Consider the following 144,179-nt stretch of genomic DNA (forward strand, 5'->3'; position numbering starts at 1 on the left):
AGGCTTTCAAATATCTGTCCCCACTGAAAGCTGTTGGGCAATAGGATGACGGTAAGTCTCGTGGCCTCTTCTGCCATGCCTGCAGAGCCGCAGCGAAGATGGAAGCCCTTGGAGGAATGAAAGACACACTTTACATCATAGGGAAATGTGAGTGGTCTGGCACCCCAAGGGCTAATGCTTGCGGAAAGTTTACCATTAAAATTGTATATACACAACCTTAAAGAATAAAGGCAAAAGGAGAAGGGGGCAGCAAAGGATGAGATGATTAGCCAGCATCATTGACTCAATGGACATGAATTTGAGCAAATTCCGGGAGACAGTGGAGGACAGAGGAGCCTGGCAGGCTGCAGTCCACGGGGTCACAGAGAGTGGGACATGACTTAACGACTGAACAACAACAACAAAAAGAATAAAACTCCACATCATACACAACGGACTCTAATTGGAAATACTGAGATAACAAAGACGCTGGCAGATTTCCAAGATCACGTGAATGGGCCAGGAGTCGAGAGATGAATCTGAAGTGGGCAAGAAGGAAGTAACATGTGCTCAGTCATTCCTGTTTTAGGTTTGAGACCAGACACTAGAAATAAAAGGCTCCAGCAACAAATTAGCTCATGGCCTTTGGTTTGTAAGTGCAGCACTGTGATCTGTGGTGCCAGATAATTTGAATAAAGTGGATAAAAGTTTCTGTCTGTAAAGGGTATAAAGTGTAGATACAAGGAACCACCACACAACATGATAGATACACGGGAGACCCACAAGGAATGCTTTCACACAGGGCTTCTCTGCCTCAGTTCAGTTCAGTTGCTCAGTCGTGTCTGACTCTTTGCGACCCCATGAACCACAGCACGCTAGGCCTCCCTGTCCATCACCAACTGTTGGAGTCTACCCAAACCCATGTCCATTGAGTCAGTGATGCCATCCAACCATCTCATCCTCTGTCGTCCCCTTCTCCTCCCACCTTCAATCTTTCCCAGCATCAGGGTCTTTTCCAATGAGTCACTTCTTCACATCAGGTGTCCAAAGTATTGGAGCTTCAGCTTCAGCATCAGTCCTTCCAATGAACACCCAGGATTGATCTCCCATAGGTTGGACTGGTTGGATCTTGCAGTCCAAGGGACTCTCAAGAGTCTTCTCCAACACCACAGTTCAAAAGCATCAATTCTTTGGCGCTCAGCTTTCTTTGTGGTCCAACTCTCACATCCATACATGACTACTGGAAAAACCATAGCCTTGACTAGATGGTCCTTTGTTGACAAAGTAATGTCTCTGCTTTTTAATATGCTGTCTACGTTGGTCGTAACTTTCCTTCCAAGGAGTGAGCGTCTTTAATTTCGGCATTTTAAGTAGGGTGATCCTGAGATGCTGGGAGCTGCCCTGTGTGTTTCAGGGTGTTTGGCACCATCCTTGGCCTCTGCTCAGAAATGCCAGTTCACCATCTCGTCACCAAAAATGTCCCCAGATATTGTCAGTTGTCAGAAAGGAGGGGTGTGACACTGCTCTTCCCTGAGAACCCCCACTCCTTAGCACTTGTGCAAGGGGCCTCTAACTCAGCCCTGAGACAATGGAGGGGAGAGGCAATCCACGGGGTGAGAGGGGCCAGGAGGCTGCAGGAAGGCTGGTGGAGATGACGCCTAGGCAGAGGCTTTGAGGATGAGTAGCTGGTAGCCAGCCAGAGGCAAGACGTGGCTGATCAGAAGCATTCCTGAAGGTAGAAGCTAAAGAAAACCATGGTTCCCAGTTTGGAAATTCAGTTTGCTCTACTTCATTAGACATCTTATTGAGTGCCTACCATGTGCCACAGGCTCAGAAGACAGACGTTCAAAGGAGCTCCCAGTCCAGTTAAGCAACCCCCAGTCTCAACATCTCCACACACTTGCGTATTGTGATTGCTCGTGGGAGTTGTCTTACACAATTTGTTACCAATACTTCATATTTTAAAATGTTTGGTAGTGGTTTTCTGCTACAGTCCATTATCCCCAGCTTTCTGATGTTTGCTTTGAGTGGCAAGTAAAGGGGTTGTGTTCATGGAAGGCTACCTTACTGAGTGAAACATGGTTTGTCCTAAATTTGCCTTGTTTATGATGCAGCTCAGAGATGGTTGGCCAAGTGGCTATTATAAGTTTTGGTGGACAGAAGCCGGAGATCTATTTAAATCAAAGGAAAGAAACCATTAAAATTGTGTGACAAAACTGAAATAGACTCACAGACATAGAAACGAAGCTTATGGTTACCAAAGGGGGTGGTGAACGAGAGAGATAAATCAGGTGTTTGCAGTGAACAGGTATAAACTACTATATACAAAAGAGATAAACAGGATGGACTACTATATAGCCCAGGAAACGATACCCAATATCTTGTAAAAACCTATAATGTAAAAGAATCTAGAAAAAGAATATATGTAACTGAATCATTTTGCTGTACAAATGAAACTAATGCAACACTGTATATCAACTATACATACATGAAAAATTAATTAAAATGGAGTGTAGACAGAAGATCTAAGCAGACATTTATCCAGAGATGACAGACAGCCCATAGGCACGGGAGAAAATGCTCCATGTTGCTAATTATTAGAGATATGCAAGTTTAAACTACATGGAGGTATCACTTCACACTGGTCAGACCAGCCACCATAAAGTCTACAAACGATAAATGCTGGAGAGGGTGTGAAGAAAAATGAACCTTCCTACATTGCTGGTGGGAATGTCAGTTGGTCAGCCACCGTGGAGAACAGTATAGAGGTTCCTTGAAATGCAAAACACGAAGTTACCATGTGATCCAGCAGTCCTACTCCTGGAGAGATAGATATATATATCTGCAAAGAAAACCACAATTCAAAAAGATGCATGCACCCCACGGTTCATAACAGTACTATTTCCAATGGCCAAGACATGGAAGCAAGCTAAATGTCCACTCACAGATGAATGGATAAAGAACATGTGGTATGTATATAAAACGGAATACTACTCAGCCATAAAGAAGAATGAGACAATACCATTTGCAGCAGCATGGATGGGCCTAGGGATCATCATACTAAGTGGAGTCAGCCAGAAAAGACAAACTTATCATACACCACTTGTATGTGGAATCTAAAAATGACACAGATGAGGTTATTTACAAAAGAGCAGCAGACTCACAGACACAGAAAACAAACTTACGGTGACTAAAGAGGAAAGGGGTGGGAGAGGAAGAACCTGGGAATTTGAGATGAACATATGTTGTATCTGTGCTCAGTCGTGTCCAACTCTTTGAGGCTCCATGGACTGGAGCCCACCAGGCTCCTCTTCCATGGAATTTTCCAGGCAGGAATACTGGAGTGAGATGCCATTTCCTACTCCAGGGGACCTTCCTGACCCAGGGATCAAATCTGGGTCTCCTGGCATTGGAGGTGGATTCTTATCAGTAGTGCCACCTGGGAAGCCCCTAACATACACACTGCTGTTAATATATATATATACATTGTGTGTGTGTGTGTGTGTGTGTGTGTGTGTGTATAAAACAGGTAAACAAGAAGGATCTATGGTATACCACAGGGAACCATACTCAATATTTTATAAGAACTCATAAGGGAAAAGAATGTGAAAAAGAACATTTACTATACACACACACACACACACACATACATGTATTACTGAATTTCTTTGCAGTATACCTGAAATTAACACAACACTGTCAATCAGCTATACTTCAGTATTTAAAAAAACTTGATATCCCCTAAAAATAGAGTGTGATAAACCCACCCACATGCTTTTCGTAGTTTTGATCTGTGTCTTTCTCTCTTCTTTTGGTTTCTTTGGCACCGTCTTTCCTAGTTTTCCTTTGTCCTCTTCACTGCTCTCTGCTCTGGTCTTGCCTGGCGTCTCCTCTTGCTGGCCCACGTCCAGCTCGTGTTCTCTGAGAGCCCCCGCATGAGGGTCACTCTCAGTAATTCTGGTGTTCCCCAGGGAGGCCTGTGCTGATGAGTCTGTATCAGTGGCTTTCGGTCACTTGAGGATGACATGGAGCTGGAGACTACGAAAGCGGGTCTCTTCTGTTTTGGCTGTTGAGGCTCTCACCTTGGGGTGCACTTGCGGCCGTGCTCTAAACCCCCACAGGAGGAACGAGCTGGCTGTGAGGGGCGTGTGCCTTAAGCGCCCAGTGTATCGGCTAAAACAGCAACAAGAGAGGTTTAGCATCCTAATTGTTTCAAATAGCCTTCTAGAACAATCATGCAAAGTTGCGGCTTCCAACACCACCTCCACCTTGATGACTGATTCTCTCTGATGCATCCAGGCCTTCCTCCCAAGCCCCACAACTGTTCCGACACACTCTGAAAGTGGAAAGTTAAAGTGTTGGTCGCTCACTCATGTCGCACTCTTTTGCGACCCCGTGAACTGCAGCCCGCCAGGCTCCTCTGTCCACGGGATTCTCCAGGCAGGAATACTGGAGTGGGTTGCCATGCCCTTCTCCCCGGGGTCTTCCTGACCCAGAGAAGACACACTCTGAGATGTCCCACAAACTGAGCACATCCAAACATCAACGTATAATTGACTCCCCAAATCTCCTGTCTCCTCCTGCAGTTTTGCCCTCAAAGTCACAGCCCTGAACGTGGTACCTCAGCCAGAGATCCTCTCATCTGACGTTCCATCCTCCGTCATTCCTACTCGTCCGTCACTCACCGAGAGCTGGGTGTTCTGTCTTCTTGATGTGTTTTCTGTCATCATGTCCTCTTTTCTCACTGACTGGTTCAGAAAATCCAGATTGCCTTTGCTCTTTTGGTCCACACGGTCCTCACGCCATGGTCAGATCAAGTCACATCCCAACTTAAAAATCTGAAAACATTTCCCCACAGCTGTAAAATAAATGGACCCTTGCCACCCACATTCTCTTAGGTTTTGTCATGCCTATTCGTTGATCTGTCTTCAACCCCAAGCCCACAAGCCTGGCCCACACGTCTCTGTCCTATCTTGCCTGGGTGACTAAAGCCTTGCTTTTGTGTTCCCTGTGGTCATGCCTGCCTCCTCCTGACCCCTCCTCCGCAGGGTGTCCATCCCTCTGTAAAGCCCTTAATAGCGCCTCTGTGAGCTGAGGACAAAATACCACCTTTAACTTGCCTTGAGCCCCTGCTGGAGGCGGCCCCTCCCAGCCCCCCCCCCACCTCCACGAGCTACCCCCCAGGGTACCCTCCACAATACTCCCCTTCAGCTCTGCAAACGCCCTGGCTCCCTTCCCCCGGGGTCTTCCCACACACTGTTTTCTCTGCCGAAAATACCCGTCCCTTCACGTCTTCCCCAACTAAGTCTTACTCATCCTGTGGGTATCATGAGTCCAAATAACTTGTGGTTTTGCAAAAATGCTGGGTTATTTATGCAACCACTCCTTGCTATTTTTTATCTTTTTTTATTTGAAATTGTTTCTCCTGCCCACCCAATAATTGTGTTACTCTGTCTTAAAGAACTCAGTTAATCAGTGTTCTCATTCTGAACACTTTCTGAAAGTCTTAGGCTGACGTGGAAAGCCTCCTCTGTGTTCCCATGGATTTTCATCTTCCTCTGCCGACTTCGTTCCAATGAAATTCCCCAGGGAGTCTTTTCCATGCTGAATTTCTCCTTACTCGTGAAAATATTAGCCAGCCACATTCATTCAGTAAATAGTCCCGTAGGAATGCAGTGCCGCCTTCCCTGGGAATTTAGTTTTAAAAGTCAGAACTTTGCTTTTATTGCTCACATTTAATTATTTTCTCCAGTGACCCACAGGACAGAAATCATTTAAGGACCACTTGCTTAAATGAACTTATATTTACATCTCTTCAGAGTAAAATTATTTTGGATGAACCTGAGTTTTGCTAGATTTTTTTAGTTTTTCTTTGAAGATTGGAAGACGGATCTAGAAGGGGAGAAATGAACTGTTTTGTTTAGCTTATTATTGTTTTTGCTTCAATAACTTCCTGCTTCCATGGCTCTTAAGCAAAATTCTCTGCTTGTCCGTGCTGTTTTTCATTTGCCTCTGAGCCTACCGGGAGGCCGCCGGGCAGCCTCCACAGGGTCACAAGGCTGGTGTCTCTTTCTGTACATGACAAAGGCGCTGGCGCTTCCTGCAGGAAGACCTCCTGGGACAGCATTTCTCCCAGGAGTGGCGGGAGCGGTTTTCATCAGGCAGCCCCACTGTGCAGTTGGCGTCTTCAAAATGCTCCACCATAACTGATTCAGTGACCCCCTTCTCTGTCTCCAGTACTGAGAAACACTGAGAATGGACTCAAACAAGAATCAGATGCTAAAGAACATTCCAGTTTATCCTTCATCATTACAGTCATTGGCTCTCTCGCCCTTCTCTTTCTGTTTTCCCTCCGATGTCTTTGGCATCTAATCAATTTATTAGACATGCATCTGTGTCCATAAGTCAATATTTTACTTTAGTTTTCTTTCTTTTCTGTCTCAGTACTTTTCTTTCTTAGGAATATCAGTTTTATATACACTGAATCACTTCTATATATTTTCCACGTTATTTCCTCCATTCCTTTTAAATTTTTTGTTCATTTCCACTTTTACTTCTTTTTAAAATCTCTCACGTCTCCCTGGCTTGGGGCAGTATCTCTTCTCCTTTGTTCTAACGCTGACGTGGCCTTCACGTGTCTGATCCCTGTTTTTCTCCTGGTTTCCGATGGCTCATCTCCACAGATGTGTCTCCACTCAGCCTCTCTGACTCACTGGTCCATGCGAGTATGACTTCTTTCTCACGACACACACATTCATCATATGAAACACACTTTCATCAAGAATTAAGTTCCTGCTGTCAATTACCAGTTTGAATCAGTCAAATAATGTGTTCTGAATGCACACTCTGTCATATGAAGTTTTATGCCATATTGCTAGTGCTGGTTTATATTTTCATTCTTGCCAAATTGTTTATAAATTCTCCAAGAGGGGAAGCCATAATGTTTTTCCCCTTAAATCTCTACTCTGTAACACAGTGCCTCAAACATTGTATGTGCTCAATAAATAAGAATAAATTAGGTTGGGAGGTAAGGAAATTAAGCAAAAGGTATTGATCACACAGTGAGAAAGAAGCAGAGAAGATTTTACAGACAATGGAACATTTAAATTTGATTTTGAAAAATTAGGAGTTTTCCAGCACACTAAAACTGGACAGAGGATTCTAAGCCAGGAGAACGTTACAAACAACCTCGGCGCTCCAGGCGTATCAGACTCAGTGGTCCCCTGGAACCTCAGGCCATCTCTGAATGGCCACACGTTCTCCAGGCCCGAGTCAGACTCACGTGCTGATGATGGCTATTTGGATCCTCTGAGGAAGCAGGTCCCACCTAAATGAGAGGGGCTATAAATGTGAGAGAAATAACTTTATAACTAATAATGAACTAGAGCCTCTTGATGAAAGTGAAAGAGTGAAAAAGTTGGTTTAAAGCTCAACATTTGGAAAACTAAGATCATGGCATCCGGTCCCATCACTTCATGGGAAATAGATGGGGAAACAGTGGAAACAATGGCTGACTTTATTTTGCGGGGCTCCAAAATCACTGCAGATGGTGATTGCAGCCACGAAATTAAAAGATGCTCACTCCTTGGAAGGAAAGTTATGACCAACCTAGACAGCATATTAAAAAGCAGAGACATTACTTTGCCAACAAAGGTCTGTCTGGTCAAGGCTATGGTTTTTCCAGTAGTCATGTATGGATGTGAGAATTGGACTATAAAGAAAGCTGAATGCTGAAGAATTGATGCTTTTGAACTGTGGTGTTGGAGAAGACTCTTGAGAGTCCCCTGGACTGCAAGGAGATCCAGCCAGTCCATCCTAAGGGAAATCGGTCCTGGGTGTTCATTGGTAGGGCTGATGTTGAAGCTGACACTCCAGTATTTTGGCCACCTGAAGCAAAGAGCTGACTCATTTGAAAAGAACCTGATGTTGGGAAAGATTGACGGCAGGAGGAGAAGGGGACGACAGAGGATGAGATGGTTGGATGGCATCACCGACACAATGGACATGGGTTTGGGTGGACTCTGGGAGTTGGTGATGGACAGGGGGGCCTGGCGTGCTGCAGTTCATGGGGTCACAAAGAGTTGGACACGACTGATCGACTGAACTGAACTGAACTAGAAAAGTGTGTTCCGAAGAGGCCTTCTGACATTTCCTAGGCATACCATTTCTGTATGGCAGTTGTAACAAATTATCACAAGCTGAATGGCTTTAAGCAAGAGAATAGTTTTCCATAGCTTAGGAGGCTAGAAGTCCAAAGTCAAGGTGTTGGCAGGGCCAGGCTCCCCCGAAGGGTGTAGAAGCGAACCTTCCTGGCCTCTGCCGGCTGCTGGTGATTCCCTGGTGTCCTTCTGCTCGTGACAACATGCCTGTCATCTCTGCCTCTCGTATCAGATGGTCTTCTTTCCTGCGTCTGTGTCCACGATTCTCTCCTCTTACAAGGATACTAGTCATTGGATGAGGGCCCCAGTCCAGGATAACCTCATTCTAACTTGATAATATCTGTACAGACCCTCTGTACACATAAAGTCACACCCTGAGGTGCCTGGGCAGGTGTGGATTTTGGTGGGGACATGATCAATCCAGGACAGGAGGGGTCACCAAGCTCTTCCTCTGCCTGGAGCCTTTGCACCTGCAGATAGCAAAATTCTCCATCAGTACCTATTGAATGTCACCTCCTTCAGGAGGAGTATAATCTAAGGTAACGTCTTCTCATTGTTCTCCATGGTGTATCTGTTCAGCTTCTTTCTTTTCATTTATCAGAACATGTAATTGTTGGTTTACATTCTCCCTCAGAAAAGTACAATCTCCCTGAAATTGCAGAGCCCACTGCTGTTATTTGCTTAGTCACATCTAACTCTTTGCGACCCCACGGACTATAGCGCGCCAGGCTCCTCTGTCCGTGGGATTCTCCAGGCAAGAATACCGGAGTGGGTTGCCATTTCCTCCTCCAGGGGATCTTCCCAACCCAGGGATTGAACCTGTGTCTCCTGCATCTACTGCATTGACAGGCAGATTCTTTACCACTGGGCCACCTGGTAAGCCCAATGTTTGATATATTTATCTTTTTATCCTTATCATCTGGCATTATTCTTAACAAATGATAGGATATCAATAAACATGATGAATAAATAAATCAGTGGATGAGTGAATGGAGGGGTGGACAGAAGGATGGATGAAAGGCATACATACTCCTCAGTCCCCACACATAGTCCCTCAGTTGTGTCTCTTTGCAACCCGTTGGCCTGGAGCACACCAGGCTCCTCTGTCCACGGAGGTTTCCAGGCAAGAATACCGGAGTGGGTTGCCATTTCCACCCCAGGGGATCTTCCTGATCCAGGGATTGAACCCACATCTCCTGCCTTTCAGGTGGATTCTTTACCATTGAGCCATCAGGGACGCCTGGATGCCTGGCATAACTGATTATAAACAAAAGTAATTTTCTGCCTAATTACACTTGTTCAATCAACATTTTGCCTTTCATGCTAATAAATGACTATTATATTTGTACACTTAAATATTTGTATCTCAGTTAATCTCTGCAGAAAATATTGAGGGCTTTCAACAGTGTCTATGAGGAAAAATGAAAACAGCCTAGATTCAGTCCTTGCTGCCAGAGGCTTATAATTTAAAACAGAAGAAACATACTTTAAAAAAGAAAACAATAATCACCCTTAGGATTTTTATCTTAATGGTGGTATCAATTCAACATATTCAAAAGACTGCAAAAGTTTAGGTTCACATGTAGTTCACAGTCTTCCGAAATTGCTACCACGTAGTAAGAGTTAGCTCTCTTCGAGGGTTTGGAGCATAATACACACTCAATGACGATTAGTTGGATAAATTAATGAATGAGCAGTTTGTCAACAGGCAGAGGAATCCAATCCTCATCTCTGAGGGACAGGCCCCGGTTCTGCAGAGCTGAAGTGGACGGGAGCCACTCACACCTGCAGTGTTCCTGACAGTCTTTCCCACCAGAATTCCCGGCTAGACTGACTCGTGTGTGGCAGAGTTTGTCTTGCTGTCTGAAAATTTGCGGGAAATGATCCAAAAGTGACAACCGACTTAGCTGGAGTCCTCTCTTTTAAATCTGGGAACATTCCACGATCCCTGTCAAAGAAGGATTGATAAGCAGATTTTTTTTTTTCTTAGTGAAATCCTCCATCTTGATAAACAAAGAAAAGCTTAGTAGTAAACTGAATTGCAATGGGACATTTTATTTTATTTTTAATTGGAAACTAATTGCTTTATAATTTCATAAATTGTAATCCTAAAAGAAATCAACACTCAATATTCATGGGAAGGACGGATGCTGAAGCTCTGATACTTGGGCCACCTGACGCAAAGAGCTAACTCATCGGAAAAGACCCTGATGCTGGGAAAGACTGAGGGCAGGAGGAGAAGGGGACGACAGAGGATGAGATGGTTGGATGGTGTCACCAACTCCACAGACATGAGTTTGGGTAAACTCCGGGACATAGTGAAGGAGAGAGACACCTGGCATGCTGCAGTCCATGGGGTCGCAAAGAGCTGGACACGACTGAGCGACTGAACAACCATTTCTTTACAATATTGTGTTGGTTTCTGCTATACAACAACGTGGATCAGCTACAAGCATATGTACACACCCTCCCTCTTGAGCCTCCTGGGCCCTTTAAATATATATATATTCCTTGCTCTCCACCAGATAAGGAGAGTGAAATTTGACTTTTTGACTTACCGCTAAACATGTCTCATGACAGTTTGAGCCAGGGTGTTGGCAGCTTCCTTGGCCAAAAGCCTGAGGCTGCATTACTAATTTATCAGTGTCGCCCTGCACGTCTGAGCCGCCGCCTGTAATTTTCTTGCTCTCCTCTCTTGGACCCTTGCAAGTATTCCCCGTGTTAGGAGTTAGCAGCATCCCTCCCTTCTGCGGCACCTGCCTGCAGATGAGCACTCTTACTCCTCCCTGCCCAGGAGCCCTCGAAGCTGCCTTTGTTGGCCAGTCACCCAGCGGGGTCCTGGTCCCAGGGCCGCGGCGGGGCTCAGACTCCTGCTCTCACGGTTCTCACTATCCGCCTCGGAAGGGCCTCTCCTTCACGTGTGCTTCTTGCAAATAATGTCGTCCTGAGTTTCTGACTTGATCCCCAACAGTCAAGCTGGCGCTTTCTTCTCCTGGAGATGAAGGATCAGGAGTGACTGGCCTCTGCCCCCACCCGTCCCAATCTGCTCAAACCCCGAGCGGCTCAGAGAGGAGGCGCGGGCGCTGGCAATTAGGGCGGCGCTGAGCTGGGCCCTGCGCGACGCTGGCTTACCCAGAACAAAAGCAAGAGGCTAGGAGCTCTCTGACTCACCGCGTGCTCTTTTTGAAGAGCGCATTGTGATTTCTGGCAGAGGAAGGAAGGAATTCGGACAAAACAAGGGAAGGAAGAATTTGTTATTTCTTTCCACCAGCCAAGTCTCTGGTTCCTGTTGCCAAGAATGTAACTTTAATTTATAAGACAAATACAAACCTAATTATATACCATTTAAAATTTAATTCCGAGTAACACCATCTCTTGGGAGTCAAGTTCTCTATTTTGAGGTTAAAAAAATGAGAAAGATAAGAATCCTGGCAGATCCCTTAATGCAAATTCTGTCACCTGTATGTGTGGTTAACAAAAATATGGGTGTCGAATAAAATTTAATGGATTATATCTATTTTCAAATTAAGCCTGCTGAATATATTTGCCGTACTACAATCAGGAGTGTGTTCTGGTTTTCAGCAAACTGGATAATAGGAAGAAGAAAAGCAGAGAAATGACATAAACTGGAATTATTATGTGACAGCGTTGTTTCAGGATACAGCTAGAAAGCTAGGACCAAGCTTCCCGGTATCACCAGTGAAGCTGAAAGCACCACGTTACATTAAAAAGACCTGAGAAATCTGAAATCAGGCTGAAAGAATCCTTTCCTGGTTTTTTTTTCCATCCCAAAGTAAAAACATTCCCCACCAAAGCTCACCATCGAGAAAATGTCTGTCAGGGATATATTTCAGTTGAGTTGACCCTCACTTTATTTAACGCAGTAGTTTGCCTGTCACCACGAAGGCTTCTGGCATGAACACTTTTCTCAAGTTCCAAACAATTAGCTTCAAGAACAAAAGAGTGGCTGCACAAGTTATCAGCTGGTCAACCTCAACTGACAACTCACACAGAGGCGGCTGCCTGACATCTCATCAGCTCTGAGAGTGAGCTTTAGGGCTAAGGGTCTAGAGATCCCCGTTGTTAGTAAACCTACGTGAGTGATGGCTTTTCATCTTCCCATACACGTGTGAATAAAATCATAGAAAGTGTGAGCAAAAGTGTTTTAAACCAAGTACAGATTATATGTTCAAATAACATATTCAGGAAATATCAATGTTAAGGTAGTTTTTAGCAATGTTAAATTGAGAATGTTGTTCACTGCCTTTTCACGGAACTGTTTATTAGTATAAAAATTATTATAGCACACTGTGTAAGTGGGGTATGATAAAAATTAACACTCCGCTAACAAGAAAAGAAAACCCAGTAGAGAAAGAGAAAAAACAGCCATAAGGGACCCATTATTTATTTTACTCTTACAGAGAAAAGTGAGCAAAAATTCTACCTGTTTTGCATTTAAATAGTAATGTTCAGAGTTCATGTTTCCCCGTAGACCTAAAAATGCCTTGGAATTTTTTAAAGTTAATAAATTCTGTGATGCTATATTTTGGATTATAAAAACATTTATTCTACAGTTATATTTATTCATTCTGTATAAAACAAGAGAGAAAACTCACTGCATTTTCCTGTGAGAAATTTCCATTTCTAAAGGAACAATGTATTTTCCCACTTGGTAATTGAACAAGTTTCCAGGCTCCCTGTGATCCGTAAGGGGGCGCTCCTGCTCCTTCATCCTTCGTGGAGCAGAGGCAGCGCTCACCACTCCTGTTTGTCAGACAGGTGTGCACCTTCTCAAAGACCCAGGGCAAGAGGAGAGGGAGACAGAGGATGGATGGCTGGATGGCATCGCCGACTCCATGGATGTGAGTTTGAGTAGGCTCCGGGAGCTGGTGACAGACAGGGAGGCCTGGCGGTCCATGGGGTCGCAAAGACTCGGACACAACTTACACGTCAAACAACAGCATGAACCTTCAGACTGATGCTTGCAAAAACCCATCGGTTAACACGCTACTTAGAAAGTTAAGAAACAGAAACGAGGTGTAGAATCGGTGTGGCTGAAATTCCCACACGAACTCACTGGCAACAGGAACCGTGTGTATTTCTGACCATAACAAAGTTTCACCAGAAAAATTTACGACGGGGACTGTGCACACAACAGTGCCCCATCCCCTACCTGCATGGATCTTTAAAATCTGTTTTAGTTGAATCAGCATATAAGTTTATAATACTTTTTAATGAGAGAGTCCCTTGACCTGCCATCCCCCATCCAACTTCTGCCCAATTTCTCTGACCCCGCTTTATGAAACTCATAGCAAATATGAGCCCTGTTCCCCTAGTCCAGCTCTCTTTATGCACAGCCTCTTTAACCCACCAGTCACAGCAGCACAAAAACTATTCTGTGGAGCTCAAGGTCACCAACAACATCCACGTCCTCCAGCCGAATGTTTAACTCTCTGTCGCCATCATTATATGCCCTAAGCGACGTTTGCTCGAATGGATCACTTCTCTATGACAAGCCTGCCAGCATGCGTCTTGCATAAGCAAGTGCTCTGACTCCACCGAACACTTCATGTCAGTATTCTTTGACGGGATCTTTTCTGTAGCCACTCTGGCTTCACAGGTGGTTTTATTCAACCGTGTCCTTCCTCTTATCCCTCCCACTAAGGACACTACTGTTCTGACAGCCGTCTCCTGCACCTTCGGACTGGATTTGCTTGCTTTCTCTCACTTATCGTCACAGCGCTGGGGGTCACTGTTGCTTCTGCTGCATTCTCAGCAGTCTGTTCTTTTACACTGTTGTACAGTATTCCACTGCATGAATGTCCACATTGATTTCTTCTACCAACTGTGGGCTGTTTATGATTTGGGGATACTATGAGTCGAGATGCTATAAACATCCATGAGCATGTGTTTGATTGGATGTAAGCACTTGTTGTGGTTGGGAATGTGTTCAAGGAAGGAAATGCCCAATTCCATCCTTAGCTATAAGTATTTGTTGTTGCTGTTCAGTTACTAAGTTGTGTCTAACTCTTTGCAACCCCATGGAATGCAGCGTGCCAGGCTTCCCCGTCCTTCACTGTTTCCCAGAGTTTGCTCAAATGCATCCCTGGGGGCTCAGACAGTAAAGGATCCACCTGCGATGTAGGAGACCTAGGTTTGATCCCTGGGTTGGGAAGATCCCCTGGAGGAGGGCATGGCAACCCACTCTAGTGTTCTTGCCTAAGAATCCCCATGGGCAGGGGAGCGAGGCAGGCTACAGTCCATGGGGTCACAGAGTCAGACATGACTGAGCGACTCAGCACACCACATACCACTGAGTCGATGATGCCACCATCCAACCATCTCACCCTCTGTGGCCCCTTCTCCTCCTGCCCTCCGTCTTTCCCAGGATCAGGATGCAGGTATAAGCATATTGATTTGAGTTGGTACTAAAAAAATAATTTCATAAAACATTTATATCAAGTTACAGACCTATGGTCAATGTAAGAGAGCTCCACTTAATTGAAATGTACACCAAACTTGATACTAATTGTTAATTTTAGCTATAGTGGGTATATAATGGTAGCTCATGATTTTACTTTGTATTTTTTTCCTAATGCTGAATGATACTGAGAATCTTTTCATATATTTTAGTGTCAATTTTTATATCTTCCTTCATGAAGTGTCTTTGCAAGTCTTTGCTTATATTTCTCTTGAATGATCTTTGTATTATCAATCTGAAAACTACTTTTTAGAAATACTAAGTGGTTTTATGCATTTTCTGTGTTTGAAATGTCTTTTACTGGTCTGTGCTTTGCTTACCGTTTACTTTCTTAATAGTGGTTTTGGTGAGTAGACATTTTAAGTGTAAAGAAGGCCAATGTACTGTTGGTTTCTTTTATCATCAGTGATTTCTGTTCTCCTGCTTTATTTTTTACACTTGTATTGGGGTATAATCACTTTACAACGCTGTCAAGTCTCTGCTCTACAACAGCATGAGTCAGCCGCGTGTACACACACCCCCTCCTCTCGGACCTCCCTCCCACCCCCCACCGCCCCCTGCAGGTCATCACAGAGCAGCACGCTGACACGTTGCCACTGGCTGCACATTTCACACACGGCAGTGTGTACATGCCGGTGGCATTCTCTCGATTCACTCCCCACCGCCCGTGTTCACGTGTCCATTCCCTACACCTGTGTTCCTATTCCTGCCCTGCAAGGAGGTTCATCTGTACCATCTCTCTAGATGCCACGTATACACGTTAACATATGGTATTTGTCTCTGCCTTTCTGAGTTACTTCCCTCTCTGTGACACATTCTAGGCCCACCCACATCTCTACAGATGACCTAGTTTTGTTCCTTTTATGGCTAAGTAATACCCCACTGTACATACGTACCACCGCTTCGTTGTCCATCCACCTGCTGTCGGACATTGAGCTGGCGTCCGTGTCCTGACCACTGTAAACAGTGCTGCGATGATCATTGGGGTCCATGTGCTATTTGCATGACGGTTTTCTCAGGGTAAATGCCCAGGAGCGGGACTGCTGCTGGGTCATATGGTAGTTCTATTTTTAGCTTTTTAAGGAACCTCCATACTGTTCTCCACAGTGGTCGTATCGATTTAAGTTCCCATCGACAGTGTAAGAGCGTTCCCTTTTCTCCACGTCTTCTTCAGCATTTATTCCTTGTAGATTTTTGATGATGGCCACTCTGACCTCTGTGAGGTGATACCTCATCCAGTTTTGATTTGCATTTCTCTAGCAATTAGTGGTATGCTGCAGTCCATGAGGTCACAAAGAGCTGGACACACCTCAGCAATCAAACAACCACAATAAAATAATTAGTGATGCTGAGCATCTTTTCATGTGCCTCTTAGTCATCTGTGTTCTTTGGGGAAATGTATATTTAGGTTTTCCACTTATTTTTTTTTATTGGGTTGTTTGTTTGATATTGAGCTATTTGTATATTTTGGACATTATGCCTTCTCAGTTAATTCATTTGCAAATATTTTCTCCTATTTTTATTTTTTCATCTTGTTTATGGTTCCCTTTGCTGTGCAGAAGCTTTGAAGTTTAAGTAGGTCCCATTTGTCTAGTTTTTATCTTCATTACTGTAGGAGGTGGGTCAAAAAATATCTTGCTGTGATTTATATAAAAGAGTGTTTTGTGTTTTCCTATAAGAGTTTTATAGTACCCAGTCTTACATTTAGGTCTTTAATCCATTTTTAGTTTATTTTTGTGTATAGTGTTCAGTTCACTCACTCAGTCGTGTCTAACTCTTTGCAACCCCATGTAGCACACCAGGCCTCCCTGTCCATCACCAACTCCCAGAGTTTACTCAAACTCATGTCCATTGAGTCAGTGATGCCATCCAACCATTCCATCCTCTGTCATCCCTTTCTCCTCCTGCCTTCTATCTTTCCCAGCATCAGGGTCTTTTCCAATGAGTCAGTTCTTTGCATCAGGTGGCCAAAGTATTGGAGTTTCAGCTTCAATATCAGTCCTTCCAATGAATATTCAGGACTTATTTCCTTTAGGATGGACTGGTTGGATCTCCTTGCAATCCATGGGACTTCCAAGAGTCTTCTACAACACTACAGTTCAAAGCATCAATTCTTTAGCACTCAGCTTTCTTTATAGTCCAACTCTCATATCCATACATGACTACTGGAAAAACCATAGCCTTGACTAGATGGACCTTTGTTGGAAAAGTAATGCTTCTGCTTTTTAATATGCTGTCTAGGTTGGTCATAACTTTTCTTCCAAGGAGTAAGCGTCTTTTACATGGAGCAGGCGTCTTTTAATTTTATGGCTGCAGTCACCATCTGCAGTGATTTTGGAGCCCCCAGAAATAAAGTCTGTCACTGTTTCCTCATCTATTTGCCATGAAATGATGGGACCAGATGCCATGGTCTTAGTTTTCTGAATGTTGAGTTTTAAGCCTTTTTCACTCTCCTCTTTCACTTTCATCAAGAGGCTCTCTAGTTCTTCTTCATGTTCTGCCGTAAGGGTGGTGTCATCTGCATATCTGAGGTTATTGATATTTCTCCTGGCAACCTTGATTCCAGCTTGCCATTCCCTTCTCCAGTGGACCACCTTTTGTCAGAACTCTCCACCATGACCTGTCCGTCTTGGGTGGCCCTACATGGCATGGCTCATAGTTTGATTGAGTTAGACAAGGCTGTGGTCCATGTGATCAGATTGGTTAGTTTCCTGTGATTGTGGTTTTCAGTCTGTCTTCCCTCTGATGGAGAAGGGTAAGAGGCTTATGGGAGCTTCCTGATGGGAGGTGTGTGTGTGTGTGTGTGTGTGTGTGTGTGTGTGTATGTGTATGTGTGTGTGTGTACACACATATAGTGTTAGAGAACATTTAATTTCATTTTTCTACATGTAGAAAATTTCATTTTCTTCCCAGCACCACTTATTGAAGAGACTGTCCTCTCTCCATCATACATTCTTGCCTCCTTTGTTTATCTGTATATTTGTATATACAAATACCCTTGTATGTTTGATCAGGTGACCACGGGCACATGAGTTTACCTCTGGGCTTTCTGTTCCGTACACAAATTGAGCCATATTTCTGTTTTTGTGCCAGCACCATATTGTCTTGATGACTGTTACTTTGTAGCATAGTCTGAAGTCAGAGAGAGAGCCTAATTCCTCCACCTCCATTTTTCTTTCTCATGATTGTCTTGGCTATTTGATGTCTTTTGTGTTTCCAAACAAATCGTTGGACAAAATTTTTGTTCTATTTCTGTGAAAAATTCTATTGGCTGTTTGATAGGGATTGCATTGAACCTGTAAATTGCTTTGGTTAGTATAGACATTTTCACAATATCGATTCTTCCAATCCAAGAACATGGTGCATCTTTCTGTCATCTTTGACCTCTTTCATCAGTATTTTATAGTTTTCTGACTACAGGCCTTTTGCCTCCTTAGGTAGGTTTATTCCTAGGTATTTTATTCTCTTTATTGCAGTGGTAAATGGGACTGTTTCATTCATCTCTCTTTCTGATCTTTCATTGTTAGTATAAAGGAATGCAAGAGACTTCCATGCACTAACCTTGTATCCTGCAACTTCACCAAATTCATGGGTGAGCTCCAGTAGTTTCCTGGTGGCATTTTTAGAATTTTCTATGTATGGTATCCTGTCATCTGCAAAGTGTGACACTTTTACTTCTTCTTTTCCCAGTTGCATTCTTTTTCTCCCCTGATTGTCACGGCTGGGACCTCCAAATCTAAGCTGAGTGAGTGGTGAGAGTGGACGTCCTTGTCTTGCTCCTGATCTCTGATAAAATGCTTTCAGTTTTTCACCATTGCGAATGATGCTTGCTGTGGGTCTGTCGTATATGGCCTTTATTGTATTGAAGTAGGTTCCCTCTATGCCCACTTTCTGGAGATTTTTTTATCATAAACCAGTGTTGAATTTTGTCAAAAGCTTTTTCTGCATCTATTGAGATGATTATATGGTTTTTATTCTTTAACTTGTTAGATCTCCTGGAGAAGAAAATGGCAACCCACTCCAGTAGTCTTGCCTAGAAAATTCCATGGATGGAGGAGCCTGGTGGGCTACAGCCCATGGTGTCACAAAGAGTCGGACATGACTGAGCGACTTCACTTTTCACTTTATGGTGTATCACATAGATTTACATATATTGAAGAATCCTTGCATCCCTCAGATAAATCTCATTTGATCATGGTGTCTGGGCCTTTTACTGTGTTGTTGGATCCTATTTGCTAACATTTAGTTGAAGATTTTTGTGTTTATGTTCATTGTTGTGTTTATGGTACTGCTCTTATTGTCTTTTTTGTGATATATTTTACTGGTTTTGGTATCAGGATGATGGTGGCTTCATAGAATGAATTTGGGAGTGTTCCACCCTCTGCATTTTTTGAAAAAGTTTCAGGAGGATAGGTATTAGCCTTTCTCTAAATGTTTGACAGAACTCACCTGTAAAGTCATATGCTATTAGACTTTCGTTTGTTGAAAGATTTTAACTACTAAACTAGCAGACACTCAGTTGTGTCTGACTCTTTGGGACCCATTGACTGTAGCCTGCCAGGCTTCTCTGTACATGGAATTTTCAAGAATACTGGAGTGGGTTTCCGTTTCCTTCTCCAGGGGGTCTTCCCAACCCTGGGATTGAACCTGCATCTCATGCGTCTCCTGCACTGGCAGGCGGATTCTTCACCACTAGAGCCACCTGGGAAGCTTTTTAAATTAGTTCTTTGTCATTATGTGTGATTGTTCTACTTATATGTTTCATTTCTTCATGATTCATTCTTGAAAGGTTTTACCTAGGAATCTGTCCATTTCTTCCAGGTTGTCCTTTTTATTGATATATAGTTGCATGTAGTAGTCTCTTATGATCTTTTGTATTTCTGCAGTGTCAGTTGTAATTTCTCCTTTTTCATTTCTAACTTTATTGATTTGAATCCTCTCTCCATTTTTTTGATGAGTCTGGCTAAAGGTTTATCAATTTTATCTTCTCATAGAACCAACTTTTAGTTTTATTGATCTTTGCTATTTTTTAATTCATTTCTATTTCATTTATTTCTGCTCTGATCTTTACGATTTCTTTCCTTCTACTCACTTTGGGGTTTTTTTGTTCTCTCGTTTCTTTAGCTGTTAAGGTTAGATTGTTTGAGATTTTCTTCTTTATTGAGGAAAGACTGAATTGCTATAAACTTCCCTCTTAGAATTGCTTTTGCTGCATCCCACAGAATTTGTGTCATCTTATTTTCATTGTCATTTGTTTTGATGTATTTTTTTTTTATTTCTTCCTTGGTTTCTTCAGTGATATCTTGGTTATTTAGTAATATATTATTTAGCTTCCTTGTGTTTGTGGTTTTTTATAGTTTTTTCCCCATAATTGATTTCTAGTCTCATAACAAATTTGTGGTTGGAAAAAATGCTTGATATAATTACAGTTTTCTAAAATTTACCAAGGTTTGATTTGTGACCCAAAATGCGATCTATCCTGGAGAAGGTTCCATGTGTATTTGAGAAGAAAGTGTATTCAGCAGCTTTCAGGTGGAATGTCCTATAAATGTCAATTAAGTCTATCTGGTCTATTGTGTCATTTAAGGCTTGTGTTTCCTTATTTATTTTCAATCTGGATCATCTGTCCATTGATGTAAGCAGGGTGTTACTATCAATTTCCCCTTTTACAGCTGTTAGCATTTGCCTTGTGTTTTGAGGTGCTCCTATGCTAGGTACATAAACTTTTATAATTGCTTTATATTCTTAAATTGATCCCTTATTATGTAGTGACTTTATCTTAAAATCTATTTTACTTGATATGAGTATTGCTACCCCAATTTTGGTTTCCATTTGTATGGAGTATATTTTTCCTCACTTTCATACAGGCTGAAAGTGCCCCTAGATCTGAGGTGGATCTCTTGTAGATAGCAGATCTATGGGTCTTATTTGTGTATCCATTCAACTAATCCGTGTCATTTGGTTGGAGTATTTAATCATTGATATGTATATTTTTATTACCACATTCTTATTTTGGGTTTCTTAATTGAGGTATAGTTGATTAATAATTAGTTTCAAAAGTACAACATAGAGACTCAATATTTTTATAGATTGTTGTCCACTGAAAGTTACTATAAAATAACAGGGGTGTTTTCCCATGCTGTACAGTATATCCTTGGTGCTTATTTCATACACAGCATCAGTAGTTTGTGCCTCTTAATCCCATACCCCCATCTTGCTTCCCTACCCACCCATCTTCTCCCCGCTGGTAACCACTAGTTCACTGTCTATATTGGTAAGTCTGTTTCTGTTTTGTCATATACATTGGCTTTATTTTTTAGATTTCACATGTAAATGATAGCCCAGAATATTTGCCTTTCTCTGACATATTTCACTGATCATAATTCTAGGTCCATCCATACTCTTAAAAATGGAAGAATCTTAACTCTTTTTTACAGTTGAGTAATATTCCATTATATATATGTACACCACATGCTGTTTATCTATTCATTTGTTAATGGGCACTTACATTGCTTCTATATCTTGGCAATTATAAATGATGTGCCCATGAACAGTGGGGTGCATGTACATTTTCTGAACAAGTGTTTTCATTTTCTTTGGTTATCTACCTAGCAAGAAAATTGCTGGATCTTATAGTATTTCTATTTTTAGCTTTTAAAGGAAACATCAAACTGTTCTCCATGGTGCTGCACCAATTCACAGTCCCACCAACAGTGTATGATGGTCCCCTCTTCTGCATGTTAGCACCAACATTTGTTATTTGTAAACTTTTAATGATAGCCACTTTGACAGGTGTGAGGTGATATTTCATTGTGGTTTTCATTTGCATTTCTGTAAAGTTTAGCAATGTTGAGCACTTTTTAAATGTGCCTGTTGGCCGTCTTTATATCTTCTTTGAGAAACGCCTATTTGGCTCTTTTGCCCACTTTTTAATTGGGTTCTTTTTTTCAATACTGAGTTACGTGAGCTGTCTATAAATTTTGGATATTGATGACTTACCAGTCACATCATTTGCAAATTTTTTTTTCCATTCAGTTGGTGGATTTTTCAGTTGGTTGCTTTATTTTGCTGTGCAAATGCTTTTAACTTTAGGTCCCATTTGTTTATTTTTCCTTTTATTTCTCTTGCCTTAGGAGAAGGATCCAAAAAAATATTACTACAACTTATGTCAATAGGGTGTTCTGCCTATTTTTTTTTTGAGTGTTATGGTTTCAGATCTTACATTTAGGACTTTAATCCATTTTGAGTTTATTGTTGCATAGGAAAAATGGGCTTCCCTGGTGGTTGAGAGGGTAGAGCATCTGCCTGTGATGTGAGAGACCCAGGTTCAATCCCAGGGTTGGGAAGATCCCCTGGAGAAGGAAATGGCAACCCACTCCAGTATTCTTGCTTGGAGAATCCCATGGACAGAGGAGCCAGGTGGGCTACAGTCCACGGGGTCGCAAAGAGTCGGACATGACTAAGCGACTACACTTATGATATGAAAAAATATTCTAATCTCATTTTTTCCTTGTAGCTGTCCAGTTTTCTCAGCATTACTTATTAGAAGAGGCTGTCTTTTCTCCATTTCATAGATTAATTGACCATAAGTGTGTGGGTTTATTTCTGGACTCTCTAGTCTGTTCCATTGATCTGTTTTTGTACCAGTACTGGGCTGTTTTAATTACTGTTCATTAGAGTATTTATAGTCTGATATCAGAAAGCATGATACCTCCAACTTTGTTCTGTTTTCTCAAGATCGGTTTGCCTGTTTGGAGTTTTGTGGTTCTGTAAAAATTAGGGTTTTTTGTTCTAGTTCTGTGAAGAATTTCATGGGTATTTTGATAGCAATTGCATTAAATCTGTAGTTTGCTTTGGGTAGTATGACCATTTTAACAATATTAATTCTGATCCAAGAATATAAGATATCTTTCTATTTCTCTGTATGATTTTCAAATTTCTTTAGCAACATTTTGTAGGTTTCAGTATATAGTTCTTTCACTTCGTTGGTTAAGTTTATTTCTAGATATTTTATTCTTTTTGATGAAATTGTTAAGGAACTGTTTCGTTAATTTCTCTTGCTGATAGCTTATTATAAATGCAGAGAAAAGCAACGGATATGAATCTTGTATCCTGCAACTTTACTAAATTCATTTATTCTAATAGGGTTGTTTTGGGTGAAGCTTTAGTATGTTCTATGTGTAGCAACATGCAATCTGCAAACAGTGGCAGTTTTACTTCTTCCCCTTCAATTTGGATTCCTTGTATTTCTTTTTACTATCTGATTGCTGTGGTGAAAACTGCCAATGCTTTTAACTATGTTAAACAGAAGTGGTAAGAGTGGACATCTTTTTTGTGTCATTCCTGATCTTAGAGGAAATGCTTTCAAGCTTTTCACCACTGGGTATGATGTTCGCTGTGGGTCTGTCATGGATGGCCTTTGCTATGTTGAAGTGTCTTCCCTCTATACCTGCTTAGTTGAGAGCTTTTTTAACGAATGGATATATGATCCTTTTTAACTGTTGTCAAATTTGGCTTTGTTTCGGATATCTGTATCTATTTTCATCAGAGATATTGGCCTACAATTCTCTTCAACTTTTTGGAACAGCTTGGGAAGGAGAGCTCATTTTTATATGCTTGATAGAATTTCCCCGTAAAACTATCTGGTCCTGGACTTTTGTTTGCTGTGAACTTTTAAAATTACATATTCAAATTTACTATTTGAATTACATATTCAAATTTACTACTCAAAATACTATTACTATTTTACTATTTACTATTTATTTCTGATTCAGTCTCAGAGGTTGTATATTTCTAGAAATTTGTCCATTTCTTCTAGGTTGTCCAATTTGTTGGCATGTAACTGTTCACAATATTGTCTTAAAATTCTTTGCATCTCTGTGGAACTGGTTGCTGTTTTTCTTCTTTCATTTTTTATTTTGCTAATTTGAGTTCTCTCTCTTCTTGATGAGCCTGGTTAAAGGTTTATCAACTTTGTTGTCTTTTTAAAGATCTAGCTCCTGTTTTACTGATATTTTTTATTTTTGTGTCTATTTCCTCTCTGATCTTTATTATTTCCTTCCTACTGCTAACTGGGTCTGTTAGTTCTTTTTTAAATTCTTTATGATGGAAAGTTAGTTTGCTTATTTGATATTTGTCTTGCTTCCTGAGGTCTGGCTGCATCACTGTAAACTTACCTCTTAGAACTGCTTTTGCTGTATCCCACAGATTTTGGAAAGTTACATTTCTATTTTCATTGTCTAAAGGTATTTTCATATATTTCAAATATTTCATTTTTGGCATGTAACTATAATTATTTGTTTTAAACAGGTACACCTTTAAGTTCAAACATTCTAAAAGATCTACATTTTCTTTACTCCCTTCACACTTTTTTCTTTTTATTGAAGTATAGTTGATTACAATGTTATGTACAGCAAAATGAGTCAGTTTGTATAGTATACATATATATCATATATAGGGCTTCCCAGGTGGGACAGTGGTAAAGAGTCTGCCTCCCAATGCAAGAGACACAAGATAGTATTTATAAAAGTATGTGTATTTCCATAATCTTTTCCATTATGGTTTATTACAGAGTATTGAATATAGTTCTCTGCTTTCTGTACCTAGATATTGGTTTCCTTCCTCATGCTCAGATAGTTTCAGCCTGAATCTTATTAAATACATTTTCAACCACATTCTTTCCCTTCTCCTTCTGGGACCCCTGTAATGTAAATGTTTGGACACTTAATGTTATACCAAAGATTCCTTAAACTGTTTTCATTTTTTTTAATTTGCTTTTCTTTTTGCTTTTCTCATTGTTTTCTGTCATTCTTTCAGATCACTTTGATATTCTTCTGTGTGATCTAGTCTGTTAATTCCTTCCAGTGTGTTTTTATTTTTAGTTATTGTATTCTTCACTGGCAGGTGAATTCTTTTAATACTGTACCACCTAGGAACCCCTGGGTCAGGAAGATCCCCTGGAGTAGAAAATGGCAATCCACTCTAGTATTCTTGCCTGGAGAACTCCATGGACAGAGGAGCCTGAAGGGCTACAGTCCATGGGGTCACAAGGAGGTGGACATGACAGAGCACGCCCACACACAAACATTTTATTTTTCAGGTATGACTGGCCCTTTTTTATATTTTCTAGTTCCATGTTAAAATTCTGTTTGTCTATTCTTTTCCTATGTCAGTCAGCATCCCTATTGATAATGCTTTGAAGTTTCCAGTAGACTGTATATTTCTGTTTTTCTGTTATTTAAGGTGTTTTCTCTTTCTCTTTCAATAGAGACAAATTCCTCTGTCTTCTCATTTTGCTTTTCTCTCTCTGTCCCTATGAAATTAGGGGCAACTATTCCCTGCAGTGGTCTTTGAGGGTGTTGTGTGGGAGCGTCCCTGTGCAGACTCTTTATGCCCAATGCCTTTGGTGGGAAAGCCAGATCCGACATGAACACAAGTCACATCTTCCCTCAGGGTGTGCTGGCAGCTGGCAGCTCGCTAAGAAGGTGAGGCTGGAGCAGGACGGATGAGGGCTGGAGCCAGATAGGAGCTAGGGCTCCTCCTCTGCTCCGTGGCCATCACTGCCCTACAGCGGGCAGGGCAGGTCTCAAGTTCCTGGAGCAGAGAAACGGAGGGTCTGCTCCTAGCTAACTCTGTTCCCTTTAAATGTGTGTGCCCTTCCCCCTTCCAGCGGCACCCTCAGCTCCAGAGAGGAGCAGGGCTGAGCAGGAGGGTCTGCAGTGGATTCAGCCAGAGCCGGGGCACCGCATGTGGTGATCTGCCTGCCGTTAGCAATCTGGTCTACCTCTGATGTGCTCCAGTAGTGGCAGCCCACTCCCCACTCACGTGCTGCTGAGGGTTTGAGCTGCCACAGCATCTCCTGGCCGAGCTTTTCCTCACTGCCGGCAGCCCTCCTGGCTCCAGCGTGGAGCTGAAACGCGAGGCCGACACTGCTGGAGGATTACGCGGCTCAGGCTGGGGTGTGAGTGGGGTGGTTGTGGGAAACCCGTCAGCCAGCCATGTGGCTTAAATCCCCCCTTTCTGCCCTCTCTGCTCTGCCTCAGGGGCAAACGCCCCACCAGTGGAATCTCTGCTCCCCACGTAGAAGCCCCCGTTAGCCCCCGCAGCCAGCACAGGGGACTAGTCTTTCCTGTGCTGGATCCCAGGGCTGTGGGGACCGATCTGTGACTTGACTGCTCGCTCCCCAGGGAGGGTCCCCACTTCCCTCTGATTCTTCTCTCAGGGTCACTGGTCCCCAGACAGTCCCTGCTCTTCCCTTCCGCACTGACCACGCACGTATCTCTCTCGCAGCCTTGATGGCACCGGAGCCTTACTGCCAGCAGCAGTCTGCGATGGGAACTCTTCCACATGCAAATGTAATCCTGGTATGTTCCTGAGGGTCGTGAGTTCTGTGTCCTCTACTCTGCCATCTTGACTCTTTCTTTGTCCTGTTTTAAAAATCTTTGCACATTCCAAGGTTATAAAAACGTCACCCTGCGTTTTATTTTAAAAGCTGTCAGATACAGTCTATGTGCAGAGGGCAGTGGGCTCAGGTAGTGAGCCAGGGTCATCGCCGCCCGCACGGTGTCTAACTGGCGCAGCCCCGCTGACTATAAACAGCAGTCTCCCCCAGGGAACCGCAGCGGCGTCTTTGCTACGATGCGGGTGACTGTGTAGGTGAGTGGGTCTCCCCCGTCCGGCCCCACTGCTGTCTTAGTCTACACTTGGAACAGGCCCTGCTAGTTTCATCTGGCAGATGTGAGTCTTGCCGTGTTCTCATGTAAATTCTCTTACCTACTTTAATGCTAATTTTGCTGCTCTAGGACCTTTGCCTTTCTATATACGTTTTAGAAATAGCTTGTAAATTTACACACACACACAAATAAGCCACAGGAAACCATTTGTGACTTTCACAGATTGTACTGTACAGAGCGATGTGAAGAGAACTATCTTAACAGTTTTAAGTCTTCTAATTCACACAGTAATAAACTACCATTTATTGAGCTCTTTCATTTTCTTATAATGTTTAATAATTTCCAAGGTAGAGTTCTTATAAATCTTTGTTAAAGTATTTGATATTTTGAGGTAATTGTGTTATTAGTTTTTAAGTTTCATTTCCATTTACCCATTGTTATTACCTAAAAACATGATTTTTGTATATTGGTCTTATGTTCTGAGACCTTGCTAAATGCACTTATTAGATATTGTAGCTTTCTATAGAATTATCAAGATTTCCTAAGTCTGGATAAAGTCCATTTTACTTTATGTTTTGCCTCAAAAAAACACTAGCTGGCTTTTCCAATACAATGTTGAATAGAAGTGATGAGAACAGGTTGTTTTGTTCCTGATGTGAGGGAGAAAGCAATCAGCATTTCAGCATCACCTGTGGTATCAGTTGTAGGTTTCTCATAGATGGCCGTTTTAGAAAGATTAATTGTGTCCCTATTCTTGTGTGTGTGTACAAATCATGAATGGATGTAAATTCTGCTCATCTTCAAGCTCATCATATTTAATTTTTAAAATCCTGTTAATATGATGATTGCATACATTTTTAAATGTTAAACCCACATTGTTGGACTGAAATTTACCAATTTTATTAGGATTCTCCATAGAAACAGAACCAACAGGATAATAAAGGCATATAAATGTATATAGATATGTATGTATATAGTGCTATATATGTATATGTATATATATGGGCTTCTAGCTCAGCTGGTAAAGAATCCACATGCAATGCAACAGACCTGGGTTTGATCCCTGCCTGGATTGGGAGGATCCCCTGGAGGAGGGCATGGCAACCCACTCCAGTATTCTTGCCTGGAGAATCCCATGGGCAGGGGGACCTGGGGGGCTACAGTCCGTGGGGTCGCAAAGAGTCGGACACGCCTGAGCAACTCAGCACAGCACAGCACATACATGTATATGAAAATATAAAATGTATATAGAGGCTTCCCTGGTGGCTCAGCTGGTAAAGAATCCGCCTGCAATGCAGGAGACCCTGGTATGATTCCTGGGTTGGGAAGATCCCCTGGAGAACAGAACGGCTACCCTCTCCAGTATTCTGGCCTGGAGAACTCTATGGACTGTATAGTCCATGGGGTTGCAAAGAGTCAGACATGACTGAGTGACTTTCACTTTCACATATATATATGAAATTATATATTTATGATATACACAATATTTTTATATATTATATAACATATATTATTTATATATTTTATATATACACATTATATATACATAAGAAACTAGCTATTCAATTCTGTAGTCTGAGAAATCTCACGATCTACCTTCCAGAGACCCGGGAAAGCTGGTGGTAGTTGTTCTGAGAATCAGAGGGCTGAAGTGTACGGTTCGGTCAAGGGCAGGAGCAGATGACGCTTCAGCTCAGCCAGAGCGCATCCCTCCCTCCCGGTCTCCTCTGCACCTTTGTTCTGACTGTGCTCTCAGTGCACGGGTGATGCTCCCACACACCGGGGAGGGGGGTCACTCCGCTCAGTGAAGTTCAAATGCTAATATCTTCTGAAAACACCTTGTAAATACACCCAAATAATATTTAACCTGATATATGAGCACCTCCTGGCCCAGTTGACACATCACAGTAATCATCACAGCCATTAGATATTACAATTTTAGGTATTTTAGATATTGTTGGATGTGATTGGTAAAATTTCAGTTAAGATATTTGTATTCCTGAGAAATTAGTTCTAATTTCCTTTCCTGTAATGTCTAGTTTTTATAGTAAGATAATTATTGTTGTTCAGGCACTTAGTCATTTCCGATGCTTTGTGACACCATGGACTACAGCACTCCAGGCTTCCCTGTCCATCACCATCTCCCGAGGTCTGTTAAAATTCACGTCCACTGAGTCAATGAGGCCATCCAATCATCTCATTCTCTGTCGTCCCCTTCTCCTGCCTTCAATCTTTCCCAGCAGTTTTCCCCTGGCCTTTTCCAGTGAGCTGGCTCTTCCCATCAGGGGGCCAAAGTACTGGGGCTTCACCTTCAGCATCAGTCCTTCCAATGGATATTAAGGATATAACAATGGATATTAAGGACTGATTTCCTTTAGGAATGACTAGTTTGATCTCCGTGCAGTCCAAGGGACTCTCAAGAGTCTCCTCCAACACCACAGTTCGAAAGCATTAATTTTTCCGTGCTCAGCCTTCTTTATGGTCCAACTCTCACATCCACACATGACCACTGGAAAACCATAGCTTTGACTAGACAGACCTTTGTCAGCAAAGTAATGTCTCTGCTTTTTAATATACTGTCTAGGTTGGTCATAACTTTCCTTCCAAGCAGCAAGTGTCTTTTAATTTCATGGCTGCAGTCACCATCTGCAGTGATTTTTTGGAACCCAAGAAAATAAAGTCTCTGTTTCCATTGTTTCCCCATCTGTTTGCCTTGAAGTGATGTGACCGGATGCCATGATCTTAGTTTTTTGAATGTTGGGTGTTAAGTCAGCTTTTTCATTCTTTTCTTTCACTCTCATCAAAAGTCTCTTTAGTTCCTCTTCTCTTTCTGCCATTAGGGTGGTGTCATCTGCCTATCTGAGGTTATTGATATTTCTCCAGCAGTCTTGATTCCAGCTTGTGCTTCATCCAGCCTGGCATTTTGCATGATGTCCCGGCCTTCTTTGATTTTCTGGTAGCATCTGTGTAAAAATGGCATCATTTCATCTTTTAGAAACATCATAAATTTACTGATAAAGCCTAGAGTTTTCTTTGTTGGAAGAGTTTTAACCATGATTTCGATTTTCCTAACAGATACAGAGCTATTCAGATGATACAGTCCTTCCTGACTGAATTTTGGTAGTTTGTGTTTTGTTAAAGAAATGTGCCAGTTATTTAAGTTGTCAAATTTATTGGTATAAAATTATTTACAACTCCCTTATTATCTTCTTACAATTTGGGAGATCTGTGGTGATACCACCTCTTTTAATCCTGATAGCAGTTAATTGTGTCTCCTCTTTGTTTCCCTGACCAGTCTGACAAGAGGTTCATTATCATTATCGATCTGAAAGAACCAGTTTTTGTTTTCATTGATTTTCAGTTATTTTTTTTCTTTTTCCTATTTCTTTAATTTGTTCTCTTTTCTTTCCTTCTTCTGTTGAGTTTATTGGATCCTACTTTTCTAGTCTTATGAGGTAGAAACTTATGTCATTGATTTTAGGCATTCAAGCTTACAAAGTTTCCTCTATGTGCTGTTTATTTCTCTAAGCCCAAAATATTTTCTAATTTTCATTGTGATCTGTCATTTACTTAGATACATGTTCCTTAATTTTCAATTATATAGTGATTTTCTAAGTAACATTCTATCATTAATTTCTAGTTTAGTTTCATTGGGGTCTCAGGGTAAACTCTGCCTGCTTTCAATTTTTTAACTTACTGGAAAAATTTTGATGGTCCAGAATTTGATCTATTTTGTGACTATTCCATATATATTTCAAAAGAATCTGTACCTTGTTTGGGTGGTAGAACCATGTAAATCTAAGTTTGGTTGATAGTGGTTTGTCAATTCTTTTACATATACTTAATAGATTTTTTGTTTTGCCAACTTCTCATAACTACTACTATAGAGGAATACCAAAGTTTTCTACTATAATTGTGGATTTTAAAATTTTCTTTCTTAGTTTTATCAGTTTTCATGTGTATTGAAGCTCTGTTACTAGCTTCATCTACATAAAAATAGCTATATCTTCTTGATGAATTGATACTTCTCTTATAAAATATCCCCCTTTAATCTTTTCAAAATAGACTTAGTCATTCCATTGTCTTTTCTTCCATTCATTAAAATTCATTCTACAGTAAAATTCACACATTTTATTGTACAGCTCCATAATTTTTGACAAGCACAAATAACTGTGTCATTTCCACCATAATCAGAGTCTAGAATAGTTCCACCACCTCCCAAAACATTTCCATGGCTTTTATAGCCACTTCTTCCTTCCAACAGCTCCTGTGACAACTGGCCAGCTTCTGTCCCTAAAACAATCTGTCTTTTCCAGAATGTCCCACATCTGGAGTCCTATCAGATATCTCTTCTTGATTCTGCATGATTCCTCAGCGTGATGATCCTGGGAAGCACTCATGCTGAGGCATGAGTCAGTATGGTCCTTTCTGCGTTTCTGGGAAGCACTCAATCGCATGGAGATGTCTAACATGACTGCAACCTATTTTCCATTCATGCTGTTTCCAAATTCTTGACCATGCAGACCAAACTTTAGCCATTGGCCATAAGTCAGCAGAGATCTGAACCTCTGGCCACCTTTTCTCACATGAAAGTGAACAAGTATCTGCACCGTCTGAAGCCCTGCCCACTGAGAGGATGTCTCTTCACAACTGTCTGCAAGGGTTACTCAGGGAGGGAGCTGCAGTGCCCCAAGTCTTCACTTTGGGTAGAGCCAGCCATGCAGAACCATCTGTAAACAAAATCTGACACTTTTATTCTCGGTCAGCTGGTTAGAGCAAATTCCCCTGGAGGTCATAGGTGTCAGCTGAGAAAGAGAAAATCTAACAAGAGTCCAAGATGTGAAAATGCGGCTACTTTCTCAGGAACTTGCCTGTGCCTTCAGGATCTGCTCACACGTGATTTCAGAGGTGCTGCTGCTTCTTACGAAGCTCAGCGATGCAGGCCCGCCATCGTGGCTTTTGTGATGGGCAGATCACATGGCATGACTTGCTCGGTGGCCTGTGATTAAGTGTTCGGTCTTCAGCAGGACCCAGTAGCAAGTCTGAAACTGTACTTTTAAAAAGGCAGAACAATTATCTCCAAAGAAAGGCACAAGTGTACTCACAAATCTTAAGTGTCTGGGCAGGGTTTTCTGAGCCCATGCTTTCTGCACACCGCTCCCAGCAAAGGATAAGGGCTGCATGTACACTGAGGTCCCGAGAGTGAAACTCCTCTGAGGGCTGACTTTAAGCTTGAGAACCCTGTGATGGCCTTGGCTGAACTGCGTGGCTATCTAGGGCGCTGTCACCAATCTCCCGTCCCTCTCTCCTTCAGCGGGGGTCGGACTTGCAGTGCAGACTCCCCCCATCTTCTCTGACATATCTTACAGAGCATTTCCCCTCATGAAGTCCTTGCTTGTTTCATCTTGTCATAAGATCTGCTCTCAGTGACCTCTTTCAGTTCAAACAATTGTCTTTCCAAGTGGAGCAATGCAGTAGCCTCCCAGCCAATCTCCATGTTCTCCTCCAGCCCCAAAATCTGTTCACTGATATGCTCACGTTTCTACAGTCGAGGATTTTAGGACCAAAAGATCTTGCACAGTCACGAAACGTATGACTTTCTTCCAGACATATAAATGGATGTGCAATTAGTGTGACAATTCTGAGCGTCTTGTTCTCATGAAGGTACTTTGTGGCCACACAAAAGAAAGGGAAGGCATGGTTTCCATCAGAAATCTTAGAATTTGTACCAAGAGAAAAATGATATATAATAACTAAAAATTAGGTAAACTTTAAAGTCAGAGCCTTTGCCCTTTGTGTTCCTTACTTTCCTCAGTTTCTGGAACTGTGCTTTGCACACAGAAGTTCTCAATAAATATTTGTGAAATGAGTCAATAAGGTAAGACTGTCAGCTACAAGGTTATACCTTTCATAAATGTATACTGAGCACAAACTATGTGTGCTGGAGATAAAGCGAGGAATAAAATGGGCAAAAATAACTATCTATAAACCTATGCTTGTGCATCTGTGTGACAGACAGTAAATCAGTACAAGATGATCTGTTGGTGATCAGTAAACACGATGATGAAAATAAAGCAGGAAAAGAGGGACAGGCGGTGCTGCCAGTGGTGGTGACCTCACTGAGATGACGTCACAGCAGAGCAAGAATGGACCTGAGCAGGTGTGTGGGAGCAGATGGTTCCAGGGAGGAGAAGTAGGCACAGGTGCTCTGAGGTGGGGCATCTTTGGACGGCTTCCTAGGCCACTGTGGGGTGTTGCTGTTTACTCTGAAAGAAACAGGGGCTTCTGGGAGGTGTTGATTGAGGTTGGGCTTCCCAGGTGGTGCCAGTGGTCAAGAACCCACTTGCTGATGCAGGAGACATAAGAGGCGCGGGTTCGATCCCTGGGTCAGAAAGGTCCCCTGGAGAAGGAAACGCCACCCCACTCCAGTATTCTTGCCTGGAGAATCCCACGGACAGAGGAACCCGGGGGGCTACAGTCCGTGGGGTAGCAGAGTCGGACGCGATGTGATGAGTGCACCACCTACCCAGCCGCTATTGGTCTCTACCAGCCAGGATGAGGACTCAGCACAAAGGAAGCGGCGGTGAGCAGACAGATGGTTCAAGTCAGAGAGTCTGCAGGCTGACGGAAGCGGAAGTTCCGGGGGAGGCCGAGGAGGGTGAAGTCGGAGGCGCCACCTCTCGGCCGGCCTGGGGATTGCGGAGGGAGGCTGAGCGGGCGCCTGTCTCACAGCGATGTCTCCTCTGGGAAGCAGGAGGCGAGGTCAGCGCTGGGACTGCAGGAGGACGCTGAACGCTCTGATAATTTATTCATGTGCTCAGTGACTGGAACGTCTCTGAGCGCGAGTCTTGTGGTGGCCAGTTCTGTTGGTGCCGTCTGTCTCCAAGTGTAAGGATTTTTTCTAAAAAAGCTCTGTGATCTTTATAATAGTGACTGTGATCAAACCTGGGAGCTGAGTCACAAGGTATTATCGGATGGATGGACAGACAGATGACAGATAAGTGGGTTTGGATTCCCTGACAAGTCCTGGCTCCTGCAGTGTTTTCCACGGAGTATTTTTAATACTCAAAACAATTCTGTAATGCCATCTTTCACTACCCAGTTTATATAGGAAAAACTCCGGGTTTGAGAAGGGTTCATGGCTTCCACACGTCACCATGGCAGAGTCAGAATCTGAAACTACACTTGTCTGGCCCCTGAGCCAGTGCAACTGTCATCTAATTATTGTGTCCAGAAAACTTGATCCAGGCTGAAAAGTCCTAAATAGGGGAGACGCATAAATGACTAGGAAGGAGGAGCAGAGGAGAGCAGTGAAGACCAGCAGGGGTGGGGGCGGCAAAGTGAGGGCCAGCGAGGGAAGGTGAAGGCCCCAAAGAGGGGAGCCTCAGATCAGCTCTCAAACACATGGACTGCTTTCAATCTGAAGAAGAGAATCAAACCACCATTGCATTGACCCCAGTAGTCAGAACAGAGTGGCATGCCTCTGTTCCACGGCACGTAATGGCCCAGGTCCCGCCGGCCGTGTGGGCAGCCTGGTGATGCTGGGAAAGAAGCCGTGATGGATGCCAAGGGGACACAGAGCGGGAACCGCCAAGCCAGGCGGGGGTTGGGGCGTCGGGAAGTCTCCCCACGGAGGTGAGGGAGCAGGCCCAGCTGGAGAACCACAGTCACAGAGAAGGCTGAAGACCAGGCTTCAGGCAGAGCGGCAGATGAACCAGAGGCAGGCAGGGCCAAGTTCACAGGACGCTCACTGGGGGTCTGGGAGCCCCTGGGGGCCGGGCTGGGCCTTGTTCATCTTTGCCCAGCATGCACAGGAGTCGAGGCTGGCTCTGTAACCACACTGACGGAGACGCTGTCTTATTCGGAAGGCAGGATGAAGGACACAGTGGATTTAGTGTCACAAAGCTTGAGGGACTCGCCCAGCACCCCTGCTGGGTGGTGGTGGGGGAGGACCCAGGCTCAGGAACGGAGGAGCGGGTCGGGGAGCAGATAGAGATCAGCTGGGGGCGGGGGGCAGGTTCCTGCCGATGGTGACCTTTTGATGCCAGAGTGAGCAGTTTAGACGAAAACCACCTACGGAAATTGAAAGCCGCTGTACAGTGACAGACTGAAAAGTATCTGAGAAAACCTGATTAGACAATGAATCGTAGGGGCCAAGGTGCAGAGGGCGAGCGCTCAGTTTGGGGCTCCGGGGAGGTGATAACACACTAGAAGGTGAAGTTCACACCAGGGTCCTGAGCAGGCACAAAGGGGGCAAGAGAAGTTTCCACAAGAAACAGCACTCGGTGATTCCATTCATTTCCTCCTAATTGTTCCATGTATTTATTAATAAGCCATATCATTCAATAAACAATCTGACATAAGAATAACAGAAAATAAGTTAAAGCTTCAAGGTTTTGATCCTGGGGGTAAAAGGCCACTGTGCTGAAGAGAAGTTTACATGTGAATGGAGAGAGAGAAATTTAACTTGTGCATAATAATAACGTAAGAAGATAGAAACACTTTTATCAGACACAGGTCCCCGTCACTCTGCGGTGACATTACCTCCTTCTCGCGGTCCGCTGAGATGGGCTCTCTGACTGGTCCCATTCTGCCCTTGAGGAAACGGAGTGTTGGAGGCTATCTATGGGGTTGGCCAAGACCCTCGTTCGGGGTTTTCCATTAGATGTTACCGAAAACCCAGAATGAACCTTTTGGCTAGCTCAGTAAGTTGCCCAAGGTCACAGAGCTATACAGGGTCCGGCTGGGATTCAAAACAGGCTTGCTGACTCTCGAGCCGCGCTGTCTGTGTCTGACACCGTCTTCCCCACACCCGCGGTTCTCAGGTGCTGGCTGAGCATCCAGACGGAGGTGTCCTGGGAGAAGCGGAGTATCTGCTGAAGGGCTGGACGGGATTTTTCCCTTTAGTGTCAGCAACAGTGGTGATGCTTGATGCTCAAAATGCAGACTGTTACTTTCAAGTAAGTGGGAGAAACAGGTCAGTGAACACTGGATCTGAAAATATCTAAAGCACAGCCTTTTTAGGGGTTGCAGGTTTCCACATTTTAGGATACAAGTTGTGTTTTTTTTCTTTTCTGGGAGAGGTCCCTCTAGAGTATTGTTTCACTCAGATGACTGTGAGTTAAGTACACAGTGGCTTGGAAGGTTCCTTCAGACTTAGCAATTCAAATCCTCCTCTTGGTAACGTATGTTGGAGACACTTTTCTTTTCAAATATGAACTTGTATTTCTGTGTCTGAAAAGTGAAGTTTGGGAAGAGGTGGGGGCGGTGTTTTCTGAGAAGGAGGCTGTAGGGAATTGGGCGTGTGTGTGTGTGTGTGTGTGTGTGTTCTGAGCAGGAGCCTGTAGGAAACTGGGCTTATAGTCCAGCTGGGAAGAATGGAGAATGGAATTGCTCCTTATTCTGGTAGCAAGAGGCTGAACCAGCACAGAGACATCACCTGGGGAGTTTGCTTGTGGCCCAAATACACTGGTTCTGAACAACTATACTGAACTCTGGGTTTTGTGATTGCCTTCTCAGGACAAGGAGAAAGGGTCTAAACAGAGGGCTTTGTTTCCCAGTCTCAACTCTGATCTTGCCAAGAGCACGTAACTCCCTCTCTGTACCTGTAGGCATATAAATGATGGTATAGGTGGCGCTAGTGGTAAAGAACCTGCCTGCCAATGCAGGAGACTTCAGAGCTAAGAGTTTGACCCCTGGGTGGGGATGATCCCCTCGAGAAGGAACCCACTCCAGTATCCTTGCCTGGAGAATCCCATGGACAGGGGAGCCTAGTGGGCTACAGTCCACGGGGTCGCAGAGAGTCGGACATGACGGAGGTGACTTAGCACACACACACAGTGGGTCTGGAGTTCAAACCCAGCTGCAGCTCCCTCAGTGTTTCACCCTTCCCCGTTAACCGTTCTTCCCCAGGAGAGGGGCCGTGGCCTAGAGCAGGGAGAGACTGACTTTTCTGAGTCCTAAGAGATCCAGGACTCAGGTGCCAAGCTGAGGCTTTCCTAGTACAGGCGCTGAGCTGCCTGAAAGCCTGAGTGCCTGGCTCAGAGCAGTGGCCCCAGGACTGGCCTTTGCGTAGCCACTTCCACGGCACTTCTGCACTCGGTCATCCCCTCTTCCCTCCTGGAGGAGCGGGCTAAACCCCCCAGCGGGTCCCGTCTCTCCCTGGGGGTAGTACAGGTGTAGCCAGGCCACATCAGCCGGAGTGGCCAGCTGAGATGGTGCGGAAGGCCCTGCAGGACTGGCTGAAACTGTTCAGGCCATAGAAGCACAAGCCGTCATAAAGCTGTGTAATACTATAAACACTGATGCAGCAAGAATTCCCAGAAGTTGTCTGAGAAAGGAAAGTAAGAGAGGCCTGGGTTTCCTGCCATTTCAGACTTCTAACATGGTTGGCCACGATAGTGCAGCTCTGGAGGCCGAGTTCAGACAGGCCTGGTGCTTCAGAAAGAGCGAGTATTCAGAGGGCAATGCAATGGTGCCCTCCAGGGCTGTATGATGCTAGCCCCACACTGTGTAAAGAAAAATACCACACTCTGGAGACTGAAGTGACTAGGGGCACCTGAACTGCATAAAACTTGTCCTTATTTAGTTCTGACTGTGAGCTGGTATTGTCTATTCATCACAGTGTTAATCCTGACCGCGATGCTGTTGGTGAGCAAATGAAAGTGAAAGTCGCTCAGTCATGTCTGACCTTTTGCAACCCATGGACTGTAGCCCACCAGGCTTCTCTGTCCATGGGATTCTCCAGGCCAGAATACTGGAGTGGGTAGCCTTTCCCTTCTCCAGGGGATCTTCCCAACCCAGGGATCGAACCCAGGTCTCCTGCATTGCAGGCAGATTCTTTACCAGCTGAGCCACCAGGGAAGCCCAAAAATACTGGAGTGGGTAGCCTCTCCCTTCTCCAGCGGATCTTCCTGACCCAGGAATCAAACCAGGGTCTCCTGCATTGCAGGAGAATTCTTTATCAGCTGAGCTATCAGAGAAGCCCTTTAGGGCTTAGGATGAAACCTTAGGAAGAAAGGCATTTTACAGGTATATGGTTTCCTTCATATAGAAACAACCACAACCCTGCAACTCATGATACTTGATCCATGTGTATAAAATGTTCAAAAGGAGACCACCTCACGGGTACCAGAATTCTCCTCCAGGGCATCTCTTCAGGTAAGACTGGAAAAGCAAGCATTCTGCATGCTGGTTTACTTAGATAGAATTCTTAGAAATATGAGTCAAATTCTCATTCTGTTTTAAATTTGAGCAGATAATTCCCACTGAATAATCTATGCCTGGGAACATACTGTTGTTTTTCCAGAGTCAAAGCATAAATATGATTTGCTATATATATTATTCAAAACCTAGTTCCAAGTAGCAGAAAACCCAGTTTACACTGACTTTAGCAAATAGAGCATGCTGTGTGTCATATATATAATATATATAGAGAGAGCGTATATATATATATATATATCTCCTGAGGGTAGAACAAAGCTCCTGCTGCAAATATGGGTCCCTCTTCTTCTCTCTCTCTCTGCCTCTTTCTTACTTCATCTCTGAAGCCTTCTTTCTACCCTTTGGGCTTCATTCTCAAACAAGCTCCCTTACATGGTATCAAGATGTCCACCAGCTATAAACTTAAAGACATTTCTTCCTAATGATGTCAACAAAGCTGCCCCAGTTGTGTTCCACTGGCTCTGATTGGCTGACTCGGGACACAAGACCGTCTGGATGCAGCCTGTGATGTATCCTCCTTAGGAAGGTCCAGATCACATGCCCTGCCTCCAGTTCAGGGTGAGTAGAGGGCAGGGATATGGTCCTAAGGAAAATCAGAGTGTCAGTAGTAGACGATGAAGTAACAGATATGCTGTGTAAAGTCAAAATGATGTTTTACTACACTGAAAAAAAAATTTAAGTATAAATATCTCAATACTTTTATCTGTTCTGCAAAATTTCAGACTTATGGTGATGATGTCCCTAATCAAAGGGAATAACACTCTCCATGACTTTTTAGACTCATCTTTTTTTATGTGGCTCTTTGAATAAAGACTGTATTGAAGCAGTCAATAGACAAGCAGAAGGTAATAAGAAAAAAAAAGCATAACCCAACATAAGTGAAAGAATATTTTCAATGATGGCTAACTAGAGTTATTCTATAATTACTCCACCATAGCCCTGAAAATGAGTCACCAAAGACTGAATATTTATAAGCTTTCTGACCTCAAAAAAATTCAAAATCTCAAATGAGGTCACCTAAGGAGACTGTGGAAAACTTCCATGCAACTTATTGGCAGATTTTAGTTCTTAATTCAACAAGCGTGGTATGAAATGTACGCCATCTGGTTACTGGGAAAATTCTAGTCCGTATTAACTGCTTGTGTGAGAGGCATTCCTGCTATTTAGTTGTAAATGAATGCACCTGCAAACGGGGAAAAAAAGAACACGTCTTATCACTTGCTCCTAGGGCTGGAAGATTTGATGACATAATACTGCTGTTCTGTCCGCTTTTAGACTCCGATCAGTACAGCTGTTCTCCGGCTCCTGAGAATGTGCCGGGCTGTATGCCGGGACAGGAGTGCGCGGGCGGAGGGGGTTTCAGCTGACACTGGGAGGAAATGGTCCCCTCTCGTTTCTCCAGGGCAAGTCCAACATTTCAGATGAAGTGCAGGTACTTCTGACTTTGGTTTTAACCCTGTCACAGAAGTGCATTTCAGGAGAAAACAAGGCTCTACACAAGCCTATGCCTTCCAGCTTGATCACCTGAGACCGCGGGCAGATCCCTGCCTGGTGAGGTCATCGGGGCCCGAGGAAAATCCACATGGACGTCATCACTTCCCTGGTGAGCGGTGAGACAGCCCGACAGGCAGCCTCTGACTGGGGGAGTCACAGACTTCAGGACTGGAAACCCTGTCGCAGAGAGCCTGGGGGTGCTGCGGCCCATCGTGTGGCCCAGACTTGACCTCACAGGTGAGGCACTGTGTACGGCCCTCACCCCTGCAGCAGAGAGCGAAGGAGCTCATGGTGCGCTGACAAGAGGATAGAGTTTATTCAGATCCGAGCACTGCCCCTGACTAGCAGATACGATCTGTGTTCTCTATGAATTATAATGGCTTTAGTTCTTCAGGAAAGTAACTGCAATTTTCCCACAGGCAGATGAGAATTATCTCATTTTTTATCGCAGTATACTTGACTTACAAGGATTTCCACAAACATGTGTGTGTGTGTATGCACACACTTCTTTTACAGATTCTTTTCCATTGTAAGTTATTATAAGATATTGAATATAGTTCTCTGTGTTATGCACAGTAGGCCCCTGTTGTATGTTACATACAGTAGTGTGTGTCTGTTAATCCCAGACGACTAATTTACCTCTCCCCTTCCCTGGTAACTGTAAGTTCGTTCTCTAAGCCTGTGAGTCTGTTTCCACTTGTAAATAAGTTCATTTCTATCCTTTTCTTTTAGATTCTGCATATAAGTGATATCATATGATACGTCTTTCCCTATCTGACTTATTTCACTTAATATGATAATCCTTAGGTTCATCCATATTGCCACAAATGTCATTCTTTTTTATGACTGGAAAGAAAGAAGTCAGCCATTCCGACTCTGAGCGACTCCATGGACTGGAGCCCACCAGGCTCTTCCGTCCATGGGATTTTCCAGGCAAGGGTACTGGAGTGGGTTGCTATTTCCTTCTCCAGGGAATCTTCCTGACCCAGGGATCGAACCCGGGTCTCCCACATTGCAGGCAGACACTTTACCATCTGAGCCACCTGGGAAGCCCAATGGACATGAGTTTGAGCAAACTCCGGGAGATGGTGAGGTCTAGCGTGCTGCAGTTCATGAGGTCACAAAGAATCCAATGTAACTCAGCAACTGAACAACAAAAAGTATTCTACTGTGTATACACATATATATTCTAATATATATACCCTACATCTTTTTTTTTTAATATTTTTAATTGTGGTAAAAGTCACATAATATAAAAACCAAATATAAATAAAAATAGTACAGATGAACCTACCTGCAAAGCTGCAAGGCAGAGACACATGTAGAGAACACACGTATTGACGGGAAGGGGAGATCAAGTGGAAGACCGGGACTGACATATGAACCTACTGTACAGCACAGGGGAAAGAAAAAAGGTAAACCTTTCATAGAACATGTATTAATCTTAAAAATGTATTTCCGTATCAAGTAGGTGCAGACAAATACTGTTTGACTCCACTTATATGAAGTTCCCAGAACAGTCAAAATCACAGTCAGAAGGTACACTGGTAGATGCCAAAGGCCAGGAGCTGGGGGAATGGGGTGTCAGTGCTTGCTGGGGACAGTTTCAGTTTAGGAAGGCGAATGAGTCTAGAGACGGACGGTGGTGATGGGTGCACAACAATACAAATGTACTCGGTGCCACTGAACTGTACAGCTAAATATGGTTAAAATAGCATGTTTCAAATTAGGTGACTTTTAACCATATTAAACATTGAAAATGAGTAGGGTATACATATTAGAATATTCTATATGGAATAGATACATATATATATATACACAATGGATTATTACTCAGCTATAAAAGAATGAAATAATGCCATTTGTGGTAACTTGGATAAACCCAGAGATGATCTTACTAAGTGAATTAAGTCAGACAAAGAAATAGCATATGCTCTTGCTTATATGCAGAATAAGTAAAAAAAAAAAATAACTGATACAAATGAACTTACTTTCAAAACAGAAAACAGACTCAGTAGAAAATGAACTTATGGTTCCCGGAGGGCAGGACAGATTGAGAATTCAAGATTCACATGTACACACTGCTATATTTACAACAGATAACCCACAAGAAACTGCTGTCACAATAGAGGTCTTTTTGACTGAGAAAACAGTCTCTATATTTTTTCTTTTACAATTTCAGGTTAAATTATGTTCATAGCTTTTCTACTGAAACAATCTTTGATAATCAACTTAATCAGCAGTATTTGCATGCATCAGCACAGCAGAGCGGGGAGTTCTCAGCTCGGCCCAATCCGGTGCCCTGAGTGCTCGTCTAGTTAGGTCAGGCATTTTCCTAACTGTTGCTCTTGGCTTTGCACAGCTCTCCATCTCATCCGCTTTCAAACACTAATCATCTAAAACTGAAAGTCAGTTATATTCTTGCAGTTATTACAGTTGGAAATTTGGTTTACACTGTTCTTTTGAGGAATAGACTTCTAAGGCAGAATACAGTGTGACATCATTCCACATCCACTAGACTCCCCAAAGGCCAGAAGACCAACACCAAGGATGGCAAGTATCAGAGATGAGGAGCAGCCAGGATCCTCCCACTTTGCTGGTGGGAGGACAGAGCAAGTAAACTAGAGAAAGATTCTGCACTTTCTTATTAAGTTAAAAAACTACCTTAGCACCCAGCAATTCCATTTCTACCCACTGATCCAAGAAAAAAAAGGGAAAAAAAAGAAAGAACATTTACGAAGAACTACAAAGTCATGATGAAAGGGTGCATGCATGAAGTCACTTCAGTCGTGTCTGACCCTTTGTGATCCTAGGGACTGTAGCCCTTCAGGCTCCTCTGTCCTTGGGATTCTTCAGGCAAGAATACTGGAGTGGGTTGCCGTGCCCTCCTCCAGGCGATCTTCCTGACCCAGAGATCAAACCTGCAACTCTTAAATCTCCTGTATTGGCAGGAGGGTTCTTTACCAATAGCGCCACCTGGGAAGCCTTCATCAACTCTGAATAATCCAAAATGAAAAACCAATTTTATTAGACTTTATCACTATAATTTCTATAATTTAATGTGCTATAATTCTGTTGTCTTGATGTGCCTTCAAAAGTATAGAAAAAGCATGGTTGACAACTTCTAAAAGTTTGTAATTAAAATACCTACAATCCATAAAAATATTTTATTATAACAACTAACAAAGTTGCTTAATATAAAGCGCCAATGCTCTTCCTCAGTGTCCACTCGGCATCCCAGGAACCTCACCTCCATCCAGGTCCCTGCTGAGACTAGTGTGTCTGCAACCCCTGACTCTTAAGACCAAATGCTTCTGAAATTTAAAATATTCCTGACTGTGGAAAAGCACATATACCATATATGATTTAAAACGTTCAGTGGGTTCAATGTCTTGTAATTAAGCAAACCAACATTTTTGCCGTGAAACATGAATACTGATGCTAAGTGGCATCTGTAATGACTAAATAGCCATGTTGTTTCAGATGGGAATTTAAATCCACCTGGCAATTCAGGAGACATAAGAGATGTGGGTTTGATCCCTGGGTTGGGAAGATCCCCTGGAAGAGAGCATGGCAACCCACTCTAGTATTCTTGCCTGGAGTGCCCCTTGGATGGAGGAGCCTGGGGGGCTACAGTCCAGGGGTCGTAAGAGAGTTGAACACAGCTGAAGCAACTGAGTGCACATGCACAGCTTGATTCACATCATTTTAAAATGTTCAGTTTTCAATCAACAAGCAAGCCACCAAGTGTGGGAAAGCAATATTTGCAATATATGTATCTGGCAGAGAGCTTAAAATATATAAAGAATTCTTAACAACTATAATATCTAAACATACAGTGTGACATCATTCCACATCCGCTAGACTCCCCGAAGTCCAGAAGACCAAGAAGCAGGGCAAGTATCAGAGACGAGGAGCAGCCAGGATCCTCCCACTCTGCTGGTGGGAGGACAGAGCAGGTAAACTACTTTAGAGAAAGATTCTGCACTTTCCTATTAAGTTAAAAAAACTACCTTAAAACCCAGAAATTCCATTTCTACCCATTGATCCAAGAAAAATAAAAATAGATGTCCACAAAAAAGACTTGTGCAAAGATGATCATAGCCACATTGTTCACAACAGCCAACAACTGGAAACAGCACAGATGCCCACCAGTAAGGCTCTACAAAGTCTGCTGTATGTACAGAATGGAACACCACTTGGGAAAAAAGGAGTGTATCTGTGATACAGTAAGGATGGATCTCAAAACGCTGAGTGACAGCATTCACACACAGAAGAGAACATGCTCTGTCATGTTAAGTCCGAGAACAGGCAGAACTCACCTGTGCTGACAGGAGTCGGAAGACGGTTGCTGGGAGGATGGTGAGGGAGAGCGAACAGCTTGCAGGATGAGGAAATTTCATGGGCCATGGTTTACATCTTGTTTTGGAAGCGTGGGAAGTTACACAGGGTGTATCCTAACTGAACACGGACCCTGTAAGTTTTTTAAGCTCTGCTTTCAGGGTTTGGAACTGCAGGCAAAGGACTCTGGATCTGTATTAAATACTTATTTTCCTGACAGTCCTTGTCTCTGATGGAAGAAGTTACCTACACTCTGCAGCACAGAGGAATTCTGCTGCTAAGAACTGGGGCTTCAAAGAGCTGGCCTGGGGCTCCCACACTTAGGTGCCTGACTTCTCCCAGGCAGTCCCTACATGGGGGGGTTGGTAAACTGCTGGGGTGCACTTCAGGGAGACAGAGAAGGTGGTTTAGCACTTAACACCTCGAAGTGCACCTGAGTCTGACAAACCTCATACAGAATACTGACACCTGCAAGAAAAGGCCCATTCCAGACACCACCTCTCCTGCGCTCCCGACCACAGGCAGGCAGCTCTCCTACTGCTGGGGAGAGGGAACCAGCGATGACTTTGACTTGTTCACGCTCATTACTGAGGGGTCCACAGATGGGGGGCCCGCTGTCCCTTCTCCTGTGGCCCATGGGGTTTCTACATGCCAGTCACACAGTGATGCTAGGCCTTGACCATGCTTTCTGGATCAGGCTCCATACTGCAGAAGAAACACATGGCTCCAATGGGAAAGCGCCTCTAGTTGGCAGGGAGGGCAGCTGCAATCAGGATTCTCTGGGGAAGGACCTAGAGAAGACTTCTAAACCAGACCTTGCTGCCTTCTCTTCAAGGATGACTTTGAGGAGAGGGGAGAGCAAGGAGCATCTCTCACAACTGTCAAAATCAAAATGCTTGTATCTCTGCATGCTTCTAAAGAAAATGCAAACTTGGAATAATATTAAATCTTCAAATTGTGTGATGTGTTCCTTAAAGGTCATTGAGAAAAACCCCCTTGTTTACTTTATGAAATTCTTGTCCTCGTTTAGATTGCAGTCTACAGGGTGAGTGGTAGAAAACAAACAAAAACCACAAAAGGGAAGGGGGAAGGATAAATTAGGATGGGATTGACAGATATTCCCTCTTGATATAAAATAGACAACCAACAAGGACCTACTGTATAGCACAGGGAACTCCTCTCAACACTCTGCAATAACGTGTGTGGGAAAGAGTCTAAAAAAGAACAGATGTGTGTGTGCGCTCACTCCTGTCCAACTTTTCGAAGCCCCATGGACTGTAGCCTGTGGGCTCCTCTGCCCATGCAATTTCCCAGGTAAGAAACCTGGAGTTGGTTGCCATTTTCTACTCCAGGGGATCTCCCCAACCTAGGGATCGAACCCACATCTCTAGATCTCCGGCACTGGCAGGCAGATTCTTTACCACTGGAATTATTTTACCACTGGAATTACTTACCACTGGAATTACCACCTGGAAATACACGAATATGTAAAGGAATGGCTACCAGAATTCTCCCGGATTCTTGCTTGGGAAACCTGGGCAGAGGCGCCTGCCTGGCTCAGCCCACGGGGCTTCAGCGAGTGGACACAGCTGAGTGGCTAACACTGCTGCTAGACAGTAAATCCCTGCGCTGTAACCGGGAGCTAACACAGTTTTGTAAATCGACTGTACTCCAGTATACATATATACGCTCGTGATAACTGTTATAAATTGTTATACAAGTAAATCTTGAGATGATTCAGTGTTTACTGCTGAAAGTAAGATCCACACAAGTTCAGAGGCAGCTGCCCTTCTAGTTGTGGAACCAGGGACACTTTCCTGATACCGAGTCCTACTTTCCTCATTTGTGAAGTGAGGATGATAGTATTTACTTCAGTATCTGCTCTGAAATGTTCAAGGAATTGAGAAAGATCTCGTTTGTAACTGTCAAGCAGAGAATTGCCATGTTCAACTCCTCTTGGACAATTAACCAGATTACTTTCTCTTTGTTCCATTTTCTTGTCTGCAAAATAGGAATAATATTAGCATCTGGCTTGCAAGGTAAAACTGATATATGCAAAGCAGCTGAAACAATGACTAGTCCCCAAAGAACTAAACAGGAGGTGCTTCAGGAGTATTGTTTCTCTGCATCCCACCCAGCTGTGACACAGCCAGCCTGATGCCACTTTCCTCACCGCTGTTGCTCTCGATCTTCAGCCGTCATTGAGGATTAAGGTCCAGAGCTGCTCCAGGCCTGAGTAAGTATTGGGCTGACACTTCAATCCGCATCACCCAGAACCAGGGTAATGACAGTTGACATTTATTGCAAACCTGTTATGCATAAGACACGATACTGCTTTACATGAGCTATGTCACTTAATCCTAACAAAACCCATGTGATGTCAGTGATATTATTATCCTTGTGTTACAGAGGCAAAAGCTTTAAATGCTAGCCTGTTCACGAATACATAGGAAAGAATTAAGATCCAACCCATGTCTGGTGACTCAAGAAGCAGAAGGAATAACCGAAATGGAGGTACAGCTCCTCGGGAAAGAGATGTCATACTGGGGGTTGAGTTGGGAGCTGAGGGACCCTGAACATGAGTGGTCGGCTTGCAGAAAGCAGAATCAGCACTTCTCCTGAGCACACGTGATTGGAACAAAACTCCCCAGAGCCAAAGAGAGCCCTTGGTCCCTTCTATGGGCTATGGTAACAGACACTCATGTCCTGTTCACACTCCCGGAAAGAGCACTTCCCTGCATCCCCCAGATGAGGCAATATACCTACACACAGTACAGTGTGGTGATCTGCATTAAGACTCTAGTCTTCTGTTACATATTATTATTTAATAAAACAATGTCTCTGCCCAGAACACACTCAAAAGAGAATCTTGTGAGCCAAATATGTACAGATTTCTATTTCATGCAGAATTACTTAAAACAGTATAAAATTGAAAACATAAAACACAACAAAAGGAAAAGAGCTACCTAACTTGTGGGAAAACCTTAATATAGGGGGCTTCCCAGATGGCGTTAGTGGTAAAGAACCCGCCTGCCAACTCAGGAGGCATAAGAGACATGGGTTTGATCCCTGGGTGGGGAAGATCCCCTGGAGGAGGGCATGGTAACCCACTCCAGTATTCTTGCCTGGAGCATCCCATGGACAGAGGAGCCTGGGAGGCTGCAGAGAGTCAGACACAACTGAAGTGACTTAGCACACATGCACTTAATGTGGGATACTGTCAAAACTTCAATAATGATGTTTTCAAAGTATGTTTGATAACTGAAAAATATTTATGAAAAACCATCGAGCGAAAAAGCACGTGTGTGTCTGTCTGTGTATATATATTAATATATATAATGCCAGTTGTACAGATAACCTGAACATAATTTTATACCATAAGACTTACATGCATATAAAACATAATTATATGCATATAAACATATGCATAGAAATAAATTATTCTAAAATATGAATGATGACTATCTCTGACAAGCTCTCAGATAATTTGTATCTGCTTCTCTTTCATTTTTATATATTTCCTAACTTTCTATAGTTTTATAAATAAAAAGGAAACATTCAAAATAACAAACTACAATGAAGAGCTAAAACAAAATAATAATGTATGCTGTGACCTTATCTGTGCCTCTGTTTTCAACCAGGGAAACAGCTAGCTAGCTAGACATAGAACACAAGGGCATTAATGAAGAATTATTAATACTTTGTGTGTGCATATATATACATACATACATACATATATAAACCTTTACTTCCCAGACTGACAGTTTAACCCTGACTTTTGCCTTTTTTTGCCACATAACCATAGCCTGGTTATCTACTGGCCTAGAGCTTTGGATTAGAGGCAGCACATGGAAACTGGACGTGTCTATAGAACACTATGGTTACTCAATGAATAGCTCTACTCACTGTCATATTCTGCCTCCCATTGTTATAATTTGATTTTTATATCTATGTTAATCAATTATAATCCCAGTGAGGATGGGAATTATCTTATTCCCTACAGCACCATGCAAAAAGTTGGTTAAGAGCAAGTCTCCAATTAAACCCACAAAATAAAGACTAGGCAATTAAGGAACACTTGAAAAACACTCCCAGTTTAAACCTGTCCCATCGGCAGCCACATAAGACACAAGCGGGGGAGCACACACAGTGGGCGGGTACAGTGACCCACAGTGCCCCGCCTCCTGCCAGGGACTTCAGGAAATGATTGATAAAGCTGGGTCTAGAATGCTTTCTCAGAAGCAAGCTTGAATAAGTAAAACATACTATACAAAGCAAGCCAGTTCCACCTTTCAAAATATATGTAACTTAAGACAGGGAAGTTTTTAATTTGGGGTAAGGCGTTTACTAACTAATACAAATTATCTTTCAGCTTTATCTTCTAAACTGTAGGTCTTTCCGCTGATTTTCAAAAGTACATACACATATTTCAAACTATGATTACCTTCAAGGTCCTATATGTTGAAAAAATCTTGGAAACAGTATAAAAGGATAAAATTATATTTGTCATAAAAATTGCCCAAAGTATATGTCTAATATTTTAAACTATGATTGTCTTTTCCTTTACCATTTATTATCAGTTTTCATATTATTATACTTTTCTATGTTGCACTATAAGGATCATATTCATGAATCATTCATCATTTTTGCACACTTGAGAAGATGTGTCCTAAACCCTAGTGGAAAAAAGAGGGGTTTAGTGAAAAGAAGTGGGGTTTTGGAAACAGGCTGGGGTCTACACTGCAGCTCTCCCACTTACTGAGTGTACCACCTTGGCATGCAAATGCCTTTGAATTGTTTCCTCATCTGTCACATAAATTAAAATGATTTAATTTTTTATGATTCCCACTTTCTGTTAACCTGCAGCAAACAGAAAGGTAGGTGAGTGGAGATAGGTATGAGATAGGATGAATGGAGATAGGTATGAGAGCCTGTCCTCAATTTAAATGCCCTCCAGCCATTCAAGACAACGCTACCTAAGGAAGCCTCCCCACCCCCCAGCCGAGGGTGGGGGGAAGGTGGGGGGTGGGGGGGTGGGGGAGCACTTGCCAAGTCATTGGTTAGCAAATTGGAGGAGGATCCAATGGGAGTGTGTAAATGTGATCTAAAATGTCTTGACTGTACCTGTTTGTGCTTTAGCTTTGTATTTAAAAAGAAGGAAATAAACTTGAAAATTGTCATCATAAAAATGAAACAAAAATTAAAATATTTATTGCCATGAGAAACAGTCACCTTTGAAGCAATAAAAACCATCTAGTCTGTGAGAACTAAACGAGCTTGCCTATGTGGACGCATTTTAGCTGACGTGTTCTCACTGCCGTCGGTGTTTTAAACATGCACTCATCCCACCCAGGATCCGCACTTCATGACGCCAACTACTTGCGTTGACTGACTGGCTGACTGAAGTAGAGCTGATTACAAGGCTGTTTCAGTTCCATGTGCAGGCAAAGTGATTGTTAGAAACATCTCTCAGATTCGTTTCCCTTTTAGGTTACTGCAGACTATCGAGTATAGCTCCCCGCGCGATACAGTAGGTCCTGGTTGGCGATCCATCTTACGTATGAACCACGTGTATTTAAATACCACATCGGAAGCCCCATGACTGGCTCCATCTGAGCTCCACGCTCAGCATATGTTGAGCTCCTCCTGGAGTCTCTGGCCTCCGCTTCCCCCCTCACTCTGGGGCCAACACTGTACCTGGGTCCGGGTGCCTCAAACGCTCTCCCCCTCCCTTTGCCCCTCCCGCCCTCCACCCTCAGCTTAGGCATCACTCTGAAGATGCCTCCCTGGACACCTCTGACCTGGAGGCACCCTCCTCCTGTAACCCAGCAGTGCGCCACGCAGCTCTCCCTCACCGACGCTGTCTCATGTTGCCTGTTTACCTGGCGGTGCCTGTTAGTCACCCACCAAACAACTGTAAAGACTGAGGAGTAAGAAGCTCTTTGCAGGCTCGAGTCAGGTTAGATGTGGGGTCCAAAGCAGCCTCCGCTGAAGCCAGCATCACTCGATTAATTAACACCGTGCTATCTTACAAGCCCTGTGACCCTGGGGAAATTATTTAACTTCTCTTGCTTGTTCTCTCAAAGAGATTCTTGGTTTCTGCTTCGCAAATGAAGTCATCTATACCATTTTTCTTGATTCCACACACGTGTTAATATACAATATTTGTTTTTCTGACCTACTTCACTCTGTATGAGTCTCTAGGACCATCCACATCTCTACTAATGACCCAGTTTAGTCCCTTTTATGACTGATAGTTCACTGTATATACGTAGCACACCTTCTTTATCCATTCCTCTGCTGATGGACATTCAGGCAGAAAGAGACACACAGACATAAAGGTCAAACACATGTACATGGATTGCGGTGGATGGACTGCGAGGCTGGGACTGCCGTATACACACTGCCATGTGCGAACGAGGTAACTGAGGAGGCCCACTGCGGAGCGCAGGGAGCCCTGCCCGGTGCTGTGTGGTGACCTCAAACGGGAAGGCACTCCAAACCAGAGGAAGCACGTTTACCCTGAGCGGATTCACTCTGCTGCACCGCAGAAACAAACACCACTGTGAGGCAACTGGACACCAACAAGACACTTTTTTAAAGAGACTCGCTTACATCAGAAACTAAGCAGAACCGGCACTGGTCACATTCGCTGGCTCAGGAAACAGGGGAGAAGACGTGCCCTCGGTGGGCGCAGCCTCCTACCTCCGCCCCCTGCCAGGTCCGCCCCCCGAGGACCGCCCTCCTGCTGGTCCTGGAGACGCACTGGTTTCTCAGGAAACCCTTCTGTGCCTGGGCCCTCAATCCCCGCCTCCTCCCTCCTCCTTAAGGAACTGAGTCCACCATGCTTCCCTGTTGCTTGTGCATCACCAATGTTTCTCTTTCTTCAACATCATCCCCAACGGATCTAAAAATATTCTATGATTTCTTTTGTCTTAAAAAATAAAATAATTTTAAAAAATGACTCATTCCAGCCAAAGGATGACTTATTTGCAGCAAAAATCTACAATAAAGGGGTCTCTCCTCACTCTCTGCCACCCTTTCTCGCCTTATGATCTTTTGAGTGCACTGCAGTCAAGCTTTTGCTCCAGGTAAGATACTGAAACCATTTCCAGGAAGCGCTTCCTGTCAAGATCTTTGATGGCTTCCGTGCTGGCCCCCATTGCACAGTCGACGGCTCCTACCTCGCTGACACAATCTGTTCGCTGGCCGCCTGCCTCACAGCGCCCTCCTTCTCAGAGGAGACCTGCAGCTACTGGGCCCGTGACCTGGATGACCCCGGGCCTCTGCTCCCCCGCCCTCTGCCCGCACACACCGCTCTGGCAGTCTCATCCATTTTCACATCACCAGATGCACATCCATACCCATCAGACTCATCCTCCTAACTCCAGACTCGGATGTCCAGTCCCCTGTCCTGGCCGCTCCGCTGTCCAGCAGACACACGTCCCAAGCACACTCCCGCTCCTCCCACCGCCGCCCCCACCTCAGCCGACAGCAGTACCACTTGCCGGCTGCTCAGAGGGAAAAACGAGGCCAGCGTCGAGCCATCCCTTTCTGTCCTTCCCTGCCCATCCAACGCTCAGGAAACCTTACTGGCCCTGCCTTCAAATGCGCCATCCAACCGTTTCCCATAACCATGTCCACGTCACCAGTAATCACCTCTTTCCTGAATTACTACAGTAGTCTCATTAGTTTTTTTTTAATTGATACTTCCACTGTTGCTCACCTTCACAGCCCTCCTCAGGACACCCTTTAAATGGATAAGCAGATCATTTCACTCTGCCACTCAAAACCTTGCAGGGGCTTCAACTCTCACAAAGTTAAAGGCAAAACTCTGCAGGGGCCACTCGGTCCCACGCCATCTGGACCCCCTTTCCTCTCTGACCGCTAAGTCCTCCCCTCGATCAGCTCAGCCACACCATCTACCTGGGCATGGTCCACGCTGGGTGGGTGGGTCCACACCGGCTGCCTGGGCACGGTCCAGGCCGGGTGGGTGGGTCCACACCATCTGCCTGGGCACGGTCCACGCCGGGCGCATTCACTGGGGCTGCTGCACTGTCTCTGGACCCGGACCAGCCTTCCCCGGAGGCCTGCGTGGCTCAGTCCATCCCCTCATTCAAGCATTCGCTCAGACACCTACCTTGACTCTCGTTTAAACTGAAAGCTTCTGCCTTCCGTCTCCCAGTCTGGCTGCTTCCTTCTTCACCATTCTCTATCCTCCCCGCCCCATAGGGTTGACCGCCTCTAACATACGAAGTCACTTCCTGGATCATGTTTATTGACCGCCTCTCCCTACCAGAATATAAATCCCACGAGGCAAGTGCTCTTAACTGTTTTGAATCCCAAAAGCCTAGAACAGTCTTGGCACTTGGCCTGCGGCACTCGGTCAGTAACTGGGGGCGAGGGGGAGACTCGAGGTGGACAGCGGGGTCCCACAGGAAACCCTGCTGTCTGTGAGGGCGCTCTGTACCCAGTGTCTCCTGCGCCTCCCCCTCGCCCCCTCCCACCACAGGTAAATTTCCTCTGCAGCACGGTGAGCGGCCGGAGTGGGGGCACAGCCACAGAGAGCTCCGTGTTTATCTTGTCCCATCTACTGATCCCAAAGCGGAGAGCTTTTTTCTTTAGGAATCAATAGCGTTCCAGGGATTCTGATTCATTTGGTCAGTGGACAAAACAATGGCCATGTCTGGGTTACAAGGCCACCCCTCCTGGGGGTGAGAACCTGTGATTGACAGCTTCATAGGCACCACATGCAGGCCAAGTGTTAACACCTAAACACAACGGCGTGTCACCGGATCAAATGGGCCAGACGTATCAAAAGATGATCGCTCCCCTGTCTCATTCCTCTGAATGTTTTCTTTTCTATTAGCCTTTTCCTAATTTCATTTTGTTCCCTCTTCCATTTGAGCATATGCTGTTTGTGAAAACCATGTTTCTAAAAATCAGAATATTAAAAACCTGGAAAATATCACACGAGCCTTAAGAGGCAGGAAAAAAGTGTGAAGTCCAACACGAGAGGAGGCCATCACACGTTCACAGGCGGTGCCTGACAACCACAACAGTAAGTTCCTGTGTCCAAAGTACTGCACATGCTGATTACAAAGACGTGTAAGATAAGTTATTATTAACCACATTTTTATGGATGACCAATCTAAGGGATACAACGTTTCTTCTTCCAGGACCATGAAACCATGAAATGATGGATCCTGGATTCAAGATATGCCCCTTTGGGGTATCTCTGGGGGTCTAATGGTTAAGAATCTGCCTTCCAATGCAGGGGACATGGGTTCAGTCCCCGGTGGGGGACTTAAGATCCCACCTGCTGCGAGGCAGCTAAATCCACATGCTGCAACTACTGAGTGTGCTCTCCAGCCCAAGCACCCCAACTAGAGAGAAGACCACACCCCACAAGGAAAGATCTTGCATGCTGCAATTAAGAGCTGTTGTAGCCAAATAAATAAAAATATGTAAAAGTGTCTAGCCTTTTGAGTTCATATGTTACAATCTTCTTACTATGTGCAGCATGGCCTGCTCAGAAAATTTTTTCCAGCAAGTGACATTTTTTTCTCACTTTAAAGTTTGCACAGTGGCCACGTTCTTACACAGCACCCAGATAGCATTATCATAAGGCTGGAATCCTCTCCACGCCAGACCGAGTTCAGCTCCTGGTAACACAGCCAGACACGTGCTTTTATTTCTTCCACAGAGTCCATCGAGGAGACACCGGCATGCGAGAAATGCAGGGCCGCGCTGTGCTTTCCCTTCCGTCTTTGCGATCAGCATCCCTAGACAGTATTTCATCCCCTGTGACCGAACCAGCCCAGCATCATTAAGAAGCGGGAATTCTTTCCCAGAGTCACTGGAGATGACGTTGTTCAGCCACACTGTCCTATTTTCATCCTCTGTTGCAATGATTCATCACAGTTTCAAGAAAGTGCTCCGTGAAAGACTCTTAAACACAGATTCATTCTGGCTTGGTGTATGAATATATACCTCCTAGTAATTCTGGGCGAGAACGTTAATTCTATACAAAATTACGTACTAGTTTTCAGATAACCCTTTCCCTTCCAACACAACAATACAGTCACTAAAGTGCTCGAAGGAACACTTCGATAGGGGTTAAGAACATGGGTCCCAAGGCCAGGATCCCTCAGTGAAAACTTCAATTCTGTCCCTTCTGAACTGTGGGACTTTGAACAAACTACTTGTCTCTCTCCCTCTCTCCAGCTATAAAAAAGGAGCGCTGATCGTAGATCCTGCTCCACAGGAGTGCTGTGAGCATTCGAGGAGCTACATGAAAAGCACTCAGAACAGCGCCGGGAAAAGATTAAAGGCCACGTGCGGGTGGGTGCTCTGATTTTATCCAAGCCTTTCATTTTACAGATGAGGAAACTTGGCAAAAAGAGGTTACGTTACTTGCCCAACATCATAAATCTAGTGTGTAAACATCTGCCAACCCTTAACCCAACTATTTTTACAAATGCATCATCTTTCCTTTTATATCCTGTCTTTTAACACATAAAATAGTTTCCATTCATTAAAAGTAAATGTTTAAAAAAATTGTTTTAAACTGTACACGATGTGAGAACCAACTCTGTCCACCTGAACATATACCACAGTCTAGATGGTAATTAGCTCCAGACACGTAAGTGAAGGACTCTGAGAATCACGCACAAGCACTTCATGCCTTTGCATGAGCAGAGTCCTATTCTTTTCTTATTCGTTTCAGCTAATTTGCCCTGCAGATGGACATCAGCAGAGGTACACTTAACAAAGTATGAGACATAAAAACGGACAACTCGCTGTTCGTTCCAGCCACACAGACGGGAGAGGAACAGCGCGCTGATGGCTCTCACCACACACCCGTCAAGGTGTGGTGTCCGAGTCAGGAGTGTTACAGGGAGGCAGGCTGGCCGAGGCATCTACGGAGCATGTGAAAGCCCGATACCCACCCGGGCTGTGAATCACCTTCCCCGCCCCGCCCCGCCCCTCCGCCCGGCGCCAGTGCTAATGAAACTCTGCACCCGGTGTTCTGTGTCAACCTGGGGGGCGGCCCGACGCCCTTGCGTTGTCAGCAGACGCCGCGAACAGGCTCGCAGGCGGCGCTGCGTCTCCGCGGGACGAAGCACAAGGCCAGAGCAGACAAAGCCAAGGCTGCCCCGCGCGTGCGGATGCAACGTGCGCATGCAACGTGCGCGTGTGACACGCACACGCCGGGAGACGCTGCGGGGCCGCGCCGACGCTGCTTCTACTACAGAGGGCTTTTTAGAGGGAATTTATATGCAGAAAGATGGCTCTCCAGATGGTCTGAAGGCAGAAGAATTGCTATCACTTCTGAAGAAAAGCGAACACTGGTCCCTTTTTCCCTCAAGTAGTCAATTATGCTTGAAATAGGTAGTTTCCCTTGGCATATCAGCTTAGTATATTTTATAATATTAAGCAAATGATAAGGGCTGAATGTAAAGAATCATATGAAAGTTGACCTGGAAACCTGCTGAAGAATGTGTCTGAATCGATCCACATCATCGCCTTTAGCAACACTTACTGTCCCCCTCCACCCGGGCGTTGACTCGCTCACCTCTTCACCAGGTACTTTCAGGCAGAATCCGCAACCATTGCGCACGATCCCAGCTCAGCCGCCGTCACCTCCGCCAGGGGGCGCGCTGACTGGTGAAGGGCGTGCGAATGTGCAGGACGTCTCGGCACGCTTTCCTGTGGTGAACGCGCCCACGTGTCTCTCTGAATGAATGGCCACCCAACGTTCCCTACTGCCGCTGCATGCCTGCTACAATACAGGCACAAATACGGTGCTGAGGGAGGGAGATGAGCCCCGCCCCAAGAGAGCAGGGGTGACCCAGCCGATGGGTCTGGAAGGACTAACAAGGCGTCGACGGGAGAAGATGCTGGGAGCATCATGCTTCACACTCAGGCGCCAGGTGGGGGGGGCGCCTCCCGAGTCTCTGCTCCGACCACAGAGGAAACAGCCCAGGGCCAGGCCAGAGTCAGACCTGATTCCACACGAAAAATGGTTTTATCTTATGGTCATCACAGGACCACCAGAAAGCGTAAGAGTTTAAGCGAGAGTGTGCGCCGTGGTTTGGGGGAAAGCAGCTGGCAGCAGGAGACAGCCCGAAGTGGACCCATCACACAGTAACAGCAGGAAGCCACGCCCACAGGACAAGCCCAGGAGCTGCGCCGGCCAGACACGCTCAGCGCAGGGCCGTGAACGCAAGAGCTGAGCTCAGACAGAGAGAATCTCCTTTCCCAAGAACCTGGCTTCATTCTTCCGAATGAAGACATCTCTATGACAGCGTAGCACCTGGCTGGAGCAGACTGTCTGGGGAAAAGAGAGGCTCATTAGAGAAAGGGAATGTGAGCAGATTCTAGGTGAGAGTGTCAAGCTGATGGAGCGATGGGATGCGCTGTGCACGTTAGACACCTCCCAGCAAGGTGGGAAAGCCGGGAGGGGGCTCTGATAACACGCCCCGTTTCCAAAATGCTCAGTGGCCAACCTAGGGACAGGGATGCACAGCAAGGCTCTCACGCTGAGGGCTCCGTGAGGCTGAGCTTGAGGAGGACGTGGTCTCCTGGGGTCATGGCAAGATCAGAGCAGACCTCTAACAACAAACGAGGAGGAGGAGAAACATCGGACATGTACCCTGTGACCAGAGGCGGTTGATGACGATCTGCCTAGTGGGTCAGAGCAGGAAAGGACACGCAAACAGGGGATGAAGGAGCAGTCGATGGAAGCAGAGCTGATGTCTGGGTCTGGATGGCACGGGCAGCCCCAAAGCCACAAGCAGCTGAAGCTGCAGTATGAAGACGATGAATTCCTACCTTCACACACACAGCATCTGCCTGCTTCCCAGAACCTTTCTCTTTCACTCCTGGGCATGATCAGACTGGAAGGCGGTCACTATAGAGATGCATGTGGTAGGGTGAAGAGTGGTCCCTCAAAGATATGTCTCCCTGCACCCTTTAAATGTGGGCCTTACTTGGAGAAAGGGTCTCTGCAGATGGAATAAAGGACCTCAGGATAAGGTCATCCTGGACTAAGGTGGGCGCTAAATCCACGGACAGCTGACTGTGGAAGAGAAGGAAAGGAAACATGGGGAGACCCTGTGAAGACAGATGCAGAGATGGAAGGCTCCATCTGCAAGCCTGGGGACACCGAGCTCTGCAGAGGCACGGAAGCTGAGAGGCAGACAGGGAACGCACTCTTCCTCAGAGCCTCAGCAAGGGACCACCCCTGCAGATACCTTGACTTTGGGCTTCTCCTCCAGAACTGAGAAAAAATATGTTTCTGTTAAGTTGCCCCCTTTAGAGCACCTTTTTTTTTTTTTTACAGTATCCACAGAAGATGAACACAGCAGGCTTGTTCTGTTGGCGCTCCCCAACTGAGAAGCCACAGTTCTGCTCAGCATTGTTCGGACTCGGTTCTACCTGACTTAACCTAAAATGCAGCTGTGGATTTTAATGTGAGGACACCATCAAAAGGTTAAAAGAACAGGCAAACTTTTCAAACATCACTTCCGAAAAACAGTATTCTCCACGTACATCAGAAGACAATGCTGCTGTGAGTCCATCTGAATTTCTGGAAGCTCTAGTTGGAGTAACAGTCAGTCTCCCTGGAAGGAGTCCCATCAGCGCCTGAGCCAGCCAATGCAGATCCCTTTTGTGACAAGGCTGCTCTCGACTTGACTTCTACATTGACAGTGACTCTCATTACCCTTCCCACTTATGACATTCCTACTTGCCATTAACTGACCAAATTAATCAGTGGGGTGGGAAAAAAATCGCTCACTGGCTGTCAAGCAAACCCTGTCACTTTGTGACTTCCAGGGGCTCAGAGCCATTCAGTTCAATTAGCCTCAGTGTCTTACATATGGTGCCCTACATCCATTTGGAAAATTCTTTCGTGTTTGATTCTTTCTTTTCCCCCATTAGACTATGACACATCTTAATAAATACCCTAAAAACAGATACAGAACCAACAATGGTAAATAGCTGCTTTTGAAAGATTCAGTATCCTCTGCTTCAGAATTACCCACTGTAGAAGTCCTCTCCTCTCTGAGCACCCCTTTCATGTCTGGAGGAGAAACCGGACTTTCTGGTTGTCCAAAAAGATCAGTAGCTAATTACAGCCAATTACAGTCAACTTTCACCTCTCCTTGCTAATGGAAGCAAGCACTGATGCAGGCAATTCCCAAATGGCAAGTCTTCCATGAGGTTGCAGGAAGTAAAAACACAACAGACATTGTACTTCAAGGTTTTTCTCACACAGTTCTTCGAGAAAATTCCCACTTAAATGAGGGCTTGACTTCTGGCTTGTCTGAAAGTAATACGGCCATGTCTAGGACCCACTCACTGGACTTATCACAACTGTGCTCATACTGGAATTAAATGTAATCTACACCCTTTGGCAGACTGAGGGATGGATGGGAGGGGCTCAGAGGGCTCCCGGCTCCAGGCCCTGCGGCCTGCACCTGGACCACGAGTGACTGCAGCAGCAGCAGCAATCTCTGTTACTGAGCTCCTGCTATGGGCCAGCCACGTTACCTTCGTTAGCGATAATCTCGGTGACAATCCTGCAAGGTGTCATTGTCTTCATTTTACAGACAAGAAACTGAGTCCTGGAGAGGTTGTGTGACTGACTTTGTTACCTCAACAGTAACCAACCAAGGGGAGGTTCAGATTGGACCTGACTTCACACAGGCTCTTCCACAAGGCCGTCTGGATAACAGGAGTGGACAGTGTTCACTGATCATTTTTAAATTCTCCTGTTACAAGTGCCTGGTTCGTGTGCTGCTTAAATCTCTTTACAAACCTAGATCTTTGAGTGATAAAAAATGTACTAATACCTCTATAAAGAGCACAATTTATTGTATGACAGATGAAACTTAATGGTTTAGTTACTGAAATTTTGAAAGAACCTAGTTAAAGGTGGTTTTATTTAGAAGGCAACTGACAGTAAAAGCAGTGAAAGGCCCGTTATACCAAGACCCTGGTGTACAACGGTGTCATAATCTTGCTACATGAACTTTATCCACTGTCTGGCTGAGTTCTAAATAAAAAATTCTCATCAAGTTTGATTCATGTCTTCTACTTTGTAAATAATTATTTTCTAGAAATAAACCCTTCTCTTAAAATGATGTTAAAAGTAGATACACTCAAACATGGATAGACCTAGAGATGGTCATACTGAGTGGTAAGTCAGAGAAGGAGAAACATCATATGACACCCCTTGTATGTAAAATCTAAAAAGAAATGTTACAAATGAACTCATTTACAAAACAGAAAGAAACACACAGACTTAAAGAATTAACTTTTGGTTGCCAAGGGGGTGGGGGAAGGGATAGTTAGGGAGCTGGGGATGGACATGCACACACCACTGTATTTAACATGGATCACAAGTACCCACTGCACAGCACAGGGAACTCTTCAGTGCTGTGTGGCAGCCTGGATGGGAGGGAGTTTGGGGAAGGATAGATGCATGTGTATGCACGGCTGAGGTTCCTCACTGCTCACCTGAAACTATCACAACATTGTTAACAGGCTACACCCCAATACAAAATAAAACATCAAAAACACTGATATACTAGAAAAAGTTAACTACAGAAATACAGACTACAGAGAAATTACACTTCCACAAAATAAAAACTATAACATATTATAAACGCTTTTTGTGTTCCTCAATCAGCTCATATCCTTGATTAATAGTAGCTCAATTAAAAATTCCATGCCAATAAAATACTTAGGAGTATATCTACCTCAAGAAACATAAGACCTATACATAGAAAACTATAAAACACTGATGAAAGAAATCAAAGAGGACACAAACAGATGGAGAAACATACCGTGTTCATGGATTGGAAGAATCAATATTGTCAAAATGGCTATTCTACCCAAAGCAATCTATAGATTCAATGCAATCCCTATCAAGCTACCAACGGTATTTTTCACAGAACTAGAACAAATAATCTCACAATTTGTATGGAAATACAAAAAACCTCGAATAGCCAAAGTAATCTTGAGAAAGAAGAAAGGAACTGGAGGAATCAACCTGCCTGACTTCAGGCTCTACTACAAAGCCACAGTCATCAAGACAGTATGGTACTGGCACAAAGACAGAAATATAGATCAATGGAACAGAATAGAAAGCCCAGAGATAAATCCACGCACCTATGGACACCTTATCTTTGACAAAGGAGGCAAGGATATACAATGGAAAAAAGACAACCTCTTTAACAAGTGGTGCTGGGAAAACTGGTCAACTACTTGTAAAAGAATGAAACTAGAACACTTTCTAACACCATACACAAAAATAAACTCAAAATGGATTAAAGATCTAAATGTAAGACCAGAAACTATAAAACTCCTAGAGGAGAACATAGGCAAAACACTCTCTGACATAAATCACAGCAAGATCCTCTATGACCCACCTCCCAGAATATTGGAAATAAAAGCAAAACTAAACAAATGGGACCTAATGAAACTTAAAAGCTTTTGCACAACAAAGGAAACTATAAGTAAGGTGAAAAGACAGCCCTCAGATTGGGAGAAAATAATAGCAAATGAAGAAACAGACAAAGGATTAATCTCAAAAATATACAAGCAACTCTTGAAGCTCAATTCCAGAAAAATAAATGACCCAATCAAAAAATGGGCCAAAGAACTAAACAGACATTTCTCCAAAGAAATGTTAGCCATACAGATGGCTAACAAACACATGAAAAGATGCTCCACATCACTCATTATTAGAGAAATGCAAATCAAAACCACAATGAGGTACCATTACACGCCAGTCAGGATGGCTGCTATCCAAAAGTCTACAAGCAATAAATGCTGGAGAGGGTGTGGAGAAAAGGGAACCCTCTTACACTGTTGGTGGGAATGCAAACTAGTACAGCCGCTATGGAAAACAGTGTGGAGATTTCTTAAAAAACTGGAAATAGAACTGCCATATGACCCAGCAATCCCACTTCTGGGCATACACACTGAGGAAACCAGATCTGAAAGAGACACGTGCACCCCAATGTTCATCGCAGCACTGTTTATAATAGCCAGGACATGGAAGCAACCTAGATGCCCATCAGCAGATGAATGGATAAGGAAGCTGTGGTACATATACACCATGGAATATTACTCAGCCATTAAAAAGAATTCATTGGAATCAGTCCTAATGAGATGGATGAAACTGGAGCCCCTTATACAGAGTGAAGTAAGCCAGAAAGATAAAGAACATTACAGCATACTAACACATATATACGGAATTTAGAAAGATGGTAACGACAACCCTTTATGCAAAACAGAAAAAGAGACAGAGAAATACAGAACAGACTTTTGAACTCTGTGGGAGAAGGTGAGGGTGGGATATTTCAAAAGAACAGCATGTATACTATCTATGGTGAAACAGATCACCAGCCCAGGTGGGATGCATGAGACAAGTGCTCGGGCCTGGTGCACTGGGAAGACCCAGAGGAATCAGGTGGAGAGGGAGGTGGGAGGGGGGATCGGGATGGGGAATACGTGTAAATCTATGGCTGATTCATATCAATGTATGACAAAACCCACTGAAATGTTGTGAAGTAATTAGCCTCCAACTAATAAAATAAAATAAAATAAATAAATAAAAATTCCATGCCGTGATGGTAGTGATTAAATTGCTATCAGCAAAGGCCATGCCTGTCCACACAGGGCCTGCAGGCTGAGTCAGCTATGCTAACTGCTGGACCTCGCAAGCCGTTAATAGTCTCTGACCACATTCTAGCGGAGGAGACACACATACACACAGAGGGTTTCATCAAAAGCACAGCTCCTGTTCTCATCATCTCCGTTCACAATGGCCCTAAAGCAGAAACTGGAGTGACCCCTTACCCTCTGAAGCCTCTGCTTTCAGTCACTCTCAACGTTGAGATAGTGTTACTTCACGAATGTTCTCAGCTCCAACTCCTCCTCTCCATCCGCATGCTCACCACCCTTCAGGCCAGTGTCAGTCATCTCTCACCTAGACTTTTCTAACAGCCTCTCGTCTGACCTTCCCATCTCTAACATACGACCCATTCCCATACTTTTCCCCATAAATTTATCTAAGTTGAAAATCTGACCATGTAATTCTCACACTTTCAGTCAATGGATGTCTTTTTGATATAAACAAGGTTTAGTGGCACAAAAAAATCCTAGATTTTCCATGCATTCAATGTGTGATCTTGGGCATTAGTTATTCTCTTTGAGCCTTATTCCTGATGAGTAAACTGTCAATAACAATATCTTGGCAACCTCAGGAATAAATGAGAATACTATAAATAAAACACAAGGCATATATATAACAATCACTCAATAAAAGCACCCCATGGAAACCTCAGTCACAGTCATCATCTCGAGCTCTCTAACTCTGCACGCGTAAGTCCTGCAGCTTCTCTCGGCCCTGCGGTCTGTGCTCTAAAAACATGTAAACATCTGTGCCACCAGAAAATGCCATGCTGTCCCACCACAGCTTTGCCTGTTCTAACAGCTTAGCTCATGATGTCCTTTCTTCCTGGGAGAGCAGTCAGCAGACAGTTACCTCACCTGAGGTCACAACTTCCCTTAAGCAACCGACCTCCTGTGGCCAGGCTCAGGATGGTACTAGAGTTATCTATCTGTAGGAACATTACTCCCAGAGAATCAACCACCTCTCATGCATGTGTGCTCAGCTGTGTCTGACTCCATGCGATCCCAGGGACTGTAGCCTGCCAGACTCCTCTGTCCAAAGGATTCTCCAGGCAAGAATACTGGAGTGGAGTGCCATTTCCTACTCCAAGGGGGATCTTCCCAACCCAGGGATTGAACCCGCATCACTTATGTCTACCTGCAGTGGTTAAGCAGGTTCTTCACCACTAGCACCCCTTGGGAAGCCCAGGCTAGGCAGGGGTGTGAAAGCCCAGTCATCTTGGCCTAAATCTGTTGGGCACAAACAGTCATAAAATCCAGGGGAACTAGAGTCGGCACATTGTGAGATGGAAATGTTGCCTCTGAAATCGAGCCCAACTAGGGCTGGAGGGCACGAGCACTTAGTCCGATCACCAAGCCACATCCCAGAGTTGCACCAGTGCCCCTCCCCCAGCTCACACCCAAGACCACATGGGGACTGCAGAGGACGAGCCAGCCGAGGAGGAGAAAAACAATCCTTGTTCACATGGCGCTTGGCCAAAAGGGTTGCTCGGGTTTTCCCGCGGCATCTGATGGAGAAACTCGAATGAACTTTCTGGCCAACCCAATGTGTAAGTAAAAACCAAAATCAGAGGAAGACTTCATTCTACCCACACTCATGAGTGGTCTTAAAGGAGAGTGGAGAGGAGAAATCTTCTTAGTGGGTGGAATACAAGGCACTGTATCTGGTCATCCACACTGTGTGGAAGTTTTCAAAAGTGGGCCAGTGTTGTTAGCACATAAGCAGATTCTGGGCAGTGGCCAATGGTCTGGCTGTCCGATCAGAGACACAGAAGGAAGACATGCAGTGGCACATGCAAACGCAGTGTGAGGAATTCTGTGTTACACCAACGTCCACCAGCAATCATACACCAGGGAGAGGCACTGAAGAGCCACGAATACAGTCCACCCCATTGATACTAGTCCGTCACCATCACTGGCAACCCCGAAACTAACAAGGGCACGTGACTGGTACAGCCATGCTGGGAGGGGTGTGGGCTGTGCCTGGGTCCAACAGCACAGACTTCCAGGTCCTAAGATGACCTAACTGCTGGTCAGATGGTCTTGGGAAGCAGCCCCAGTAAGACACACGTGCCTAAGAAGGCCAGCTCTCCTGTGGGCGGCTGGTTGACCACATTGGGTCCCTTCCATTCTGAAAGGGCTAGTGGTTAACATTCCCAGGGACAGATACCTCTTCTGGGTATGGTTTGCCTTTTCTGCTCAGAGAACCTCAACCAGCACTGTTATGTGAATGTTTACAGAGTCCCCGATCCCCAGTCATGAGATCCTGTACAACACAGCATCTAACAGGGGATTCACTGCACAGTGAACAAAATGCACAAGACTCCTCAAGAGCAGGAGGTCAACTTGTCAAATCATTTCCTGCACCATCCAGAAGCAGCCACCCTCATAGAGGAACTGGAACTGTCTTGAAAATGGGATGGAAGTGCCAACTTAGAAGCAACGGTGGTGGTGATGGTCTAGTCACTAAGTCGTGTCTGACTCTGCGACCCCACGGACTGTAGCCCGCCAGGCTCCTCTGTCCATGGGATTTCCCAGGAAAGAAGACTGGAGTGGGCTGCCATTTCCTTCTCCATTGGAAGCAATACTCTGCAGGAATACACACTGCACTAGAGAACCTCACTATGGTACTGTTTCTAATAGGAAGGAAACATGAGTCAGGGGATCAAGCAGAAGAACAGGAGTGGCCTCAATCATCATCACTTCTAATGACCCATTGAGGGACTTCATGCTCCTCACAACCAGAGCTCCAGGACAGAAGTCCTGGTTCCCAAAGGAACACACTCTTGGAATGCGTCCCCTGAACCACAAATCATGGCTGCCCCTGGTGCACTCTGGACTTGCCTGCAAAGAGCATCCATCATGCAAGAAGGGGAGTCATCACTATGGCGGGACATCTGATTTGGATCTGCATCAGAACACTGCTTCTTTCTCAGAGTGGGTGAAGGCAAAAATACAGGAGGCACCCAGGAGACCCACCTGGTTCACTTCGGATGATCCGCTCTCTGCCAAGTTAAAACATCAAAGGTTAACAGTCTCTGCACTAGATGGGGGCTGGTAGGCAACCAGGCCAGAAGCCAGTCATGCCTACCAGCGGGCCCACATGGGTCAGCCCACCACAACAGAAGGGCCCATGCAGCCCACAGAGCAGGCACGCCTAGAGAAGTCAGCTCTGGTCACCAGAGGGGAGAGTGCTACTGAACACTATAAAACATCTTCTATAAGGTCACTCCTCCAAAATCAAGAAATGTAACTGACCTACCTAATACACAGACACAAAAACAGAGAAAACAGGCAAAATGAGACAACAGAGTGGTATTTTTGAAATGAAGGAACAAGATAAAACCCCAGAAGAAGAGCTAAGTGAAGTGGAGATAATCGATTCACCTGATAAAGAGTTCAAGGTAATGATCACAAAGATGCTCAGCAAACTGGGGTGGTGGGGGGGAGAATAGAGAACAGAGAATATTAAAAGCAGCAAGGGGAAAACTATCAGTTATGTACAAACGAACTCCCATGAGACTGTAAACTGAGTGGAAACTCTACAGCAAAGGAAGTGGCATGATAAATTTAAAGTGCTGAAAGAGAAAAACCTATTCCACCTGGTAAACCTATTGTTTAGACTTGATGGAGAGAGAAAGACTTTTACAGACAAGCAAAGGAGTTCATCACTACTAAACAAACTCTACAAGAAACGTTAAAGAAACTTCTTTAAGTGGAAAAGAAAAAAACACAACTAGAAATATAAAAATTACAAAAGAAAAATCTCTTTAGTAAAGGCAACAAAAGTGATAGATCAACCACCTACAAAGCTCATAGGAAGGTCAGATAACAAAAGCAGTAAAATCATCCATATCCACAATAATCAGCTAAGGGTTATACAAAACCAAAAAAATATGTAAAATATGGTGGCAAAACATTAAATGTGGGGAGAGTAAAAAATACATACACACACACATTGCTATATGTAAACCTCATGGTAACTACAAGCCAAAAATATATAATAGATACACACACACATACACACGAGAAAGAAATTCAAACATAACACTAAAGATAGGCACCAAATCACAAGGGAAGAGAAAAAAAGAAAAAGGAACAAAGAATTACAAAACCAAACTGAAAACATCTTACAAAGTGGCAATAAGTACATTCCTATTATTAACTACATTAAATGTAAATGGACTAAATGCTCCAATCAAAAGACACAGAATGGCTGAATGGATACAAAAACAAGACCCATATATTTGCTGCCTATACTCAGTCCAGAGCTAAAGACACACACAGATTAAAACTGCACTGTGGGTGGGACTGTACACTGGCACAGTTGCTATGGAAACAGCAGAGGTTCCTCAAAAGATAAAGACCAGAACTACCATACGAGCCAGCAATTCCACTGCTGGTGGATACATTAGATGAAAAGAAAAACACTAATTCAAAAAGACACATGCACCCCTATGTTCACCGCAGCATAGCCAAGATACGGAAGCAACCTAAGTGTCCATGAGCAGACGGATAAAGATGACGTGGTACATATACCCGATGAAACGTTACTCAGCCATAAAACAGAAAGAACTCTTGCCAAATGTGGCAAGACGGATGGACCTAGAGGGTATTGTGCCAAGTGGAATAAGTCAGAGAAACAAGTACTGTATAAGGTCACTTTTATGTGAAAACTAAAAGACAAAACAAATGAATGAACAAAGTTGAAAGAGACTCATAGATACCAAGAGCAAATAGGTGGTTGTCAGGGGGGAGTGGAAAGGAAAAAAACAGATGAGGGATATTAAGAGGTATAAACTTCCAGTTACAAAATGAAAGTCATAGGTAAGAAATGTACAGTGTGGGGAATACAGTCAATAATAATGTAAGATCTTTGTATCGTGATGTAAGGTAACTGCACTTACCATAGTGATCATTCTATAACGTTCAGAAATATCAAATCACTGTCATGTACCAGGAACTAACCTAGTGCTATAGGTCAATTATACTTCAAAAACAAATTCACAGAAAAAGAGATCATAATGGGGGGGGGGGGGGGGGGACTGGATAAAGACAACCAAAAGCTACAAAACTCCAGTTAAAAGATAAATAAATGCGTGTGTGCACTCACTCACTCAGTCATGTCCAACTCTTTGTGACCCCATGGACTGTAGCCTGCCAGGCTCCTCTGTCCACGGAATTTTCCAGGCAAGAACACCTGAGTGGGTTGCCATTTCCTCCTCCAGGGGATATAATATACAATATGACAAATACAGTTAACACTGCTGTATGTGAATATGAAAGTTATTAAGAGTAAATCTAAGGTTCCTCATCATAAGAAAAGTTTTTTTTTCATTTTATATCTCTGTGAGATGGATGTTCACTAAACTTATTGTGATAATCACTTCATGATGTACGTAAGTCGTCATTATGCTATATACCTTTGAAAGTGCTGTACAACAATTATATCTCAATAAAACGGAACAAGAGAAAAGAAAGGTATCCTGTAATTTCAGAAGTGGGCAGAGTGGAAACTACGAAGGGCCCTGACCTAGCTCAACACAAATCTTCAGAATGTCGGGTTCCGTCATGACAACGTGGCAATGTGGTCAGTTCTTACTGAGCTGGGCTCTGGTGCTGTCTTTACACGCTGGAAATAGCCCCAGCCAGATGATGACCGTGTACAAGAACTGCCCAGGGTCACTGCTCTATTTGACCAGCATGAGTCACTCTGTGTATAAGCAGGTGATGGCACCAAGTCGACAGCACGGATTTACACCTGAAACTTCGGAAAGGAAAAGAAGGAAGCACCCCAGAAGCTGAGCCTCAGGACTTCCTCTCGTTTCACCTTCCAATTTGCTGGACTCCTGTTCCTATTCCTGTTAACTTGATCCCAGATTCCACACCTGCTTCCAACACTATTGGATTTCATGAGTCTGAATTCTTTCCTTTGAAAATTGACTTTTCTACCAAGGTTCATGCTCTCCTTGGTGTGGGGCTTTTTCTGTTCTAGCTATTTCCGCGAGAAGATTCTCCATTCTTTCCCAAAGGAAACCCTGCCCTTGTCCTCATAAATAGACTATTTCATTTGAGGCAAAGAAAATTATCATAGTAATAATATTTACTTGAAAATTTTATCATCTAGAAGCCATAAAAATTACATTCATTTTTCTGAGTTAAAAAGAGTTACGTGTATGGGTATACAGGAAAGTCGACTAAATCAACAATTTGAAGGCAGTTACGTGAAGTCCTCAGCAGTTGCAATCACTTCAGTTAGATGTCAAAAGGTGACAGATCCAAGAGCGATGCAGTAAATTTTGGTCTTAATGAATCCCTTTCAAAACACCTTAAATTCTCGGAGGAATATGTGTTTAAAGAAGAAGAAGAAGAAGAGGCAAGCCTGACGTGGAAAGTTTCCTAACGGCATCATCTTCCTGCTGCAGCCTCCTCTCCCAGCACGGAGACCCTCCCGTGCAGGTGCGGCAGGCGGCCGCAGAACTGGCAGAACGGAGCGGATAGCAGCCGCTCCCCTCAAGCCCAGCCGTGGCTCCTCAACCGAGGGCGGCACCTCACGGGGCCTGCGCGGGCCTTCGATCGAGCACAGAGATCCCAGAGGGCGATCCTGCCAGCGCGTCTGGGGCTGCGGAGGAGAACCAGGGGCTCAAAGGAAAGGAGCAGTGCGCCCAGGAGAACGAGGGGAGGGCCAGGAGACTAGCGCCGGCGGAAGAGGAGCCCACAGCCCGGCCGGATGTCAGTGCCCGGCCCTGCGGCAGCTGCTGCGTGCAGAGGCCAGGGGACCTAAACTTAACGTGTGCGTTTCATTGCGTTTCATGTTTAAGCTCTCTAATTCTTTGTGTCTATGAAAAGTCACAGAAAATCCAGATGGACAACATTAATCAGAGAACATCATTTTAGTGGTAGACGTGCCCACTCCCAGGGCCTGGATGCATTCCGAGAGCCTTAGCCGTGTCCTGTGGTCGCGAGGTAAGAAATACGGTTGGCTCAGCAGCATTTGTTAATTTATGTAAGAAGGAAAATGAATCACATAGAAACATATGGAAAGGTCCAAACGCCAATTTTTTTTTTGGGTTGGCTCGTTGTGTCCTCATTTTCCTTTTAACCTGGGATTTATGCTATCAACTATTAACACTAAACAGATTCTAGTTTATACTTAGTTTCCAAATATATATAAATTTAAAAGATATATACGCATGCATGTACATATATAATTTCGGACTAAGTAAAATGAGTGTTTTCTTTGGATGGAAAACCGACAAAGGACGGGAAATCCTGACTTCGGGATATTGCAGTTAAAGGTTGCAAACATTCAGGCAGGAGTTACTGCCATCAAGAGGCTGGAAGCCACGAGCTGCCATATCCTATTCCAGTTTTACTATAAAGGAAGTAAGCCAAGAAAAACCAGTGCATTGTTGCAGTCTGGCTCATTAAATCATCAGAGAATGGGAAACTAAGACCCAGAATCAGGCGTCACGGGACCTGAGGTCCCACTGTCGTCGTGAATCGGAAAATGTAGCCTGGAGTCCTCAAAGCTACTCATGGGGAAAGGGGACACAGCTCCCTGTGACATAAGGCCAGCCATCTCCGCAGACTCCTCGATGCACAAAAGCATAAACTATCCTGAAAATGAACTCTCTTACATTTCTTAGAAAACCTCTACTTTTCTTGTTTCGAAGCCACACGATACTTCAGTGGAGACACTGAGATGGATGGTTCTGAAGGCAGCCCTCATCCTTCGGGGGTAGAATATAGACTGTTTCCTGGCCATGAAACATCTATCAGCACACGGGGATATCCATCACATAGACCGCTGCTCAGCCTCTGAATATGAACTTCCAAAAATATTTGCCATGTAGACGGTAAATAATTTTAGTGCAGTAAAGGAGTAAAATCCTGAAAGACTTTGCATAGCTGAGAAGCGCTGAGATAACACTGAGAGCTCCTTATACACAGGCTCTGACTTAGAGAAAACCATGTGTTCTTCTTCCAGGACTTGATCATTTGACATTCCTGTTTGACTACTTAAGGGTTGGTTTCTGTAGTCATTCGATAGGCTGAATTCCCTCTGTCAATAAATGAATAAATGTATGCACTAATTCTAGAATATTTCTGCTTGTTTACATGTTGTTACAAACCCAAATTCAAAACTTGCATCAGTTTGGGTTTTTCACAACAGGAACAAATAATGACTTCAAATTATACTTGCTATTCACAGACATTTTACACACCCATGACAGGTATAGAAATAACCTTATGAATACTTTTTAAAACACTGGATACACATATACACACAATCTTAAAGAATAAACCAAGTAAAAATATAATAACTCTCAACCAAGCCTACTTCAATTTTCTAACCAATTTATACAGCTCAAAAGATTTCAGTCTGGGAACATTTTTTACTAAATAAAATGATTTATAGTTATATGAGAAAATGCTAAACATTTCACTCTAATAAGATCACTTGTTGTGTATATTAGAATACTTTTTTAGAAGCCCACACTCAAAAGTGAGGCAAGAAGGGTCCCAGGGTCCCTCCCACCAGTAGTATAAATAGTTCTGACTTTCAAAAACAAAACCCCAAACTGCATTTCTGTAGCTGCACTGTCTTAAAACCCTATTCCACTTTTTGTTTGTATCTTTCCATGAGACTTCTTGCATCTACAGGGTTATCACTGCCCTCTACTGGTTTCCAGCCTGAAGTTTAAAACTGAGAAAAAGAAGGAAAGGGAATGAAATGAAGAGTCGAATAGGCATTCAAACCCTGGGAAACTGCACTCTCCTAACACAAAGGGGAGAAAAAAAAAAGACTTACCTACGCCAATGTCATCGGCTTACTGGCTTGTTGTCTTAATCACAGACTGATTACCGGGGAGGTTGTTTCCGAGGAGTTTCAAATCATTATTAATTCATAATTCAGTTCCAGGAAAGAAGTCAGCATAAAATAAGAAAAAAATTGGAAATTCCAAAAAAATATTTATTTTATGTGTACATAAATTATTTGTAAAGGACAAATAATTATTTATAAACGACAAGCTTTTAGTAAAAGACAATAATGTGTAAATTACTTTGTCAATGACAAATAATTATTTGTCAATGACAAATTTTAAATGTAAAAATGTGTAGATCATTTGTAGAAAACGGTTTGGGGATACATACATACTAAACTGGTGACAGCGATTGTCTCTGACAAGACAGGAGACAAGCATGTGGTGGGGGTATTTTCACTCCTTCCTTCCTAGAAATGCTGTTTAGAATGTTAACAGAGACTACACCCTGGACCCCTGTCCTTCTCACCTCCTCTGCAACCACCGTTCTGCGCCAGGCCACCGTCAGCGCTCATCAGATCTCCTACCTGCCCTCCCTGCGCCAGGCCACCATCAGCCCTCATCAGATCTCCTACCTGCCCTCCCTGCGCCAGGCCACCATCAGCCCTCATCAGATCTCCTACCTGCCCTCCCTGCGCCAGGCCACCGTCAGCGCTCATCAGATCTCCTACCTGCCCTCCCTGCGCCAGGCCACCATCAGCCCTCATCAGATCTCCTACCTGCCCTCCCTGCGCCAGGCCACCGTCAGCGCTCATCAGATCTCCTACCTGCCCTCCCTGCGCCAGGCCACCATCAGCCCTCATCAGATCTCCTACCTGCCCTCCCTGGGAGCGCCGTCTTCCTCCACTCGCTCTGTGAGTCCAGGCTCACAGAGTAATGATCCTTCTTAAATACGACTTACATCCTGCCTTCCCCCAAACAAAGCCAGCCGATGGCTTCTCACCATATTTAGAGCAAACTTCAGTCTGTTTTTTTTTCCCTGAATTCCCCAGAAGCTAGAACTATTCCTGGCCCAGAGTAGGAGTTTTTAAAATGAGATTTTGATGATTAGATGGACAGACAAACAAGAAAGTGCCATGGTGTTATCTGTGCAAATGTTAAAAGCATTTGACTGGGGGAACACACGAAAAGCAGTCATTAAAAGTTAGACTTGAGTACATTTTCTTTACTTCTTTGGATTTTATTTGTCATATGGATTAAATAAGGGCCCTAGTTATAAAACTGTAACAGATGAAGGTCTCCAATTTCTGCACCTAAACATACACACAAACGCAACGTGTGCTCAGTATAGAAGGAATCCTATCTTGAGCCATTTTCTGAAAACGTGAGACTTTACAAGTGATAGAACTCTGAAAAATATAAGTGACACAGAATACTTGCCATGTGCCCATGCTATGCTAAGCATTTACAAATAAGTTTAGAACTTAAGGCATACTCACCTATTTATTCTTCAAATAACCGTGGTTGCCGGTGCTATTAGAATTATTAACTTACAGATGAAGGAAATGAGACTCAAGAGTGATTAAATATCATTCCTCACATCACACAATCCATAAGAGACACAGGGGATGCAAGTCCCTCTGTCTGGTGGCATCGCCCTAAGCCAACCAAGACCAGTGACATCTGGTCTCCCTTAGCATTCACCAAAGGAATGCCAGGTGCCAACTAGCTTCATTAAATCTGTCTCACCCTGAGGTTAGGGATGGACACGTCCTCCGTGAGCCCCACAGGAGATGTGTGAGAATCGTTACAAAACTGAGTCCTGTTAGAAAGGAAAAAGAGGGGAATGGATGCCCTGTGGACAAACAGAAGTGCTTCTTACAAATGAAGCCTAGCAATGTAAATGTTCACCACTGACAGAGTTAAGTAAACAAGTCTACATCACAAAGGTAAAATGTGATGAAGCCACTAAAAATGAGGACATCAATGAACAATAAGAGAAATGCAGAGACACAGAAATTCAAAAGGAAAAATCAGAAAGTACTGTAATTATGCAAAATTGTACATGCATATGAACAAGAGAAGAAAAACTGTGTTTACCTTTTTATTTTTAGATTTCTGTTATCCCTGATTTATTATTGTTTGTGCAGCAAAGAAAAAGAAAACCAGTAATCAACATCAAATTTCCTGAAAACTTACTCTAGACAAATGATCTAAATAGAATATAGCCTAAGCAATAGCCCAAAGAAAACTGTAACGAATGTTTATCACATACTGAAAATACTGGTCCTCATGAAAAGCTCAGGAATTTGTTATATTCCTTATCTTCCTTACTATCATTTCCTTGGAGCAATTTTTAAAAGTATATCTCATTCCTTAATTCCAGAGCCTGTCTCGCGTTATATTGCATTGGCCAAAAAGTTCATTAGGGTTTCAGGAAAAAAAACAAAATTTCTGGCCAACCCAACACTTACCTCAAAATTTATTCCATGTTCTCCCTAGTTGAAACTACCCAACAGAGTTTATTCTACACTCTGTTAGCAATTCAGCGTATGAGATATTTTACATACACAGAGCTTACCAGTAATGAAGTACTATGGAATCTTGAATATTGTATAGCAACTAAAATTGAATGAAAAGTCCACAGGTAATGTATTTTGTTTTGGAAATATGAAGAAGTGGGTTTGGTGTACAAGTGGAGAGATAAAGATTACTTCCTGGCATTTTAACCTATAACTTTTAAAAATTAAAATTACATGACTTTCCTGTACTTGGTTAAACAATACATCTATGTAGGTATGTCGACACACACATGATGTGTATGTATCAGGTTATAAATGCTTGTATTTGTGTTTATGGATATGTGCTCTATAAATAGATTCATTTGCATTACAATTTATTCATTTTGGTGCTCTGTTGCTGTTTTTCTGCCTCTAATGATTAAAACTCAAAATACAATCAGTATCATCAAACTGAGCAGGGTGTGATTTAAATGATATCTACACCAGACAGAACTTCCCAACCACATGATGTCTGGCCCAAAGGATTATTTATCTTTCAACACTGTTTGCCACAAAATGGTGAGAAGACCAAAAAATACTGAACTGGATTTGAAAGAGAAATTTTTCTAACTAGAAAAAGCCAAAGTTCACATGTCTGGCTCAAATATCTGCAAAACAAGGTTGATGAAATTATCTGTTAACAAAAAGATATATTTAAGGGAAAACATTATTAAGATAACTTGAAATATTGTACAAAATTATATTTAATGTTTATAAAATTGCAAAAGCAATAAATCTATGTCTTATGAAAAATAAAACCTTAAATCAACATAAGAAGAAAACAACAGATTTTTACTTCCAATGATTTTAGATCATGGATAATCAGCTGCAAAAAATAAAATAGATATATTTTAAGCATTTTCTTTAAACAAAGATCAATTCAAAAACACAAAAGCCTTAAGTTATTATTTAGAACCCCATCCAGGTTCAGGGGGGGAAAACCCTAAAGGAAAAAAATATATAATCACTGAAATTAAAAATTGAGTGGGAGATTACACAGTAGATTGCATTACAGCTGAGAAGTAATGAATGCCAGTCAATCTAACCCAGAAACTGCAGAGACAAAAATGTGTAAAATATAAATAAGAAGCTAAAAAACATAAGAGAAAAAAAATGTTATGTCTAACTGCAATAACAGAGGTATAGAATAGAATAAACTGGGAGACAGGCTATATTAAAAAAGCATACAGCTGAGAAGTCAGATTCAAGAAATTGCTATAAAACACAAGCAGGAAAAATAAAAAATCCACCCCAAAACAATCAGAGTGATACTGGATACTGCAGAATTCCAAAAAAAACAACAAAAAAAGATTTTTAAAGCAGTCAGAAAGAAAAGACATATTACTAGAAAGATGATAATTCAATCAACAGCTGCTGCTAAGTCACTGCAACCCTGTGCGACCCTGTAGACGGCAGCCCACCAGGCTCCCCCGTCCCTGGGATTCTCCAGGCAAGAACACTGGAGTGGGTTGCCATTTCCTTCTCTAATGCATGAAAGTGAAAAGTGAAAGTGAAGTCGTTCAGTTGTGTCCAACCCTTAGCGACCCCATGGACTGCAGCCTACCAGGCTCCTCTGTCCATGGGATTTTCCAGGCAAAAGTACTGGAGTGGGGTGCCATTGCCAATTTTTAAAAATAAAATATAATCCAGAGGACCAGCGAAACATCTTCAGGAACAAACAAAATAAACACCATTTATTCAACTAACATTTCTGAAGATCCACCTCCAACAGAGCTCCCCTACAATAAGTTGTAAAGAAGTACTTCAGAAAACTGAAAATTATTCAAGAAAAAATAAATAAGAAACAAGAAGGAATGGAACAAATGAACAAATAAAAGTGGCTAAGATGAAGAAAATGTTGACTATATAAAATAACAACTAAAATGGGACCTAAATAAAGATATTAAAACGAAAAACAAAAATACACACAAGAAATGGGAAAAGTTTAAAAATATTAACATTGCTCATTAGGATAGCAGGAAAAATGACTAGCTTCACTGTCAACATATACATACATATGTCACAAGTAATAAAATTGAAGGATAAGTACTTTGGTAGATTGATTGCATGGTAGATTGACTGATGGCCTCTAATTTTTCACACCTCCCTAAATCCATAGTTTAGCAGTGCCCTCCCACACTTATTCTGGATTTGCCATATAACTTTTTTAGGTCATGAGACAATAATAAATTTCACAAAAGCACAGCCTTTAAGAGGACGTAGGTGTTTCTTCTTCTTCTTCCTCTTGTTTCCCTTCTCTTCCTGCTCCTCCTCCTTACTTCCCGGTTTTTCCCTCCCTCTCCCTCTCCAACTCCTCTGTAGTTGCCATAAGTACATGCATGAACTAACATGAAAATACACACTCACACTAGCCCACTGGAGAGAAGTAAGAACTTCCAGGGAAAACATCAATTCATCCCAGATACAACTATCCCAGACCAGCCAGCCTCTCTCCTCCCATCCAAGCAACTTACCAGCTGGCTGTAGCAGTGTGAGCAAGCCTGGCTAAGTTGAGACCAGCTGAAATCAGCTGAGCAAAAACTACTCAGCTGACTTGTAGAATCATGAAAAACAATAAATTTGTGTTGTTTTAATTCACTAAGATTTAGGATAGTTTGTTATGCAGTAAAAGCTAGCTGATGCAACTATCAAAAAAAAAAAAAAGAGAGAGAAAATCCCAAACTAATATAAAGAAGGGATTTTTTTTTAATGTATTAATGTGAAATAATATCAAGTTACCATGTGCATGTAATTGAAAGCTATGGTTTTTCCAGTAGTCATGCATGAATATGAGAGTTGGAACATACAGAAAGCTAAGTGCTGAAGGCTTGATGCTTTTGAACTGTGGTGCTGGAGAAGACTCTTGAGAGTCACTTGGACAGCAAGGAGATCCAACCAGTCAATCCTAAAGAAAATTAACCCTAAATATTCAATGGAAGGACTGATACTGAAACTCCAATACTTTGGCCACCTGATGCGAAGAGCCCACTCATTGGAAAAGATCCTGATGCTTGGAAAGATTGAAGCCAAAAGGAGAAGGGGGTGGCAGAGAATGAGATGGTTGGATGGCATCACCGACTCAACAGACATGAATTTGAGCAAATTCTGGGAGATAGTAGAGGACAGAGGAGCCTGGCATGCTGCAGTCCATGGGGTCACAAAGAGTTGGACATGACTTAGCAACTGAACAACAACAAATTGAAAATAAAGAAAATGGAAGAAGACGAGAGAAAGGGGTAGAAGAAATACTTGACATAATAGTGATCAATAACTTTCTAAAATTAATAATAGATACAAAAACCACAGATCTAAGAAGCTTAGAGAACAATGAGCAGGATAAATACCAAATCGTTACACCTAGATATATCAGATTAAATGTTCAGAAAGTAAAAAAAAAAAAAAAAAAATGTTCTAAAGAAAACAAAGGAGAGAAAAAAGACATTTAATCTATAGTAGAAAACAGATAAGAATCACAGCAGATTTCTTGCCAGAACCACTCAAGCAAGAATAAAGCAAAATAAATTTTTAAAAGTTCAAAGAGAACAAACATAAGTCTAGAATTCTATATCTAGAAATTACTTCTAGATTTCCTCAACCTATAAACTCTCTTCAAGTATGAGGAGAAATAGAGACTTTCTCAAACAAAAACTAGGTGAATTCACCGCCATCAGATATTCCCTTCAAGAAATATTACAAGAAGCTCATTAGGTCGAAGAATAATATAGGTTAGAAACTTTCGTATACATAAAGAAAGGAAGAGCTTCTGAGGAGGAATAAATAAAGATAAAATTGATTCTAATAAATTTCTATTCTAGATTGATCTGATAGATATTTGTTTAAACTAATAGTGATAATAAAATAATACTATAATGGGTCATAATAGTATTAGGTAATGAAATAAAAGAGCAATAGCACAAGAAATAAAAGGAGAAATTGGGAATATTTTGTTAGCTGAACTATATATGAAGTGATAGGGTGCTGTTTGAAGGTGGACTTAGAATACTTAAGAATACTGTAAACTTTTGGACAACCCCTAAATAATTTTAAAAGAAGTGTAATTGATATTGTATAAGGAGATAAAATGGAATCATAGAAAATACTAAGTAAAAACAAGAGAAGTCAGAAAAGAAAAAAAGTCTTTTTAAAAAAATGCTTCCCTTGAGGCTTAGATGGTAAAGAATCTGCCTGCAATGTGGGAGACCAAAGTTCAATTCCTGGGTCAGGAAGATCCCTTGAAAAAGGGAATAGCTACCCACTCCAGTATTCTTGCCTGGAGAATTCCAAGGACAGAGGAACCTGGCAGGTTACAGTCCATACGGTCACAAGGAGTCGGACATGACTGTCCAAAACAAAGAATAAGGGCAATGAATAGAAAGAGTTACAAGCAAGGTGGGTATTAACTCAACTATGTCAATAATTACTTTAAATGTGAATAATCTAAAAGACAGACTTTCAGAATGGATTAAAAAAAAAAGACCCAGTGGCAATTTTCTCTATGACTCAGGGAGCTCCAACTGGGGCTCTGTGACAACCTAGAGGGGTGGGGTGGGGGGAGGAAGGTTCAAGAGGGAAGGGGCATACGCATACTTATGGCTGATTCACACTGATGTATGGCAGAAACCAGTAATACTGTAGAGCAATTAACGTTTAATTTAAAATAAACAAACTTCAAAAAGACAACTAAATTTTGTCTACAAGTAACCATTTAAATATAACTGCAACAAGTTAAAGGGATGGAGAAAGATACACTGTACTAATACTACTCAAAGAAACCAGGAGCCACTCTACCTAATTTAAGACAAGATTTAGCACAGGAAACATTATTTTGAATAAAGAGGGTCATTACATCATGATACAGGAGTTAATTCTTCAAGAAATCAAAATGCTAAACATGTCCCTAAAAACATAGTGCCCAAATACATTAGGAAAAACCTGAAAGGAAAAAAATAAACCAGCCCACTAACATAGTTGGCAACCTCAGCACCTATCAGTGCTGACAGCTCAAGCAGTCAGACATCAGTGAGGACATACAAAAACCTGATCAATATTATTAATCAATTTGATCTAAATTTCCTTTACAGAGTCTCAGTCCAAGAACAGCAGAGTATACATTTTTCACGCTTACACAGAACATTCCATGACAGACCATAACCCTTGTCAATAAAGCATAACAGATTTAAAAGAATAAAAATCATAGAAAATATGTTCTCAGACCAGAATAAAATTAAATATGAAATTAAAAGACACTTACTCTTGGAAGGAAAGTTATGACCAACCTAGATAGCATATTTAAAAGCAGAGACATTACTTTGCCAACAAAGGTCCGTTTAGTCAAGGCTATGGTTTTTCCAGTGGTCATGTATGGATGTGACAGTTGGACTGTGAAGAAAGCTGAGCGCTGAGGAATTGATGCTTTTGAACTGTGGTGTTGGAGAAGACTCTTGAGAGTCCCTTGGACTGCAAGGAGATCCAACCAGTCCATCCTAAAGGAGATCAGTCCTGGCTGTTCATTGGAAGAACTGATGCTGAAGCTGAAACTCCAAACCTTTGGCCACCTCATGCGAAGAGTTGACTCATTGGAAAAGACCCTGATGCTGGGAGGGATTGGGGGCAGGAGGAGAAGGGGACGACAGAGGATGAGATGGCTGGATGGCATCACCGACTCGATGGACATGAGTTTGAGTAAATTCCAGGAGTTGGTGATGGACAGGGAGGCCTGGCGTGCTGTGATTCATGGGATTGCAAAGAGTCAGACACAACTGAGCGACTGAACTGAACTGAATAATCAATAACAGAAAGATGCTGTAAAATTCCCAAATATTTATAGATTATACAACACACTTTTAAATAACACTGAGAAAAACTCAAAAGAACTTAAAAACATTTTGAACTAAATGAAAATACAAGCTAAATTAAATTTGTATTGAATGCAGTGAATCAGAGGTTAGGGGGAAATATGCACCATTAAATATAGCTAATCATGATCTTACACAATCCAGCTATCACATCCAACTAATTTGAAACCTTAGGTTCACACAATAATCTGCATGCAAATGTTTATAGAAGCTCTGTTTATATGCAAATTATACAGTAAAACTTATTTTATATAAAAATAAGTTGCATTCCTATACAATAAAATTTTCTTTTTAATAGACCCTAAACAAGTGGCAAGATATACCGTGTTCATAGACTGGAACATACAATATTGTTAACTTGCTCACAGGCTATCTACAATTCAAATAAATGCAATACTAATATAATATACAATTATATGGCACATAGGAAACATCTATGATATACTATAGCTTAAAGAATAACTATAAATCTTCATTTAAACACTTTATTAAAGAACATAAGCAAAATGAGTGATGTAGTATGTTCATATTAATAGATAGAAAATGCAATATATTTAAATACAATTTATCTCAAAATTAGTTAAAATTATAATGCAGACTCTCAATGAGAGTTTATGAAATTCTGCAAGCTGACTTTAAAATATATAATTTGCAAATGAAGCCACCAACCAGGGATCAGTCTCCACACTATACTAACAGCTCATGAGGCACTCTGTCAGAAAAACAAACACCCAATCAAAAACGGGCAGAAGAGCTAAACAGACATTTCTCCAAAGAAGACAAACAGATGGCCAAGAAGAACATGAAAAGATGCTCAACAGCACCAATTATCACAGAAATGCAAAACAAAAGAGTAATATAGGTTAGTAACTTCCGTCTACATAAAGAGAGGAAGAGCTTCAGAGGAGGAATAAAGGTACAATTGATTCTAATAAGTTTCTATTCTAGATTGGTCTGATAGATATGTGTTTAAACTAATGGTGATAACATAATGGGTCATTATAGTATTAGGTAATGAAATAAAAGAGCAATAGCACAAGAAATAAAAGGAGAAACTAGGTATATTTTAAGTTAGCTGAACTAAACATGAAGTGAGAGTGCTGTTTGAAGGTGGACATAGAAAACTTAAGAATGTATATTGTAAACTTTTGGACAACCCTAAATAATTTTAAAAGAAGTGTAATTGATATTGTATAAGAAGATAAAATGGAATCATATAAAATACTCAGTAAAAAACAAGAGAAGTCAGAAAAGAAACAAGTCTTTTAAAAAGAAAACAAAGCGTCCCTAGTGGCTCAGATGATAAAGAACCTGCTTGCAATGTGGGTGACCAAGGTTCAATCCCTGGGTCAGGAAGATCCCTTGAAGAAGGGAATGGCTACCCACTCCAGTATTCTTGCCTGGAGAATTCCAAGGACAGAGGAACCTGGCAGGCTACAGTCCATAGGGTCACAAGGAATTGGACATGAAGGCTTAGACATGACTGAGTGACTGTCACTTATATATAAAAGATAGATAACCAACGAGGACCTGCTGTATAGCACAGGAAACTCTACTCAGTATTCTGTAATAACCTGTGTTGGAAAAGAATCTGAAAAAGAATGAATATATGTATTGCACACCTGAATCACTTTGCTGTACACCTAAACAAACACTGTAAATCAATTATACTCTGATAATTTTTTAAAAATAAAATACACATGTAAGAATGAGAGTCAACAGTCAAGATATTCCTGAAAAAGAAAATGTTAGGGGTTTAGCCCTTGCAGATACCACATTTCATTATAAAACTAGAACAATTAAGATGCTATTACAGTGGTAATGGCTCATGAATGATTAAATAAACAGAAGAAAAGTTCAGAAATATATTCATGTATATATGTACGTTGACACACAATAGCTCTGACACTGCAAATCGATGTTGAAAAGGATGAAATAATCAATAAGTAGTACCAGGACAATTGTTGTTGCATAAAAATTAGACTTCAGTGTCTTACCTTATGCACAGATAAATTTCAAAAATATTAAAAGAACTAGATGTGAAAAGCAAAGTTAATTTTTTAAAAGTAACATAAAAATATCTCCTTTTGATTCTAAAGAAAAGAAATTATTTTTAAAAAACAAAAATGACTCATAGAAAAAAAGATTAATTTGGCAGGCATTGATATTTTAAAAGTCTGTTCATCAAAAGACATCAAACTCCAATTGAAGAAATAAGCCCATCTTGAAAAACACATTTTGAATACATATAATTAATAGTCAGGACAAGTAAACAACTTCTACAAATCAATAGGAAAAAAAGATAAATAACTTAAAATGAGTTCTCATTCAGAAAAGGAACACAGCATATGACAGGGCAGTTCACAGAGAAAGGAGACAAAGGACATCTACATGTGAAAAGATGCCCAACCGGCGACTAGGAGAAGCGCGAAGAAATACTACACTGAGGAATCACTTCACACAGTCAGATTTACAAAAAGCAATGTAAAAAGAAGTTTGACAACACAAAGGTACATTACAGAACAACAGGAATACTAACTAGTGTGAATACACAGCAATAAAAGTGCTTTGAAAATTCATCTGGACCTAACTGCCCTTCCTGTCCACAGACGGGGGATCCACAGATAGAGGACTGACTGTACTATGCCGTTTTCAATACTGGACTTGAGCATCCACAGATTTTGGTATCCACAGGGGCTTCCAGAACTAATCCTCTTCAATATTGAGGGATGATTGTCTCTTAAACTTGAAGATGCACACCTTACCACTTACCATTCTACTCCTGGGAAACTTTAAGATATGTACAAAGAAAACTAGCACATAAATGCTTCCAATAATATCTCATGCTGCTGCTGCTAAATCGCTTCAGTCGTGTCTGACTCTGTGCGACCCCATAGACCGCAGCCCACGAGGCTCCCCCGTCCCTGGGATTCCCCACGCAAGAACACTGGAGTGGGTTGCCATTTCCTTCTACAATGCATGCAAGTGAAAAGTGAAAGTGAAGTCTCTCAGTCGTGTCCGACTCTTTGCGACCCCATGAACTGCAGCCTACCAGGCTCCTCCATCCATGGGATTTTCCAGGCAAGAATACTAGAGTGGGGTGCCATTGCCTTCTCCAATAATATAAATGGGCTCAATAACAATGCCTACTAAACAGAAGATAGCTTATACCACGGTCTGGCAGCAGACTATAATATATAATTTTAAATAATGAAAAGCAATTCCTGTATGAACAGAGAGAAACCTCACAAAAATAACGGAGCAAATTCCAGATTGATACAGTATTTGGGCTTCCCAGGTGGGACTAGTGGTAAAGAGCCCACCTGCCAATGCAGGAGTCATAAAGATGTGAGTACAATCCCTGGATTGGGAAGATCCCCTGGAGGAGGGTATGGCAATGCACTCCAGTGTTCTTGCCTGGAGAATGCCATGGACAGAGGAGCCTGGCAGGATACAGTCCATGGGGTCACAAAGAGTTGAACATGACCAAAGCGACTTGGCACAAATACAGTGCTTATACAAATTTCTAACTGAAATAATGTTTTTACATATTTACCTTAAAGCAATAGGATATATTGTTTAGAAACATAATGGTATGCATTTAAGAAAATAAATATATGGGAAAGGTTATCACAAAATTCAGACAGTGGCTACCTCTAAACAAAAAAAGGAACAGTGTGATTAGCAATGGAACAAGAACAAAGAGAACTCCAATTATGTCTTAAGCTACTTTGTGATTATATGAGCATTATATTAATTTTGTCATCTTTCATACCTAAATTTTTCATTAAAAACAAAAATAAAAAGAGCATATGCATGTATGTGTGTATATATATACACATACATATATCTGAATCACTTTGCCATACACCTAAAGACAACATTGCAAATCAACTAAACTTCAATAAAAAAAAGAGCACATAATCTAGAATCAATGTGTGAATTCTAGCTTCATCATTACCATGTTACTTTGAACCAGTTAATCAACTAGTCTGAGCCTCACGACCTGATATAAATACAGTTACAATAATATCTGACTTACAGAGTTATGTGAGAATTAATGCACTATTGTTAACACACATGAAGCACTTAGCATAATGACAGATAGAGAAATCACTCAATAAATGGGGTATGTATTTCACCCCTGGGGAGTTGTCTCTTGAACCTAATTATTATGGAATCATGTGTATACTGTAGCGCATTCATGGTTTTCTCAAGAGGGTACACACGTGTTTCCATAAAGCTTCTGGTGCCTTTAACACCTTGTCAATTGTGTCATGGGGAAAAATTAGTTATTGCGGGTACCAGACATCGCACCACATTTAAGGAGACTACTGACATTGAGTTAATGGATGAATGCATTAGCAAAATTACCAGAAAAATCTGACTTCTTTGCTAATTGCAAAATAAGCAGCTCTCTAGTCAAGAACTAATTCTAGACCAGCATTTAAGCAAAGCAGGTAAATGAGCTATTCATGGAACCTTAGAGGTTTTTAATAACTTTCCTCTTCTTCCATAAATCAACATGCTGCTCCAGGGGGTTCTTAAGCTTTGCATTAAGAAGCAGCTTAGAGTTTCTTACTGCACTGTATTTTCTACAGAAATAAGTAGACCTTCCAGAGACAAGCAAGTCAAAACCCTGTATAAGGTGTGTCCTGTCAAGAAGAAAGGGGGAGATACCAGGACAACTGCACACAAAGAAAACACCATTTGAGGACACAGCAAGCCTACACCATCTGCAGACCAGTGACAGAGGCTCAAGAGAAAGCAGACCTAACAATAAATACCTCGACCTTGGACTTTCAGCTCACAGAACTTGGAGAAAGCAGCTGCTGTTTAAGCGACAAAGTCTGTGATGTCATGGCAGCCCTAGTAAACTAATGAAAATGCTATTTGATTACAGCACAAAAAAAATGTTAAAAAATAAAAATAATCAAGTCAATGAAGGATACTCATTCTGCTCTTTTGACCCAATCCAGTTCCCAAGGTACCTCACAGTGAAAAAGAGAGAAGTCCTTCCACATGCCTCATCAATATTGCCCAATCTATGATTTTTGTCATTGTATTTCACTTCCACTAAAAAAAGAAAAATATATATTTTTGAATAATTTGTCTATGCTAACCACCATGATAGTATATTTGTTCTCAAATCTAACTGGTTGCAAGCAAATATATAAAACTGGTGAATAAAAAGATTTTTTACTTTAAAAATAAGTTTATTACAACTGATTAACATAAAATCTGACAGATGTTTTCAAATATTTTTGCAAAAATAGTAAACCCCTCGTTTGTCCTCCCTCCCCATGAGATACAGAGTAAGAACTTAGAGTTTTGCATGAAACATAAACATGAAATTCTCATTTATCAGTTGCTCTTTAAAGGCGCCAACATATTATATTCTACATAAAGGCCCATTAAAATTAAGTCATCAACAAACCACTGGACACTTGCTTTCATTATGATGCTCATTCAAAATGCTGAAGGACAAGAACAGGCAGAAATATTTTTTAATGAAAATAATCCTAGATTCATCATTGCAAAGAGAAACTCCAGGAGCAAAAACAGACTCTCTTGCTGGCTAGTGGGCAAATGCATTACTACTGTTTACAAGAGTTCATTTATATCTCCCTTCCAAATCCAGAGAAAATAATCAAAGTGTCCTCCAAAGACCGTATGTATTAAATTTAAAAAGAAAATAACTGCTAGTTTCAGTTGTAGTATTTTTCTCTCCCCTTCACCTTTCCAATGTTTTTCTCTTCTGCAAGAAAATGAGACTTTCTGTCCTGAAATTGTGTAGTCTGGTTAGAACATGAAATCAAACATTACCATTAGACATGAAAATAATACAACCTGTGACTACACTGGCTGAACTAGAAAGAAATGTCACCTTGGGGGAGGCGCTCTCATAGGTACATCCCACATGGGCACAAGACATGGGTTCACCACACCTCACTTCTCACGGTCTGCTCTGGAGCCTGACTCTCTCTTGTCTCAAGGCAGCCTGAGTTCCCTTTCAGTATAATGGATATGCCATCTCAGGAGGACAAAGACGTAACATGGAAACATACTTTATAAAAAAGCAGGGACTGTTCTATTACTAGACGGAGAAAATATACATAAACGTTTTAAATAACACATTATAAGACTGAAGACTGCAACTCACAATATGTAAATACCTCAACTACAACAGCAACTGAGTACAGAAGCAATTGCAGGGAAGGGAGAAATGAAGTCACATGCTAGTTATAAGTGATTTTAAATATTAATACACCTCTCAGTCCAAGACAGATTTACAGGAAAAGTCAGTAAAAACACAGAAGACCTAAAAATCAAAATCAACAGGTCATATATTACATGTAAATACTGTAACCTAGTACTTTGACAGTGGAGACTGTTTTTTCATGTGAACATGTAGCATTCATAAAAATTGACTACATATAATTCCACACACAAAAATTAATAAATTCATAAAGAGTTACTTTTAAAATGTTAAAATAAATGGTACAAACAGCATACTTTGACCATATACAATAAACCATAAACTAATAACAAAATTTTAAAGTCTCATCTACTTACAATTTTTTATGTGATATTAAAGAACTCTTGAGTCAAAGGGAAAAACACAAAATGAAGACAGAGTTTCTCGAAAATAATGACAATGAAACCATTTTCTGAATCCACTGGAACACTGTTAAAGCAGTGCTCAGAAAAAGAATGAAATACTTATATTTATAATAATTATTTATTAACAAAAAAGCACCTCAAAACAATGGTAAAAGACCAAAAAACCAACAAAATAAACCATAAAGGGCCAAAGGGACAAATATTCAAAGCAAGAGATTAGTAAAATAGAAATCATTAAGAAGATCAGAAGTCACAAACTACCAACCAACCTACAACTGGATGTGATCTTCACACACTACAACAGAAAAAACTCCAACTGGACCGCAGGTGTGAGTGCAAAATAATATCAACCACACAAATTCTAGAAGAAAACAATTCAACTTAAAATTGATTGAAAAAAAATTTTCTAACCATGCTTTAAAATCCAACAACCATTGAAGAGATAATTTGACCATATAAAACAAATACTATTAAATAAGGGCAAAAGTTAAATTACCTATGATAAACCGGAAGAGAAATTGTAATTTTATCACAAAGGGTTTATATCCTCCATTCATAAAATACTTCTCAAAACTGAGAAAACGACTCGTTAAAGGTAGGTTGGAAAAAAAAAAAAAAAAAGGTAGGGTGGTAAAGGGGCTTAATGATATGAACCGATAGAAACTAAACCTTTGGTAGTAGGTACACTGCAGTGCATACAGAAGTCAAAACAAAATCGCACACATGAAGTATATAATACCATAAATCAAGAAAACAAAACAAAAACGTAGGGGAAACTGTTTTCTGGTTCTACAGGTAAGGAACTTAGAAGACGCCATTCCATCCTAACACAACAGAAAGCTAAACAGACTGAAAATCAACAACTGTTGGATCTAGAGGCGAGGTGAAGACAGGAAAACTCGGGAGAGGTAGAAACGCAAAAACAAGAGAATCAGGTTACCTGAGTAGAGGCTCCGGGGTGGATAATACTGTGGGATCCAGGGCCTGGGCGGGAACAGCCGAGATGTAACTGAGGCGATGCGGGGGGCTCAGGAGGACAACCCTGAGAGTTAGAAACTCCAGGGGGCCCCAGTCGTCGGGGGGCTGCGGTAGGGCAGTCCCTGAGAGACTGTGAGGTTTACTTCCAGGCGGCAATCTGACTCCCATATCATCAAAGACAAAGTTCCTCTGGCTCCGGCTGAGGAGGGGGAAGGAGCCATTTTGAAACTTCCCAGAATGCTCTGCGTTAACAAGGCTGCCCGCAGGAGAAACCAATTAACCAGAGCCTGACTGCTCGGGGAAGCGAAACCCTCGGCTCCAGCAAAGCTCTACCCTTCCTGCGGGAGAAGGGGAAAACAACTCAAGCCCACCCCAACCCCCACGGACACAGGGGCCTGGAGGGCTACAGAAAGAAACAAAAGGAAGTGCTGGACGTGAAAACACTGAAAAAGAAATGAAGACTGCCTCTGATGGCTTATTAAGTAGACTAGACATGGCTGAGGAAACAATCTTTGAGCTAGAGGATACAGTGAAAGTGCAAGTTGCTCAGTCATGTCCGACTCTTTGCGACCCCATGGACTATGCATTCCATGGAGTTCTCCAGACCGGAATACGGGAGTGAGTAGCCTTTCCCTTCTCCAGGGGGATCTTCCCAACCTAGGATTCGAACCCAGGTGTCCTGCATTGCAGGCAGATTCTTTACCAGTCTGAACCACAGGGGAAGCCCTAAGCATATAGAAAAAGAATCCTTAAAAACTGAGAAGCAAAGAAAATAAAGCCTAAAAAAAAAAAAAAAAAAATCCAGGTCTGTAGAACAACTACAAAAGGTATAAGGTACCAGAAGGAAAAGAGTGAAAGGAACAGAATAAATATTCGAAACAATAGTGACAGAATTTCTCCAAGTTAATGTCAGACACCAAGCCATGGATCCAGGCTGCTCAGAAAATACCAAGAAGCATGAAGACTAAAAAAGACAAAAATGCACCTAAGAGTATCATCTTGAAACTACAGGGAGTCAAAGATAAAAAACTCTGAAAGCAGAGAAAAACCCTACCTATAGAGGAACAAAGATAAGAATTATATCTGACTTCTCAGAAACCACGCAAGCTAGAAGAAAGCAGAGTGAACTATTTAGTGTTGAGGAAAAGAAAAGAAAACAAGCACTGATCTGGAACTCAGCACTCTGTGAAACTATCCTTCAAAAGTAAAGGAGAAATAAATGCTTTCTCAGACAAAAGCTGGGCAATTATTATAAGTAGAACTGCCCCTAGGAAATGTTAAAAGAAATTTTAAAGAGAGAGAGAAAAATAATATAGATCAGAAAGTTGGATCTTCGTAAATAAAAGAAGAACATCAAGGAAGAAGTGAAGTAGCATAGAAACATTTTTCCTATTCTTAATTTATCCAATAAAAACAATTTGTACAAAATAATAATAGCAACAGTGTATTTGGTTATATATGCTTATGTATATGTATGTGCATATTGTGTATACTTTTGCATGAAAAGTGAAAGTCTTAGTTGCTCAGTCGTGTCCCACTCTTTTTGACCCCATGGACTGTAGCCCACCAGGCTCCTCTATCTGTGGAATTCTCCAGGCAAGAATACTGACGTGGATTGCCATGCCATTCTCCAGGGGATCTTCCTGACCCAGGGACTGAACCCAGATCTCCCACATTGCAGACAGATTCTTTACGATTTGCGCTAACCAGGAAGCCCTACTTAGTATAAGCATGCATTATATAATACATGTATGGGTATTTCTAAACTTGTATGTAAGTGGAATAAATAGCATCAATGACAGGAGGGATGAGAGGAAGGAATTAAGGTCATACATGTGTGTGTGTGGCTGAGTCCCTTTGCCATCCACCTGAAACTATCACAACATTGTTAATCGGCTATACTCCAATACAAAATAAAAAGTTAAATAAAATTTTTAAAAAAAGAAAAAGGTCTCCCCACACCATTACTTTTTCTGAATGTTTCTGCTTACTGTATACTATACTGTCAAGTCAGTTTGCTTACATTTTGCACATATATCAGAAAAGCATAAAGCAAAATGTGTTAAATCATTTAATACCCACATGCTCTTTCAATAGGTAGGCTTTCATTCCCAAACAGCAGCAGCAGCCTTTTAGAACTCTTAAAATAACCTCTCTCTTCTGCTTAAAGAATAATTTTTTTGTTAAGCATATTGTTAATAGTCAAAGAGGTCAATATTTATATTCTCCATGCTATTCATGTAATGAGGAGGAAATTAAGTGATTTATATAACTAGCAGTGTATGTGGAAAATATATAGTCCTTTGCGACAGTAACAAGTTACAATAGACATAGCATTGCTTTTCACTTTGAGAAAAAATAAGCAGCTTAAGCTATTCCTGGGGCACTTTTTTAATTGTGATAAATCATATGGAAAGATAAATGGGAATATATTTCCCTTACAGAAGGGAAACTGCTGTGTCTGTTCTAAGTTGTTCCCAGCCTAAGTGTCAGACAGTGGCGATTCCTAGCCTCATTTTCCCCTTTGTCTCCTTGTTTTGCTATGTCAGATGTTATCCTGAAAAAAGAGTAGGGGAAAGGTGGGCTATTTTGCTACTTGATAGCTGCTCTAATAAAACCCTTTAGAGAGCACAAGATTATATATATCTTTTGGAAAATTAAGATCAAGGAATTCAATGTGTCTCCCATCACTTCAGATGTATTCTGTTCTATTTATGTTTATGTTAATTCAAGTAGTTGTCATTTTTTTAATTAGCCTCCAACTAATAAAAATAAATGAAAAAAAAAGAAAAAAAAAAAGTAGTTGTCATTTTTTTTAGGCCCTTGTTTATACCTACAAATGAATCATGTTTGAGAAAGAAACTCTATCAGTGGCCCCCTTTTATCTGTTGCTTTTTTCTATACATCTATTTTGTGACAGTTGTGAATAAGTATACCTAATATGTATTTTTGAACCATGTGAAATTGCTGTTTTGTAGGTAAAAGAGATCAAATGTACACAGAAGTCATCAGATGGTTTTGTTTTTATGTGGAAAAACAGAGAAGTAAACAGGAGAAAATATAAAATAGAATAGAAGCTGCTTCCCTGGTGGCTCAGATGGTAAAGAATCTACCTACAGTGTAGGAGACCTGGGTTTGATCCCTGGGTCAGGAAGATCCCCTGGAGAAGGAATGGCAGTGTTCTTACCTGGAGGATCCCATGGACAGAGGAGCCTGGCAGGCTGCAGTCCATGGGGTCACAAAGAGTTGGACATGACTGCGTGACTAGGCACAGAAAATATTAAACAGTAGTTCCCAATTAATATTTATTGAATAAATGAGAAAATCATATATAAGTAACTAATAGGTTAAAGCCAACTCCAAATTAAAAAATGAATCAAACAATTTCATTGCAAACTGTTTTTGAAACACTAAGTTGAAGCCAACATTATATAAACAACATATCTAAAATCACCTACATTTCCTGTACTGTCTTGAAATTTCATTTGAACTTTGAAAATTTGAACTTTCATTTTAATATCAAAGTTAAAATATCTTACAAATCCAGAAAGCAACAAATATAATACTTCAAATTCCAAAAAGCATGATGGTAATAAAGTAACTATTCTTCTTTATCTGCTTCCAATGTAGGGATAAGAGTAAAACTTCAGTAGAGAAGTTCTAACCTATGTTCCCAAATAGGAAACAGCCTACAAAACAAGTAATTTTCTGTGTAATAATCTCGTGCTTTTATGCCTACTGATCATGTCAGCTTGTATTCTTAAACGAAAGCTGATTATTTTTCCTAAAGACAGTGTGAGAATTGGTGACATATAAGTTTTATGCAGGAAGTTGATATTCAAAGAAGGAGAGGTGCTTGTTTGAGGTCCTACTAGCAGTTAAGTTTATCTCCCTGTTTCTAAGAGATTATTTCTTTACACCATGCCTCATGAGATGGACAGACTTCTGCAAACAGACTGGGAGGAAAAAATCACAAAGCTGCATGCTGCTTTAGGCTATTAGATGAGTGGTAGAAAAGCTTATCATGACATGAGTTTGAGCAAGCTCCAGGAGTTGGTGATGGACAGGGAAGCCTGGCGTGCTGCAGCCCATGGGGTCACAAAGAGTCGGACACGACTGAGCGACTGAACTAAATGGAGAAAACCATAACTTAGTCTCTACATTTTCATTTTCAAGCTCCTACATTTTTTTTCATCCCTCTTGACTTCTTAATGTTAGGCAATACTCATTATGAAAAAAGTGCCAACATCCTCATACGTCTATTCTATTAGTTCCTTTATTATTATCATTAATTTGGCTGCACTGAGTCTTTGTTGCAGCACAGTGGATCCATCAATATTCTCCGACCAGGATTGAACCTGGGGGCCCTGCATTAAGAGCATGAAGTCTTCGCCACTGGACCACCAGAGATGGCCCAGCGTTGTCTTTTTCTCCCGACATCCAGTTGGCTCACAGCATTGTCTGAGTTTCAGGCGCGTAGCACAGAGACTCAGCTGGATAGAGAGAAATGAAAGAAAGAACCCTTTTCAGATTCTTTTCCCAATCAGGTTGTTACAAAATATTGAGTATAATTCCCTGTGCTATAGAGTAGGTCCTTGCTATTTAACTATTTTGTATATAATAGTGTGTAATTGTTTTCCTTAAAGCAGAAGATCTATGGAGGTAGAATCTGTGAAAGTTGCTAATAGCATTTTCTTCAAAGCAGTGAGATGAGAGTTAAGGAAGGATCTTGGGGCCACTCCTTTCGCCTACCGTTCTGACAAGACTCTTCGAGATGAGGGGAAGGCGGCCGTTGCACATAGCTCATCCTCCCACCCCGTGAGGTCCCACGGCCACCCCACCGCTTCCACTGCAGTACCTGCCATGGAGACATTTAATGAAGTCAGTCATTTGGGAGGACAACTCACAGGATGTCTGCCACCAGACCAAACACCTCCCTGGGGCACTCTGTCAGCTCCGCTTCTGTCATGAGATGACCTACTGCAACAGCAGGTGAGAAGCGATTGGTCTTGGAGGTGATAGGTAACTCCCAAGTAAGAGCATCCAAGAAAAGCAGGACAGAAGTCACTTGAGCACCAGCTTCTGGTGCCTGGGGTTGAAAATGAGCTTTCGTGTGAGCCCAAACCGAAAGAGGTTTTCCAGAAAATTCATGTATTTTAAAATTTTACACTATCGATACTATGTACACAGTACTAATGAGAACCTACTGGAAACCACAGGATCTCTGCTCAGTGCCCTGTGGTGACCTGAAGGGGCAGGAAATCCAAAAAGAGAGGGAGTGGGCATATACATATACACACACATACGGCTGATTCACTTTGTTGTACGGCAGACACTAACACGACACTGTAAAGCAACTCTACTCCAATAAAAATTAATTTAAAAAGTAAAATAAAATCTATGTATGGTGATCAAAGAAAGAAAAAGCAGTGGATTTTGCTATATGTAAACTGTGGCCATGCTAGCGCTCTCCACAAGATTGATGGGCCAATTCTCAAAATCCTAGATGTAATTTTCCACCACATTTGACTAGCTAAATACACATGAAGAGTTTGGCAACAGTTTTCACTTCATTGTCGGTGATTTTTTAAACACAGACAGAAATAGGGAGGAAATCCTCAAAAGAATGAAATCATTAGAGTCAATTCTATTTGTGTATTTTTAGACAATCAGAACAGTTCTTTGAAGGCAGCTTGTGGTAATAATTTTATGCATGTTTCCTATATAGCCTGGGCCTGGAATCTGCCCTGATCTGGCTTCCTGGTTGGCCGCCCTCCTATAAACACTGCAAAAATGAAATGCTGCCACAAGGAATTGTCCCCGAGACAGGCCACTCCACAGAAGCACATGCCACAGCAGCACCTGAATCAGGAAAAGCAACCACTTCATCAGACTCGAGAGATTACTACTAAACAGATCGTAAGCCTTCTTCCCTCCAACTAGAGCAGTGATGATGAGGACGATGGTATATTTAGAATTTAGGATCAAACACTGAGTTAATCTCCTAAACCCTTCCTTGTAACAGCACATCAGGACTGGTGATGTTCTCCCAACTTTGCAGGTGAAGATGCTCGTCCAAAGCCTCATGGCAAGAGGCCTGCCCCCGACCAGCTCCCACCTAAAGTCATGGAAACTGTAAGTCAGCCTGCAGTCCGTCAGACTACAGACTTCTAAAGTTGGCGGCCGCAGTCAGCCAAGTCCTGAACAATAATAGTGCATGATAGAATAGAGCTTTCCCCAGAGAATGAGAGATTTAAACTGTCATCTCTCTTTTAAACCCGTTAACATGCCTCCCAGAAGTTGCCTAGGTAGAAACAAAAAACTAGAGAAAGAGTAATAACAAGAGAAAAGTGTGAAATGTTGAGTTGACATGAAAACCAGAAAGAAGAACATTTAAATCTATTTTGAAAAATAACTTTCAATTCTGTCCAAGTAAATTGCATCTCTCTTTAGTGAATGCAAGTGACTTCTGCTGCCTAATTATGCACACAGGGAAAGAAAGACATAAAAGGCAATTTGAAATGAAATCAGCTGTGACATGACCTTCAGTGCATGTAAAAAAAATACTTGTTTTCAATATAAAATTAGGTATTTTTAATCAATACAAAATTAGTTTCTACCAAACACCGCTTGATGAAGGATGAACAACATTTTGTAAATGTCGTTTTGGAGGGGTTCCAAATTATTAGGAAATTGGGGATAGTTTACATATCTTGCTTTTTTTGCCTTTTAAAAAAATTTTACTTAATGCTTGTCGGAGTGTAATTGCTTTACAATGTTGTCTAGTTTCTACTGTACAGGAAAGTGAATCGGCCATGTATATACACATCCTCTCCGTTTTGGATTTCCTTCCTATCTAGGTCACCACAGAGCGCTGAGTAGAGTTCCCTGTGCTACACAGTAGGTCCTCATCAGTTATCTATTTGGTACATATTATCAGTAGAGAGAAAGGGAGAGTGTGTGTATCTTGTTTTATTCATCTGCTTATTTATTCATTCATCCCACAAATAGCTTATTAAACACTAGGACCTAAGGGTAAAATAGCTTCCCTAGTGGCTCAGGTGTAGAAAGTCCACCTGCCAAGCAGGAGACGGGGTTCAATCCCTGGGTAGGGAAGATCCCCTGAAGAAGGAAATGTCAACCCAGTCCAGTATTCTTGACTGGAAAATGCCATGGACAGAGTAGCCTGGTGGGCTACAGTCCACAGGGTCACAAATAATTGGACATGATTTAGTGACTAAATAACAACAAGGATAAACTAGTGGGCAGATAGCATAAAGTGTGGTCTCTGACCCAGGGACATCTAAATGCTAGTATTTAAACATTTATATAAAAAGTGTTCATTAAGTTCCTCTATGTGCAAAGGGCTCTGTTTTATCTTCAGGATGAGAAGGTGGGGTACGGCAAGACACCTACTTCAGACCAAATCGCATGCAAAGAGCAGAAGAAAGGAAACTTAATCGCAGTGGTTCAAGAAGAGAGGGCAGAGGTGGTAGAAGAGGCGCAGAGAGGCAGAGAAAAGGCTACTGTGGGTGTGGACCATCTAGAGCCAGGGCATGGCGAGCAGGCCTGGGGGAGGCGGTCTGTCCCTCATCACAGCAAGAGTCGTGGCTGATGATGGGCAGGAGGCCTGAACAAGGAGGAGAGAGGGGTGTCTGGCTCCCATCCCACAGCCAGGTCTCCCTTGCAAGGGACCTGGCAGCTTCCTGTGTTAGTCTCCTCCTTGATCCGGTGAGAGAATTTGGACCAGGTGGTTTGTGTGTTCCCATCACTTAATTTAAGCAATGTAAAATATTTTTTGATTTTATTCTGAGAAGGGATTATCAATGTAAAAACATTTGGCGCGGGGGGTGGGGGGGGGGGGGGGCGTTGCTCACAGCATGCAGGATCTTAGTCCCTCAACCAGGGATTGAACCCACAGACCCTGCAGTGGAAGGGCGGAGTCTTAACCACTGGACCACCAGGGAAATCCCAAAGTGAGTGCATTTTGATCTCTAAATTCGGCAACTTAACCTTCCTGACTGGAAAGACTCAGTATTTCAATACATCTCATGATTACCTTCCAAATCACCTTTTAAACCCTTGTTTGCCAATGACAGTGAGCCGTGAGGGGGACAGAGCGCATCTTGGGAGCTTATTATTCGGGTAGAAATGGTAACAGGCGTTAACACCCGTCTGTGTGAGACTGAGCCCTGACCACCCATGCTGTTTCTCGGTGCCGTGCCTGCCAGGAAGGGCTCCGCCTAGCGGCTGCACTGACAGCCACCACCTGCCGGGATCTGCGGACCGAGCCCCGCGGATCACCGCATCTGCAGCTCTCCCCGCGCAGGGAGAACTCTAGGCGATCAGAGGCCAAGGGAAAGCCCTGCATCTGCCAAGAGCCGAGATCTGCCTGCGTCAGGATAAGAGACACGGAACGAGGCGGAGATGCAGAAGACAAACTTCATTCATTTTATAATTTCTCCGAGGGTTCAGCCTAGGGCCAAGTGTCTGTTATCTAGTCGGTAAGACTCAGGGTGACTGCCCTCTTCATCTTGATGCTGAAGCATTTTCATTGTTTAGATATGTTCATGGACATGTCAAGAAGGGTGGAGATTAAATGAGATGTTGCCCGTGAAATGACTTGTATCAACTCTAAAGTGTGGAACAGATGTGCTTGCTTTTATTTGATGGAGAAAGCAAGGGCAGAGGGCTTTAGAGGACGAAGGGTAAGGAGCGGGGTCGCTGCACAAATGAATAAAACTGCATTCTGGCAGCATACGCTAATTCGGCCCTAAAAGCATTCTGCTCTTTTAGTCATAACACCCCTCCATCCCTTCTGGGTGGATCTTTGGGAGAGAAGTTTTCCCTGACTGAACACAGCAGGGGGGCGACACAGCAGAAAGGGGTCTCGTAGGGAAAAGAGGAGCTTGCAGGAGCAGTTAACCACCCCCCAGCATGTCAGGATGACATTGGGGTTCAGCTGAGAGAAACCCTGTTCTGTATCAGCAGGGAAAACTCATCCAGAAGTTCCACATGTCCGAAGAATTTGTCACATTTTGCTGCATCCGTTCACGCTGTGTTACATGAAGGACGCTGAGTCCATTCACACTGTGACGTAAGAGCACTAACTGTGGGCTGACTCTGAGTCTCCCGCACCTGGATGATGAGCTGTATCCCGTTTCCATGGACACCGTATCTGCAACGCTTAGGGGATGGTGACGAAACGTCATCATTTCTGAAAGCTGACCACTGAACTGACTTCAGCAATAGTTAATGACCTGTTCTCCACTCTCAACGTCTATAATGGTCACACAAAGTCTTTTGAAACCCCTGGTTTTCAAAAGCACAATCAACAGGGGGTGGAAGGGAGTTTGGGGGACAATTAATACACGTATATGTCTGGCCGAGTCCCTCTGCCTGAAACTATCACAACACCTGAGTATATATACTGAGTATACACAACTGAGTATATATAATCAGCTATACTCCAGTGTAAAATAAAAGGTTAAAAACGAATCAACAGGAAAAAGATCCGACCTCAAACGGAGAAGAGATGAATTCTGACTCTTGTAGGAACATCTCAGTAGTTTGCTTACACGAGGTTATGATGATTCAAACTTTGGCTCATGAGACTTTCTTTTCCCCAACACGGTTCCAAAGCCTCAGATCCCATATTCCAGATTCAGTTTCCGTTTCCCAAACCACTGCTCCGTCCTTGGCTCTATTTGCTCCTTCTTTTTTATTTTCATGATGAAGTGGAAGGAAACCAGGTGCTCACCCTGATTTCAGAGAGAAAATAACCAGAATGTTCCACTTGTGAACCAAAGACTGGCCACCACTCTTCCCTGAGGATGCTGCCAGCACAGCAAATACCCTGGAGGGGGAGGAACTGCTGGAGGCCCGAGGGCCTGCTGCAGAGAGGTCCCAGCTCAGCATCAGGCCTCCTTGGCATTTCCAGCTCTGCGGACTAACCCACATCCCCAGAGGAGAGGTCGCCAGCCACAAAGGTTTTCTGGAGCTGTGTTCCAGGAGGGATGCCAGTCCGGCCAAGAGTGGCCTGGGATGGCTCAGTAGGAGCACCTGGGCAATCCCTGGCCATGCCCTGCAAACCATCATCCCTGGAAGGAAGCTTCTGAGGGGACAGGGCCCAGAGAGGAGATTCCTCCCGCACCACACCCCTCTCAGATGGCCACCCAGAATCAGAAGAGACACCTCCGTCCTCGGGGAAGTTAGAACTGAAAGGCACTCTTCTGTCAGGGCACTTGGGACCAAGCCAGTAAAAACAACGAGAAAGCACTTGACACCCATTAGAATAAAAAAAGCAGAAAGCTGATGACGCTAAGTGAAGGCAGAGACACAGGTATGGGGAGAGTGCAGAATGGTAAGACTTCAAGAGAACAGACTGGGAGCACTTAAATTGCACACGTTTCTCATAACCCATTGGTTTTAATGATATAAACATCACACACACACACACACATACACACAGAGTACGTATATATCCCATAAAGCTCCTTTTAGGGATCACTATCTCTGTGTAAATTGGGAGTCAGGAAATTGATGACAATTTGAGTATCTACTGGGGCTTCCCTGGTGGCTCAGATGGTAAAGAACCAGCCTGCCAATGCAGGAGATGCAAGAGATGTGAGTCCGATCCCCTGGATCGGGGAGATCCCCTGGAAATGGAAATGGGAATGGCAGCCCACTCCAGTATTTTTGCCTGGGAAATCCCATGGACAGAGCAGCCCGGTGGACTACAGTTCATGGGATCACAAAGAGGTGGACACGACTGAGCATGCATGCACACACATTGAGTATCTATTACTGAAAGAGTGAGTAGGGAGAATATGTACACGCAATACCTTGATTTAAACAACAAAGTACACATATTAATATATGTGGATCTTATACATATATTTGAGGGAATAAGCAGAATGAAATAAATAATGCAACACCATTTGCATAAGTTAAAAATATAGGCACACAGGACATGGAAGCCACCTAGATGTCCATCGACGGATGGATAAAGAAAGGAATATTACTCAGCCATAAAAAGAAATGAAATTGAATCCATTGATATGAGGTAGATGAGCCTGGAGTCTGCCATAGTCAGTCAGAAAAGCAAACATATATGAATGCATATATATGGAATCTAGACAGATGGTACCGATTAACCTACTTGCAGGGCAGGGGCAGAGACAGGGGTGGAGAGAAGGGACATGTGGCCACAGTGGCGAAGAGGGCGGTGCGCGCTGACGGGTAGCATTGACCTGCACGGCCACGTGTGAAGCAGACAGCTGGTCGGAAGCTGCCGGAGACCACAGGGGCAGCCTGGCGCTCTGTGACGACCTGAGGGGGGGATGGGGGGAGCGGGAGTGAGCCTCAGGAAGGAGGGGAGAGATGCAAACACACGGCTGAGTCACAATGTTGCACAGTAGAAACTAACATCATAAAGCAATTATATTCCAATAAAAAATAAAAATACAGGCACACAAAACTACAATATCCATTTGGGAACAATGATGGCAAACCAAAACATTCCCATTAAACACTACAGAAAACTGTCTGTGGGGGTGGGGGAGGACATAAAAGTCAGAGACGGGTATAAAAGAAGAGGGAAGGGAGAAAGAGAGGAAGGATTCTTATATAGAGTTTTGATAACTTGCCATGACTAGGAAATAGGTTTCATGCAATTATCTGCATCTGAGTCCAAACAACATCCCATCTGTAGAGTCTGATTAACATATACAGTGCTTCTCCTCTCTTACCTCCTTCTCCATATCAACAGTCTTAGATGGAGTAAAACCATATGCTTACAACAAACACTAGATAGGAGAGGTACCAGACCAGATGGGTCTCCCTGTAGATCCACAGGGCTCCCTCCACACACCGGCATATCCAGAGCCACATCCAGAATTCTTACATAGACTTTCTGAAAATCACTACATTTCACAGTTGGAAAAGAACTTAAATAGCAATCAGCCTTCACAGTTTATAGATGAGGTGGCTGGAACCCCTCAAGATGACAAGTGACCCAGAAAGAGAATGCATGTCCCTTCACTCCAGCTGGGGATTTTCCACTACATACTTCAACTACACAATTTAACACGAAACGACTTTATCTTGTATAAACTTTTGAGGGCAGTGGCAATGTCTTATTTGCCTCCCTCACTGAATCCAACTCAAAAATTTATATCAATGAATAGTTTATTTATTCCAAAATAACTGGTTGGCCAGTTCTGCTATCATCAAGTTTATAGGTTCAATCACAATAAGGACCAACAATTTCTATTCTACAAATGGATTCTATTGGTCAGGATGAGATCCGGGTCCACAGCAGATCAAGTGAGTAGGTGCCATGATGAGGAACAAAATCATCTCCTTCATTGATTTTTTTTTCCCCACCACAGTTCTCACCCAGAACATAGCAAACTAATTAAGCCATGACTCAAGACAGAGTTCAGTCCTTTCAATTTGCTAAATCCCCTGATCGCATATTGAATGAACCTCCCAGGAGCCCTGCCACATTGACTGCTCTGCGGCTACCATGCCACACCACGGAACGCGAGGTTGCAAACAAAGCTTTGGAACACACTCGAGTCGTACCGTTTTCATTCTCATGGGTGCCATACTGGCTCACTCCTGCGTGGCTTTGCCATGTTCTCCAGCAGCCGGGAGAATCCGAAGACCTCGTTAACTTTTACTCTTGTTTCCAGACTCAATTCAGGTCCAGAAAAAACCCCTGAGCCCTCACTACACATCAAAAAAATAATCTATTTACATGCCTTCTGTCCCCTCCACCCCAGTAGAGTTATAATAGCGCACGAATTGAGCCTTTCTCCTTGTTCCCCAAAGTTTCTACCCAATTCCTGACTCACAGTAGGAGCTCAAAAATTGAACAGAATAGATATGAGAAGACTAAGGAAGGCAAGATCAGGGCCCAATTCGTTTTTCAGATATACTCATCAGGAGAGCACTGTCCAGAGAACAGAGGGGTAGCTTACGTTCAGGCAGGCCAAGGGCACAGCTCCGTGCAGGGGCAAAGGGAAAGCCGGCTTCTCGGGTCAGAATCTGGCCATGGTTGGTGGACGTAGGCTTTGTGCAAGACAGTTACTCAGGCAAGGAGCCCAGCATTGAAATGGCAGGATGCTGGGCAGTCAAAGTTGCCTGGGTGCGTGCTCAGTCGCGCAGTCCTGTCTGACTCTGCGACCCCATGGACTGTAGCCCACCAGGCTCCTCTGTCCATGGGATTCTCCAGGCAAGAAGACTGGAGAGGCCTGCCGTTTCCTTCTGCAGGGGATCTTCCTGACCCAGGGATCGAACCTGCATCTCCCACGTCCCCTGCCTCACAGGCAGATTCTTTACTGCTGAGCCACCAGGGAAGCCCCAGTAAAGGGTTTGGGTACCGGGAAGTCAGAAGCAGAGACAATGCCAGTGTCTGTGAGCTGGGGGTTCTCTACAGGCTACCAGCCAAGTACGGGGGCAGGTCTCAGAATGCCAGCCAACCCCAAATCCACGTTGACAACAAGTCAAAATACATTGCTAGTGTGAATACCAAGGAGACCAACAACAAGCTGGTTCTGGAGTAACTTACATGTAGCTCAATGGGAATCTAGTAAAACAAGGCTACCTTCTAATATCTCCATCAAAAATGTGTAAGATCGAGGCTCTTATAGAAATACAACAGAAGCGGAGTATAGCCTCACAAAACCTCCTGATTCTATTTCACTACATATTTTAATATATTATCTTTCCAAAACTTTTATATCTAAGATCAACATAGGGATATTGTTAAATCATTGAGAAGTAGTATATACACTATATAAGCTTTCTGATATGATCCTAGCACATATAATTTTAATTCTAACACTGCTTATTCAAATCGATCATGTTAATTGAAGCTTTTAAATTTTATCTTCGTTTTTATGTGTTTAAAAATATGCTTTTAAATTTTTAAATTTAAGTCTACAGATTTATCAGAAAATCAAGCTCCAAAGTGAAAAAGCCACTCCTAATTATGCTCTCTAAGACCTTGCAAAGTCATTCTTTTTGCGGCGTTGTCTTCTTCCACTGTCCCCTCAGTTTAAAGCTTTGCTGGTGGATCAGCCCTTTCTGCAAAGCCCATACAAGGAAGTTGATCACACAGTCTCAGACAACCCTGACACTTTTCCAGAATGCCAGGGAGCTACGTCCTTTTCAGAAAATATTTTGGGAGAATAAAATAACCTCTATCTCAGTGTATAACATGGCAGCAATTAAAAAAAAAAAAAAAGAATTTAGAAATTTTCAAGAATTTTTTTCAGGAGTTTCCAGAAGCCCTACCAAACTGCATCCCCCAGTAACAGTATTCCGACGCAGAGAGACCTGCTGACTTGCGTATCCCGCACTTTGTTTCATGGGGGACTGACTTAATGCCTTTTCAGAGCAGTCCACTGATATTCCAACAAAAGCCTCCTTGAAGACTACAGTGATTGAAAAAAGCATTTAACATGTTAGAGAGTCTGCGGGGTTATTAGAGACGGGTGACGTGGGATCGAGTTCAGGGCTTCAGAGAGTCACTCATGTGTGCAACCTCTACTTCCTGCTCACTTACCTGAACGAAATGAGGAAAACCAGAGAGAAGGTTTAAAATTACCTCCCAGACAGTGGAAGTCATTTCCTGCAAGGCCCGTCTCACAGGAGCAAGTATTCTTCCTCCACTTGGGCTTGGGTCTGGGGTTACATACACACAATGCAGGAGACACTTGTTCCTAATTCTAAAATTTTATTTTCATGAAAACTTTGTCTAAATGCATGTGGAACTCCAGATCGCGGGAAAAGGATATAGTGAAGAAAGTGGAGAAACTTGAATCGTCTGGAATTCATTTAATAGTAATGTACCAATGTTGGTTTCTTAATTTTTTTTTTCACATATGCCCCAGGGCACTATAAGATATCAACAAATAAAACTGGGTGAAGGTGGTATGGAAATGGTCTGCACGGTTTTGTAAATCTAAAATTATCCAAAAATGGCATGGGCATATTTTTAAAAACCTATGATATTATTGTTAATAAGTATAGTATTTACCATTCCATGCAAAACTTCCTTCATGCTGCCTTTGAAATGAACATAAAATAAATTAGAGCTCCTCGTAGCTAAACTGACGACTCTAACTCCTCCTGGAAGAGCAGATATTTACAAAGGCATCTGGAGATTCTGTAATCTCGTTATAAATCAAGTCCTGGATAAAAGAGGATTCGTGAAACAGATGATAAAAATGCCAAGATTCTCATATGGCTCTTGCAAGGATAACAAATTGAATTAATGGGGATTGTGAATTTCATATTTCTATAAAAAATGTAACTTTTATCAAAGGAATTGAAACTCCTTTTTACTATGACATGCTAAACAGAGCAAAGTATTGTTTTTAATTTAATTGAAATGTATTAACAGTGGGGGTCACTGCTCTGAGTTACGGTGGGGGTGGTAAACAAACACTGAAACGTAACACTGAGCCCTCACTGGCTCACAAACACTACAGGTTTTCCCAGGATGTGTCTGCAGCTCGAGCCACTGAAAGAACAAATCTGAAAAGTAAAAAAAAAAACTAAAATGAGTATAGAAAGGTCAGATTTTGTCTTACAAATTTACCTTTTAAATCTTCACTGCAGTGAGTTCCTATTCTATGTAAAGGCAAGAAGAAAAGCCGCGTGAAGGCCGAGTGGAGTAGGCGACCCGGACTGGGGGGCGCCAGTAAGAGCAGTGGGAGGTATTACAGATGCCAACCACAGAGATTTCCGCCCAGCCATTCCTCACGAAAGGCCATGGTGGTTCACCTTCCTATTGGCTATGGTGCGTCCATAATCACCCTCGATTATTCATCTTGCTCCTATGTCTAAAAGATCTCAGGGATTTCCCTGGTGGTCCAATGGCCAAGACTTCACACGCCCAATGCAGGGGGCCTGGGTTCAACCCCTGGTCAGGGAACCAGATCCCACATGCCACAACTAAGATTCCACATGCCGCAACAAAGATCGAAGATCCTTCTCGCTGGAAATAAGACCCGGAGCAGCCAAATAAATAAATAGATTAATATTAAAACACTTCCAGGAAGGACACCCAGATGGCATGTACCTTTCAACGCTGCCAAGGAAATGCTCCCTGACTTTAACTTCCAAATTACTACATGATTCCATGTAAGGAAACCAGAAAGGATATCAGTCTATTAGCTTTTTTAGCAGTTTTCTATCTACTAGTATAGCATGAATTAATCCCTCAAGGACTGGTTCTCTCTAGATGAATGAATAAAATAGTTTCTGAATTAAAAATAGAATTACCATATGATCCAACAATCTCACTCCTGGGCATACATCCAGAAAAACTATAATTCATGAACCCCTATGCCACAGGACTGGGAAAGGTCAGTTTTCATTCCAATCCCAAGTAAAGCAATGCCAAAGAATGCTCAAACTACCACACAATTGCACTCATCTCATTAGTAAAGTAATGCTCAAAATTCTCCAAACCAGGCTTCAATAGTACGTGAACTGTGAACTTCCAGATGTTCAGGCCGGATTTAGAAAAGGCAGAGGAAGCAGAGATCAAGTTGCCAACATCTGCTGGATCATAAAAAAGCAAGAAAGTTCCAGAAAAACATTTAATTGTGCTTTATTGACTACTATAGTCAGAGCTTCTGACTATATGGATCACAACAAACTGTGGAAAATTCTTCAAGAGATGGGAATACCAGACCACCTTACCTGCCTCCTCAGATATCTGTATGCACGTCAAGAAGCAACAGTTAGAACTGGACATGGAACAACATACTATTTCCAAATCGGGAAAGGAGTACATCAAGGCTGTATACTGTCACCCTGTTTATTTAACTTATATGCAGAGTACATCATGCAAAATGCCAGGATGGATGAAGGACAAGATGAAATCAAGATTGTCAGGAGAAATATCAATAACCTCAGATATGCAGATGACACCACCCTAATGGCAGAAAGCAACGAACTCAAGAGCCTCTTGTTGAAAGTGAAAGAGGAGAGTGAAAAAGTTGGCTTAAAACTCAACATTCAGAAAACTAAGATCATGGCATCCGGTTCCATCACTTCATGGCAAATAGATGGGGAAACAATGAAAACAGTGAGAGACTTTATTTTGAGGGGGGGCTCCAAAATCACTGCAGATGGTGACTGCAGTCATGAAATCAAAAGACACTTGCTCCTTGAAAGAAAAGCTATAACCAACCTAGACAGCATATTAAAAAGCAGAGACATTACCGACAAAGGTCCGTCTAGTCAAAGCTATGGTTTTTCCAGTAGTCATGTATGGATGTGAGAGTTGGACTATAAAGAAAGCTGAGTGCTGAAGAATTGATGCTTTTGAACTGTGGTGTTGGAGAAGACTCTTGAGAGGCCCTTGGACTGCAAGGAGATCCAACCAGTCCATCCTAAAGGAAGTCAATCCTGAATATTCATTGGAAGGACTGATGCTGAAGCTGAAACTCCAATACTTTGGCCACCTGATGTGAAGAACTGACTCAATGGAAAAGACCCTGATGCTGGGGAAGATTGAAGGCAGGAGGAGAAGGGGAAGACAGAGCATGAGATGGTTGGATGGCATCACCAATGCGATGGACGTGAGTTTGAGTAAGCTCTGGGATTTGGTGATAGACAGGGAAGCCTGACATGCTGAAGCTCATGGAGTCAGAAAGAATCAGATACAACTGAGCGACTGAATTGAACTGAACTGTACTATGCTCATTGTGAAGAACTGACTCATTGGAAAATACCTTGATGTTGGGAAAGATTGAAGGCAGGAGGAGAAGGGAACGACATTGGATGAGATGGTTGAATGGCATCACTGACTCAATAGACATGAGTTTGAGCAAGCTCCAGGAGTTGGTGATGGACAGGGAATCCTGGCATGCTGTAGGCCATGGGGTCGCAAAGAGTTGGACACGACTGAGCAACTGAACTGAACTGATGCTCACTGTAGCACTATTCATAAAGACACGGAAGCCAAGACATGGAAGCAACCTAAATGCTCTTCAACAGAGGGATGGATAAAGTAGATGTAATATAATACATATATACAATGGAATACTACTCAGCCATAATAAAGAATGAAGTTGTGCCATTTGCAGCAACAGGGATGCAACTAGAGATCATCATACTAAGTGAAGTCAGATAGAGAAGGACAAATACCATATGTGATCACATATGCTATCACATGTTATATGTGGAATCTAAAATATGGCACAAATGAACTTTATCTGTGCAACAGAAATACAGACTCCAGACATAGAGAATAGCCATGTGGTCACCAGGGAAGTAGGGGTGGGTGAGGGAAGGACTAAGAGTTTGGAATTATCAGAAACTCTTATCTATAGGATGGATAAACAACAAGGTTCTACCGTTGGGGAAGGGAACTATAGTCAAATCCTGTGATAAACTAGAATGGAGAAAAATATTTAAGAAAAGAATGTCTATATGTGTATAACCGAGTCACTTTTAGTTACAGGAGACTGGCACAACATTGTACATCAACTCTTCAATAAAAAATATTTTAAAAAGTAGAGATTTTTTCCTCTGGATGGTGACAAATAGACTTCTCCATATTAGCCCAACTCTGACTCATCCCAACACACTGCAAAATATAACAACAGACCTACGAAATCCACCATGAAATAGCCAATTTAGTTTTCCTAACATTGTACTCCCCCTAACCTAATATATATAGTTATAAAAGACATAGAAAACCCTGACAAGATGTTTAAATATAGCCCTTCACTGAGGTCTGGACAAGATGTTTAAATATAGCCCTTCACTGAGGTCTGGATTCGGACTATGGCAAGACAGTCCAACCTCTCTGTGATAACCAATGTGACATAAGCTTCACATTCACAAAATTCCCCAATAATGCCCCAAAGCAGGTAGTTCATTAGAAAAGTATTGTCCCACAGACTACTTTCCCATATACTCTGTAATCTTCCTGTGAGCTTTATTACAGTTCCTTTAAAATACTTTTTTCTTATTAAGGAAATTGAGAAATTTACTTTGACACTAAAATTAGCAAATTACTTTGGATTTGCAATTCTATTAATTGCTCTTCCCTTGTATTTCTTGGCAGACTCTGTAAAAGTTAGCTCTACCTAAAGTTGACAAAATATTTCAGGCCACTGGAAGTGTCACTAATGTCATTTTCCAGGCCAGCTTCAAATTGAAAACATGCTTTGTATTTATACTCAATTTTATCACACAACTGCTCCACGGTGAACTTGTAGCAATTCCGGGGTATTTTTTTTTAATGAGGTTATTTGTCAGTATGAGACTTGGCAATTTTTGACAGACCAAGTGAAAAGTAGATTTGTTCCAAAACGTCCATTTCTTTTTATTTAAAAATGTTTTAAATGCTAATTTTATGCAGCAAACCATATTTTTGAGCCATTTCTAAATTATTCTGACAGTGTCCAGGTTAGTCAGTACTTTTTCCACTTTATCTATGAGAAAATGAGGTTAAAACACATTGTTGAGAGCAGAGTTAATAAAAAGCAGAGAAGTGATCTTGAACTTTGAATTGTAGCTCAGTGTAATGCCCATAAGACTTTTCCATAAGAATAATCCACATTTTTTCATTATAGTGAAACATCTAGATGATTGGAGCCATCTATGACTTGAGTCACTGAAAGAACAAACTTGGTAAGTAAAAATAAACAACTGTGTTTAAAAAATACAGAAAGAAAAATAAAATTGTTAATGAGTTCATCTTTAAGTCTTTACCCAAATGAATTTCTATCCTATCTAAAGGAAAGAAAAAAATTGTATTAAGATCTAATACATTGATAATTGGGGGAGTGCCAGCGATAATTGTGTAGGGAAAGAGAATGTTTAGGGAATTCATGGCTCCTTGGCCAAACCTGAGTATATTTTTAGATGCAAGGTTTTAACTCCTTCTGGATAACCTTTTCTCTCAGTCACTCCTCAGTTTTAGTTCTCCTTGTGGGAATGGATCAGAAGTTTTTCCTAAAGTCAGTTTCAAATGTCTCTTGTTGTTATCCTGGGTATGTGGCAGGATGGGTCATTAAGAGGGCCAGGACCTGCAGACTGGATGGGGCAGAAGCCTGGGTGTGTGCAGAAGCTAATAGGAGAGGAAACCTTATGTAAATATTATATATATAAAATACATATAAAATATATAACATAATATATAATAAATATTATGTATATTATATTATATATTATTATATATCATTATATTATATTATTATATATTATATAATAATGTATATTATATTATACTATATAATTATATATTTATAATTATATATAAATTATATATATTATATAATATAAATTTAATTATATAACATAATATATATAATTGTATATATTATATATTGTATCATTAACATTATATTATTATAATTATATTACAATATAATATTATATAATATAATTAATTTTATAATTTTATAATTAAGTTTATAATTATAAAATAATATATAATATAATAATATATAATATAATACAATCGATAATATATGATATTAATTTTATAAAATTAATATAATTGATATTATATTACATATACTATATAACATATTATATATTACAAATAATATATATAATATATGTAAATATATATATATATAAATTCTGCTCAGCCATAATAAAGAATGAAACAATGTGATTTTCAGCAACATTGTTGGACCTAGAGATTATACTAAGTGAAATAAGTCAGACAAAAATAAATATCACTTATATGTGGAATCTAAAATATGATAAAAATGAGCTTACTTATAAAACAGAAATAGACTCAGACATAGAAAACAAACTTCCTATTATCAAAAGGAAAAAGGTGAGGGAGGGACAAATTAGAAATTTGGGATCATCAGACACAAATTACTATGTGTCAAATAGATAAACAATAAAGTCCTACTGTATAATACAAGGGACGGAGGAGCCTGGTGGGCTGCCGTCCACAGGATCGCAGAGTTGGGCACGACTGAATCGGCTTAGCGTGCATGCGTGCGTTGGAGCAGGAACTGGCAGCCCGCTCCAGAGTTCTAGCCTGGGGAGCCCCAGGCACGGAGGAGCCCGGTGGGCGGCCGTCGTGGGGTCGCGCAGTCGGACAGGACGGAAGCGACCTGGCGGCAGCAGCAGCAGTGTAACACGAGGAGCCACCTTTAATGTCTTACAATCACCCACGCTCTACATCAGAAACAACGCTGTGAATCAACTACTTAAAAAAAAAAAAGCCCAGAAAGGAAAGTGTGGTGTGCAAACGTCAGTCTCGAAAGCACACCTGGGTGCAAGGTGTGGTCCCTGTGGCAGGGTGCCAAGCAGCCAGGAAAGATGGGGACTGAGAATTCACTGTTGGACCACCTCGGCTATGTCTCACCCATCCTTGAAGCCCCAGCACAGGACCCAGTCAGCAGTTGGAATGGAAGTTCTTCCTGTTGTGTGTATCACAAGACCGTTAGCTAATAAACACCAGAGTGATCTGGAGTGGGGTGGAGTGAATGAATTATACCCAAGGTATAATTCTTAGCATTCAGTGTTTTGATATATAAGTCACCCCGATGTATGTGTCTGAGCCACATCTAAATGAGCATAGATGATTTGTATAAGGGCCATTGATCTATGCACTTTACTTTTATATTGGCCATAAAACCTCACTAAATATTTTCATATTGCTTTTGGAGAACTCCCATTAGCTTTCATGAATATAATTTGCCTGCTCTTCTTTCAGATTCTCCAAAAGGAATCAGACCATTATTGAAAACCATGGTAAAAAAAAAAGGGGGGGGGAGGAGAAGAGAACAAGGCGGCAGAGGAGTAGGTGGACGTGGAGCACATCTCTCTCCATGGACACGTCAGGAACACACCTTCAGACACAGAAGTACATGCAGAACACCAGCTGAGAGCCGACAGGAGGACCTGAGCAGAGGAAAAGAATATACAGAACCACGTAAAACTCGGTAGGATGAAGGGATTAGGGTGAAAAACAGGAGTGTGAGTAGGACTGGACCTGCCCTCAGCGGGTGGTCCAATCCCCACAGCGGGGCAATTGTCTGAGTCAGAGGAGAAACATTTAAGGCTGAGTGTGAAACAGCTGATCTGTGGCAGCCTAAATGGAATGAGAATCAGACAGTCCTTGCCGCAGACATACAGACCCCAGACAGGGACATGGGTCCCCCGGAAGGCACAGTGGCTGGGAGCTGGAGTTTAGGGATTGTGGAGCAATCCCAGGGCGAGGGCTGCTGTTGACTGCAGAGAGATGGATGGAGGGGAGGTGAGAGAGGAGATCGTGGTGGGAAAAGACTGCGGAGGAAAGCCAGGCACCATGGAAACAAGACGATACTGCTGAGTCCCGCGTAGGGGGTGGAGCCATCACCATAGCCTCTCTCTCCCTACATGCCAAGCATCGGCAGCTGAACAGTAGCGAGGTAGGCCCATCAAACGCCTGATGCACCTGATCTACAGAGTAGGACCCCAGCCAGGGGGACCCTCTATGTGCCTGATGCGCCGAACAACAGAGAAGAATTTCAGGCAAGGGAGCCCTCTAAGTGCCTGAACGGGCAGAGCTATGAAGAAAGACTGGCCAAAGAGGCCTTCTGGTCACCAGCTACAAGAGGCTCGAAAAAAGACTCTGAGAGGGCCATAACTCCTGCTGCGGAGGCAGTCGGTGTCCCTGCACACTTGGAGCCGCCAGGGTCCCTGCAAGCCAAGCAGCTGCACCAGCTTCACACTCAACCCTCACTGGGGCAGAGGTGCCACAGGCAAAAAAAAATAATAATAATAAAGTCTTGCGTCTATGCGCACAGGGTCTCTTCGGCCCTGTCCGACTCTTTGCGGCCCTGTCCGACTCTTTGCGACCCTGCCTGGTGGGCTACAGGCCATCGGGTTGCTAAGAGTCGGACTCGACTGAGCAACTTCACTTTCACTTTTCACTTTCATGCATTGGAGAAGGAAATGGCAACCCACTCCAGTGTTCTTGCCTGGAGAATCCCAGGGATGGGGGAGCCTGGTGGGCTGCCATCTATGGGGTCGCACAGAGTCAGAAACGACTGAAGTGACTTAGCAGCAGCAGCAGCAGACTGTGGCCTGCCAGGCTTCTCTGTCAGGGATGGGGGTTCTCCAGGCAAGAATACTGGAGCGTATTGGCCAATACTGGCTGCCATACCCTTCTAGAGACTATTATTTCCTGCTGCCCTAGCCGCCAACCCCCCTGAGTACCTGGTGCTGCCAGAACCCCTGTGACCCAAGCAGCTGCACCACCTCCACACCTGGCCCCCACTGGGGCAGACTCAAGCCCTCCAGGGCAGCCTCAGGAGCAAACCCTAGTGGACGACCCACATGTAGAGGTGGAAATAAAACCACAATTGAAACCCAGGGGCAATGTGGCTAAGGAAGAAGACCCAAAACCTTCCCCCCAGCTGTACATGCTGCAGATTAAATCCACACGATGAACTAGGCAGAGTCTGTGTCTGTGGACTATATTAAAGGTCATTGAGAGCGCCCACAAAAGAAAATGCACTCGTTCTGATAGCTGTGGACATTGGAGCCATGAACAAACAAGAGGAGGGCCAGATTAGAACCTGAGCTGCCCCCACAGCGGGTCCAGAGATAGACAGTGTTGCAGGGAGGGCGTCCTAGGGAGGTGAGGTGGACTGTGACTCCCAGCGAGGGCGAGGACTCCGACAGCAGTGACTCAAGAAAAACATTATTCTTATTTTTTACTTGCTCTGTAGATTCCTTTGGATTTTTTTTCTTCCCTCCCCACCTCCACCATTGTAGTTGTCAATTTTATTGGCACTAAGAAATCCAATTAAGCTTTGGAGCTTTTTTTTTTTTTCTCAGTCACATTTTTTATTGTTGTCGTAAACCTCTGCCTCTACATTGGGCTTTTGCAGTTCTGTGGAGTTTTCCTCACTTTTTCTTTTCTCTTTTTTAATTTTAATTTTTAATCTTTTAAACCTATTATTATTTTTTCTACATTTGTTCCTTTGTTTGCTTTTCCTACTGTTCTCTTCCCCTTGCAGTTAATCTCTAATATATGTAAATCTTCCTTATCTACCTCTATTTAACTTTGCATAACTACTCTTTCTTTTCTTTCTCTACTTTCCTCTCAACATATTTGTTAGTTTTATTTTCACTGCTTTCTTCCCCAGTTGACACTTTGCTTTGGTTTTGTTTTCCAGTTTGTGCTTAAGTTAGTTTTGTTCTTAACTGGTAAATGTAATTTTTGATTTCCTTTGTTCACCGGATCAATCTACCATACTTTATTTTTGTTGGACTGTTTTCACTTTGCTCATGGGTGTATATGTATATGTGTATATTCCATTATTTTAATTATGATTTGCCTGAATTTTTAACTGTCATTTGTCTGAGGTTCATCTTTGGTTCCTCATTTCTGGATATTTGTTTTACTCTTCCTTAATGCCATAACAAATCACTTGTGGAATCTTTGTTTCTGACCAGAGATCAAACCCTGAGCCTTTGGAGTGGGAACAGTGACTCTAAGACCCTAGACTACCAGAGAACTAATCCTAGGGAGTATCAAATAATGAGAACTCAAAGGAAACCACTTGAATACAAGACCTGGCATCATCCAACCACCAGTAGCACCCTGTGCAGGATGCCTCATCTAAACAACAAAAGAAAAATATAAACCCAATCATTAGCGGACAGGATTACCACCTCACTCAGCCTTGCCTATAATAAGAAAAAAACAAAAACTCAGCACAAATCTCACCCTATGCGAAGCTCACACAAACCACTGGACCAAACTTAGGAGGGCAGAAACCAAAAGGAAGAAAGAATTCAACCTTCTTCAGAAAAGAATTCAACTTTCCTGGAAGCCTGGGAAAAGGAGACCTCAAACACAGTAACTTAAAAAAAGATGAAAAGGCAGAGAAATGCTGCACAAATGAAGGGACAAACTAGAGACATGGAAGTCAAAATAAAAGAAGAGGAAACAGGAAAATTACCTGAAAAAGGATTCAGAAAAATGATAGTAAAGGCGATCAAAAACCTCGAAAACAAAATGGAGAAAATGCAAGGATCAATTAACAAAGACCTAGAAGAATTAAAGAATAAGCACACAGAGACACACAACACAATTATTGAAATTGAAAATACTCTAGAAGGAATCAATAGCAGAATATCTGAAGCAGAAGAACGAATCAGTGAGCTGAAAGATAAAATGGTGGAAATAACTTCTGAAAAGCAAAATAAAATAAAAAGAATGAAAAGAGCTGAAGACAGTCTCAGAGACCTCTGGGACAATATCAAATGCACCAACATTCATATTATAGGGGTCCCAGAGGAAGAAGAGAAAAAGAAAGGGTAGGAGAAAATTTTTGAAGAGATTATAGTTGAAAATTTCCCCAACATGGAAAAAGAAATAGCCAATCAAGTCCAAGAGGCACAAAGAGTCCCATACAGGATGAACCCAAGGAGAAACACATCAAGACACATACTAATCAAACTAACAAAGACTAAACACAAAGAAAGAATATTAAAAGCAGCAAGGGAGAAGCAACAGGTAACATACAAGGGAAACTGCATATGCTTAACAGCTGGTCTTTCAGCAGAAACTGCAGGCCAGAAGGGAATGGCAGGATATACTTAAAGTACTGCAAGGGAAAATCTATAAGCAAGATTACTGTACCCAGCAAGGATCTCTTTCAAAATTGATGGAGAAATAAAAAGCTTTTCAGATAAGCAAAAGTTAAGAGAATTGAGTACTGCCAAACCAGCTTTACAACAAATATTAAAGGGACTTATATAGTCAAGAAATACAAGAAAAAAGATCAACAAAATCAACCCCCAACAATTCAAAAATGGCAATAGAACATATATATCAATAATTACTTTAAATGTAAATGGATTAAATGCTCCAACCAAAAGACACACACTGGCTGAATGGATTGAAAAAAAAAAAACATGACCCACATATATGCTGTCTGTGAGAAACCTACTTCAGACCTCAAGACACATGTAGACTGAAAGTGAGGGGATATAAAAATATATTCCATGCAAATGGGAAGTAAAAGAAAGTTGGAATAGCAATCCTCATATCAGACAAAATAGACTTTAAAATAAAGAAGATTACAAGAGATAAAGAAGTACACTACATAATGAGCAAGGGATCAGTCCAAGAGGAAGACATAACAATTGCAAACATCTATGCACTCAACATAGGAGCACCTTAATACATAAGACAAACACTAGCAGACATAAAAGGAGAAATTGACAGTAAGACAAAAATAGTAAGAGACTTTTAATACCCCTCTCACACCAATGGACAGATCATCAAAACAAAATTAATGAGGAAACACAAGTCTTAAATGATACATTGGATGAGATGGATCTCATTGACATCTTCAGGACATTCCATCCAAATACAGAAGAATACACCTTCTTCTCAAGTGCACATGGAACATTCTCCAGGATAGACCACATCTTGGGTCACAAATCAAATCTCAGTAAATTTAAGAAAATTGAAACTGTATCATGCATCTTCTCCGATCACAATGCTATGAAACTAGGTATCAATTACAAGAAAAAAACTATAAGAAACACAAACACATGGAGATTAAACAACATATTTCTAAATAACCAACAGGTTACTGAAAAAATCAAAAGGGATATCAAAAAATTTCTAGAAACAAATGACAATGAAAACATGACAACTCAAAACCTATGGGATGCAGCAAAAGCAGTTCTAAGAGGAAAGTTTCCATCAATACAATCCTACCTCAAGAAACAAGAAAAACATTGAGTAGACAACCTAACTTTACACCTAAAACAACTGTAAGAAGAAGAAAAAAACCCAAAATTATTAGAAGGAAAGAAATCATAAAGATCTGAGCAGAAATAAATGAAAAAGAAATGAAAGAAACAATAGTAAAGATTAATAAAACTAAAAGCTGTTTAGTTGCTTATCTTTGAGAAGATAAACAAAATTGATAAACCCTTAGCCAGACTCATCAAGAAAAAAAGAGAGAAGAATCAAATCAATAAAATTAGAAATGAAAAAGGAGAGGTTACAACAGACAATGCAAAAATACAAAGGATTATAAGAGACTATTATGAACAACTATATGGCAATAAAATAAATAACCTTGAAAAAATGGACAGATTCTTAGAAAAGTTCAATCTTCCAAGACTGAGTCAGGAAGAAATAGAAATTATGAACAACACAATTATAAGCACTGAAATTGAAGCTGTGATTAAAAAAAAAAAATCTCCCAAAAAACCAAAGCCCAGGACCAGATGGCTTCACAGGAGAATTTATCAAACATTTGGAGAAGAGTTAATGCCTATCCTTCTAAAACTCTTTCAAAAAATTGCAGAGTAAGAAACACTTCCAAATTCATTCTGAGGCCACCATCGCCCTGTTCCCAAAACCAGACAAAGACAACACACAAAAAGAAAACTACAGGTCAACATCACTGATGAACATAGATGCAAAAATCCTCAACAAAATTTTAGCAAACAGAACTCAGCAATACATCAAAAAGCTCATACACAATGATCAAGTTGGGTTTATCCCAGGGATGCAAGGATTCTTCAATATATGCAAATCAATCAATGTGATACACCATATTAACAAATTGAAAGATAAAAACCATATGATAATCTCAAGAGATGCAGAAAAAGCCTTTGACAAAGTTCAGCACCTATTTATGATTAAAAGTCTTCAAGAAATGGACATAGAAGGAACCTACCTCAACATAATAAAGGCCATATATGATAAGCCTACAGCAAACATTATTCCCAGTGGTGAAAAACTGAAAGCATTCGCCCTAAGATCAGGAACAAGACAAGGGTGTCCACTTTCACCACTGTTATTCAACATAGTTTTGGAAGTCCTAACTATGGCAATCAGAGAAGAAAAAGAAATAAAAGGAATCTAGATCAGAAAAGAAGTAAAACTCTCACTGTTTGCAGATGACATGATACTGTACATAGAAAACCCTAAAGATAGTATCAGAAAATTACTAGAGCTAATCAGTGAATTTGGCAAAGTTGCATGATACAAAATCAATATACAGAAATCACTTGCATTTCTATATACTAACAATGAAAAAATCAGAAAAAGACATTAAGGAATCAATCCCATTCACCATTGCAACAGAAAGAATTAAATATCTAGGAATAAATTTACCTAAGGAGACAAAAGAACTATACAAAGAAAATTATAAGACACTAATGAAAGAAATCAAAGATGACATAAACAGATGGGGAGAGATTCCATGTTCCTGGGTAGAAAGAATCAATATTGTGAAAATGACTATACTACCAAATGCAATCTACAGATTTAACGAGATCCCTACCAAATTTCCAATGGCATTTTTCACAGAACTAGAACAAAAAATTTCACAGTTCATATGGAAACACAAGAGACCCCTAATAGCCAGAGCAGTCTTCAGAAAGAAGAATGGAGCTGGAGGAATCAACCTTCCTGACTTCAGATTAGACTACAAAGCTACAGTCATCAAAACAGTATGGTACTGGCACAAATACAGAAATATAGACCAATGGAACAAGATAGAAAGCCCAGAGATAAACCCATCCACCTGTGGGTACCTTATTTTTGACAAAGGAGACAAGAATATACAATGGGGCAAAGACAGCCTCTTCAATACGTGGTGCTGGGAAAACTGGACAGCTACATGTGAAAGAATGAAATTAGAACACTTCCTAACACCATACACAAAGATAAACTCAAAATAGATTAAAGACCTAAATATAAGACCAGAAACTATAAAACTCTTAGAGGAAAACATAGCCAGAACACTCAATGACATAAATCAAAGCAAGATCCTATATGACCCACCTCCTAGAGTAATGGAAATAAAAACAAAAGTAAACAAATGGGAGCTGATTAAACTTAAAAGCTTTTGCACAGCAAAGGAACCTCTAAGCAAGGTGAAAAGACAGCCCTAAGAATGGGAGAAAATAATATCAAATGAAACAACTGACAAAGGATTAATATCCAAAATATACAAGCAGCCCATACAACTTCAATGCCAGAAAAACAAACAACCCAATCAAAAAGTGGGAAAAAGTCCTAAACAGACATTTCTCCAAAGAAGACATACAGATGGATAACAAACATGTGAAAAGATGCTCAACATCAGTCATTATTAGAGAAATGCAAATCAAAACTACAATGAGATATCACCTCACCCTGGTCAGAATGGCCATCATCAAATTGTCTACAAATAATAAATATTGAAGAGAGTGTGGAGAAAAGGGAATGCTGTTGCATTGTTGGTGGGAATGTAAAATGATACAGCCACTCCATCTGGTATAGAGATTCCTTTAAAAACTAGGACTAAAACCACCATATGACCCAGCAGTCCCACTCCTAGGCATATACCCTAAGGAAACCAATATTGAAGGAGACACATGTATCCCATTGTTCATTGTAGCACTAATTACTATAGCTAGAACATGGACACAGCCTAGATGTCCATGAACAGATGAAGGGATAAAGAAGTTGTGATATATATACACAATGTAATATTACTCAGCAATATAAAGGCACGCATCTGAGTCAGTTCTGATGGAGTGGATGAACTTAGAACCTATTATACAGAGTGAAGTGAGTCAAAAAGAGAAAGATAAATATTGTATTCTAACACATATACAGAATCTAGAAAAATGGTACTGAAGAATTTACTTACAGAGCAACAATGGAGAAACAGAATAGACTCATGGACATGGGGAGAGGGGAGGAGCAGGTGAGATGTACGGAGAGAGTAACATGGAAGCTTACCTCACCGTATGTAAAATAGACAGCCAACGGGAATTTGCTGTGTGGCTCAGGAAACTCAAACAGGGGCTTTGAATCACCCTAGAGGGGTGGGGTGGAAGGGAGACAGGAGGAGGTTCAAAAGGGAGGGGACATATGTATACCCATGACTGATTCATGTTGAGTTTTGACAGAAAACAGCAAAATTCTGTAAAGGAATTATCCTTCAATAAAAAATAAATTAATTTAAAAAAGGGGGGAACAGATGAGGAACTGGAAAATGCAGTGAAATTATAAAATACAAAACTTACCAAACATTCATAGACTTTAACTTGGGGGAAGCCAGTATCAGTAAATGACAAACTCAACAGATGTAAGGTACTGAGTTTTAGGAATTAACTAGAAGACTGCATTATTAAGCCCTCTAAGATGTTTTGTGAATGATTCAGTTAGACAGCCTGTCACTGACACTGAAACAGCAAGCCATGAAAAATATCAATGCCATGAACTGAGAGAAGATAGTCAATGGGATGACAGAAGGCCGGGGGTAAGTCCTGTTTCATGTAGCATGCTAATTATTTGGAAGGAGTAAACATTTACAGATGACATTCTGAGATGGCACTAACTTTGATGATGTTACAAAATTGATTAACAGGGGAAAATAAAATGCACCAGGGCGGAAAGTTAGGAATATTAGTAAGTGAAAGAAGAAATGATTTAAATAGAATAAATAAAATAAGTATTGAAAGTTTTTGAGTATATAAACTTTTAAAGTGCTAGGAGCTTGAAAGCTATAATTCTAGGAGTTTTTAACACCTACGGAGGCTAGTATATTATTCTGAGGGTATTAAATGTGGCATATATGGGTCTCAGCAGCTTTTGGTTACCCCTACAAAGATAAAATAGTCAAAATTTATCTTGGATAATATAGGAAAAGGGCAAAACTATGGAATACTTCAACCTAAAACCATTCTCACTTACTAACATGGGATTGAGCATGGATTGTAAGCATCACACCAGATAAGAAAAGTATGAAAAGGGTTGAAATTGAAACAGTCTTCAGTTATTCTGTTTGCCCTGAAGACCACGAACTTTAAACGAAGAGAAGCCCTTATGGCTGAAATGTTTAAATCACTGGAGCTAGAAGAGAGACTTCTGGTTCCAACAAGAAGGCAGAATAATTTACTCTGAACTTCTCTCACTATACTCATAAATTACAGAAATAGTTAACAATTGTAATGCATATTTGAGATCTCCAGAAAAGAAAAGGAAATATCCAGCTGCCTGAATTGAAGCAGGAGCCTCAAAGAGTGAGCACCTAGGCTTTCTCGGTACCTGCCTGGGGCGGAGCAGGGAACAGAGAGAGAGAGACTGTAATATTCATCTCAAGGGAGCAGACATGCTTTCTCAGAACCAGCTGAAGCAGAGTTAGAAACCAGAACCCCCTAATAGAATAAAAATCCTGAACGATCCGTGTGTAAGTCATTTCAGTGGTGTCTGACTCTGTGACCCCATGGACTGTAGCCCGCCAGGCTCCTCTGTCCATGGGATTCTCCAGGCTAGAGTACCAGAGTGGGTGGCCATTTCCTCCTCCCAGGGATCTTCCTGACCCAGGGATCGAACTGGCATCTCTTGTGTCTCCTGCATTGGTAGGTGGATTCTTTACCACTAGCACCATAGTCTGGGGAAAAGGGGAGCTAGAAAAAGTTTACCACCAGCACAAAGAGACAAAGAAGCTCATCTCTGCCTGGGTTTTGGGAAGGAGAGGGGGGTGGAGGAATTCTCCTTAGAAATTACCATGCCAATTCCCTTGACCAGTGCCACTGTGCACATCATATGGATCCAGATTTATAAACCTACAAGTCTGTGAATCCCAAAGTAGAAAAAAGTAACATTAAAAAATGTCCCTGATCCATTGAGACCCTTGGAGTACTGGACAAAGCAAATTCCAGTGTGCTCTGGAGACACAGGACCATTGCCTAGGTGACACACAATTCCCACAGGGGAAAAAAAAAAAAAAACTGAAATAAAGATGAGCTCATGAGTCAAACAAAATAAAATGAAATAAAATATGAATAAACAATACATCGAGTGAAAGTTATCAGAAGTAACAGTTCAAAAAATAAGCCAAGAATTTTAAATAATTGCATTGGTTTTCTAGGACTGCCATAGCAAAACCAAAGCCTGGGTGGCTTAAAGAGAATCTTATTTTCCCAGAGTCTGAAGGCTTTAGGTCTAAGACAAAGTGTCACCAAGGTTAGCTTCCTCTGAACCTTCTCTCTTTGGCTTTTAGATGGCCATGTTCTCTCTGAGTCTTCACAAAGTCTTCACGTAGTTGTAGGAAACAGTCCAAGTCTGTTTCCTAATCTTTATATAAGGGCACCAATCATATTGAATTAGGGCTCACCTCATATAACCTCACCCGGAGAAGGCAATGGCACCCCACTCCAGTACTCTTGCCTGGAGAATCCCAGGGACGGAGGAGCCTGGTGGGCTGTAGTCCATGGGGTCGCTAAGAGTCAGACACAACTGAGCGACTTCACTTTCACTTTTCACTTTCATGCATTGGAGAAGGAAATGGCAACCCACTCCAGTGTTCTTGCCTGGAGAATCCCAGGGACAGGGGAGCCTGGTGGGCTGCCGTCTATGGGGTTGCATAGAGTCGGACACGACTGAAGTGACTTACCAGTAGCAGCATATGATCTTCCCAGGTGGCGCTAGTGATAAAGGGCCCGCCTGCCAACACAGGAGAGGCAAGATCCGCCGATTTGATCCCTGGGTCGGGAAAATGCCCTGGAGGGGGAAATGGCAACCCACTCCAGTATTCTTGCCTGGAGACTCCCAGGAACAGAGGAGCCTGGTGGGCTAGAGTCCATGGGGTCACAGAGAGTCGGACATGACTGAAACGACTCAGCACACAGCATATGACCTCATTTTAACTGAAGACCCTATCTCAAAATGCAGTCACATTTGAGGTACTTGGAATTAGGTCTTTAACATATGATTTTTTCAGGGTGAGGAGGAATTCAACTCATAATAATTATCAGTTAAAGGAAGGGAAGGGACATAAAACAGCAAGACATTAAGGAAAAGAATATTATGGAAAAGATTAAAACACACTTCTGGATATAAAATATAATCAATGAAATTGAAAACTCTGTAAATATAAAGTCAATCAGATACAAAAGAAGAGAAAATTAGTAAACTAGTAGACAGATTTAGAGGAATATATCCAGAGATATTTAAGTAAGAAAAGATAAAATGAGGTTTAAGACATGAAAAATAGAAGAAAAAGTTCCACCTTACCTTTCACATGAGTTCCAGGTAGACTGAATTAAGAGAATATAAAAGAGGCAAGGATTGAAGGTATACTGACTCGGAATTTTTCAAAAATTAAGAAATAGTATAAATTATCCACATATGTAAGAAATAGCATGAATATGTCTACCTATATTCCAGCCATAGGACTTGAAAATGTGAGTGTTCATTCCAATTCTAAAGAAGGGCAATACCAAAGAATGTTCAAACTACCAGACAGTGCACTCATCTCACATACTAGTAAAGTAATGCTCAAAATCCTTCAAGCTAGGCTTCAGCAGTATGTGAACCAAGAACTTCCAGATGTACAAGCTGGATTTAGAAAAGGCAGAGGAACCAGAGATCAAATTGCCAATATCCATTGAATCATAGAAAAAGCAAGAGAGTTCCAGAAAAACATCTACTTCTGCTTCATTGACTATGCCAAAGCTTTTGACTGTGTGGATCACAACAAACTGTGGAAAATTCTAAAAGAGATAGGAATACCAGAACACCTTACCTGTCTCCTGAGAAATCTGTACACAGGTCAAGAAGAAACAGTTAGAACTGGAAATGGAACAACAAACTGGTTCCAAATAGGAAAAGGAGTACATCAAGGCTGTATATTGTCACCCTGCTTATTTAACTTCTATGCAGAGGACATCATGCGAAATGCCAGGCTGCATGAATCACAAGCTGGAATCAAGACTGCCAGGAGAAATGTTGACAACCTCACATATGCCGCTGATACTATTCTAATGGCATAAAGTGAAGAGGTACTAAAGAGCCTCTTGATGAGGGTGAAAGAGGTGAACGAAAAGGCTGGCTTCCTCAACATTTGAAAAACGGAGATCATGGCATTGGGTCCCATCACTTCATGGCAAATAGATGGGGGGAAAGTAGAAACAGTAGCAGATTTTATTTTCTTGGGCTCCAAGATCACTGCAGACTGTGACCACAGCCATGAAACTAAAATATGCTTGCTCCTTGGAAAAAAAGCTATGACGAACCTAGACAGCGCATTAAAAAGCAGAGACATTACTTTGCCAACAAAGGTCCATATAGTCAAAACTATGGTTTTTCCAGTAGTCATATACAGATATGAGAATTGGACCATAATGAAAGTTGAGGGCCAAAGAATTGATGCTTTTGAATTGTAGTGTTGGAGAAGACTTATGAGGGTCCCTTGGACTGCAACGAGATCAAACAAGTAAATCCTAAAGGAAATCAACCCCACATATTCATCCGAAGGACCAATGCTGTATATGAAGCTCCAATACTTGGGCCACCTCACGCGGAGAGCTGACACATTGGAGAAGACTCTGATGCTGGGAAAGACTGAGAGCACAAGGTGAAGGGGGTGACAGGAGACGGGATGCTGGGTATACACCCCGGAGCAGAATTGCTAAACTGCAGGATTTACATGTAACTGGCTTTAGAAGACATTGTCAAACTACTTACCACAGTGTTATTATACATTTACACTGCCACCAACCATATAGAAGAAATCACCCATAGAAAAATGTTAATATCTACTAATTCTGCATGGTGGATACATAGCTATTTATTAAACGACAGCCCGATATTTTTCTTACATTTGAAAGACTTCACAATTTCAAAAAAATGTAAAAATAATAAAAATTAAAAGCAATTTCAGGACAAATGTTTATCAAAATGGAACAAGATTATCTTATTCTTGCCCTCCCTCCTCCTGGGCAGTAGATATATAAATGTTGTGTGTGTGTGATCAGTCACTCAGTTGATGTTAGTGGAAGAGAACTAGATATTGACTAATGTGACCCAAGATTTTTAACCTAATAAGATTCAAGGGATAAGTGAAGAGACTTCCGTTGTGACAGAAGGATAACGGCAAATTTTCTTGAAGCTTCTCTTTATCAGCAGAATCTAGGGTTATTCCTTCAATGTCCCATCTTTACCTGAAAGCCCAGAAGCTGTTACAGGAAGTCTAGGAGATGAGTTGGGGGAAAGCTGGGTTTTTAGGAGCAATGAAGAAACAAAGGTTTACAAGCTCTTGCAGGGAAATAAAAAGAGCCCTAAAAAAGTGGAGGGGGTTAATCCATTCAGTGGGTAGCCATGTGGGGCTGCCAAGGAGCTCTAGCAAAGTGTAAACAAGGTGAGGAGTTGGAGACACTAAAATGCATTGTAAGCCCACGTGCTCCTGTGAACCAGTAGAAAAAATGCATTTGCCTTGCAGCTGAAGTCAAGCATTCTTTTGTATATGTTGATCTCACTTAGAGTAAGCTCTTTAGCTTACTATAAGTGGTTCAGATGGTAAAAATCTGCCTGCAGTGCAGAAGACCCAAGTTCGATCCCTGGGTCAGGGAAAATCCCCTGGTGAAGGAAATGGCCACCCACTCCAGTATTCTTGCCTGGAGAATTCCATGGACAGAGGAGCCTGGTGGGCTACAGCTCATAGGGATGCAAAGAGTCAGACAGGCCTGAGCGATTAACACTTTACAATGGTAAGCTCTACCTTTCTCTAAAAGCAAAGTCAAGAGTGGCACCCGAGGCAGCATTTCTGGGTGAGCCCGCGGAATCTGTTTCGTAGACAAGCTCGCTCCCTTGGTGATGCTGTTGTGCCGCCAAGTTTCAAAACCACTAACGAGTCATCTTTCATACCACTGATTTGGCCCATGGATTTAAATTATTAAAAATCACTAAACCATGGATATTTCTGGCTCTTTCTTACATGTGAAGCAAAGTTCATTCGGGGGATGTTGATTCATCTGGACCTGCAGTGAGGGGTAGATTTACCTTATCTACAGAGAGAGAGCTCTGGGGATTCAGCCCCAACTTGAGAACACTGAATTGACCTGGGTCCACCAGAAGACAGCGCCTGTGAGACCTGCTGAACCCTCAGGAGCACCAGGTTCAGTTGCTGATCAGAGAAACCATATCACGGGGCTGCATTTTTTCTGCAGTTGTATCCTCTGTTGACCACTTTGTGGAATGTAATACTTCCTGGAAAGTGGAAGAGAACAATAAATAAAAATGTTTCACTCTAAAAATGGAATGTCTGGTTTGTAAAACTGGATGCACATTATTTAACATCAGAGCGTCTGAGTTGATGTGACAAACATTTCTATTCAGTTCCAAAGGCAAGCGTTTTATTCCATGTTTTCATTATTCTCCTTTTTAGGAAACCTCTCTCTTTGTGATAAAATCACTTCTTTCTCATAAATCAAACCATGATCTGCCTTTCTCCTCAAATTACAGCTGGATCTTTCCCTTCTATTATCCTAAGGATTTAGAAGCTACTTTTTATTTGTCAAGACATTAGGTTTAGATGGAAATAGCATCTGATGCATCTTTCTCTATGCCAAATATTACACTAGATGCTTAGTATTTTGACATATCACAAAGGATTTAGTCTTAGTAAAAGAAAATTAGGAATCATAAGGATCATAAACCTTATTTTACATATGAGAAAACTAACGCTCAGCAAAATGACATCACACACCCAAACTCACTTAGCTAGTACTTGAAAAAGTAAGGATTCCTGGACAGCTATTAGGCTATTACATCTTGCTCTTTTCTGTAACCTGAGTGGTTTTCAAATTCTGTTCTCTGGAACTTTAATGTTCCAAAGACAGGTTTTTCAGGGGTTTTGCAAATGTTAGGTACAAATTTCATTTTTAAGTCTTAAAAATCAAACTTTCACCCACTGAGGACCACATCCACTGACTGAACAGTCAACAGCCCCTTGGTTTGTGCCCTTAAGTAAATTCTCTCCATGATGTCTATGCATACATCTAAACTGTTCTGACTGCGCTGATGATTGGATGCTTTTCTGTACTAATCTTCGGTGGAGTTCAGATATGCTCATGCTGCCATAAACGCTACAAATACAACACAGGTGTGACAATCAATTAAATGCCAGGCAAAGCTGAGAAGATGCTGGATGCTCCAGTTCATCATGATAGGAGCCTTCTGTGAAATAAGGAGTTAACGTAGAGCCAGTCTTGTGATGACCACACACTATCACAATTAACACAGGGGCCCATTTCAAGTTTTGTATTCCAAATGTCTATTTTATTCCAATGAATTAAATCAGTTGTTAGAAATTATTAGTGATTCTTTCTTAGAAGTTTGATTCATCTTTAACACTGAAAATGTTTAATGCCCTTTTAATCATCCTGAGATCCTAAAGTGAGCTGCTTAAGGGCTACTTCTCTGTATGACTCACGGATTTTCCTGATACTATTCAACCAAAACAAAACACAGAATCACTAGGATGGTGACCCTGATGTTAGGGTACAGCTGCTGTCCTTAGCCCCTAAAATTCAATTTCTGTACTTTCAAAACTTCATTATTTGATTTTATAAGTAAATGTTTTCAATTTCTGCTACTAAGGAGCCACTTATCCAACAGAAGTTGCATTGTTATCCATGCTATATGGAGGGGTTTCAATTAGAGCTTTCCTTGGGAAAAAAAAAAAAAAAAAGGAGCCTGATGCTTTGAAAATGTTAAGATAAGTCTACTCCACCAAGCCATTTAGCAAATAAAACTAGTATCTGGCTGTGAAAGAAAAATGAATGTTTATTGAATAAAGAGACTACTTCATAATTTTCCATTGCAACAAACTGAGGTAAAATGCATTTTACAGATACATTCTGTTATTTTCCAAAGCAAAGTCTTTACAGAAATATTATTATATTTTCAAAGGATATTTCATCTAGAGCATCCCCAAGTAAGAGAAGAAAGAATTTAATTAAAATGGGGATGAGTTTATAAAACTGGGTCACCTTAGCCAATACTTCATTGCATGTATTTCAGTGTCCACTTGAATCATTGGTTATAGTAAGATACAAGGAAACTTGTATGTGACACTCCTATACTGATGCATCTAAGCACAAAGCAATCGATACCATGAGATCCAGAATATATAGAAGGAGAGTATTATTTAGAAATACTATTATTTACTACTATGAAATATCATGGTATGGTGTGTATTTTCTATTTAATTAATAACACAGTCTGCTCTTCTTTCTCAAGTTCTTTCTCAAGTTCAATGAGTCCAGACTGTTTCTTCATCTGTCAAATACATGTGACGGCTCCTCCAGGGCCAATCTCCACTGGTACCCAAAGCCCACCCCTCCCACCCACTCAAGGACATTCCCACATCAGTTCTCCATGCCGTCATCTCCGACTTTCTACTGGGTCTTCTCATCAGGATCAAAACATCCTTTTCTATTTAGCTCATTGGAAAACACCTTCCATTTCCCCCACCAGCTGCCACCTCACACTTCTTTTTCCCCTTTATAGTAAAACCCCTCCAAGAGTGGCCTGTATAGATAGTTCCAGTTTCTCTCCTCCGTCCTCTCTTAAGCCCTCTGCACTCAGCCCGGTTGACGGTGACTGTGTCGCCATCAGCCCCACGGCTCTGATCACAGTCACCCTCTCCTCCACGTGTCAGTCCCCAGCGGTCACACTCAGCCTCACTTGCACACTCAGCAGTGACACGCGACACTGCTGCTCAGTGCTCCCTTCCACCTGCGGTTTCCAGGACACCGGAGTTCCCCGGACCTTTTCTGTCTCAAGGTTGTTCTTTCTTGGTCTCCTTCACTAGTTCCTCTTGTCTCTCCTCCCCTGAAAAGTAAAAGTGTTAGTAGCTCAGTCATATCCGACCCTTTGTGACCCCATGGACTGTGGCCCGCCAGGCTCCTCTGTCCATGGAATTCTCCAGGCCAGAACACTGGAGTGGGTTGCTATGCCCTTCTCCAGGGGATCTCCCCAACCCAGGGATCAAACCCAGGTCTCCTGCACTGCAGGCAGATTCTTTACCATCTGAGCCACATACCATGTCATTTGTCTTTTCTTCTTTACAATAACTCTCTTGGAGATTCCTTTCATTCATGATCTTAAATGCTATCTGAAGGTGAAAGTCATTCAGTCGTCTCCGGCTCTTTGTGACCACATGGACTGCAGCCCGACAGACTCCTCTGTCCATGGGGTTTCTCCAGGCAAGAATACTGGAGTGGGTAGCCTATCTCTTCTCCAGGGGATCTTCCCGACCCAGGAATCGAACCAGGGTCTCCTGCATTGCAGGTGGATTCTTTACCACCTGAGCTACCAGGGAAACCTATCTATGTGCTTATAGATATGCTTATCTATGTATCTATGTGCTTATAGATAAGCCTATCTATCTATGTTCAGTTCAGTTCAGTCACTCAGTTGTGTCCAACTCTTTGTGACCCCATGAATCATAGCACGCCAGGCTTCCTGTCCATCACCAATCCCAGAGCTTGCCCATACTCATGTGCATCGAGTCAATGATGCCATCCAACCATCTCACCCCCTGTTGTCCCCTTCTCCTCCTGCCCCCAATCCCTCCCAGCATCAGGGTCTTTTTCAATGAGTCAACTCTTCACATGAGGTGGCCAAAGTATTGGAGTTTCAGCTTCAGCATCAGTCCTTCCAATGAATATTCAGGACTGATCTCCTTTAGGATGGATTGGTTTGATCTCCTTGCAGTCCAAGGGGCTCTCAGGAGTCTTCTCCATGGCGGCCCATAGCCCATAGGATCACAGAGAGTGGGACACAGCTGAGCAGCTAACACGCTTTGTTCCCAGCAAAGGCACCCTAAACAAGAGGACGACTCGGGGCGGCCCAGGTGGGCACTCCCTAAGCGGAGACAGCGGGTTCCAAGGCTTTGTCCTCAGCATTTCAGATTCAGAAACTATCTTTTGCTAGTTAAACTGTAAGAGATTTATTCACAGAAACTAAAATTGAAGAAGTCTGTTTCATAAACCAGTGTACCAACTGTTAACTTACAACAGAAGAAGTCATACCAGGCTCACCGCCTTTGGTCATGAGCTCAGGGTGTCTCTCTTCCTGGTGAACTGATTCACTTCAGAGACTAAATTACAGGTCAGACGTGTGCTTGAAGAGCTCAGAGTCAGAACATGGGCGTTAAACTGCCATCAATGAAGGAGAACTTTGTGAATTGGACTGGGAATACTCTTACCCCAGGAATCAATCTTAGCCTTTTGAAACTAGGACGCCTCTCCTGCACTAACCCGAGCACCATTTACTAATCTGTACATCACTGCTTTTCCTTTTAACCTCTCTGTACACCGTTGCCCTTCTACGAATGCCTCTGTCCATCAGACAGTTACATTTGGTGTAGTGAAGTCAGCTCCTCAGTTACATCTCTGTCACAGAACTCTCCTCCTGTCCAATGGCTGACCTGAGGAGTGTAATCCACAAATTTACAAATCATCTTTAGGGGAAGAAAAACTTCATATGTTACCTATTGTAGAGAGATTCAGAACACTTGCTCTGGGATTAGATAGACTTGGGGTAATTTACAAATAAATGCAGGCAAGTTCATTAACCTCTCAACATTCAGAAAACTAAGATCATGGCATCTGGTCCTATCACTTCATGGGAAATAGATGGGGAGACAGTGGAAACAGTGCCAAACTTTATTATTTTGGGCTCCAAAATCACTGCAGATGGTGATTGCAGCCATGAAATTAAAACACGCTTACTCCTTGAAGGAAAGTTATGACCAACCTAGACAGCATATTAAAAAGCAGAGACATTACTTTGCCAACAAAGGTCCGTCTGTGGTTTTTCCAGTGGTCATGTATGGATGTGAGAGCTGGACTGTGAAGAAAGCTGACTGCCAAAGAATTGATGCTTTTGAACTGTGGTGCTGGAGAAGACTCTTGAGAGTCCCTTGGGCTGCAAGGAGATCCAACCAGTCTATCCTGAAGGAGACCAGTCCTGGGTGTTCATTGGAAGGACTGATGCTGAAGCTGAAACTCCAATACTTTGGCCACCTCATGTGAAGAGTTGACTCATTGAAAAAGACCCTGATGCTGGGAGGGATTGGGGGCAGGAGGAGAAGGGGACGACAGAGGATGAGATGGCTGGATGGCATCACCGACTCGATGGACATGAGTTTGAATAAACTCCGAGAGTTGGTGATGGACAGGGAGGCCTGGTGAGCTGTGATTCATGGGGTTACAAAGAGTCAGACACGACTGAGCAACTGAACTGAACTGAACTGAAACCTCAAAACCCTCACCTGTAAAATAAAATAAAAATACCTACTCTTCAGGTTCTTACAAAGGAAACTGAAGTAATGTTTATGAAGGACAAAGTAAGGACTCAACAATGAACAGATATAGTCATCAATACTTTCAAACATTTTACATTATGTTTCTACTCATGGTTTTTTAAATTCTCTGTCTCAAAAGAGGGCAGGCACCTATAACAACCTTCCTGTCTTGACTACTCGTTTCAGCATTAACTTTCAGTCAGTGTGGCAAAAAGTCAAAAGCACGTGAACTTTCAAAGGCAATATACTCCTCATAACTTGACTGTAATGAACTCTCCATTCACAAGCTAATAACTAATTGTAACTCTTGGTTTTGCCAGCATGGCAATGCACTGGACTATTTCCTCACACTGCAAACATTACAGGATTGAACCCATCAGTTCCTGAGCACAAGTCCAGCATCCATTTGTCGTTATTTCATAGAAATCAACTGTACCATGAAATTCTGTCTGGTTTAAGCTTGTGATCGTCACTAGTGTGGACCATGCAAACGCTGACCTTTTAATTCCAAGACCAATTTTATTATATTTCTTTGTTAGAAGGATCTGCTTGTAAATAATTAAATGTGGCTTTCTTAAACCTTTACAGTTGGTAGCTTAATGTATTTTTGTTTTATTCTGAGTACAAAGGCTATATTATGCTTTTGTTGGCATCAGTGCTAGTTAGCATGCCAGCTAAACAATTCTTTACTCTGCAATATGTCAGGATTTGAGTGCCTTGGGCCCAACAGGTGGTGCTAGATAAGGTTCTGGCAAACCAAATAGGTAATATGGTTATTTCTTTTGTCAAATTATAATTAAAAACAGAGTCTGTGTAAAATGAGACATACTTTTTCTGTTTTAAAAAGGGCTCAACATCCAGTACAAATTATTTTCTAAAAGAAAGACTCACTTGGAAGGAAGCATATTGTCTGTATAAATATGTAGCACCTACTCACCTATTATTTTATCACTCCTCTGTAAAGTTTACTTTGTAAACCTGAAGTGTAAACATTGCTACATAAGATCGTTATGTTTCCACCCTTCTGTAATTCAAGACTATGTATTTAAGGCCATACCAAACATTTTTCAGGAAATTTAAACATTGTTTTCAACTATTCTATAGACTATGAAGTGAAGTAAAGTGAAGTGAAGTCGTTCAGTCATGTCCGACTCTTTGCGACCCCATGGACTGTAGCCTACTGGGTTCCTCCATCCACGGGATTTTTCCAGGCAAGAGTACTGGAGTGGGGAGCCATTTCCTTCTCCAGAGGATCTTCCTGACCCAGGGATCGCACCCAGGTCTCCCGCATTGTAGACGCTTTGTCATCTAAGCCACAAGGGAAGCCCTAAGAAGAAGTCCTTTAATTTTATTGAAGTAAATAAAGTTTATTTATTTACAGTTGTACTTATTTATAATGCTGTGTTAATTTTTGCTCTACAGCAAATGATTTAGTGTCATATGCCATATATATATGCATATAAAGTATATATATAGAGAGAGAGACTTTTTCATACTCTTTTTCCATTATGGTTTATCACAGGATTTGAATATAGTTCCCTGTGTTATACAGTAGGACCTTATCATTTTGAAGAAATTCTTTGATATTTTATTTGAGTAATCTGCTTGAAAGCATTTCCTTTGAGTGCTCTACTATCATCGTCCCTGATTATAGCATAGCAAAGATGAATGCTTCCATTACCAAGAAACTGGGAACCATATTCAATTCCCTGTGACAAACCAAAGTGGGAAAGAATATGAAGAAGAATGTATGTATAACGGCATCACCTGGTTGTACAGTAGAAATTAATCAACATGGTAAATCAACTATACTTCAATAAATTTTAAAAATAAAGGCCATGTGTAACTACTAAAATATTTAAATTTAAAAATTGAATTTTCTTTAAAAGAAAGAAGAAATTGGAAGGCCCCTCAACCCAGGAGTTAGGGGTCCTCTCCTAGAGTCTAAAGTCCAGCCTCCGGGAGAGGGGGCGCTTCCCCACAGCCTGTGGACCGACCGGAGACGCACACACCGGGCGGGTCTCTGAGCGGTCTGCCTGGTGAGAGCGGCCTCTGCAGGACAGGCTGGGGGCTGCAGGCTAGGTGCTCCTGTGAGCTCACCACCAGTCCAGGAGGAACGAACCAGACAGCGGCTTCAGGCCACCTTCAGACCCAGAAGAGGCCAGAGTGGCCCTCCAGGCCAGAGTATGTTTAATATTCTGGTTTTATAGAGAAGGAAATTACTATGCAGCTTTTTGATTTCAACAAAATTTGTTCCAAGAATAGTAATTCATTATCTGCACACATACAGCAGATTACCTGAAGAAAAGTCAAAACAAACCAAAAATATTCACCTAAATGTCTTAGCTCCATACAAATATCTTGATACTTAGGAACACTGGCTATTAGACATCATACAGACATGACACATGGAAGCCTGAAGGAGACTTGTCTAGGAACTGGGTTAGACTTCAACATGGAACATCTGATTTTTCTCCTTTCCTTGAATTTTCCCTTATGCCCCATATTAAGAGATGCCTCATTTCAATATATTTTAATTTTCTCTATGCCAATACAGTTTCTAAGGTCTTCATGTAACTAACATTCAGGAAGTATTATGTATAAATGTTATTTAGTTACAAGATGAAGGTATATGGTTTCGGCAGACTATGCAGCATCTATACTGTGTGTCTGTATTTTGGCTTATTTATGAAAAGATTTCTGTATCTGGCTACAACAGAAAATCAGCATTCCAGACTAAAAGCCAAAGATTACTAAACTTTGTGTGGATTCTGAAATGAGGTTAAGCAGATTGAATGTACACCAGACACTAAAGAGTAGGCCGCGTTTCCAGTCTAACACCGGGCTGCCAAGCTGAGCACCCAGGAAAATAACTCTGCTGCCTGTCAGCTTCTTCAGCTGTAAAAATGAAGATCTGGGCTAGAAGGAGAGGTTTTCAGTGTTCAAAATCACTGTCTCCCCTTCTTCAAGTGAACAATAAAAAAGCTTAAGGCACAAGCCTCATCTGTACGGCAGGATGGTCAGCGTCACCCGCATTTTCACATCTCCTCCCTCGTGGGACTCCAGCTGCAGTCCCTGACTCTGGGAAACACAGAGAATTCCCAGGGCCAGTGGACGAGAGCTAGTGTCCAGAGCTAGCGGGCCAGCTCTTCAAGCTCATTACTGCAACATTACAAAATATCAAGCGTTTTGTAAAACATTCTACAAAGTGTATCTCTACAGTTTATGGTAGTTTTCCTCTCAGTCTGCTGAAATAAGCAGTCTGGGTATCACTGTTCCTGTTTTAGACATGAGAAAGTTCAACCTCAGAGAGATTAAGGAGATCTCAATTCCACAGTGGCTAAGGGCTAAAATGAAGATTAGAGTGAAAACTCTCAGTGTTCTGTTTCCCACTTAAGAACCTTTTCCGTATTGCACACTGCTGTAAGTTTTAATGCTTTATATTTTGCAAGGTTCAAATAAGCGCCTCAAATTTTGACTAGAAGAATGAAGACAAGACTTTACAGGAGCTTAAAAAGAAGCACAATCAAATTACCTAACTCATTGACAGAGGAATAGATAAAGAAGATGTGATACATATATACAATGGAATATTACTCAGTCATAAAAAAGAATGAAATAATGTCATTTGCAGCATCATGGATGAACCTAGAGATTATGGTACTGAGTGAAGTAAGTCAGAGAAGGAAAAATATCACATAATAGCACTTACATTCAAAATCTAAAAAGAAGTGACACAAGTGAATTTATTTGCAAAACAGAAATAGATTTACAGACTCAGAGAATGAACCTGTCATTGCCAGTGGAGGGAGGATGGGGGGAGGGAGAGCTAGGGAGTTTGGGATCCACACGTACACACTGCTATGTTTAAAAATGGACAACAAACAAGGACCTAGTGCATACCACAGGGAACTCTCTCAATGTTTTACAGCAGCCTGGATGGGAGGGCAGTTTGGGCGAGAGTGGATTCATGTATATATGGCTGAGTCCCTTTGCTGGCCACCTGAAACTCACAACATTTTTAATCAGCTATACTCCAATACACAATATAAAAAGCTAAAAAATATACTAAAGAGTGGGAGGTGGGGGGAAGGAATAAATTAGGAGTTTGGGATTAACATATACACACTACCATATATTAAATAAATATCAACAAGGACCTACTATATAACACAGGGAACTCTATTTAATATTTTGTAATAACATAAAGGAAAAGAATCTGAAGGAAAAAAACATATATATAAAAAACTGAATCACTATGCTTTACACCTGAAACTCTTCAGTCAGTCAGTTCAGTCACTCACTCGTGGCCGACTCTTTGTGACCCCATGAATCGCAGCACGCCAGGCCTCCCTGTCCATCACCAACTCCCGGAGTTCACTCAAACCCATGCCCATAGAGTCGGTGATGCCATCCAGCCATCTCATCCTCTGTCTTCCCCTTCTCCTCCTGCCCCCAATTCCTCCCAGCATCAGGGTCTTTTCCAATGAATCAACTCTTCACATGAGGTGGCCAAAGTACTGGAGTTTCAGCTTCAGCATCAGTCCTTCCAATGAACACCCAGGACTGGTCTCCTTTAGGATGGACTGGTTGGATCTCCTTGCAGTCCAAGGGACTCTCAAGAGTCTTCTCCAACACCACGGTTCAAAAGCATAAAACTGAATCACTATGCTTTATACCTGAAACTCTTAGAATATTGTAAATCAACCATACATCATAAAAGATAAATTAAAAACATAAAAATTTTAAAAAGTAAAAAGAAAAAAATTACCCACTCAGTTGGCTGAAGGAGCTCATTACCATTTACCATTACACTAAGCAATTGCTTAGGAACCTGGAATGTTAGGTCCATGAATCAAGGTAAATTGAAAGTGGTCAAACAGGAGATGACAAGAGTGAACATCGACATTTGAAGAATCAGTGAACTAAAATGGACTGGAATGGGAGAATTTAACCCAGATGACCTTTACATCTACTACTGTGTGAAAGAATCCCTTAGAAGAAATGGAGTAGCCCTCATAGTCAACAGAAGAGTCCAAAATGCAGTACTTGGGTGCAATCTCAAAAATGACAGAATGATCTCTGTTCATTTCCAAGGCAAACCATTCAATATCAGAGTAATCCAAGTCTATGCCCCAACCAGTAATGCTGAAGAGGTTGAAGTTGAATGGTTTTACAAAGACGTACAAGACCTTCCAGAACTAACACACAAAAAAGATGTCCTTTTCATCATAGGGGCCTGGAATGCAAAGTAGGAAGTCAAGAGATACCTGTAGTAATAGGCAAGTTTGGCCTTGGAGTACAAAATGAAGCAGGGAAAACGCTAACAGAGATTTGCCAAGAGAACTGCACTGGTCATAGCAAACACCCTCTTCCAACAACAAAAGAGAAGACTCTATACAGCTGCCTTAAAACTCAATATTCAAAAATCTAAGATCATGGCATCTGGTCCCACCACTTCATGGCAAATAGATAGGGAAACAATGGAATCAGTTACAGATTTTATTTTCTTGGGCTCAAAAGTCACTGTGGATGGTGACTGTAGTCATGAAGTTAGAAAAACTTAGCATATTAAAAAGAAGAGACATTACTTTGCCAACAAAGCTCTGCATAGTTAAAGCTATGGTTTTTCCGATAATCATGAATGGATGTTAGAATTGGACCATAAAGAAGGCTGAGTGCCGAAGAATTGATGCTTTCAAACTGTGGTGCTGAAGAAGACCCTTGAGAGTCCCTTGGACTGCAAGGAGATCAAACCTGTCAATCCTAAAGGAAATCAATCCTGACTATTCACTGAAAGAACTGATACTGAAACAAGTGAAGTTGGGTTGGCCACCTGATGCAAAGAGCCAACCCATTAGAAAAGACACTGGTGCTGGGAAAGATTGAAGACAGGAGAAGGGGACGACAGAGGATGAGATGGTTGGATGGCATCACCAACTCAATGAACATGAGTTTGAGCAAGCTCTGGGAGGTGGTGATGGACAGGGCAGCCTGGCGTGCTGCAGTCATGGGTCACAAAGAGTCAGACATGACTGAGCGGCTGAACAAGAACAAAGCAGTTGCTGGGGTTAAAGTCTCTCAGGGTCCTCACGGGGCTTTAATGCAGAGATTTGGGTACAGCTACTTTACATTGAAGGTTGCTGTTTTTCAAGTGCTAAGTCGTGTCCGACTCTGTGACTCCATGGACTGCAGCACGCCAGGCGTCCCCATCCTTCACCATCTCCCAGAGTTTGCTCAAACTCATGTCTATCAAGTCGATGATGCCATCCAACCATCTCATCCTCTATCTTTCCCTTCCCCTCTTGCCCTCAATGTTTCCCAGAATCAGGGTCTTTTCCAATGAGCCAGCTCTTCACATCAGGTGGCCAAAGCATTGCGCTTCAGCATCAGTCTTCCCAATGAATACTTAGGGTTGATTTCCTTTAGGATTGACAGGTTTGGTCTCCTTGCTGCCCAAAGGACTGAAGGTACAACACAGCATTAACCCTGTGCCATCAAGGAGTCCAGGAGGCCAAAATTTTTGTTCCGCTTTCTCAGATATCGGGGTAATATCAAAGAGAAAAATCTATATTGTAATGGTGTGATACTCTCCAAATTTCTTTATAAACAATACAATTTCATTTAAAATTCTAAAGGATGTCTTTTAAATAGTAAAAATTATTTTTATTTTACCTGAAAAAATAATGTTAAAATAGCTACAAAACTTTGTGGAGGGACAGATAAGGACATTATAGCACAGAGTTCTGAACGTACTGTAAACATGTGCTAAACCAACAGTGAAGTGCCAGGTCAGGAGGTAGACGCGTACACAGACGAGAACAGAAAATTCTGCAAACAGACTAAAGCAGCTGTTGCTAAAATGTGGTCCAAAGGCCCCTGGGGGTTCCTGAGACTCTTCCCAACTACATATCTATGTGAGTCCAGATTGTCTTCATATTCTTCAAGGAAAATGTGATATCACAGCTGACTGACCGAACAAGCTGATAGGAGAATCCAGCTGTCGTCTGTGAAGCCAAACATTAAGATGTTTGTAAAAACAGTGAAACAATGCCACTTTTCTCACTAGTTTTGTTTTCTTACAGGAAAATAGAGGCTTTTTCAGAAATAGAAATTACATACATTAACATGTGATAGTCATTGTTTTAATGAATTAACATTTTAAAACACTTCCAAGTTTTAATTCCTAATATGATAAACATCAATAGCTAGAACCCACATACACCAAAGCTCTTTGGGATTCTAACAAAATGTTAAGAGGATAAAAAGAACATTAAAAAGGACGCATATATATATGTGGGACTAAATCACTCTGCTGCAGAGCAGAAATTAACACACTGTGAATCAATTATGTGCTCTGACGCTCAGTCACGTCCAGCTCTTTGTGACCCCATGGACCATATCCTGTCCTCTGTCCGTGGGATTTTTCAGGCAAGCATACAGGAGTTGGTTGCCATTTCCTCCTCCAGGGGATCTTCCTGACCCAGGGCCTGAACCCGTGTCTCTGCTGTTCTGCATTGGTAGGCAGATTCTTTCACCACTGAGTCAGCTGGGAAGCCCCAGGCAGACTCTTTACAACTGAGCCATGGGGAGGCCCCCTTTTTACTATGCTACACTCTTTATTTTTACATAAAGTCAAGGATTACTTGAAACTACAAAACACAACACTAAATACACTCATTTGCTACTTTTTTGCATTTGGTAATGAAATAAGAAGCTGGAAAAAGATGATGTATTAATGATAAACCTTCCTTCTTTATATTTCTGAAAAAAAATGATAAGTATAATTAAAGAAAAGCCATGAATAAGTATAATATATTTTGGAGAATGTGTTCATTATATATTGAATATTTAAACTAAAAAATTACTGCTGAACATACACATTTACTACAAAGCTTCAAATAAATTATACTTATTTTATGAAAATGCTTGAGTTTGTATTGTTTTATGTGTTTACCAAAGACAATATTTCACTTGTGAAAGGTTTTACAGAGATATAAATCTTTCCCTCAACAATAAAACTTCATATGCTTTTTAAAAAAAAAATACTTTTCCAAGTCTCACGTCACAGGCTGGGTAACGTTAGAAAATGTGGTGAACCAGTATGAATATGCATATATAAACAAATATGTAGATGTAATAGTTGCCCAGTTTTTACACATGTTGTATATTAGAGCATAATAGTTTTATATTTTTCTTGGCCCCCAGGAGTAATTTTTTCTAAAATTGTGCATGTTAGAAGTAAATACAACATCAGTTGATGTCCATAACAAGGAAAGAAAAATTCAAAATATAATAAATTATGGGGATTTTTCAGTGATTTATATTCAAATGTTTAGACAAAGGCATTGCCTTCACTAGAGCACTCATCACATTAAGGTCTGATTTTTAGATTGATTTATCATTCAAAATAATGCATAGCTGAAGTAAGGGTTTGCTATTTCTATGTAAAAACATAATTAGCTGTATAATCAAAAGCTAAATTGAAAACAAATGTATTTTTTTTTCTTTTTTGGAAACATTAATTATATTGGCCTTACAAACATGCTGAAATTGTCAGTTACCAATATTTCAGTACACAAATTGTCCAAAACTGATTCCACTCCTCTTACCCCTTCAGAAATTCCTTTTTGGTTCCATTACTGGTTAAAACATTAAACAGAATTGGAAGTTCTTGTCATTAATTTTATTTTTCTTTGGTCATTTTTTTTTTCTTTTTGATAAAGATCTGCTTGAGGAGGATTTCAAAAGAAGTTGCTGAACCATTATTTGAGGAATTATTGCTGGCTTTATTGAAATGGTAGAATGTGGTAGTTAGGTCAAGAGTATGTACCCTTGAACCAAATGGCTAGAGCCTGAAGTTTAGCACTGCTGATGAGCTCTGTATCCTTGGGCCAATTGTTTGAACTCTTTATTCATTAATGTTCTCATCTATAAAGTGGGCTAATAATGATAATACTTACTATTGCAGTTATTTTGAGAAACCAGTTGATAAATAATTATGTAATAGTTTGAAAACTTGGACTTGAGTTATTGATTTGGGTTATCTATTTTAAAAACCTAATCTTTTGTATGGTAACTTTTTAAAGGAAAAAGGAATACTGAAATAGAAATAACATTTTATTAATTTCTACTATCTAGAGCAGTAACTAATACATTTCAAGTAACCAGAGGCTTGAAAAAGAAAATGACAACCATAAACAAAATGAAAAGACAGCCTACAGAACGAGGGGAGATATCTGCAAATGATCCAATCAACCAGGATCAATTTTCAAAATATACAAACTAATCAAATGACTCAATAGCAAAGAAGCGAACAACCCAGTCAGAAAATGGACAGAAGATCTAAATAGACATTTCTTCAAAGTAGACATACAGATAGCCAATAGGCACAGGTAAAGATGCTCAATATTGCTATATATGGAAATGCAAATTAAAACTGCAGTGAGCTATCACCTCACACTAGTCAGAATAGCCATCATCAAAATGGAGAGAAGGGAACCCTCCTACACTGTTGGTGGGGATGTAAATTGGTACAGCTTCGATGGAGAACAGTGTGGAGGTGTCTTAAAATACTAAAACTAGAGCAATGCCACTTCTAGGCGTATATCTGGAAAGAAGTCTAATCCGAAAAGATACATGCACCCCAATGTTTGTACCGTGACTATTTACAATAGCCAGGACATGTGACAGTGAAAGTTGCTCAGTCGTATCCGACTCTCTATGACCCCATGGACTGGAGCCCGCCAGGCCCCTCTGTCCATGAAATTCTCCAGGCAAGAATACTAGAGTGGGTCGCCATTCCTTTCTCCAGGGGATCTTCCAAACTCAGGGATCAAACCCAGGTCTTCCGTATTGCAGGGGGATTCTTTACCATCTGAGTCACCAGGGAAGCCAGGACGAAGAACCTGCCTGCAATGTGGGAGACCAGGGTTCGGTCCCTGGGTCGGGAAGATCCCTGGAGAAGGGAACAGCAACCCACTCCAGTATTCTTACCTGGAGAATCCCATGGACAGGGGAGCCTGGCGGGCTACCATCTGTGGGGGTGCCAAGAGTCGGACACGACTGAGTGACTAACACAACACACCAGGGAAGCCAGGACACAGAAGCAACCCAGATGTGCCCTGAAAGATGAGTGGATGAGGAAGGTGTGATGTGTGTGTGTGTGTGTGTATCTGTGTGTCTGTCTATGTGTGTGTGTGTATGTATCTATGTGTGTGTGTCTGTGTGTGTATATGTGTGTATGTGCGTGTATGTGTGTGTGTCTGTGTGTGTGTGTGCGTGTGTATATGTGTTGTGCTTAGTCGCTCAGTTGTGTCCAACCCTTGGCGACCCCGTGGATCATAGCCTGCCAGGATCCTCTGTCCATGGGGATTCTCAAGGCAAAAATACTAGAGTGGATTGCCATGCCCTCCTCCAAGGGATCTTTCCAACCCAGGGATTCAACCCAGGCCTCCCATATTGCAGGCAGATTCTTTACCATCTGAGCCACCAGTGAAGCCCTTATATATATATATATACACAAACATACATACATATATATAATGGAATATTACTCATCCATAAAAAAGGATGAAATGATGTCATTTGCAGCAACGTGGATGGATCTAGAGATGATCATAGTGAGTGAACTAAGTCAGACAGAGAAAGACAAATATCACATGATATCACTTATACATGGAATCTAAAAAATGACACAAATAAACTTATTTACAAAAGAGAAATAGACTCACAGACACAGAAAACAAACTCGTTGTTAGCAAAGGGGCAAGGGGGTCAGAGGGGGATAAATTAAGAATTTCAGATGAACAGATACAAACTACCACACATGAAACAGATAAACAAGGGCTGTATAGCACAGGGAACTATACTCAGTATCTTGTAATAATCCATAATGGATAAGAATATGAAAAAATATATATCATGTAGGTATAATATATATAAAACTGAATCACTTGGCTGTACATCTGAAACTAGCAACACTGCAGATCAACTATGTTTCAATTAAAAAATATGCCTAATTTATATAATTTTAAAATTTCTTAAAGAAAGAGAAAGAAAATCAAATATACTTACAAAAAGAAAAAAGAAAATGGAGCAGGAAAAAAGGTCCTTCTGAGACAGAGGGGTTGCATCTCCTATGTCACCAAGCCAACAGATTATTTACTCTCCATTAATCAGGAGAGATTTTAATGATGAAAAAGCATGTCAAAATAGGAAAAATAGTAACATTTTAGAATAGTTTGTGGTTTTTTTGTTTGTTTGTTTTGTTTTTAGTGTATTGGTATCCTATAGAAAGAAGGGCTGGAGAAGGCAATGGCAACCCACTCCAGTACTCTTGCCTGGAAAATCCCATGGATGGAGGAGCCTGGTGGGCTGCAGTCCATGGGGTCGCTAAGAGTCAGACACAATTGAAGTGACTTAGCAGCAGCAGCAGCAAGAAGGAAAGTTCTAAAGAACATTCAAACTACCAGACAATTGAACTCACTTCCCATGCTAGTAATGCTATGCTCAAAATCCTTCAAGCTAGGCTTCAGCAGTACTTGAATTGAGAATTTTCAGATGTACAACCTGGGTTTAGAAAAGGCAGATGAACCAGAGACCAAATTGCCAACATTCACTGGATCATAGAGAGAGCAAGGGAATTCCAGAAAAGCATCTACTTTGTTTCAATGACCACGCTAAAGTCTTTGACTGCATGGATCACAACAAACTGTGGAAAACTCTTAAAGAAATGGGAGTGCCAAGCCATCTTACCTGTCTCCTGAGAAACCTGTATGCAGGTCAAGAAGCAACAATTAGAACCTTATATGGAACAATTGACTGGTTCCAAATTGAGAAAGGAATATATCAAGGCTATATATTGTCACCCTGTTTATTTAACTTCTATGCAGAGTACATGATGAGAAATGCCAGGCTGGAATCAAGTTATGAGCTGGAATCAAGATTGCCAGGAGAAACAGCAACAAGCTCAGATATGCAGATGATACCACTCTAATGGCAGAAAGTGAAGAGGAACTGAAGAGCCTCTCGGTGAGGGTGAAAGAGGAGAATGAAAAGGCTGGTTTAAAACTCAATCTTATAAAAACTAAGATCAGGGCATCCAGTCCCATCACTTCATGGCAAATAGAAGGGGAAAAGGTGGAAGCAGTGACAGACTCTCTTCCTGAGCTCTGAAATCAGCGCAGAGGGTGACTGCCACCCTGAAATGAGAAGAATGCTTCCTGGAAGGAAAGTTATGATGAACCTAGACAGCACATTAAACAGCAGAGACATCACTTTGCAGAAAAGGCCGGCATAGTCAAAGCTATGGTCTTTCCAGTGGTCATGCACAGATATGAGAAGGCAGAGTGCTGAAGAACTGATGTTTTCTAACTGTGGTGCTGGAGGAGACTCTTGAGAGTCCTTTGGACAGCAAGGAGATCCAACCAGTTCCTAAAGGAAGTCAACCCTGAATACTCCTTGGAAGGACTGATGCTGAAGCTGAAGCTCCAATACTTTGACCACCTGATGCAAAGAGCTGAGTCATTGGAAAAGACCCTGATGCTGGGAAAGGTTGAGGGTAGGAGAAGGGGACGACAGAGGATGAGATGGTTGGATGGCATCACCAACTCAATGGACGTGAGTTTGAGCAAACTCTGGAAGATAGTGAAGGACAGGGAAGCCTGGTATGCTGCAGTCCATGGAGTCACAAAGAGTCAGACATGACATAACAACAACGACTATATATTGAAATTAAGTTAAAGGATTTTCTATTAAAGAACTGAAACTTTTTAAAATATTACTAAAACTGACTCAAGAAGAAATAGAAAATCTGAAAGCTTCTGTGTATGGGATAGAGTAAAGGCTAAATAAGATGAACATGGATTAAGGTAATTCACTATATTAACAAAATACAAGAAAAACTTATATTCATGATAATCTAAATAAGGGTATAAAGAGCATAAAATTCAGTATCTAATTACAGTTTTTTACAACAGAAAATGAAAATCTCATAGAAAGCTAAAAATTGAAAGGAAATCTTTACAATGATAGACAACAAAAACAAAAAAAATCATATGCAATACTCATGATACTGAATGGCTGGAAAAGCATAAAAGACATTTTGTAGAGAATGATTTCTCTATATAAAATCTAAATAATCTAGTACTTAAAATTAGGAAAGCTTTACAAACTTTCCAGTTATAAAATCAATACACAAAAGTCAATTTAATTTATAGAGACCACCAAAAATCAGTTTAAAGCATACATTAGAGAAGATAATGCTTAGAATTTTTAAAGTACCAAAAAATAAATCTAATAACACACAGCTGAGCTTGTTAAAAGGAAATTATAAAATGTTGATGAAAACATTTTAAAAAGAGCTAAGCAAATTGAAAAATACAACATTTGTGTCATGAATATTCAGTTATAAAAAGGTAAATTTTATTAAAATCAAGTATCAAGAATTCTTATAAAGCTCCCCTGTCCATGGGATTCTCCAGGCAAGAAGAGTGGAGTGGGTTGCTATTTCCTCCTCCAGGGGATCTTTCCAACCCAGGGATGGAACCGACAATTCCTGCGGCTACTGCATTGCAGCCGGATTCTTTGCCGCTGAACCACCAGGGGAAGCCCCTTTAAAATAATCTCCGAAGTATAATTTAACCAACGGAGCAGGATAGAGAGCCAGGGAACAGATACACATACATGTTAGAATTTGACTTACGAAAGGGCAGTTAATACAGACCAGTGGGGAAAATGCGGACTGTTCAGTAAGTACAGCTGTAAACGTTAAAATCTCTGCTGGTTGCGTGTGAATTGGTACAACCACCCTGCAAAGCAATCTGACCTTACCTGGCAAAGTTGCACATTCCCCTTTCATATTACTCATCACTTACATTCCTGGGTACATACACCATCGTGCTTTCTTCAAAATCAGAAGTGGAGTCAGCCCATGCCAGTCATAGGATCCAGACTTGTAATGGACCCCTCTCCCCAAATATCAGGCGCTAGTAAGAAGGGTGAACAGATCCTGGGCAGGCAAAGAGCAACAAATGCCCAAAACAGGGTGCACAAAGGTTCCGAATTTTATTTTCCTATTTGTGATCAGTAGTCATCCATCAACTGGATTCATAAATGTGTATTTCTGGCTCAGACACCTGCTCTGAATTCCAGTGTCCGAAATCAGAGAGTCCCTTGGACTGCAAGGAGATCCAACCAGTCCATCCTAAAGATCAGTCCTGGGTGTTCATTGAAAGGTCTGACGCTGAAGCTGAAACTCCAGTACTTTGGCCACCTCATGTGAAGAGTTGACTCATTGGGAAAGACCCTGATGCTGGGATGAATTGGGGGCAGGAGGAGAAGGGGACAACAGAGGATGAGATGGCTGGATGGCATCACCGACTCCATGGACATGGGTTTGAGTAAACTCCGGGAGCTCGTGATGGACAGGGAGGCCTGGTGTGCTGTGATTCATGGGGTCACAAGGAGTTGGACACAACTGAGCGACTGAACTGAACTGAACTGAAATCAGTGATCAAGGGACATCCTCAGTCCAATGTCTTACATAGATCTCAAGCTCATCATCCCAATTTGAACTCATTATCTCCCCCAAACTCATTCCTTGTCCCATTAGACCCCTCCTGTTTGTTACTACTTCTATCCACTGCAACACAGAAACACAGAAATCACCCTAGACAACTGTCCTATCCCCTCAGCCTTTCATTCAATGGGCCCCTTGATGCGATACATTTCAACCACCTCAACAGCTTCCAAATGTGCCTTTTCATCAACACTTCATTGATTGCTTTTGTTCAGGCTCTTCTCACTTTTCATTTAGATTTGTGCAAAGGCTTCCTGACTGGTCTGTCAGGCCAGTTTCATACTCTCTGATCCATGCTCCATGTTGCCATCACGGTGATGCTTCTATGACCTGCCCCTGATTTACATGCTTAACACGCAACACGACTCACCATCAGCTTCCAAATAAGACGCGCAACTTCTTAAAGGGACACATGAGCCTCTGCAGAGGTTCTGCACCCACTCCGTGGGGCCTTTTTGGATACTTCCTCACCCACACCTTACTCACCCACAGACCTGAATGCTGTGCCCTTCCTAGAACGAGCTGTACCCTCTACCTCCCATCTTTTGAGATGTAGCTCAGACATCACAGCTCTAAAATCTCTCCTTGAAACCACCACTATTCCTCCTCCCAACCTGCTCACATAGCACCCTGTGCATGCTTCTATCTGAGCATTTACCTGTGGTATTCATCTGCGTTTAGGTGTCTCCCTTCTCACCTGTAAAACAATCTAAGAAAAGTACATGTCTTCCCTTCTTTTTATCTGATCATCTAGACCAGTGCCCAGCAAATAGATCAGTCAGGGGAAGTGCCCAGGTAAACACTCAGATCAGTGGAAAGAGGTGGTCTTACCAGTCATTTTCACCATGTTGTGTCCTAACAGGTGACTTAACAGAACTCATGTAAAATCCAAAAAATAACAGAAGTTAAGACTACATTCTTAACTACAGCAATCCCACTCCTGGGCATATATCCAGAAAAGACAAAACCTCTGATTTGAAAAGATACATGTATCCCTATGTTCACAGCAGCCCTGTTCACAATAGCCAAGACATGGAAGCCACCTAAATGTCCACCAGCAGAGTAAAAGATAGAGAGGATATTTCTCAGCCACAGAAAAGAATGAAATAATGCCACTTGCAGCCACATGAGTGGACCTAGAGATGATCATACTAAGTGACGTTAAGACAGATAAAGACAAATATTATATGATATCACTGAGCTATGGAATCTAAAAAAATGGCACAAACGGACTTATTTACAAAACAGAAACAGACTCGCAGACTTCAAAACCAAACCAGTTTACCAAAGGAGAAGGGGAGGGAGGGATAAATCTAAGAGGTGGGGATTAACATACACACACCACTACACATAAAGTAGATAACCAACAAGGACCTATTGTATAGCACAAGGAATGATACTCAACATCTTATAAAACCTATAATGGAAAATAATCTGAAAAAGAATATATATGTATATATGTGTGTGTTATAACTGAATCACTTTGCTGTAGAGTTGAAACTAGCAACATTGTAAATCAAAGCATATTTTGATTAAAATTTTTTTAAATTACAGAAAAATGACATTTGAGACTTTGCATCTTCACATTTTTTCCATTTACTGTATACATTCAGCCTCTAATATTACAGATATTCAACTCACTAAGAACTCTGTGTATTGCAGTGAATTTACATATATGTATGTAAACATTTAACACTGAGTAGAATGAACAACATTGAGTGTTTAAGGCAAACTGATCCAAAAAATATTTGCCAGTGTACATATCTTGATAATATAAATATAATAGGTAGTCATTACACAGCATGTATTTCTTAGAGCTGCGTTCACTGAATCCTTACTCCTGCTCCAGAAGAGAGTGTGGATCTTTTACATATGACGTATACTTAAATCTTCTGTGCTATTAATCAGTGGGGTTCAACCTTCTTAAGCCATAAACCATAGTTCCAGGGGACATGCCTTGCTGGTCAGGTGCAGTCTGGGCGTGTTTCCCACAACTATGGTTTAGTTCAATTCAGTTCAGTCGCTCAGTCGTGTCTGACTCTTTGCAACCCCATGAATCGCAGCACACCAGGCCTCCCTGTCCATAACCAACTCCCGGAGTCTACTCAAACTCATGTCCATCAAGTCGGTGATGCCATCCAGCCATCTCATCCTCTGTCATCCCCTTCTCCTCCTGCCCTCAATCCCTCCCAGCATCAGGGTCTTTTCCAATCAATCAACTCTTCACATGAGATGGCCAAAGGTTTGGAGTTTCAGCTTCAGCATCAGTCCTTCCAATGAATACCTAGGACTGATCTCCTTCAGGATGGACTGGTTGGATCTCCTTGCAGTCCAAGGGACTCTCAAGAGTCTTCTCCAACACCACAGTTCAAAAGCATCAATTCTTTGGCGCTCAGCTTTCTTCACAGTCCAACTCTCACATCCATACGTGACCACTGGAAAAACCATAGCCTCGACTAGACGGACCTACATTATAAATCTGAGGACTCAGATTAACTCACTCAGACGAGTTTCTCTCCTCAAGGCTCAGCCCTGGGCCTGCCCACGGGAAACACACATCAATGTTTTAGTGAATTGAGTGGTCCAGCTCAGTCCTCTGGATAAGGGGGAATTACTGAGAAATGG

General features: G+C 41.8%; 1 long non-coding RNA gene across 1 annotated transcript; it reads right to left on the reverse strand.

The window, feature by feature from the left end:
• Positions 1 to 35,139: 35,139 nt before the first annotated feature.
• On the reverse strand, positions 35,140 to 70,769 carry LOC122707490. Its single transcript, XR_006344825.1, has 4 exons — positions 70,705 to 70,769; positions 70,359 to 70,416; positions 69,877 to 69,922; positions 35,140 to 35,244 (listed from the first exon to the last, which is right to left on the reverse strand). It is a non-coding gene; the product is annotated as an uncharacterized LOC122707490 (long non-coding RNA).
• Positions 70,770 to 144,179: the final 73,410 nt, after the last annotated feature.

This window comes from Cervus elaphus, chromosome 14 (assembly GCF_910594005.1).
Source record: "Cervus elaphus chromosome 14, mCerEla1.1, whole genome shotgun sequence".
Lineage (NCBI taxonomy): Eukaryota > Metazoa > Chordata > Mammalia > Artiodactyla > Cervidae > Cervus > Cervus elaphus.